This window comes from Haliotis asinina, chromosome 4 (genome assembly GCF_037392515.1).
Source record: "Haliotis asinina isolate JCU_RB_2024 chromosome 4, JCU_Hal_asi_v2, whole genome shotgun sequence".
NCBI lineage: Eukaryota > Metazoa > Mollusca > Gastropoda > Lepetellida > Haliotidae > Haliotis > Haliotis asinina.
This window is the reverse complement of record NC_090283.1, coordinates 64084547-64190031: the sequence shown is the minus strand read 5'-3', so window position 1 is coordinate 64190031 and position 105485 is coordinate 64084547. Positions and strand designations below refer to the sequence as shown.

The 105485-nt window shown below is 41.3% G+C and overlaps 5 protein-coding genes across 9 annotated transcripts in view; 3 read left to right on the top strand and 2 right to left on the bottom strand.

Moving 5' to 3' along the window:
* Nucleotides 1-16357: 16357 nt before the first annotated feature.
* On the top strand, nucleotides 16358-17608 carry LOC137281093 (uncharacterized). The gene has a single exon (XM_067812227.1). The coding sequence runs from the start codon at nucleotides 16358-16360 to the stop codon at nucleotides 17606-17608; it is 1251 nt and encodes a 416-aa protein (XP_067668328.1).
* An 11-nt stretch (nucleotides 17609-17619) lies between these two features.
* LOC137281092 (uncharacterized) lies at nucleotides 17620-18612 on the top strand. Its single transcript, XM_067812226.1, has one exon. It carries the CDS (start codon nucleotides 17620-17622, stop codon nucleotides 18610-18612), a length of 993 nt encoding a protein of 330 aa, XP_067668327.1.
* An 8753-nt stretch (nucleotides 18613-27365) lies between these two features.
* LOC137281774 (signal peptidase complex subunit 2-like) lies at nucleotides 27366-36225 on the bottom strand. 4 transcript variants are annotated; one of them, XM_067813384.1, is made up of 6 exons: nucleotides 36146-36196; nucleotides 35444-35470; nucleotides 31701-31787; nucleotides 30856-31016; nucleotides 29557-29691; nucleotides 27366-28480 (listed from the first exon to the last, which is right to left on the bottom strand). In XM_067813384.1, the coding sequence occupies exons 1-6, from the start codon at nucleotides 36170-36172 to the stop codon at nucleotides 28294-28296; spliced, it is 624 nt and encodes a 207-aa protein (XP_067669485.1). In that variant the 5' UTR covers nucleotides 36173-36196; the 3' UTR covers nucleotides 27366-28293. The 4 variants fall into 4 exon arrangements, with proteins under 4 accessions (XP_067669485.1, XP_067669486.1, XP_067669488.1 ...); XM_067813385.1 differs by having other exon boundaries at nucleotides 31701-31784; XM_067813387.1 differs by lacking the exon at nucleotides 35444-35470 and having other exon boundaries at nucleotides 31701-31784; nucleotides 36146-36225.
* A 169-nt stretch (nucleotides 36226-36394) lies between these two features.
* On the top strand, nucleotides 36395-63861 carry LOC137281772 (intraflagellar transport protein 81 homolog). Of its 2 annotated transcripts, none has more exons than XM_067813383.1 (14): nucleotides 36395-36469; nucleotides 39051-39211; nucleotides 40088-40191; nucleotides 44150-44330; nucleotides 45616-45771; nucleotides 46586-46696; nucleotides 47223-47307; nucleotides 48660-48823; nucleotides 54263-54358; nucleotides 54997-55143; nucleotides 55693-55842; nucleotides 57134-57352; nucleotides 58883-59127; nucleotides 63293-63861. In XM_067813383.1, exons 2-14 carry the CDS (start codon nucleotides 39068-39070, stop codon nucleotides 63555-63557), a joined length of 2067 nt encoding a protein of 688 aa, XP_067669484.1. In that variant the 5' UTR covers nucleotides 36395-36469; nucleotides 39051-39067; the 3' UTR covers nucleotides 63558-63861. The 2 variants fall into 2 exon arrangements, with proteins under 2 accessions (XP_067669484.1, XP_067669483.1); XM_067813382.1 differs by having other exon boundaries at nucleotides 36396-36469; nucleotides 40088-40188; nucleotides 44141-44330; nucleotides 63293-63834.
* A 32163-nt stretch (nucleotides 63862-96024) lies between these two features.
* The window catches only part of LOC137281771 (uncharacterized), a 26041-nt gene continuing 16580 nt past the window's right edge, over nucleotides 96025-105485 (bottom strand). Inside the window, exons 5-7 of the mRNA XM_067813381.1 lie at nucleotides 104807-105002; nucleotides 104088-104194; nucleotides 96025-97665 (exon numbers count right to left, since the gene is read on the bottom strand). Of these exons, the coding sequence (XP_067669482.1) occupies nucleotides 97360-97665; nucleotides 104088-104194; nucleotides 104807-105002 (609 nt within the window). The 3' untranslated portion in view covers nucleotides 96025-97359. The remainder of the gene's footprint in view (nucleotides 97666-104087; nucleotides 104195-104806; nucleotides 105003-105485) is intronic.

Below are 105485 nucleotides of genomic sequence, written 5' to 3'. Positions count from 1 at the left end.
TAACATTGGGGAAATTTGTATTGGAATAGTTTGGTTCACTGTGAACAAAACATCACGAAAATATACTGTCCATATCCACAGCAAATTCTCTCCATGTGATCGGAGTTACATTGACCAAATGTAAACCATAGCTGAGTTATGCCCCCTTATCTTTATACGTGCATGACCTCTCTGTCGACGTTTGACGTCATAGTAGAAAATCGATTTTTGACATTTATTGCAGGTCATTTTTTATTTTGTGAGTATGACGTTATGCATTAGCACATACATCCATTTCATATACACTTATGTCGTTCAGATATCAAGCTGTATTTTCGTCGCTCACACTTTCCGTAAAGATGCCAAATTTAAAAAATCGTAGCAGAGTGCTTTTATTGGTGCACGACAAAAAACTGAGAAATTTACTGTTTTTGAACACACAAAAGTTTTGGACAACTTTTAGCAGTGTCTATTTCTCAAACCCCTGAGGTAGCCGCAATTATATTTATACCAACTGATAGGAAATTAAATATTCTACATGTCTGTGCAATTTCATAGCCGTACGCATATCCAGGACCACGCGAGCGCAAATCTCGCACAACGTCCACTTTTCAAACTTTATGAAAATGTGCGCCTGAAAAAAACCTCGGCATCCAGGGGGTTAATCCCCGATCTACCTCATGTACCTGTAGCAACCAGTTGTATTCGTCTACATTCCCTGCCCCGCCTACATGTCACAAACGCGTTTTCTGCGCAGGCTCATCTAACACGTGTCAAGCAGTAACATGACGCATGCAGTGCACGGAGTTCCAGAACCGTTCCATAAACTGTTTCTTATGTCACCATGTACACATCTATTTTATAAATTGTATCGTGTACACAATCAGCTTAAACATATTTAAACAATTTATAGCAGTTTAATTAAGCTTGTCAGAATATGCTTCGCAGATTTAAAAAATTCAGTCGAGATTCAGACGCCATATTGTTTCCATGTCATATTGTGTCAGTAGTGAGAATATCGACATATTCAAAATAAAATGATGCGATATTTTCGACATTTAACATGGCCGTAACACTGCACAAAAATAATTAAACGTTTCTCGGGCACATTTTTTTTCAAAAGTGACGAAGGCGGTAGGGATTTGGTTTTTGGTTTGTTTTTGTTTTTGTTTTTGTTTTTGGAAAGGTAAGCACGTAGAAATGAGGCGTAGATTCAATCACACTCGTTCTTACAGACATTCAGTATTATAGTGGACATTTCACTTGTTTTAATTTAGGCAAGGGTAACGATCGGTGTTGTAAATTTCTACTTCCAGTAATATGTTCTGACGTACGCATCTTCGTAGCAGTGTTATTCATCGCCTACCGGCTCGGGTGACACTGCTACGAAGATGAGCACCGCTTGAGTGTTATACGACGTGTACAAAATCAGTGTGAAATCTTATATTGCCCTCGCTCTGGTAATACGACCCGACCGGGTAGAACAGGCCTCCAGCAACCCATACTTTGCCATAAAAGGCGACTGTGCTTGTCGTAAGAGGCGACTACCGGGATCGGGTGGTCAGGCTCCCTGGCATGGTTGACACATGTCATCGGTTCGATGCTCGTGTTGTTGATCACTGGATTGCCTGGTCCAGACTCGATTATTTACAGACCGCCGCCATATAGCTGGGATATTGTTGAGTGGGGCGTAAAACTAAACTCACTCACTCACTCACGTGTAATAATCGTTCGTTATCTGTTTATTATCCAGTTTATTCATATTGTGCATCTGCGCAGTAATACACGGTAGGCATCTTCCTTGCCGCCACGTTCAATTGTTCAATGACGTCACAGACCACGAAATAAAGAACCAATGGTTGCTTGGCAAAAGTGATATGTGTACATGTGCACATAACATATGTATGACACTGGTTATGTTTCACCATGTGGATGATATCAGATAAATAAAATCATGCAGTGCCACCGTGGGTGATGATGTGACACCAGGCTGAATCATGTCTTGAAGTGAATGCATACGCAAAGGTTAAAAAATTACTTTGCTCAGGTTGCTTCCGTCCAAGACGCCTTGTTGAATACACATTTTCCCTCGCCATTTTTGTACTATCACCCAAGGTCCCGATCCACAACACGTTCGTAACATTACGACCTGTCGTAACTCTACAGTTAATCAAAGGCTTAAGAACGTCATAGCGCTACAAACGTTTTGTGAATCAGAGCCTCCTTTCATAGAGCACTAAGACGATCGTAAGTCACTAAAGTAACCTTAGTGTAGTGTTAAAGAATGGACTTTAGGATTAACCTTAGTAAAGGTTGGTTCGTGAAAGGAGCCCCGCGACCGTGGAACGTTGTGTAGTAAGCAAACAAACACCTCACGTTAAACACGAAGGAAATGAATTGTGGCGTTCTGACAATCAGACGTCTACACATTACGTGAGACGTTTTGTAACGAAGCTTAAATTTGTAACAGTAATGAAATGTGCGTTCTTCCCAAGACAGACACGCAAGACTGCTCCCAACAGTGACGCACGCATTCTCTCGGTGCAAGGAGTTCCGTCTTGTAACTCACTATAACTTGTAATATTTAAATTTTGCAAAATACACTGCACGAAGTGACAAAAAGGAAATACACGTTGACTATCCAAGTATCTATAAATAAACAATGGTGGGCCGCGGAGGGCTTGGAGCACCCCTTGACTCGGCAGGATGCAATGGTGCACATTCCCCACGACGTCCGTCATCGCCACTCTCAAATCAGGAAGCGACATGAAATTTGAAAATCCTTATTCGTTTTCAGATAATATGTTTTAAAATAATAATTAGCAACCAGATTTACGGGTTCAACCCGTCCACACCTTGGTGCTATTTTGCGCATGTTGGCGGATTGTGCTGCTGAATGAATATATTTTTATAACGCATTTTTCCAGACCTGACATGTAAACCTTATACGAGAAGAAGCTCGCACGGCGCTGAACCTCCCCCGATTACAGTTTTAACTATAAATCAGGGATTATTGAATTCCATCTTTGGTGGTGTCAGCTGAACAGCAAATGTCACACCGGCGTGAAAACAAAACGTTATTTGTGTTTTCCGAGATTCTGTGCACGTTAAACTTTATGAAGTCATAAGCAAAAGTATTGTGGGACGAATTCATGTATTTAGACAACTTTACAAAAAGCGTGAAAGAATAAAAAAAAATCATTGTATCTAACAACATTTGTGTGTTCGTGTGGCTGCGTGCCTGTGTGTATGTTCTGTGTCATTTGCATATTAATTTTAACATATCTCGCCTGATTTACGCCGATACTTTCTCGACATATTTTAACATGATTTTAATATGTTTCTACAATGCATATAAAGCCTTGAATTAACAACCAATCGCAAGTTTGATCGTGTGTCAAGACGCACCCCTGTCAGGAAGAAATGCGAACGAAGCTCCTAATGTATCCTGAGTTATCAGGATAGTCGTACAAAATCCACCTACGGAATACACTGATTTATATATTTGTTCATATGAATTCTTGTTTTATTTCCTATAGAAATTGTAAAAAAGTTTGACAAGCATTCTAGAAGTTGGTTAGTAACAAACTTAGATTATAACTTCTTGTTTATTGCCTCAGAGTGGCATTTCGATGGAGACTCTGACACCGTTATAAAGCTTAAGATCCACAAATTCCGTTTCAGTTTGATAATAGTATAAGAAATTACATCGTAGCGTCTTTCTTAGAATACGCGCAATAAATAAGACGTTATCATCCAGGAAGTTGAATGTTTCATTTTTAGAGAAAAACGATCTTGTATTCAGAGATACCAATAACCCATCAGGAGTGAAACATTTGGTTAATCATATTATACAAAATGACATGATGATGTTCTACAAATGTGTGCACAGATATCCAGTAAAAGTTTATTTTCTGTCGCATCTCTCATAGCGTAGGGAAAGGCACGACGTCACGCACCTTTACCACGTTCGCCACTTTGTGCTCGAGTGTGGCTTAACAAAACTCAAAAGTTTAGCAACGGGGTTGGGGATGGGGAGGGGATGATGTATTAAAGTATTAAACTCAAATCTCTTATTCACGTTTGGGAATATGAGTCGAGCTAACGTGTAAAGAATGTCCCAATATAGATATATTGGAGGAAACTGCCATATAGCGTTAATTAGAGTCTTCAGTATGTGTCGACCACAAAAAGAAAGATGTTGCAAATTTTATGAATCAGTATGTGAACACATGAGCTTTCGGAGTTAGTATCAAAAGGATTAAGATCTCTACCTACATGGGTGTAATGTCTCAGGCCCATACTCGCTCTACCTGTGAAGATAAAATTGATGTTCTAAACCGAAGAATGTCGTACGAGGTGACACATGGGATCGGGTGGCCAGGCTTACTGACGTTATTGACACATGTTATCGTATCTCTGTTGCGTATATCAATGCTAATGCCGTTGATCACTGGATTGTCTGGACCAAGCTCGCTTGCTGACAGATCGTCGCCATATATACACCTGGAAATTAATCAAGCAACACCCCAATTTTTTCTATTGGAGCAACTTTGAAGTGTTCTGACAATCAAAATATGCCGGGTTGATATAGTTTGACACTTTTTTATTCAACAGACGATCTCTGACAAACAACTTAAAGGGAAAAAGTATCAAGACTTTGCTTTATTGCAACGAAATCCAAATTCTTAAAACTGTCTTAAATTCATGAAAAAATGGACACAATTTACTATTCATCCACAGACGTTGTTGTCAGGTGTATTAACACAAATGTCACATGGAAAGAAAGAACAGTCATCTGAGAGTCTGCACACCGACTTTCATCAATATCTAGTGTGTCCTCCCTGCGCACGCACCACCGATTCCAGACGCCTCCTCATTCCTTGGATGAGTCTCCGGATCTGATTCTGGGGGATCCTGTTCCACTCCTCATGCAGGGCAGCCGTCAATTCGTTGAGATTATGGACTGGTGGGTCTCTCTGCCTCACACGACGGCCAATAAAGTCCCACAAATGTTCAATGGGGTTGAGGTCAGGGCTCATGGCAGGCCATGGAATTCTGTCAATTGCATTTTGCCGCAAAAAATCATTTACAGCATGCGCCCTGTGAGGTCTAGCATTGTCGTCCATAAATATGGGTCTCGTTGCCAGAGGATGGTTCTCAAAATGAGGTACCACAGCCCTGTCAAGAACCTCCTGTTGGTAACGAACACCGTTAAGGTTGCCACGGATGGTAATGATATCCAACTTGCAGTTCATGGAAATGCACCCCCATACCATAACGGAACCTCCCCCAAAGGCCACAGTCTCCTGGATGTTCCGTGGAGCCATTGCTGTGTTCCTCTGCCTCCAGACCCGAGTACGACCGTCCACCATGTGCAGCAAGAACCGGCTCTCATCTGAGAAATGGACCTTCCTCCAAGAGGCAATGTTCCAGTGCAAACGGTCATTACACCAGGCCAGTCGGGCTGCCTTATGGGCTGGAGACAGTCTGGGTCGCTTGATTGGCCTCCTTGCCCGGTATCCTGCAGCTTTCAGACGATTCCGAACAGTCCTGTTCGAGATGGGTCTCCCTGGAAGCCACTCCTGTCTCAACCGAGAGCTCGAGTCGAAGGACCTGCGCCGTACAAGTCTCAGTAAAGCTCTGTCCTCCCGGACTGTGGTCTTCCTGGGTCTTCCTGGTCTAGGCAGGTCTTTAACTTCATTAGTGGCCCGGTATTTTTTCAAAAGTTTTGAAATTATGGAATGATGTCGTCCGATTTGAGTCCCGATTTGTCTTAGAGACATACCAGCATTCCTCATGCCGATTATTTGCCAACGAGTGGCCTCTGATAATTTCCTACGTGCCATGACATTGAAATGAATGAAAAACCGAATGCAATCGACAACCTGCGCTTGTAAACACCCCAGGGAAAAAGTGCATTTTTCGAAAGTTGAGGTTAAAGCAATGCACGTGCGCTGTGCAAGCTTCACGCGCGTCATATCAACCCATGAAAAGCTCATGCTGTATGTCAATACATCAAAATTGAATAATCAATCATCAAAATTACTTCGTTAAACTTTGTTAAGTTTTTATGTGTCTTTGAATTTGGTGTTGCTTAATTAATTTCCATATGTATAGTTGGGACATTGCTGGGGGCGGCGTTAAATGACCAACCAACCAAACAAACAAACAAACAAAATCAATATAGCCCACATAAACGTCAGCCCTAAAATGCACTTATGTATAAACACAACTAAATGTTTATATTAAGCATACCCGAAGCCGACCACATACAATCACGTTTAATCCATTGCCTGCCATTAACGCAACAGAAAAGTATTACTCCCGATAAAGTCTCCCCCATGTGCCTATTCTACGACATAAACTTTTTTTTTATTTGATGAGAAAGTTTAGTTTTTTCCCCATTTTTAGCTCGCAGCAACATTATCTGATCGTCTTGCTTCAAAATACATCCTATCTTTGCTTATATCTACTTCGCAATAATGTGCACAGCAATATTTATCCCAATACAAATATGTCCCCTGCCGCAGGGTCGATCTCTGCCAGTGGCTTCTAGCAGCGATAGCAGCAATTTTTGATAGTGCGATACCTGGGGCATCCGGCCATGCAAATTCTCGGGGGGAAAACCGGGTTTGAATGTTTAACGTGTTCAGTTAAAAATACACTTACTTTGAAGTTGTCTAATCTGATGAAAATAATTCCGCGTGGTCGAAATTCGACTGCGTGAACAAAGCATTCTCTTTGTCGGTTGTTTTCTTTTTTTGAATCTTCTTAATTTATGTATATTAATCAATGAATTTTGAACACCCGTGTAAGCGTAAGGGCAAGACTTTTACCCGGTCTGTGGTCCGTGAAATATTTACAACTTATTGTTCAAGACATTCGTGAACGGCTCTAATGCCTGAGAATGTAGTGTAAACCCAAACAAGCCAGATGACAAACATTTTCCCTACGGACCAGCATTACTGGTGTCCGTTTGAAACATGAAATTCGTCTGACAACTGACTGAATGAGTGATTATTGTTTGACGTAACATGTTGGTTATGTTCAGAAAACACTCGTGTTCACCCTGAAGACTCGGGTTAGAACTGGCCTACAGTAACCCATGCTTGCCGTAAGAGGCGACTAACAGGATCGTGTGGCCAGGTTCGCTAACTTGGTTGACACATGCCATCGGTTCCCAGTTGCGTAGGTCAAGGCTCATGCTGCTGATCACTGGATTGTCTCGTCCAGACGCGATTATGTACAGATCGCTTCAATCGATCTGGAACATTGCTGATCGCGTTAAACACTAACCCACGAACAATAAATGGCTGAGCCGGTTAAAAAACAGTGGCGGGGAGCATCAGAAACGATCACGTGGACCCCCATTGTCACCTTTTGTGGCAAGAGCCCTGTTTTTCAGAGTGTTTGGGTGCTTTTGGTTTATGCCGTTTTCTACGTTGCGACAGGGAGTATCAGCAAGGGGACTTGAACATTGTACCCTTGTGAATCATAGTCGAACTTGTGTTTTAGCGTGACGAGTGGACGCTTTAACCGCTTGGATTGCCATCCACGCACCAAGCCAGTGAGTGTTGTTTTACGACATATTAGTTGCTTTTCACGTCATAGCAAAGCAGGGAACTCCATTGTGGGAGACTTAACCCCCAATGTAAACCAAACGTCACTTTCTTCTGTAATCTGATTGGTTGAAAAACATGATTGAATGGAATTTGATTCCTGGAAATTGCAAGTCTTTTCGCTCGGTATTGACGCGCAGAATTGTCGCTCACAATAGTTTTGATTCGTCATCAGCAGTGGTGACGTTATGCAACTCATATTGTGACGTCAAGTCGGAATGACGTCACAAATAAGCAAGTCCAGATGCTATCATGGGAACCATCTGAAACGGCCAGCTACGTACTCGATGTAGGTGCTTAGCATTTAGAAGATTCTATTTGATGAACAGAGAGACTTTTTGTCTTGGTTACATCTTCTATTTTATTCTGGAGTAAAGCGTTCAGGGCTTGTTCTGACCCCATCATCATCAGGTAGAACTGACCTGGCCCATCATCGGGTAGTACTGTTCAGTACTGGTAGCACCTGCTGACGGAGTCAGAACGAGGGCTGAAACGGTGTACTCCATAATAAAAAATGAGATGTAGCCCAGAAAAATCACTGTACTCGATGTAAATGAGCGTGAAACCCATGTAGACCTTTTGCTTTAATTTTGCGTTAGACGCCATCGTTTCCAAATGCTTAACAACACCCAGAAATTGGAAAACGCAAATACTTGAGGTGGCTGTGTACTTAGGTGAGAGGACCTATGTCCTCGAATATCACTCAAACATGAAAAAGCGTGACAATTGTTGATGAGTGTATGAAAATGACATTTTCAGAAGCCACGCTGGCGTACAAAGGAAACGACATTTCTCACAATCAAAACTTACATTTATGACATTTGCATTTCTCATAATTCGTTTTCAACTTTCTGGAGATAGGGTTGTACCCAACAATGACTGCATATCCAGTACGTCCGTCACTTGACGTTTGCGCCCAGGAAGATCCGGCTTAGAACAGGTCTTCAGTACTGCTATAGCCGGTAGCAGTACTGTTATACCCGGTGGCAGTACTGTTATAGCCGGTAGCCTATCGTAAGAGGCCACTCACGTGGTGTGTTTCTCCAAATTCGCTGATTTGGTTACCGCATGGATCGTAAACTAATTTCTTCGACTTTAATTTTGTCATGACGTCAATCACTGGGTTGTCTGGTCCAGTCTAGACTCGGTCTTACAAAGTCTGGAATATTGCTGAGTGCGATGCATAAAACAAAACCCAATAGCATACCAGAGGAATTGAAATTTGCGAACCAGTTTGAGTTTTGCAGTTGTTTTGTTAAATTTGGAAACCTTTAAACCAACAGAGATTGTTATACATGTCTAAAATAAATGAGTTATGACAGACTTTTCAAATACTGTACATGTCATTCTTAAAAATGCTCATGTACAAAAGAAAATACACACCTAGTGTTTGGGGCTCATATTATAAAAACAAGCCAACAAAAGACTTCAATATATTGAAAAGTGGTTTGAATGTGACTTTAAAGTCACAAGCATTGAGTAGTTGTGTAGTTTTTGTCAAATACAACAGATACCCTTTACAGTAGAGCCTACGAGGAGAGTAATGGTCGACCTCAGTCTGCTCGTCTCTCGAAGCCGTTGTTTCGACTAAACACACAGGTGCCATGTATGCAGCCAAATTCTGGCTAAAACGATTTTGATGTACTTTTTGTGAATACATGATAGATACTGTCCATATCAAATAAGGACGGAAGCTTGTGACTGTTGTGCTGTTATCGCTATGCATGGATAAGCATGGTTCTCATTTTACCCGCGAGGCAAATCATGGAGCAAATTAAGCAAATGACGTGCACAATATCCACATTCTTGGAATATGGAACATTATTCCTTGTATGAGAAACAACACAATCATTGTCCTTCACTAATATTTTCCACGTAACGTGAAAGGGCCACGTGACAGCCGGCAGACATTTAATAGAAAGACAATGCGATGTCCTCTTAAGAGCTTCCTAGAAAATAGCTGCCTTCCTCCCGGATGTCACAACCAAGAAGACATCGGATTTATGAAACTATAACAACTGACAGAGAAGACAGGCCGTTCAATAGGTTAGGTGAGGTTTGGTGAGGTGGGTCTGGATGAGGTGAGTTGGGGTGAGTCTAGGTGCTTTGGATTGAAATAATTTGAGGGGTGAGGTAGGTTGAGTTGGGTGTGCTGAGGTGGATGGTTTGAGGTTAGGTGAGGAGTGATTGGGTGCGGTAAAATGTTTTGGGGTTGAATTGAGGTGAGGAGAGGTGCTTTAGGGGTAAGGTGGGGCTGGGTGGTTTTTGTGGGTGAATGGAGGTGAGGCGAGATGCTTTAGACGTGAGATGAGTGGACGTTGTAGGTTAGGTGGGATGAGATAAGGCGAGGTGCGTTATGGTGATGTGATGCTGGGTGGAGTGAGGGGCCTTGGGGTGAATTGAGATGAGGTGCATTTGAGGTGAGGTGTGAAGAAGTGCTTTGGAGTGAGGTGAGGTGGGACTGGGTGGATTGAGATGCGTTGGAGTTGAGGTGAGGTCAGGCAAGGTGATTTAGCTTGTGGATGGTTGGAGTTTGAGGTGAGATGACGCTAGGTGCATTGCAGGTCAGGTGAGATGCTTTGGAGGTGAGGTTAGGTGCATTGCAGGTTAGGTGAGGTGGTTTGGAGGTGGGGTTAGGTGCACTGGAGGTGGAGTGAGGTCAGTTGCACAGGAGGTTAGGTGTGGTGCTTTGGATGTGAGGTTAGGTGCATTGAAGATGGGATGAGGTCAGTGCTTTGGAGGTAAGGTTAGGTGCATTGGAGGTGGAGTGAGGTCAGGTGCATAGGAGGTTAGGTTAGGTGCACTGGAGGCGAGGTTAGGTGCATTGGAGGTGGGGTTAGGTTAGGTGCAATGGAGGTGGGGTCAGGTTAGGTGCATTGGAGGTGGGGTTAGGTTAGGTGCAATGGAGGTGGGGTTAGGTTAGGTGCAATGGAGGTGGGGTTAGGTTAGGTGCAATGGAGGTGGGGTTAGGTTAGGTGCAATGGAGGTGGGGTTAGGTTAGGTGCAATGGAGGTGGGGTTAGGTGCATTGGAGGTGGGGTTAGGTTAGGTGCAATGGAGGTGGGGTAGGTTAGGTGCAATGGAGGTGGGGTTAGGTTAGGTGCAATGGAGGTGGGGTTAGGTTAGGTGCAATGGAGGTGAGGTTAGGTGCATTGGAGGTGGGGTTAGGTTAGGTGCAATGGAGGTGGGGTTAGGTTAGGTGCATTGGAGGTGGGGTTAGGTTAGGTGCAATGGAGCTGAGGTTAGGTGCATTGGAGGTGGGGCTAGGTTAGGTGCAATGGAGGTGGGGTTAGGTTAGGTGCAATGGAGGTGGGGTTAGGTTAGGTGCATTGGAGGTGGGGTTAGGCTAGGTGCAATGGAGGTGGGGTTAGGTGCATTGGAGGTGGGGTTAGGTTAGGTGCAATGGAGGTGGGGTTAGGTTAGGTGGAATGGAGGTGGGGTTAGGTTAGGTGCATTGGAGGTGGAGTTAGGTTGGGTGCATTGGAGGTGGGGTTAGGTTAGGTGCAATGGAGGTGGGGTTAGGTTAGGTGCAATGGAGGTGGGATTAGGTTAGGTGCAATGGAGGTGGGGTTAGGTTAGGTACAATGGAGGTGGGGTTAGGTTAGGTGCATTGGAGGTGGGGTTAGGTTAGGTGCAATGGAGGTGGGGTTAGGTTAGGTGCAATGGAGGTGGGGTTAGGTTAGGTGCAATGGAGGTGGGGTTAGGTTAGGTGCAATGGAGGTGGGGCTAGGTTAGGTGCACTGGAGGCGAGGTTAGGTGCATTGGAGGTGGGGTTAGGTTAGGTGCAATGAAGGTGAGGTTAGGTGCATTGGAGGTGGGGCTAGGTTAGGTGCAATGGAGGTGGGGTTAGGTTAGGTGCATTGGAGGTGGGGTTAGGTTAGGTGCAATGGAGGCGAGGTTAGGTGCATTGGAGGTGGGGTTAGGTTAGGTGCAATGGAGGTGGGGTTAGGTTAGGTGCATTGGAGGTGGGGTTAGGTTAGGTGCAATGGAGGTGGGGTTAGGTTAGGTGCATTGGAGGTGGGGTTAGGTTAGGTGCAATGGAGGTGGGGCTAGGTTAGGTGCAATGGAGGTGGGGTTAGGTTAGGTGCATTGGAGGTGGGGTTAGGTTAGGTGCAATGGAGGTGGGGTTAGGTTAGGTGCATTGGAGGTGGGGTTAGGTTAGGTGCATTGGAGGTGGGGTTAGGTTAGGTGCAATGGAGGTGGGGTTAGGTTAGGTGCAATGGGGGTGGGGTTAGGTTAGGTGCAATGGAGGTGGGGTTAGGTTAGGTGCAATGGAGGTGGGGTTAGGTTAGGTGCAATGGAGGTGGGGTTAGGTTAGGTGCATTGGAGGTGGGGTTAGGTTAGGTGCAATGGAGGTGGGGTTAGGTTAGGTGCATTGGAGGTGGGGTTAGGTTAGGTGCAATGGAGGTGGGGTTAGGTTAGGTGCAATGGAGGTGGGGTTAGGTTAGGTGCAATGGAGGTGGGGTTAGGTTAGGTGCAATGGAGGTGGGGTTAGGTTAGGTGCAATGGAGGTGGGGTTAGGTTAGGTGCAATGGAGGTGGGGTGCTTTGGGGTGAGATGAGGTGCCTGGGAGATGGGGTGAGGTGGTGAAAAACGCCGCGTTCCACACTATTACCCATATAATGCTGATCACTGCGGACTAGTATTGGGAACTGGTCAAAGTCTAATAACTGATGATTGGTTCACTACAATCCATCAGTCATCGAAAAAAATGTGGTTAGCGTCATTTTTCAGATTTTCCTATTCAAAGTGTTATTGCAGATACGTTTAACATAATGCAACTTGTTGCTTTAAAGCGATCACTAATATATCATGACCATTATCTTCAAGGAATATTCGGTCAGAAATATTCAAATGTTTAGTTAGTGAAGTGAGATTTCTAATTATCAAACACATTTTCTTGTCCGATAACTTTGAAGATGTGTTGTTCCATCGTTAAGTGTTTCAAAGACTAAAACAAGTGTTCCATAATCGATTATGAGAAACTGTTATCGACTGCTTGGTCGTTTCATCACTGCGACCAGTCTTCGATTATTTCAATTTATGGGAACACCTCTAATGCGGACCAGGCACGTCTTGTCATTCTCTGCCACTAAGTGACCATGCCGAGGCTAAACAGGGCTATTCCAACTCTGTCACAAGTTCACAACAAACTGACCCGAGTCCTTGATTTAGAACCCAGTGAAACACGAAAAGGATTGGCCGAAGGGAAAATAATGTGATTCATCGGCCGTGAGATATAGCCTGCAGCTTTTGTGCATCAAGCGATTTATCTCTAAAAAATTTCAAAGATTTAAATCAAACTTTTAGTAAAAATAGAACTGAATCAGTATTCATTGACTGCTGACTAAACAGTTCAGTTTATGATTTTTAAGATGATATTACTAAGGGCATATTTTTTTACGTGTCTCACGTAGGCAACAAATTTTGAGCATGGGTTAGTCGGGGAAAAAACAACTTAATACAGAGTTATTCTGAATGTGTCTGAATAATGTTCTTGATTCTTATTTGAAAATGTTGAAATGAAAAAGGGTTGGGGGGATCGGCAATGAAATAAAAAGCGTTTGATATGAACACGGAAAAATATAGATGCTGCCATAAGTGACGACATTTGCAACTGAAACGGAAATGTGGTAAACTTAAAAGAGAAGTGTATGTCCTTTTAATCCTCAGTATCGTTCTTTTAGTTTTATTCTGATTCACTTGCTTTCACTAACTTCTAATCATATATTACCTACTGAAATGGGAAGATGGTTTAATATTAGAAAACAGAACATGTATAATTGTAAAGATAATGTTATTTGCGATGAGCCCGTCCTAAAGTCCCTGGCAGGGTCATTTCTGTAAAGGACAGTCGTCGGAGGAAATGTTAAAAATATATACACCTAACTTGGTTTGAACTTATTCAACAAATTAGACTAATTCTTTTGTAAGTTACGTCTGTATTACTGTATTAGCTATTATGTATACAATAACTATTAAGATCAAGACAACATTAATTGCTTTATGTTGTTTTATTTTAGTGTCTGGGACTGACTGTGTTTGTTCAGGACTTGTCACAATTTGGACAACCAATCCTTCGACAGACCACATTTCCTGGGCTTCACATTCTGTACCCATGTGGGGAATCGAACCCGTATCTTCGGCGTGACGAGCGAACGCTTTAACCACTAGACTACCCTCACCTATGAAATCAGATTATACCACACTCGTATCGAAACTATCACCGTTTGCTAAAACCGCTCGTAGTATTTTTATACCAATATTTCCAGTAATGTGTTATTTTAGACGATTGGATGTTCTTTATATCAGTTTGTATGTTTTCCGAGGATAAAATTCTGTTCTGTTCTGCTTCATTCCGTCCTCGCCGAACACAGGACCACCCGCATAGTGCACTTATGCAATCTCTATGCGTTTATATGTTTTTCATCTTCAACCTCAACAGTAAAGACAGCGGACGGACAATAACGAAACAAGACTGAGCATAAAAACGATTTAACTAAATATGTAACTCATTTTATGAAATTGTATAACTTAGTTCACATGTGACCAGTCTTCCGATCAATTTAGGGGCGGTGGGGTAGCCCAGTGGCTAAAGCGTTTAAATTTTTTCAATAAATATAGATCAAGGATCAGGCTGATCTGAATTTTTAAGAGAGTTTTTTTATCACACGACGACATAAATTTACCCAGTGGAGGGGTAACTGAGATAAGAAAAAGGTTGGTTTTTTTATCACCTGAGACTGAAACTTCAGGGCGTGTGGGAAAAGAGAAACGGCCAGCCTTACGGCGGATTTCGTGCTGTGACGAGATCCCCACAGACACTGTGGCGCCCCCAATGAATGCAAAAAAAATTCAGAGCTAAACATGTTACAGGGAGGGGTGGGGTGGGGGGGGGATACATTATACACTGAACCACTGAACAACATACATTTCCATTTTGAGTATCTTCTACCCTTTATTTGTTGAGTCAACATCGCCACATTTCAGTCTCTCAAGTGCTTATTTTATGACCGCTTCCTTTACCAACTGTGTTTCACCATGCACGCCAAACTGTTGTTGCACCAAGGTATTTCCCTGTGAATATGCAGGGCGAATGCGGCACCAAACACGAGCCATCAATCAAAAGAGTTAACGGTCCAAACGCTGTTTACACGAAGAAAAGATACACACGGAAAAGGGAAAAAATACACAAACACACACCTAAAACAAGAAGACAAAGTCGTCAATAACCCCCGCAATGGAAAAATACTCTTCAGTATGTCAACTATTTATGACGATGTCAAGTATTATACTGTTCTTCACACTGATCTAAAGAAAATGTATATATGGGAAGTATTCATACACCAGCAGGCTTGTATCAACAACAGATTGCTTGTGTGATTCCTCGGCGGTACTGTACCTCAGTAATATTGATACTGGAAATAGTGTGGTAATGTTGATTTATGTATGTGGCTGATTAGTATGGTGGCTGATTTGGGCCATCGCTTTCTCGCCTTAAGTTTTGGAGGAGAGAAAGCGATATCGCGAGACGAGAAAGCGATATCGCGAGACTGGGCTGGAATTGTCTCTTAACCAAATTTTTATGACATCAGCCAATTAAAATATCACTATGCAAATAAGGCATTCATCCAAACAATCATCCTAAAATAAAATCACGGTAACAACCCCATTAGGTGGGTGAGATTCGATCGATTTATGTCGCTCTTAGCAATAATCCAACGAACTGCAACCATTAACAATGATGCATGATGAAGACAAGTGCCCATGTAAATAACAACTCTTTGCTCTGTATCACGTTTATCTGATATCATACATATCATCACTTAGAGTACGTTATGAATATATTATTGAGAAAGTTTATATGTCGAAAGTTGATGTGTAAAACATTCCGTTTGCCATATCTGACAGCGTCGTAACTTATAAATACACTGTTTTACCTATCTCTGTATACATGTATTACATGTATATATCACAAAGGGTACAGCTGCTCGTGGTCTCATAGCATTTGATAAGCGGATTGGTGACGCGTGTATCCAGTTAACTTTTTTCAGTCTGTAACATTTTCGTTGTCAGACGAGGACTTGAAACTCGTTCAATATATGTAATGATCTACCTGTATTATCCTAGTATTTATTATGTGGTCAATTTATGTCAGAACTATTCGAATCTAATGACAGAAACAGATGACATTCACGGGGTTGGCGGTGGTCTGTAAATAATCGAGTCTGGATAAGACAATCCAGTGATCAACATCGTGAGCATCGATCTACGTGATTGGGTTAGGATGACTTCCTGATCCCGTTTGTCACCTCTTACAACAAGCATAAGTTGCTGAAGACTAATGTAACCCCGATCTTGTTCTTTCCCGGTAAAATGGGCAGTATGAAGGTACAGGTTGTTAAGGCTTTTTCGGGGTATTATCTCATTTTCTGATACTCTACTTTATGGCGTAACGGCAACGGTGTAGCTTTAGGATAGGGAATGAAAAATCCTAGTAAAAACCTAAAGAGAAATACTTCTGTATTTGTGGTACACGATGTTACGGAGTATATTTTTATTGCTTTCATCAGGTACATGAAGGAACTATGAAAAGGAAAGCTATATACGAACATTTGAAACAACCGTGATAAGATAACAAGGGAAGCCGATTGTTAATTAGCGCTAAACTGGCAGGGTGGATGGGCATATGAAATCCAGGGATTGGTCATCCAGGCATGAGTGATGAGATAACAATGGTGACATTTGACAAGGGAGATGACAATAGAGAAATGTAAGCCAATCCAGTCTGTAGCAGCTAAAACCATCCTTCACCAGGCGTCCAGAAAACTCCTCACTGACCGCATCCGGCACCATCGTAAAGTCAAGGCCACATCTATGTCCGCCATCAATGACATCCACTCCTCTCTCAGCTCCACCCTCGACCCTGAACTCTTCTCATCCTTACGGACTGCCCAAACCATCGCCAACAACAAACTAGATACCTTAACCAAGACAGGACACATCAAGAAGCTACTACAACTCACCACCTCAGCAACCAAACGGAAGAAGACCACAAGCCCAGATGTCCACAACACAGTCGTCAACCTCAGCAAGAAGCAACTCACCAACCAACAGGTCAGTGCCCTTGCCAAAGGTCTCAAGTTTGCCCCCACACCACCCAAAATCAATTCGGATATCTTTGTCGCCAACATTGAGAAAGGCCTCCAACAGCTTGCACCCGGTGGAAAGATTGACTTCATCAGACACAAGATCACCAGCATTCTCCACAAAGCCCAACCTCAAAAACCCAATATCACACCAGCTGAGAAACAAGCCATTAAACAACTAAAACAGGATCCAGAGATTGTCATCGCCCCAGCTGACAAGGGCAGAGCCACTGTAATCTTAGATAAAGACCACGTCCACTCCATGGTGGACAACCTCCTAGATGACACCTCAACCTACAGGAAGATGAAGAGGGATCCCACTGCCAAGCTTAATCGCCAGCACAAGGCTATGTTAAAGACGCTCCACGATAAATATGAACTCTCAACTGATCTGTATCGCAAACTGACAGTATCTCACCCCCAGCCACCTTATGTCAGAGCCACAGTCAAAATCCACAAGAACCCCGTCAAAACTCGTCTACTAGTCTGTTCCCGTGACACCGTATTCTATAGTACCGCCCAGCACCTTACCCAAGTAGTCTCCCCACTAGGTAAATCTGCCAACTCCTTCATCAGCGACTCAACCGACTTCTGTACCAAGATCCGTGACATCACCAACCCAGGTCCCATGATCAGTTATGACGTTGTGGATCTATTCACCAATGTACCTCGTGAAGAAGCTCTCCGGGCACTACGCCACAGAAGTGACAATCTTCAACCACCCCTCAACACCAGCCTCTCTACCGACTCATCAGCCTCACCTCTGCCTGCATCAACTCCACCTATTTCACCTGGGGTGATGCCATCTATGAGCAGGCCCATGGACTACCTATGGGCTCCCCACTATCCCCCATCCTGACGGAAATTTATATGACCGACCTTGAAGATAAAGCTCTAGAAACAGCACCCTTCAAACCCTCCTGCTGGTACCGCAAAGTGGATGACACCTTCGTTGTCCTTCAACGTGAGCAAGATCCCATTCAGCTTCTCGCCCATCTCAACGAAATACATCCCCGCATCAAATTCACCATTGAAACAGAGCACAACAACCAACTACCTTTCCTCGATGTCCTTGTATCCCGCACCTCCTGTAACCAACTTCAGACCTCTGTGTACAGACAACCTGCCCATACGGATCAATACATCCACTACAAGTCCAACCATCCCCCCAAAGTCAAGACCGGCGTCATCTCTACATTGACCAGAAGAGCCAAAAACATCTGCTCAACCAATCTACATGAAGAAATTGAACACCTGAGGAAAGTCTTTGTAGAATGTAACCACTACCCGCCAGAAATAGTCAACCGAACCATTGATGCCACACTGTCAACTCCTACCAAAAGACCTAAACCAGAATCAGCCCCAATCAAGATATCCATTCCCTACGTTGGTAAAATATCGCATCAGATCAGCCGGCTCTTGAAACAACAAGCTAACATTGACACATCCTTCTCAGCATCCCCTAGCCTCAACAACCTCCTCAATGCCAACGGAAGAAAACAACCCACTGTCAACAGCAACAACCCGAAATGTGTTATATATAAAATTAACTGTGATTGTGGTCAAAGCTACATTGGTGAAACATCACGACCCATCAAAACCCGAGTCAAAGAACATCGCACCTCTGTTACTAACTCGGACAGCAAATCAGCCATCTCGGACCACATCAAAGAAAACCCTAATCATCAAATAGAGTGGTCTGACATCACAATCCTAGCCAACAACCAAACGGACTTCACCAAACGCAAACTCACCGAAGCCATTCACATCAAACGCCACAAGCCCACCATCAACCGTGACCAAGGATACTTCATTCCATCTGCTTATGATGCACTCCTCTACCAAGCCCAATCTATTGTATAAACATCTCATCCTCCTTCATTGTAACCCCCCTTTATTTGTACATGTCTGGCTTCCATTCACTATCCTTTGTCTACTACTGGCTTCTCCAGCTTTCTGTTTCCCCAATTATGGCATTATGTTGCTCCGGTTATCAATTGTGTTTTCTTTGTATATTATGTTATCCCATTGTTTGTATTAGTATATATATACAAGTTGTGGATTTTATGCATCATTCATGCTTGACAACGGTACAAGAATCTGCACCGAAACGTCGCTATCACGCAATAAAGAAGTTGTTATCCATACAATTTGTCCTATTTGTACGCCTCAACTTCTAAAATGCCACTCAAACAAGTCATTTTTTCTGGATATTAAGACAATTACTTCAAACTGGTTCTAATTTCCTTTGATGGGTTTCAAGATGTACAAACAAAACGTTATAACACTACGAGGGTGAACATATCGGGGTTCATATTTTCCATACGATGCCCTAGGGCAAGACATCACTTTGTCATGGTGACGTCATGTTTCTTCTGTGACGTTGCGTTCTACATGCGGCGACGGCGGGTAGCCAGCCCATGTTTGAAAGTAGATTTGGGTCAATTTTCTTCAATTTGATGATTTCGGTAATAAACAGAATGTTATATTCGTGCCCATAACATACTATGTTTACGAAACTCGTCCTTTAATATCGGCATATCTCTCTCTCTCGCTCTCGCTCGGGAAATGCCAACATGCAGGCACTCGTGTCTTAAACATGGGCATTCATACAATATTCTCTACATATCTTGTCTATTTTCAGCGTGTTTCAGGGTACATCATTTACGAAGGTTTAACGACATGTTCTTGCATCTTGAAATCTGACACATCCTGGTCCTGGAGGCAAGATGACGATTTACCTTTCGTGGGAAACTGAAAGTAACATGAATTAGAATTACCTGCTCCCTTTGTGACGCGTGCGTGCGTGTCTGTGTGTGTGTGCCAGTGGTAAAACGGGCATTCTTAGTTTCAACCTGATTCTAACCATAAGAAAAATCGATATCACCGCGGGGGACACCAGAAGGGGGGTACACACATTACACCCATGTGGAGAATCGAACCCGGGTCTTCGGAGCCGCGAGCGAACGTTTAACCACAAGGCTACCCAACTGCCCCAAAAATAGTGTACCCCGACACCACCATCACCTGCCAGTCAGCCAGCCAACATGTGACGTCAGAAATGGTGATGATGACATCACACCCCCTGTATATATACTGATACGGTCTAATTATTCGGGTGTTGGATGTACAATAAAAACTATAATTGGTAAATGTGTAAATATTTGAGTTTTAAAAAGTGCATTTATACATACAGAGTCATGCAAAAAAAATATTCGGACCCTTGGCCTAATTTCCAAAGACTTGCGTGTTAATTTAGTCTCGCATAAATAAATTTCTTGAATTTAATTTTCGTAAGATGTAAGCAATGTGTGAAACTCTGAAAAAAATGCAAACAACAAAAACGACAATCCCACAGTGGTGGTAACTGAAACATGTTGCTGACCCTGTCAACTTGCAATCAGCCCTGTATTTAAAACAGGAAACTGAGATAATGTGTTAAAATACTGTAATTAATGAACTGATGTGTGACTTACGAACTATCAGTAAAGAACAACACTGTTAATTGGCTGAAAGCATTTTCTAGGCCAATCATATTTAGTGTTAGATAAAAGTGTAGACCTGTGGGGAGATCTGGAAGTTATGGTTTGATTATGAAGGAAACAGACATCGTCTAGCTACCACATTTGTAAATTACTTTCGAATATATGTCATGGTTAAATGTATACCCTCGGAAAATGTATTGGCCCATGGAGCTAGCTATAGAATATAGTTGTGAGCCCGATATAGAATATAGTTGTGAGCCCGCTATAGATTATAATTGTGAGCCCGCTATAGAATATAGTTGTGAGCGCGCCAAGTAACTAGCCGGGCAGACACCATTTTCTACACTGATGTAAGTCAAATTTTGTGTATTGGTGAGAAATCATCTTACCTACAATCACATAATTCGTTTAATTTTCGGTTGATTATTTATCGAATAGTAACAATTTAATCAACATATGTACAGTGCCGTGAACTCCTTTAACATAGCGACCTGTGGGGCTGTGCATTGTGGAGCCACAAGTAAGTTAATAAATATGATGCCATTAGATATTTAGTGGTCGGAGAATTTAACTGAAATTTAGTGCGCAGAACAGATATGATTTTAAACGCGCCTGTCAGATTTGACAAAGATCCACCCTCAACTCACTTCATGAAACTTATCTTTACTACACTGAAATAACATGTAAGTCTGTGGAAATGACGTTATATGTCCGAATACTTTTTCCGCGACTTTGTAAGTCTCACTATACCGATATCAATGTTTCTTTTCGTTATAGATTTAAAATATGCTCTGGAGGTACAAAGGCTTTGTAGATTTTTGGAGATTCCTGGAAATTCGAACTGAATGCTAAAGCTTCTTACTGCTTTCCAAATGCATCCCAACAGAGACCATATAATAGGTCATATGGTCTCTGATCTCCAACTATTGGGGTCAATTCTTGTGTGTTCAACACACACACACACACACACACACACACACACACACACACACACACACACACACACACACACACACACACACACACAATCTGCAATCTGTGCTGTGTTCTATTCAGGGGAGACTGAAATAGACAAGCCTCTTCAAATTCTGTCAGAATGTCTCGAATGAGTCGGAATAAATCTCGATTGCTGCTGGAGTTCAGGTGGAATATTCTTCAAATGTATTTTCACAAATTGTAATAGAGATCAATGTAGCCCGATGACACCTGGAATACATTCAAATTTAACGTCCCGAATTCTTCAAATGAGCCCGCCGAATCGCATAAAAAAGTGGTCACCTGTCACTGAAACGTCAGTAAGCATTTGGGAGTCACATTCTTACCAAGCTTGAACAAATTGTTTACTCTGACATTCTCTACCGAATGTAGTTACAGTTTTGTATATATTTTCTTCTGGCTGATTTTCCTAAATCCCTATCAATTCGCAGTAAGTGTAAAGAAGCCTAAACGCGGCGTAAAACCACATTCACTCACTCACTAAGTGGGGCCAAATACAGCTACGAAAGAGTTCTTTCAGAAATGGACTACAAGTAAACAGTATGTCATGGTTTTGCATCTACGATAAGTCTTTGTACGTAAATTATTAAACAAGGCAAAGTACTTTCAAGGGTCCAAGGTAAACTGTTTTCACGTTCATGTCAGCAGAGAGTGCAGACATGTTTGTATATTATCCGAAATAATATCACTAACCGACAATACAAACAAACAAGTTGCTTTCAATGAATAAGTTGTTATATAGTGTACAAAGTTTTGAACTCGGAAAATAGCTTCCTTCCAATAAATATGCGGATCCGTTTCTGTGATATTTAATACTGCAGTGGTATCCGTGTTGTAATTGAACGTGCTGTGTCACGGTTAGAGAGTAACCAACAATCGAGGTACGAGTAAATACCGGAAATATATGCCTCGGTTAGAATAAGGTTCACTGCGCCGAGTCTTGGCGATGCGCGGAACATTATTTTATGTTAGGAGGGCCTATTTCTCGTCATCACTGGTACCGAGTTGTTTCTATTTATTGCCCATAATGTATTTTAACAAGCATTATCACTAAGGTGACATAACCCCCAGTCGGAAATTATCAACTTCAGCTTAAAACGTAATGAAAGTGAAGGTCATTGTTTAAAGGTCACATATACTCTAATAGGGTACAAATGCAAAATCACTTGCTGACATCGTTATAAATGAAACCCCGTCATTAAAACTGCTCATTTCGATCTTTAATTACCTTAAATCGACCTTTTTGTCAACCGTGCACAATTCTCAACCGCAAACGAAATTTCAACCAATCAGAGCGGCGCGTCTCCGTGACGTAATAGTGGGTATAGAAACGGAGGTCTGTGCAGTATTCATCTACATTTCAGGGGTTAAACTATTTCGTTTACAGGTTTGTACAAATCGCAAAAAGCTGTTGAGAAAAATGAAAGCTATATGTTCTCACAATCTACTATCATTTAGTTTTGTCTCCTGCTTTGCCTAGTTTTCGAGTTACAACCCTTGTTTTCATAGACGATTCTGTCAAAATCACTTGGTGTTGCTAGGTTGTAATCCGTGTTAGGTGGTATAAACCTGCACATTAATTGTCATTATTCACTTGATGGTCAGTTAATGAATTTATAACAGGTACAATTAGTGGTAACGCCACTTAGATTACCCGACAAAGGCCCCCTTTTGGCATTTCTTTTGTCTGGATCGATCAAAGGATTAACCGATAACACGCTGATTGATTAATTAGTTGTATGGGGATTAAAATGGGGGAGTTGTCAAAAGGTAGTGTTTATGTATGTACATTTACTAATCTATACTGACTACACTCTGTCGTGTCTGAGTCTATGTAAAACAACACCCTTCTTTTAAAGGATTAACCGCCAATACATCGATTGATTGCTCATTATTGGCTAACTAAATAACTTTTTAAAAGAATGACGTACATTATGCAATTAGTTGCCAGGTGTGCTATCTTGGGTCACCAATGAAACTATACAGCAATGTGAAAAACCTGAAACGATACATCACGTTTTAGTATATTAGACTGTTAAAAGAAACATCACTTGGGAAATCTGCAGATGAATTATATATCACTTGTTTTTGTGGATATTGATGGATACATTCCTCGAAGAAGGTAATAGCCTGGCATTGCTCCTATAACTTTAATTTCAATATTTGCTTTTTTGTTTTTAATAAGTTGTCGTAGCTTTGAACAGAATCATTGTTTTCGTCGTTAAGTGTAATGATGCAGACGACATACACTAGGGCGTGCGTGCGAATTATGATTCATACAGGAAAACTATGAAATGTCTACATATTACATTCCTGTTATACATTCGCAGATCGCTTCTTTTTATTACGTTGCAAGCAAATGCATGCAAGTATGATCATAAAGTAATTAGGATTATGAGACCAAGTATAAAGACGTATATTGACGTACATACTGGTGAGTGAACGTTACAGACCAAGTAAATTTAGCAAGTGAAGAAATTATCGCGCAGTAATTTCACTTCGATCCCGACCTCGCTTAGGTTATGTTACAGGTTGTGTCATGCAAACTCCTTTTGATAATGATTCAAGTGCATATTTATGTAGTTTTGATTTTCTAACTTGATGAGAACAAACCATACATCATTAATTCAAATGGATTTGACTTCACGGTTTTCAAAAATGACGACGTCCCGTCTTGGGATGAATGCTATTTAAGTTTGTTTTCACCGACTTACAAAGGGACAATTACTTTCTACTGGTAGTAAAATATGTATTTCATTGATGGACAATAGGATTTTGCATGACATTGCTTAGAACATAACAATTTCACTCTTGGAAGTGAGGGGGAGGTCCGTATAACATTGCTTGCAATATAAATGCCACTTCGACCCCCACCTTGCTTCCTTGGAAGAAGTCCTTATGCTAAAAGTTGTGTCATGCAAAATCCTTTTGGCCATGATTCAAACGCATATTTAACTACCAGTAAAAAGTAGTTTTGATTTTCTAACTTGATGAGAACAAATCATAATTTCAATAAATCTAACGGACTTTAGCCCGTGACTTCACGATTTTCAAAAATGGCGGCGCCCTGTCTGAGGATGAATGCTATTTAAGTTTGTTTTCACCGACTTACAAAATCAAAATTACTTTCTACTGGTAGTAAAATATGTATTTTATTGATGGACATTAGGATTTTACATGACATTGCTTATAACATAACAATTTCAGTCTTGGAATCGTCAATATAAGGGGTCAATATAATATTACTTACGATAATATTGTCACTTAGACCACAACCTCGTTTCCGAGGAAGAAAGCGATATATCCATGCAAAATCCTTTTGGTCAGCAATGTTTAGTAAGCAGTCTTGATTACATAAACTCGATGAAACTTGAACTCCATTTTCTATCCTGAAAGCATGGTTGGGGGCGAACCATCCGACTGTAGTATATACCACAGGCTTCCACAAAGCTCACTTCGCACACACTAACATCCAATTTAAGCACAAACTACGTAGTCTGGTGGAAATCTGTGCATAGTGACACCATCACCCGACCCCAAGGAACAATTGACGGCAACACAACAATTCGGCATGTCTTTGGTGACGTCGAGAAATCAGCAAAATTACGAGCTTCCTACACATTTTCTATACATTTAACGAGAAATCGTTCCTTCTATGACGTCACTGTAGGGCTCTGGCGACAGGGTTACGTAACCTGTCTGCGGTTTCGTTTGCGGGCGAGAGAGAAGCAGACGGCTTTTTAGCAACTTTTAAACGCTTGGTATTAATTAACCACAAGGGGTTTTTTTCTTCAAAAAATGGTGTTTCGTTTATGACTAACCAAAAGTCTTTCATATGTAGTGATAAAAAGAGTACCCAAAAACTGAGTTTAGTGATGAAGTTAAATGTCAACAAAAACATGACCAGTCAATCTATCTCCACATCTTGCTCTGTAGTTGTTCAAACGCACAGATATTTTCAAGACTCACTTTGACCCTGATATGAATGTCGTAGAATGTGAAATATACAAAAAATAGTAAAAAAGAAAAACATTCAAGGGACGTTTGAAAGTCTATGAAGAAAATCCTGTGAACTATTCTTGAGATATCTTGCTGGCTATCTTAACCGAGGGAACCTAATACTACATCACCCCGCGCTGTAAGAGCGAAGCGGGGATATAGTAGTAGGCTCCGACCTATAAAGAGGCAGGACTTATGACCTCAAACAGCCGATTCGTGTTCATGTGGGTATTAAACCTAACCATTAACCTAAGAACATAACTACGCTTAGGAAAACAGTATCGCATAAAATCACTTTAAAACATTTTAAACAGGTCACACTATTGAGAAGGGACGTGATGCACACTTCATTTTCATAAGTTTCAATGGTCATTAAATAAACTTCCCTCTTTGGAATCGCCTATGGATAAAGACAATATTTTATAAGCAATATAATTTAACATTACAACAGCTAAAACATTATTTGCAAGTGCACCGAATATGGATCAGTCATGACTAAGTCTTATCAGTGACTTGTGTAACATAATGTCATATTTGCGTATACACTTTCTTAATAAAGTACAAATTCTAGTACTGTTTCTGTTGAGTCCCATGTGGGGTTCGAACCCACATCCTTAGAGTGTGTGTGTAATGACCGTTGTATGGCTGAAACACACTTTAGCAAAAACCTGTCAATTTGGGGGCAAGTCATAGTTAAAAGTAGGGAAATCCTAAAGACAACAGTCCTATGAATTCATCTAGAAATGGTTTTCTATCAAGACACTAAATAACTGCAACTGAGACAGGATGATCTAAATCTATTAAATCTTCAATCCTAAAAGCAGGATCCGCTACTCAACTTTTATGCCATGCTCCTTAGTGATAAGAATAGATTGCTGAAGACCATCAGTGCTATTCTCGAAACGTTCGTAGCCCTACGAACTTCTTAAGCCTATTCTTAACACACTGGCTACGATCAAAGTTAAGAATTCTTAGGGGTACGAACATTGCGAGAATGAGGGCGCAGTACACACCACTATTTTCATGAATCTCATCGACCCGTGAAGGTCCCGGAGTAGAATAGGCCTTCAGCAACCCATGCTTGCCATGAAAGGCGACTCAGCTTGTCGTAAGAGGCGACTAACGGGATCTGGTGGTCAGGCTAGCTGACTTGGTTGACTCAGGTCATCGGTTCCCAATTGCGCAGATCGATGCTCATGTTGTTGGTCATTGGATTGTCTGGTCCACACTCGATTATTCAGACGGCCGCCATATAGCTGGAATATTGCCGAGTGCGGCGTAAAACTAAACTCACTCACTCATGAATCTCATCACACGGCTGTAATGATACATTCGTTCAGTTTCAGTTTGAACATAGAAAGTGAGGTGAAATGTGTTCGCCATGGTACTTAAGAACATTTCACCTGTAGGACAAAATGTGGATGCATGTGTATGTGTGTCTGCTTTTACTTGCCCAGAATAAACTGATTTTATAGTGATAGCTCACCAAGATATCATGTCGCAGTTAAACATGAATACCCTTAGGAGACAAACATAATGTGTTGGCCAAATTCCGGGTGTTGTTGAGTATTTGAAGCACAGGAATGCATTTGGAACCTACGGCGTCAGTCAACACATATCGACATACAAAAGTAAACCAAAGGGTTTTAGTGTCTGCACTCGTTTATGTTGAGAGTACGGTACAGCAGTGAAGTGTCATCAGCAGGCCGTTTCAGCTGGTTCCCATGGTAGCATCTGGAGTTGCTCATTTGTAATGTCATTCTAACTTTATGTCACAATATGATTTGAATGTCGCCACTGTTGATGACTCAACAAAACAATTGTTTGCGAGGTTTCTATGTGTCAATACGCAGTAAATAGTCTTGCAGTTTCCGGGAATCTAATACCATTTGATCATGTTTTTCAACCAATAGATTACAGAACAGTGACTTTTAGTTTAGGATACTCATCATACTGACTCTGAGCCAACCAGTCCTTGCTGTACCCATTAATATCCAGCACCATGCAGGGACCAACACGTTCCAATATTTTAGCGCATCATGATACAATGCAGCAAGTGATTGAACCTGCAACTTCATCACTCTGATCACCACACCACAGAGGCAGTCAACTACAGAAAGCAGTAGCACAGACAAATAAGAATTACTTGTTTATTTTGTGGATTTATGACAATGACGAAACTGACAATATCTCTTTCAACCTGATTTGAATGACAACACATATTGAGAGGTACATCATATTAATGGAAAAACACATTCCAAATTGGAATTGATGGACACACAAATATAAGCATAACTTTCAATATAAACAATATAAAGACATGCTCCAAAATCTCTCATTATGACAACCAGAAAACGACCTACGTTCCATGCAATTCAAAGAACCATATAAAACATCTTCAATCTGTTCTTAAAGTGTTTGCTAACCCCAGACAACCTTTTTCTTCTTTAGCTGAATGTTAAGACCTAGCGAAAAAGAAGGACATTTAAAAAATAACCTTATTTTCAATCAAAATGTCATGTTCAACAGTCAAACATATTTCTGATCATTGCACCTATGCCTTCAAATACACATAAGTATCAGCTTGATTCTTAATATAGCATCCAACATCTACTAACACACGCTTTCCAAACCACACACACCCTGGGACGTAAATGCTAATCCTTTGGCCTAAGGCTAGTAGAAACTACACTGGCTAGTCAAATCCAAATTCTGCAAGCCAGCTGAGCCAGCAATTCATTTAGCATATGCTGCAGTTTCCTCTAAATTCAAGGTTAGACTGCAATGCAAGACATTTGGCAAAACGAGTCCAAAATACTGAAACCTGAAAGTATTCTTTCATAGGACAGAGTACCCTTTCTAGATGTTTGCTTGATTAGCTTTAGAGTGACTATCCATTCTTGTCACTCAAAGATTCTAAATATATGCACATTCCCCCTACACCACATCTCATCCCCACTGACCTTTCTCCCAGTCAAACTTTCAATCTAAAAATATTTGAAGCATTCTCACCCTCCACCTCCAACAAAGCATACACGCACACATTTTGCCGTACACCCCTTGGTCAGTTCTTCTTCTTGTCTGTGTCAAGGCTCTGTTTCACCTGCTTGATCAACGGTTCGAAGAGGTCAACACAAAGCGTTCCCGTCTCATCAAAGAACTTGGCTACTGAATGGCTGATCTCACGTGTACGTGTCTCGCCAGTTTTTCCATCAATAAAAGATGCTGACAAATGATACACATCGTCATACCTGCAAAAAAAGGATCACTGTTATTTCTGGTAACACAGACACACATGCTCTGACCTCTAATGGAACCCTTGAGTGAGTATGATTTTATGCCCCTTTAGCATTATTCCAGCAACATCAAGGTAAAGGACATCAGAACTTGCTTGACATATTGTATATACCCTTTTCGGAATCAACCCCACCAGAGAACCCCACCACCCCAACACCAACTGAAGCCTGTGTGAGTGAGGAATGTTTGACATCACTTTCTTCCAAAGGTATCATGACTAAGTGCTCACAAGTGAGCGTCACACATTGTACCCAAGCAGACAATCGAATGCTTTAAATACTACTACCCTACCACCCCAACACAAAATGAAGCTTCATTAAGGGTGGTTCTACTTCATTTTTAACAATATTTCATTAACATGAAAACAGGTAGTCCTAATGTGCACATGGGAAATTGAACCTTCAATACATGATGAGAAAATATACTGAACAGCAAAAGAAACGCAACACTTGTTTCGTGTCAAGGTTTTTATTAGAACACGAACACTTACTTTTATCAAATTTTACTTTTTTGAAACTTTCATTTCTTTCCTGTTCAGTATACTTGCAACACAAGTGTACCCCCAATGTCCCCTTGCCATTTAGGAAGCATCAGTGGCGAAAGAAACAGTGAGAGGTCATGTAGAAAATAATACTGTCAACTTGACCAGGATCATAATTATGTGGGTGTTAGGTTTGTCCTAGAAGTATGTGAAACGTGTGATCAAAGCTTAAAAGACTGGTGTTTCCAGTTTGAAGTAATATTTGTGTACACATAATTAGTTCACTGATTGGTTTGTTGTTTTTTAACACCACACTCAGCAATATTCCAGCTATATGGCAGCAGTCTGTAAATATTTGGGTACGAACTAGACAATCCAGTGATTAACAGCATGTGTCTATCTATACAACTAGGATATAAAGACATGTGTCAACCAAGTCAGCAAATCTGACCACCCAATACTGCTAGTCGCCACTGACAACAAACATGGGTTACTGAAGACCATTTCTTACCTGAACGAGCCTGAAACTGAAAGTTGACGTTCACTTACTTTTTCAGAAAGGATGAGAGTTTCCAGATGTTATCAGGGTCCATGCCAGCGCGATCTTTCTCCTTTGCCACCAGGAAGTAACCTTTCTCCACGTATGTCGTGTACAATGTCAGCACACCCATCAGCACAAAATAGCTAGCTGGTCAAGGGGCACAACTCAACTTTTGTGGAGCCTTTCAGGTGAGAGGGTAAGTTTAGTTTTACACTGCTCTCAGCAATAATCCATCTGCATGATCTATATGGCAACGTAAATAACTGAGTCAGGACCAGACAATCCAGTGATCAACAGCATGAGCACTGATCCACACAACTGTGATATAATGACATGTCAAGCAAGTCAGCAAGCCTGACCATCTGATCCTGTTAATCAGCCTCTTATGACAAGCGTAAGATTACTGAAGATCAATTCTAACACAGATCTTCACAGGTCCCATCATGTCATTTAATAGGAGATTTAAAAGCAATTCAACAAATTCCAGTGATTAGTACACATACTTGTATTATTTTAACACCTGTTCCTAAGATGTCACTTGAGCTCTACTCATTCATAACATTCCTGGGGCAGTGGTGTTAGTGGTTAAAAATATCTCCCCGGCATGTTGAAAACCCTGGTCTGATTCCCATACTTGTCTACATTTTATGAAGACTTGTTCTGGTCTCCCCTGCCATGATATTATAATTAATGGAATATCGCTAAAATGGGTTCCACACATTGTATCCATGTATGGAATCTAAGCAGGTCCTTCAGAATGAGGGAGCACTTTAACCACAGAGCTACCTACCACCTACAAACTTTATAGAGGAACAGTACAAATCCAGGGGTGACAATCACCTCAATGACCTGAAGTAAGTGAGTGAGTGAGTTTAATTTTACGCCGCACTCAGCGATATTCCAGCTATATGGCGACGGCCTGTAAATAATCGAGTCTGGACCAGACAATCCAGTGATCAACAACATGAACATCAATCTGCGCAAATGGGAACTGATGACATGTGTCATCCAAGTCAGCAAGCCTGACCACCCAATCCCGTTAAGTCACCTTTTACGACAAGCATAGTCCTTTTACGGCAAGCATGGGTTGCTGAAGGCCTATTCTACCCCAGGACCAAATACTAGTGTAGGTATTAAAACATAAGATTTGTTGAGGTAGTTCCTGTTCAAAATTGTTCAGGCATACACACTATTCTACTCACCTTTCCCTACACTTGAGATTTGCTGATTCAAACAGGTGTATCTACTTCAGATACTGCTCTTATGTATGGAATGTTGAACTATGCAACAGGACTTGTAAAGGATACGACAGTACACACATGATGAGAACTGGTCGAGATTCAGGAAATGGCCTCAGGTAGTCCCACACAAGGGCAAACATGGCGAAGCCCACAGCTATGGTACAGATGGTAAGTCTTCCATCCATAAGTCTGTGAGATTCTGTGTAGCCAAAGTTGTCTAGCAGCACCTATAAGGTCAAACAGATTCCAGCACAGACTCTGAGTATCATGCTGTCCACAAATAATTACTGAGTCACTCTTTATTTGCTTGTTTCTTTTTCATGAAATACAAACTTACCAATATCAAAGACATTACACAATGGCCTGTATAGAGTTAATAACAAAATCATGAGAGAGTTGGGTTTGTGCTGCTCTTAGCAACATTCCTGTAATATCACAGTTAGCAGGGATTTAAAATTCTTTCTTAAAAGCCACTTGCCACTGATTTTATGACACAATGTCTGATGTCAACTTTACTGGACTATTTATTGAAGAGTGATAAATTTCAATGACCGATAACTCTACTCATTATTGAGAAATTTAATAGTCACATTTTGAACAGATGTGAAATGAATTCCAAGTTTACTTGCAGCTGGAAACCATATGCGGAAATTATTTAGAAGGCCATGGACAAGGAAGATACCATTATTTGATTGCCAAAATGAACACATATGAGCTGAGGACACAATAAATGGGCTTCGTGGGGAAATGAACCCAGGGCCTAGATTTTCAAAGCTTTCTTAGCGCTAAGATAGTCGTAAATGCCATTCATTAACATTAACTTACGACTATCATAGCATAAAGAGAGCTTGAAAATCCAGGGCCAGGCCTTCAGTGTGACAAGGAACTCTTCAAATTCTGAATCTGCTTACCTTCTTAGCAGCATCATCTAACGAGTTCTTCAAGGCTGACGGATCCCACCTGTCAATCTTGACAGGTTTGTCTTCAATCGACCACTGCTGAAAAGAAACTGATTTGTGATTCCACTTCTTACTAATCACCATGGCAACATATCCTATGTAGTTAGTGTGTCCAAGGTGTTGAAAGAAGGACAAGAAGGTTAAATGTTTGGATTCATGATTGTTATGAAAGTTACTGTTCTAATGTTGCAGGGAAAAAATCCTGATCAGAATCAAGAGCTTATATGAGAAACTTAAGTGTCTTGGTTCATTATTCAGACTGTGTTTATCTGGAAACCCAATCTATCTTCTGTTTGGAAGAAAGCTAAAGAAGCATTACCATGAATACCATGAATACCATAATTACTATTTATCAATCATTTCTTCACCATTAACATCTTGAAAACCATCACCCTACTTACTTGCACTGGGACAGATCAGATTAATGATGTTTTACTTCCACCAGTGTCATTATCATGAGGCTCACTTAAGTAACAAGCCAAAAGTGCCAGTCTAGTGAGTGTGTGGGTTTAGTTTTACACCACTTTGTAGGAATATTTCACTTTGAAATTGGCTTTACACATTGTAACCCATATGGGGATTTAAACCTGTGTCTTCATCATGACAAGAATGTGTTCACCACTGGGCTACCCCACCATGCACAAGGGATATGAGGTAATGTAAGGTGAAATTTTATGACTCAACATGCACAATTCTTCATGGAAAATACACTTTTGCCACATAAACTCTAGGTGACAGGGTACATTTAAAAGATATTCACACAGAGCACATTTTTCATTTTTTTCGTTCACAAACAACCAAAGGACAGAGTGCCTTTCTCCTTAAGACATGGCTGGAAGAAAAATATATTTGACTATAGACATATATTAAAGGGGCACTGATGCAGAGCAATTTCCGTGGACTGGTGTAAACTTTTGTTATTGTTTTTCTCCCGTGCGTACCCGGATGATATCCCAGAATTCGTGACTGGTTCGTGACCTCTGCTGCGCATTCCGTAAGCGCAATTGATAGTTTAATTATAGACAGATCAACTTAGGTGAAGTCATTTTTACTTCATAACAAATGTATTATGAAAACAAATGAAACACTTAGAAGGTTAATCATCTGCCAGTGGTAGAAAAGGTAAAAAACTATTAGGACGGAAAAATAACGAAGCCAATGTACATCTCTATATTTTGTCTCATAACCCTAATTGGTTTATTGTCATATTTGTATGATTCTGAAAATTAATAAAAGAACACACGATCTGCTTATACTCATAGTAAATTTCTAACATAACAGCAACATTTATACATTGTATAGATTGCCAATGTGGATCCTATTTCACACACATACGCGATCTAGTGTGTGTTTTCTGTCATACAGATTCTGCTGAATGCTACAACAAATAAATTAAAACAAAATGCAAATAATGAATGTAAAACAGACTAATTTTATAGCAACAATGTCAGGCTACTACCTTGTTCAGGAATGTATCCATCGATATCCACGTAAAAGAAATCGTATTCCATTCATCTGCAGCTGGTAAATAATCCTGCTCTGTGTCGCGTGTCTTACAACTGTCTCATTTGCGAAAAAGTAACACATCGTTTCACGTCTTTCGTTGGTGAAAACCAGATAAACCTCTCATTGGTCTCCCAAGATAGCACACCTGGCAACTAATTGTATGATGTCCACTATTCTAAGTAATTTAGTTAACCAATAATGAGCAATCAATCAATCAACGCAAGGGTGGTTAATTCTTTGAAGGGAGGATGTTGTTTTTGCACTCACTCTTTACGACAGGGTGTAGTCATCTACACACACTGCCTTTTGACAAATCCGCTAGAAGATAAAAATAATTAATCAATCAGTGTGTTATCGGTTAATCCTTTGATCGATGTTTGTTTTTGTAACTCAGCTGATAAACCCTCTTGCATCACTTACATGCACATATTACATAACATACAATACATTTGCCATTACAGACCTTAATTTATAATGTTGAGTATTTACTCCTGACAGGAGAAATGCCAAATGGGAACCTTTGTTGAGTAACCGAAGTGGTGCTACTACTAATTATACCTGTTATAAATTCATTAATCGACCATCCAGAGAATGATGACAAATAACACGTGTAGGTTTACACCATCAAACGCGAGTTACAGCAAGGAGGATGTAATCTCTGTGTCGCATGCAGCCTGAAAACACTTATGGGCCGAAACTGTTTTGAGGATACCAACGGAATTTCGTTACATAAGGAATACACACAGGCATTTGCTGTGTACTTGGGTAAATAGGTGAAATAAGGGGGTTTTTTTACGTAAGAAAATTTTCAGATTTCTCTACCAAAGGCAAAGTCATCGTTTTTTGTTTACGAATTCAAATAAATCAACTGTGTGTTTTTATTATCATAAATAATAAACCATTGTAGCTACCATAGCTACCAAAATTTACGTATGATATTTGCTATCACAGCTGAACCAACACTCAAAACTACCTATATACTGTAAAATCATTATTATTCGCGGGGGTTTAATTTTCGCGCTTTTCGCGCAAAAAAATTATCCGCGAAAATGAAACCTCCGCGAATAATTATGATAAATTGTGGAAATAAAAACAAACAAAGAGCTTTGAGTTTTAGTTTTGTATTGCAAGTAATTTGACTACAAGTACACGTCATTCATTCATGACTCAGTGAAACATAAAAACAAATTAAATAGTTGATTCAACACGTCATTTTCAGTGTCTCTGATTGACACGATACACACGACTTTACTAAATTAAAAATGTCAGGTCACCTGCTACTAGTGAATTAGTCCGAAAGTCCAGCTTGGCGAAATCCGCTTTGGATTAAATCCTTCCTCTTGGATATGTTGTTGTAGGTCTGGATAATCCATTGCGCATGTAGTGGTTTGACAATACTGGTACACGTGCACAAAGCTTTCTGAGTAGCTGATTGGCCGAGCGCGTCACGGGTCGAGGTCACATAGGTCAATGATTTCTTACGCAAATCTCAACATGGATTCTTCAGTGCTCCATTGCGTGTCTAAATGTAGCGGAAGGCCCATGTTTCCCCAGCTAATTAGGCAGGTGACAGGACGACAGCTAGGGTCAGTGTTTTCTTTACAGTTTACAGTTACCTGTGTTATACTCTCGTGATTTCTGTACTTTGATGATGCGCGAAAATTAAACCGGGCGAATTAGTCAAATTTTCTGTTTCCGCGAAAATTAAGCCGCGCGAAAATAAATGATTTTACAGTATATAAAGCTTTGCAATCTTCCGTACTGAAACAATTGGCTTGCTACGTGCCTGTAGACATCATATTTTCATGTAACATGATTAAATATCGAGGTTAAAAACACAGAAATAGGATCAAATTGGATCAGTAACTATACCATCCAAGCATCCGAAAAGAACTACACTGCTGGGATATTTGGTTACGATCAGACAAGGAATACCATGGATATTTCTGAACAAATGGCATATGATGGGCATCCGGCCTCCTGACTGTTAAGGTGAAGAAATTCTGCTAATATGGACAGGAGCCCAGTTCCTTTGTCCGTCACGGTCGAAGGAGCGGGCGCTGACCAATTTACGGTTTGGTTTCGTAATTCGACCGTTGGCGAGAAACATTATTCGCTCCGCATCAGTGCCCCTTTGAAGAAAAGTCACATCCCATCTCCCAACTAAAGATGACTGAACATATCACTACCTCATCTTTATGTTGATTTGATGAAGTCTGTAAACATAAAATGCAATAATTCCATCTGATTCATTTTTGTTTAACCTTCAACACCACAGATCAAGTAATCAGCCACACTGTCACGACTCGTCTTCATGCACTGACAATGAGCACTGATAACATGGATAAGTTTGCAATGATACACATAATCCATATTTGTTTCACAAATTGTTGGCAGAGTGTAGAATGGAGTATATTAAAAATGTCTACCTTCACTGAAAGTGTGGCTGAACATCTTGAAGGTGTCGTCAGTGACTCGTCATATATTTATGAACAAAAATGTAAAGGATAGGAAAGGAAGGAAAGGGTAGATCTTTCGTGCATCTATCTTTGTGCTACCCTTCCCGCACAGTACATGAACACTGACAAAAGTCTGAATGTTGTACACATATTGGGTGCCACATATATACCCGGTGAAATTGCTAACACTGTTCAAACTGTTGTGGTTACGGCTGTATTACAATTCAAGGCCAGAAGTGTTTGCCATATGGCACATGGTAATGAACAGCTGCCGGTATTAGAGGCGCCGGCGAGATGATTTTTCAAGACCCGTTGAAAGAATTCCAAGTGCAACTATTACAAAAACACGAAATTGTGTCTATGCTGGACGTAATGTGGCAAGGTCTCAAAAAGGGGAAACATAAGTAACGTGAATATAAGTGTGAAAGAAACCTTCGAATCCTTCTTTTCGGATGCCATCTTGTAACCGGAAGTACACGTCTGGTAACTCTCGAAAGCATGCTATCTAGTTACAATTTTACCTTCCCGTCACAAGTGTCTCTGAAACCCGTATACTTTGAAATCTGAAAAATATATGTGGCTTAACTATTCATCAATTTGTGACAAGGTTGATCTTTATTGAAAAGTAATGGTAAATAATTTATATAACATCCCGCTTCTAGATTTTCCGGAAGTACTTCCCACATGAAAACGAGGCTGCATTTTTGTCTGCTCGAGAAAGGGATACACTGGATCGAAACAGAATCTGTATTACAGGTGACTTGACTTGTTTTATTTCTGGGTAACATGTGTGAATGTACATGAAGGATTCATATTTTCAGAAAGTGTCATCAAAGAATGCTGACATTGATATGATTTAGTACTTGTTTAGAAGACTGATTAATGTTTGTAACACAGAAAGTTCAGTTTACATTGGTTACCAACGACTTGTCGAATATTTGTATATGGAGTCAAAAGTTTTGAACCAAGTAACACCAAGGCTGCACTGTACATGGCAAGATTATGTCATAGTCTTTACATGTTCATGAAATTTAAAGATTCAATCTTTTGATTCTTGTTTAACGCACACAATTGCACTGATGATAGAACCATTTCGTGACACCGGATAAATATTGATTTTTTTTTAAGAGATTTGTCAAAAATGAATCCAAGATGACAAATGTTGCACATCCATCATTGTCTGGAATATTCATACTATTCATTTGTGATGATACCTTCATACCATTCAAACATTATGATGATCAAAGTAATTATACTGCACCCGACAGTGAGAATTCCATTTTGTGCATTTTCTAAGTGAAACATTCAGAAAATCAAGTTTAGTGTACAATTGCATGATTTTTACAATAAATTGATTTTTATGAAACTCTTACAAAGTTGTTCTATTGACACCTGTATGAAAATATTTGAAAAGCAGCTAGAATGCAGTTTACAGGACACAACACCAGCCAATGCTGTGGAGCAATTATCTCACTATAGCGCCTCCGCTGTCTTGCTATATTCAGTGGAAGCTGTCTAATTCGGACTCGACTGGGACCAGCATTTGTGTCTGAAACCGTAACTGTCTCAATATATGAACAGACATGGTGGTGTTCACAGTATGGCCTTTATTTATGATCATGTAGAAAAAACACCTGAAACAATTGAAAATCCTTTGGACACAGCGTACCAATATGTGAGTGATAATATCAGTCATTATTATAATCTGTATATATATAACCAATTACAGAATGTTATCATTGCTGAGCCATTTCATACACATTGCCTTAACACTTAATTGACAGCAGATTCCATATACTAGTGTACTCTAATTCATACATAGAACACAAGTATGTATGTACACATCATATCAGATGGAGAAACAAACTAACATCACACATTTATTATCAAGTAATCATTACATAATGCATAAAACACGGTGAACCCATCAAGTGTGTGGACCTGTGTATGATGAGTTGGTAACACTGAGAGCTACACGAGCAATACAGCTATATCTGAAAGAATAAATGAAACATATACACACACTGTGCAGACTAATCGGGTGGCAGCAACAACAATGCAAACAAATATGTTTAAGGATTGTTGATCAATGAGAAACACTTAAAGTATATTTATTGGTGAAACCCTGCTTCATTCTTACATTCACAAATTATGCATTCATTCATTTACACATGCATTCATACATTTACACATAACATTTCATAACATACACATTCACGCATCACACATTTATACATCGCACATTCATGCAACAACTGTATATTATGTAAAGATTAAGTTTAACACTGACATATATAACTTACCAAATTATTTACCATTTGTTAATAATTAATACATTGCATTCTGGAAAACAACTAATTATCACAAACTACTCAATACCAACAATATGAGAAAGCAGCCAAATTATCAAAGCATAAACAAACTGTACACATGACATGAATATGTACAAACTACCAAAAGAATTGAAAGAGAGTATCCTTTGGAAATAATCCGAGAGCTCCAACAAACTAAATGTCCAAATCATCCAAATGTGCTTTGTGACCAGTAGTGTTTAATCTCAACTGATAGTAGACAGCAAACTTTAAACAGGAGACAGCTAGTAAGCTTACAAGGTCCATGATAAAGGGACGGTAAGTCGAGCGCTTGGTCTGGCTATTGTGTGGCAGTGCTCAGGGTGATTGTAAGTTGAGAGAAAGGGGTAAGAGAAACTAAAGAATAATAACACAGAATATTTACAAATATTTCATCCTGTCACATGTCCGAATTACGAGGAGTCCGAAATGGACTGATGAGAGTCAAGAGTTAGCTCCCTTGACCAGGAGATACACATGCACAGTACTTTCATGATTAAAGACACAACTAAATGAATAAATGAATAAATGAACAAGTAAACATGTACTGTATAGATTAATTTATTTATTCAATGGTTTGATTGACAGTATGGCCATGCTTTACTTGCGGAAATAGTCCCTGAGGTCGGTTTGTTTGTGTTGTGCAAACCGCTGATTCAGTACAAAGTTGTTTGTCACTGTTTCTAACAACAAAGCACTTCTGCTTCACAACCGGCAGCCGCTCAGCATTGTCGATCAACTTGATCTTGTCAGTCAAGGTAAGGGCTGCATTTGGACGTCTCCAGTTCAGTGGTGGTTCAGCCATTTTGTCACTGATGAGAAATTACTGGAGTATCGTCTTTTCATAACAAAATCGCATACCACTGACTGAGTGAGTCGTGTCATCTTACTGAACTGCTTTGTTTGTTTACTTATTAGAATAAAGAAGTCGTTATCCACAGTGACAGTGTATAATGTTTTGAGTGTTCCTTGTTTCTTGCCTGTAGGTAGCTAGACAGCAGCCATGAGTGAGCAGCTCAAGTTCATAGTGCAGGAGTTGGCCAAGGAGCCCTTCAGCAAGAACTACAACTTGATTTCCTTTGACTCCCTGGAGCCGTTGCAGCTCCTGCAGGTTCTGAATGATGTTCTTGCCCTCATTGACCCAAAGGTGAGCTAAAATAATACCATATACACATACTTTTATAAAGTCAACAAGTAATCCATCACAACAATGGCAGTCATCGCCTTATGTTTCAGTTGACATCAACGAAAAATGGCAGCAGATTTATCTCCCTTTTTTCTGTCCAATCAGAACATGTGTTACATCGACTTACATTCAACTTGGCAAATGCAAGCAGTGTTCAGAAACAAATATGACATGACTGAGTTCTGTCTAGAAACATTTGAGTATCGCGCTCGGGAAGAAGTTCTAGATTTCACGATGCATCCGGAAATTACCGAGATCTTGCGAACAATCACTTTTGAAACAAGGCCGTTGATTGCACTACTAAATCTGATTGCCTCCAATCAAAAGTCTTGAACACTCGCACCATGAAAGGGTCGTATTAAAACAGAGGTTACGTAGGAAGATGTGACAAGTAACCACTGTGGAAGGAGAATGAAGTGGCATGATGCTATTTGAAATTCTGATAAAAAGAGCGTGTTTGATTGTACCTCAGAAGGTTTGAAATGTAAACTCTGAAGGCAGGAGCTGTTGGAATATTGCTCGCTATGTAAAAGGAAGTTGACTGTTGGAAATTTGAAATCATCCCCTTTATCATACAGCTTTATGGAGACATTTTTCTCACTCTGAATCCTTAAGCATAGATCTAAATATGAAACAGTTGAGGCCGTCTCATTTGTCTCCTTAATTTCAAGTTCAGACAGATAAATCAGTGGAAGGCAAGTGCCTGTTTCATGGTTACGTGAATATGAATTCTGAATGTATCCCATAAAGAGAAATAGTATGACTCACAGAATATGTGAATGAATCGTAACCAGAGTAGTGTCCTTGTCATGATTGTCTGAATGTAATGTGTTTCAGCAAAAGATTGACATCCGCGAGGAAAGTCCAGACCAGACAGCCATTAGGATTTTCCAGCTTCTCAGAGTGCTCAAGTACAAACCCCCAACAGAAATCAGCAACTTGTGAGTTGACTACAGTATCTGATAACTATTACTCCGACAATTTCAGCTTCATTTGGTAGTAAAAATTAATCATATAAGTAAACAGTTATCGGCTGAATTTTCCTAATGATGACGTTTCATTGTGGTATTGTAAGCTGTTTGAATATGATTCAGTGGGACAGAAGTTTGAATCTTATCCAAAATACATTGTCAGAAGATACTGACCTCACTATGGCATGGTCACGTGTACTTAGGTGTGGGATGGGTCAGGTAACCCAGGTATGAGTAGGACCCGGGTGTCTGCCTCAATACCAGGACCTGTAACTTATAGCATCAATAATGTAATTTGTTATTCCAAGCTGAAGAATATGTTGTCATTTCTTACAACTTTGATAAACATAGTGGGTATCCGGGTAGGGAAGGTACCCACTGTGGAACATTTGGACCCATTCCAGCCCTAGTACACAACCTTCAGATAATTATCTGCAATTACACTGATTTAGTTCCCCTTTTGAGACGCTCTGTGGATATATAAGTTTGCAACCAGTGGCAGTACAAATTCTGAAATTGGAACACCCTGTTCCCATTTCTAGTAGTTGTTGCCAGCTATTCTCCTAACATTCGTAGCCCTACAAACTTCTTAAGCCCATTCTTAGCATATTGGCTACGATCAAAGTTAAGAATTCTTAGGGCTACGAATGTTTCAAGAATAAGGGCCCAGGTTTGAACTAAGCATTTAAGCTTTGCTCTTCTTGGTATCATTACCAGCAATGGTAGGAGAGATGGAAAATTTGGAAATTTATGTCAGTCTGCAGGATGTAGGGACGCTCCCAAGCTAGTCAGCTAGTGATACTTACTAACTCTAATAACTGTAACAAATGAAAATCAGTTGCCTTTTATTTAACTCAAAACAGGAGCAGAAAAAAAGATGGGAAAGACTTTTTGATGTTTTGTTTAGCATTAATGAAAGCTATGTCAAAATACCCTCTACTCTGACAAAACAGTTCAACAGTTATTGATACAATAAGTTTTCTGCTAAACTGGGCTTAATTTTGGTCTCCCTGAAAAAACCTTGATTGTCTAGTGATGGGCAACAGGTGTACTAGCCACTTTGATTGGTTCTTGCACAGTTCTCCCAGGACTGAAGACATACTGAACGGAAGGTTAAGTGTTTTCGTTCATATTGATGTTAATGTATTTCACAAGTTCTTGCTGCGGTTATTCTGTTTCATGGAAGTAAGAGGACCAGGAGTAAGATTTGATCAGAAATATTTGTTCACTGCTTGATTTTGTTTCCTTTACAAGTTGGTATTCATTGGAATTATTGGGATTATTTTTCAGTGTTTATTGGAGTATTTATTGGAATTGTTCTTCAGTGTTTATTGGAATGCTTCTTTGATGTTTACTGTAATTATTCTTTGATGTTTGTTGAAATTATTTGAATTATTCTTTCTGATTCATTGTATGTATTCTGTGACATAAACCAGAAATATTCTATGTATTTATTGGAATAATCAGTCTATCTTTATTTGAATTGTTCTTTCAGATGTCATGTATATCAGTGTCTGATATACTTGTATTTTTAATTTTTACTGAAACAGTTAGATCATAGAAACAGGTTTAGACTATGGCCTGAAGGCCACACTGTTGTCTTTGCCATATCGGGAACTGTTGTGTTAGGGTCTGGTTATGTTTCAGGTTTTGTTTTGTCAGATTCGTGTTTTTTTCTGTGAGGATCCGTTAAGTGTAAAGGTCTATTATGTCTTAGTCTGTTAAGTTTAAGCTTTTATCCACAATATACTAAAAATTAGTTGCTAGTACAGTCAAATCTCGTTAATCCAACATCCGTTTAGCCAGTAAATGGCTTTATCCAACGCTTTTGTTGGTAAGAAACTGAAAAAACGTGATTTAGTCTCATTTATTTAGTTCAACATCCTCTTTAAATCTGACGATTTGCTGTGCAACAGACGATGTCGGATTAACGAGACTGGACTGCATCAGATCTTACTGCATATTAATACACACTAGGTGATATTACTGCACATTAATTGGTCATTTTAAGTTTAATGAACAAACTGGGGTTGCTAATGCAAAAAGTTACTACTGTATATATACTGGTTGTGACAATATATACATTTATGCTATCTTTTTGTATTACAACCCCTTATAAAATGGACATGTCATGTTCAGCTTTCAGTATATTTGGCTGTGTACTAATTCTGCTACCTTTCTATTTTCAGTGATCCGTAAGTCTGCTTTTGTCTTCACTAAATATAGATCAGTTGAACCTTGGATCCTATATTCTGCCGTTAATATAGTGTAGAACATTCTAGAACTTTCCACTCTCCTACTGATATACATACTTAACATCTTTACTCATGCTATATAGGATTGGCTTTCTGTTTGCTGAAACTGGTGGTTCTTTCTTGAGGAGATACCTTTATTCAAATCTGGTGCCTCTTGAGCTACAGCTCAACAGTGAACGTAAAGGTTGGAATTGGTCTTCCGTAACCCATGCATGTCATTAGAGGCGACTAACGGAATCAGGTGACCAGGCTCGCTGACTTGGTTGACACATTTGTCATGGCATCCCTGTTGTGAAGAGCAATACTCATGATGTTGATCACTGGATTGTCTGTTCCAGACTTGATTACTAGTATTTGAAGACTGCTGTCATGTAGCTGGAATATTGCTGAGTGCGGCAGTAAACAACAAACAAACAAAAAGAATTCACAGACTGTTTTGTACTCAAGGTTATAAAAGTTTAGAAAGCAACATCATCATCAATAATAACATTGCTTGCCTGCTGCTTTGTTCTTTAGTAATGGACAGTGAGAAAAAGGGGAAAATATACAATTTTGTAATGAGGGATCAAATACAGCTTAATGTATGTGCTATGGTAATATATATTACCAACATATTCAAAGAACCTTGGAGTCGACTTTGTGTGCAGACTTTTTCAGTGTTCTCATAAATCCCTAGTGTACAATACACAACCCTGTGCACTTATGAAAAAACCCACAAATCTGTTGGTATTTGACCAGATGTGGCCACAAGAATACGTTCAAACACCTAGTTGCGGGTACATCAATGTGCAGTAAACTTGGACAAAGTGCTGTGACTATGTGTCGCAGTCCACCCAGCTGTCAACTGGGTACTTCATTAAGATGAGAGAGCCACAATAAACTCGGTGTGCCTAGTGGCAGCAAGAGTTGTATACTCCCCAGGGAGTTGAGATTGATAATATGATGTGCCATTGAGATTGACATCCAATGATTGAGGGAAACAAATACCAGCACCTTGAGCAAGCACTAGATGCATGGATATGTGTGCTATGTATAAATATCCTATTATAATAATAATAATTCATTAGTCAGAATCAGATACAATTAATCAAGTTACCTAGAGAAAACATGTTTTAGTGAACAGTTATTGTACGGGAGATAAAGTCACAGTGTACCACATTAATGAAATATTTGACTGCACAAACTAGTTGTACAGCATTATATGTAATATGCGTCCTGATTTTCTACTTTGATTGGATGAAAGTATCATTACCCCTAGCAGATTCCCAGAACAGAATCCTTACATTTACCTTGCTATTTTTCTTTAAGTTATTTTCTGTTCTAACCTGTGACTGAACTCTAGTTACTCATCCTTTGACTGTTTGAGCGTATAGAACTGCTTCCAGAATGCTGGCATTAACTCCCGTTTGCTTTTTTCGAATCAATGCAGAATCTGATATACATGTTTAACATTAAATACAAAAACTCTTCTCTCAAGAGTGCTTGAAAGTTTTATTGGAAATTTGCAAAGCATATTTTTAAAATGGAATTTTGTGTTTGCACAGGTTTTTAACATTTTGAAGTATTTGTTACCATCAGATTTCAAGGGTACTTGAAAGTAGGAGAATTTCTATAGGGAATTACTTGTATATTTGTTAAAATCCCTAGCTGACACTGTTGTCTACCCTCTATAGGAGTGCCTTCAGAGCTGGCTTGGTGCAGGGAGAAAAGCCGATCATATACCCCATCCTAGAATGGATGCTACCAAGGGTCAACGACCTCCAGAAGAGAGCCTACCTGGCCAAATACCTGGTGAAAGTCGAGGTCCCAGCAGCCATTATGACTGAAGAGGACATTGTCTCCATCTATAACCAGGTCTGTTGTCTTGGAAACAGTGGATGCTTATATTATAGTACTAAGTTCTGTGAAGCTTTTCCTGATTCATGTGTTGAAAAACTCAAAAAGCATTCGATATCTTCTAGCAAAACTTGGTAGATGTATCAAACAGATCTTAGAGTGGTACCTTTTGCTATTTACAGATTTTTGTCATTTTTGTCATTTCTGTATATCATTATTTCCATGGAAACAATTTTGGATTTAGTCCCCAAAACTTAAGTAACTGTGAGGTGATTTGTTCTTTCAAATATGTGGAGGAGTTGTCATTTTCTGATGACTCATGTTTTGGTTTGGTGTTTTACACTGCTCTCAGCAGTATTCCTGCTGTATGGTGGTGGTCTGTGAATAATCCAGGCTGGACCAGACAAATTTAGTGATCAAGAGTATGAACATCAATTTATGCAGTTGGGATCTGATGACTTGTCAACCATGTCAGCGAGTCTGACCACCAGATGTCATTAGTTGCATACAACAAGCATAGGTTAAAGAAGAACTGTTCTAACTCGGATTTATATTAATGTCATCTAGAGGGATCAGACAGTATCTGTGAGTTGGTGGATTGCACGTCATCATGCGCTGTCAATGGATTATTGCTCATAACTAAATGATATTGTTTGGTTCAGACTTGAATATTTACTACCTCTCATATTGCTGTGTGAAATATTGCTGTGTTAACCAAAGAAAATGTAGAAAAGTCTTTTCATAGAGATGCATTACTTTGTATGTTCATGTCACATCTTGGTCTCAATTCTGGAGAGACTGTGAATTCAACTCACTCACTCTTAACCACTGATCCCAAACCTGTCTGCCCCTTTCCTCCCTCCCTCTCACTCACTCTGCTCTGTTCCACTTCTCTCCTCTCCTCACCTTTTCACTCCACTCCACTCCTCACTGCTCTGCTCTGCTTCATACCAATGCATCCACCCACTCAACTCTAAATAATCTAAATTATTCTCTCCTTCACTGACTTTGGTTGTTGGGGTAGTCTAGTGGTTAAAGTTTTTGCTTGTCTTGCCAAAGACATAGGTTCAATTCTCCACATGGGTACAGTGCATGAAGCCTATTTCTGGTGTGCCCCGCCACCACACCCCCCAAACCCCCAGTGGAATGTTACTAAAAGTGGCATAAAACTCAACTCACTCACCTTTGCTGGCTGAGACTCACTCACTCACTCACTCACTCACTCACTCACTCACTCACTCACTCACTCACTCACTCACTCACTCACTCACTCACTCACTCACTCACTCACTCACTCTTCCAGTATGAGGAGATAATGGAGCAGTTCAAGGAGCTCCACAAACAGGCAGAGTCTCTGCGGAACTCTGGACACACCACTGGGGAGATCCGGAAAGACATCGCCAACATGGAGGATGAGAAGGAACAGCTCATCAAGCGTATTGAGAGACTTCGACGCAAGGTATGTTCAGACAGTGGCCCAGAGATACGTTCTTAGCTACCAGTATCTTAATAGGTTTCCACTCATTATTTATTGATCTGTTTACTCAAGAATAGCAATGTTGTGGTGTATATAATATATGAAACGAAACATTAGATTACTTACACACCATTACATTGCATTCAGTACTCTAACTTTTACTGCTACTCTTATATTGACAAAATAAGGCATACATACTCCTCCTGTTGAAAAATTATCTGGAACTCTGCAGGGTCTTAGCAGTGCCTCAGTTAAGAACCTCTATTAAAGTGTGGGAGATCCAATCATCTTCTTGCTTCGACTGTCAAAGTCTTTGTGGAAGTTTATCATCCAAGCACTTAGCTGCTGTCCTACGTATAGAGGATATTATGTAAGTGCCCATGTCATACCATGTTTGCAACACGAGTGCTTAAATGTTGGTATTTCCTAAGCGAGAGCGAGCGACATACTGATTTTTATGCAGGAGCGTCGTAAACATAGTATGTCATGGTCCCAAATATAATATTCTGTCTATTACCAGAGTTGTCAAATTGAGGAAAATGAACCCAAGTCTACTTTTAACTCAGACTGGCTACCCGCTGTCGCTGCATGTAGAATTCAACTTCACAGCAGAAACGTGACGTTATGCCATAGTTATGATGTCACGTCACCATGACAAAGTGATATTTTGCCCTAGGGCATCATATGAAATATATGAACCCCGATATGTATGTCGATATGTTTTGTGGAAATAAAAATGTTTATCCAACTGCCATGTTGAAGTGCGAAGGTTAGTGATGTTTTTGTTGTTGTGTAGGTCGAGTCTCATCCAAACTCCCAGGTGATGATGAATGTGGCAAAGAACCTGCGTCTGGAGCGAGACCGCGAGAAGAAGATTGCAGCTCAGAGACAGGAACAGCTAATGAACGTAAGTGACAAAGATGTACACCATGTCCTTGTTGATCACCAGAGTGTCTGGTCTAGAATTAATGGTTTTCAGACATCCGCCATATAGCTGAAATATTGCTATATGCGGCAGTAAACAATTAAACAGTTGGACCCAATAGCCAGTGTATTTAGTTTTGTTCTTATCCTGATCTGGTGAGTCCATTTCTACAGTCCATTTGGGTCCAAATGACAATGATGTATGATTAAATTTATCAAAATAGGGATAAGTGCACAGATCGTCAAAAAGACACCTGATCCTGAAGGCGCTGTACCAACAGGATCTGAAATCTGGTGTTTTAGAATTGACCATGGAAATAGTTGTTTAAGACAATATCATGCCACACTTTCACTCTCCCATCGAGGGGTGACAAGTGGCTGGTGGAACAGCGCCAGCTGTATTCAGACTAGTATTGGGCTGTGCGGAGTTCTACTTGAATGATGTGCAGGTGCTGTTCCATTAGTGTATTTCAATATTGATACATGTACAAGTCTCCTTGTCTCCTCAGATCCAGCACTCGGAGCAGAGGATCAAGCGGATGCAGGCTCAACTTCAGCAGATCAGACAGGCTGGAGTAGGAGCCACCCCAAACAGTGAGTTCATACGTGTAGTCTGGTTCCCTAAGTAGAGCCAAGGCATACAGTGAGTCTGTAAGTGTAGTCTTGTTCCCTTAAGTAGAGACAGTGAGTTCTTAAGTGTAGTTTTGTTCCCTTAAGTAGAACCACCCCAGGCAGTGAGTCTATAAGTGTAGTCTGGTTGAAGTAGAGCCCACCCCAGGCAGTGAGTCTACAAGTGTAATCTGGTACCCCTGAGTAGAGCCACCCCAAGCAGTGAATCTATGAGTGTAGTCATGTTCCCCCCAAGTCCATAAGTGTAGTCTGGTACACCTAAATAGACCCACCTCAGACAGTGAGTCCATAAGTGTAGTGTTGTTCCCTTAAGAAGAACCACCCCAGACAGTGAGTCCATAAGTGTAATCTGGTACCCAAGAGCAAATCCAGTCCTAGGCAGTGAGTCCATTAATCTAGTCAAAGCACCTTAAATTCCTCAGGTGTTGCAGTGTATAGTGTGTCCTGTGTACACCTTGCTGGTCACCAGTCCACAAGGTCATCAGGCAAATCCCCTTATCACTCAAGGAGTGCAGGATGTAATGGTTCCACTGTGTACTTGTAATTTTAATCACTAGTCAGTGTTCATGATGGCATTTCAAAGTAACAGGAGATTGGGTCCTGTAAGTTTCAGATGTCTGTGTGACCCACTGAAAATTCACAGGACCCACAGAATAAATTTAAACAAATATTTCAGATTTAACATTTCTTATAATTGGCATTGAAATTATTAACATTATTTGATAACAAACCTAAGATTTCTAAACAGCAAACAAGTGTCACATGCCACAAATAACAACTCCACACAGAGACATTGTGAAATATTCAGTCAGACACTGGGGCTGGCAGGTTGGTGATTTCTGTCTGACCACTGGCGAATCTGCCAGATTTGTCAGAGGGTCAGATGCTGTTCGTGGACACTGCTGGGTCAGATGCACACTGTGTAGATTGTTGCTCATACTTCCCACCACTGTTACACTTCTGTCATGATACACCTGACACATTGCTTTGACAGGAAACAATACTCACTCTGTCTTGCCTTGCCCTGCCATGCGAGAAAAGTCAACACCTTGAAATGTTCAAAACATGTATGCTAGAAACCTTTTTAGCAACATCTACCTTGGATGTTTAGCACCAATTAAGGTGATGCCAGTCACACAAACAGATTTATGATAATGTTGATGTATAAAATGCCTGTATCCACACACAAGTGGCTCTCTGGCATGTACCTATTTAAAAACGAATTGAAACCCTGCAAATATGGAGACATGACAAATACTTTTACCCTTTTGCATCTTGTGGAACTGTTTGCTGAGTCTGCCATGATGATATTACAGCTCTGATGCAACATCTGGAGGAAGAGACAAGGGCCAATGGCTACATTGTGAAGGAGAGACTACCCAAGGACATCTCTGCCCGCAAGAAGGCTGTACAGGACCTGCAGAAGGTCGTGGCTGTGCCCGCCATGGGTCAGTCTGACCTCGATGACCTCAACAACCAGGTCAGTCTGTAAACTTATTTTTTGTCTTATGTTGCCACAGTAGCAGTGTTTAAAACTACCAAAATTCCAAGCCGGACTGGTAACTCTGGAAAACTTGCCTGTTCGGTTTTCTAGAGTGAAAACACAAAACAAGTCAGGTTTCTGAATACTTTACTGTTTGGTAGGCATCACAGTGAACTACATGGCACTATCCATTTTGACAGGCAATGCACCAAGTTTATGTAAACTGCAAGTACATGTGTTGTGATTCATCAGTCCCTCCTTGATTCCGCAATTCCGCTGTTGCAGAAAAAATCGCGGAATTTACTTTTCTATGTAGAAAAACGTCTGGTCCGCAGAAAATGCAGAATCTGTGCAGAATTTGCCACTTTTCTGCCACAGAATTTGCTATTTTAAAAATTGAGTGAAAACGGACTGACAGCCGAAATGAAAAGTAGAAACAGTGTCAAATGTCGGATCGGTTATGCACAAAAAGAACTGACATATTTACTGTGACAACATTTTCAAAATTATCATGATTTAAGATACTTTATTAATAAAGCATGTTTGGGACATCTTTCAAATAATATTAGATGAACTTGACACTGCAATTGCGTTCTCAAAATCGATCATTTTGAAAATTGAAATTATTTCAGATTTTGTTTAAATATAAAATTGTTATTTGCATGAAACAGGTAGTTGTTGGTCTGCATCTAAGTTACAAATGAGAGGAGAAAAATAGCTTTCAGCGAGTGTTTAATTCTCAAACACAGAAAAAGGTGTGGGTGCTTGGTCATCAAACGTACTCAAGATATGATGTGTACTGTCAAATGTTGACATTATATCTGTGTTTTAGAATTAAACTATGAACGTCTGTGTAATGTTTTTGTTGCTTTTCCTAAATGTTTTATCCTCAGAATGTTTTGCAGAATATTTAAAAATAGGGTGCAGAATTTGCTTAAAATTTGCCACGAAATTCTTAAAAAAATTGCCGCGGAATCCAGGAGTGACTGATTAGTTATCGTAACATGAACTGTCCAATCGTAAGTTGTTAAACATGATTATAATAATACATTAAACACATCAATTTGACAACAAGAGAACCTGTCCGATATGAAATATTTTCTGTTAAGGGTAAAAATATCTACCAGACCATATCTACCATTCAACATGAAAGCAGACAGTTCCAGATGGTCAATCAGGCAGGAAGTTTAAAGATTGTGCAATATATCAGTCAGGCTGCCATCTTGTTTATATTCCCTTTCAAGTGACCAGTTTCCACAAATCTGTTGGGACAGTTGAAGGCCCTGGTTAGAATTGGGCTTCCACAAGCCATGCTTGTCCCAAGGATTAGCGGACTTGATTGACATATCATTGTATCTCAGATGCGCAGATAGATGTGCATACTGTTGATCACTGGATTGCCTGGCCCAGGCTTAATTATTTTCAGACCGCTGCTTATAACAGGTTTTTGCTGAGTGCAACTACGAAAACAACAAAAACACACAAACAAACAAACAAACACACTACAGCTGGACTGACAAGTAAATACAAGAATTGGACATGAGAATGGTCTGCCTTGTAATATTTTCTAAACATGTTTCGATGTGTGTTTATAGATATTTCAAAGCACAGTAAGCCTGGTAACCTCTGGTAACCATGTTATGAATGTATACTTCATTTAACAATATAGTGCCTAATAGGCTGTCTATTTTTTGGCGGGCTAAATCTCATGTGGTGCAATGCATGTTGAAAGGTATACCTGACTCGCTCACCATTGCACACTGTTCTATGTGTTAACTATAAGGCACACATACAGTGACTATGAATCGCGGCCCTTCATGAATACAATTTTTTATTCGTGGCCACAGAACCAAATATGGCCAGGTATTTATGATGTTTATTCTTCCTTATCCTGACTCATGCTAATTGCTTATCTCCTCTTCCCTGGCGAAGGTAGTGGAACACCTGAAATCCCTTGAAGGTCTCTTCTAAAAGAAGCGGACGTAAAATACACTCACCCACACATAGCCTCCCCTTTCCCGCGCAACTGGTCATGTGACCTGCCATGTTCTTCACTCTCTCCTTATCGCTCGATGAGGGCAGTTGAAGTTACCTGGAGTCTCAACTACTGCGAAGTTTTTCAGTTATTTCGGTCCTTTAAGTATATTTATGTTGTATGCGGTATTTGGTTTATGTATATGTATCACAATTTGTATATTCATGATTAATGTGTGTTGATGTAGCACATATTTCATGAACCAAGACTTAGTCTCAGTTGATGAAATTGTGTTTACAGTGTAAATTACGACTGTCAGCGGTTAACCCGCTTTTAGTTTCTCTGTCGTGTAAACCCTTATGTTTTTCCACTATTTGCTGTGAATTTTTCAGAAATGTATCTGTTTCAGAATTTATGGTATAAATTCGTTCTTTTCACAGGCATGCGAGGGACGGGTAACGTCTACTTTCATTAGTCATGTCTAATCAGGTGATTTAGCTTCAGGTATCCGTTTTTTTCATTAAGTGCTGAATTTTGTTCCCTGGGGTTATACCTTGGGTCCAGTTAGTCGTCCCCTAGACCACAGACAAGTACTTCATCAGGAACGGGTCCGTCAAAAGTCTAGATCACCATTGTCGTCGAAGACGAAGTCATCGCAGAATAGACGCTCTTTGACAAAGAAGTCCTGTGGTGACGAGATCATCCCTCTACAGGAACGACATATCTACGATGAGCCACCGTTGATGCAACATGAGCTTGGAAGGTCATGTTGAAGAACGAAGACTACAATCTTCAACTACGTTGACAGTGCTCCTAGATCGGCCAAGACTACATCGTCACCACTCTGGATCGTCAGGCAACATAGATTTCGTCAGCAACCTCGGTCATCGCGGCAGACGTCTCTACGAGGCAGCTGTCACTGCACTCAATGCAGCTATTTGACGCAGACGCCTGCATCCAACGTGAGCTTGGTAAGGTCATGTTGAAGAAGAACAATGACTACAATCTTCAGCTACGTCGACTGCTGCTCCTAGAACGACCACATCTGCATCGTCACTGCTCCGGGGCGTCCGACAACACAGACTTCGTCAGCAGCCTCAGTCATCACATCAGACATCTCTACGAGTCAGCCATGACTGCACTCAATGCTGTCTTTCGGCGCAGACGCCTTCATGCATCATGAGTTTGGAAGTCTACAATCTTCAGCTACGTCGAATGCTGCTCCTAGAACGACCACATCTGCATCGTCACTGCTCCGGGGCGTCCGACAACACAGACTTCGTCAGCAGCCTCAGTCATCACATCAGACATCTCTACGAGTCAGCCATGACTGCACTCAATGCTGTCTTTCGGCGCAGACGCCTTCATGCATCATGAGTTTGGAAGTCTACAATCTTCAGCTACGTCGACTGCTGCTCCTAGATCGACCACATCTGCATCGTTACTGCTATGGGTCGTCAGACAACACAGACTTCATCAGCAGCCTCAGTCATCACAGAAGACACCTCTACGAGTCAGCCATGACTGCACTCAACACTGTCGTTCGGCGCAGATGCCTTCATGCATCATGAGTTTGGAAGTCTACAATCTTCAACTACGTCGAATGCTGCGCTGTGTGAGCACTCAACTAGATCTTCACTCACTCCAGAGGATGAAGAGGAGGCATATGCACGCTCCTGCTCAGGAGGATCGTCACCATCGTCCATATCATCCAGTCGCAGTCCAGAGAGAGATCCACCTACGTTGAGTGAGTGCACCCACACGGGCAAGTGTGCTCGTGTGAGTGCACCTGCACAGATGAGTGAGTGAGCCAGCACGAACGAGTGCACTCACATGCCACTCATAGGTCTACTCATCAATGAAGAAGATCTTCATTAGTCTCCACAGCTCGTCGAAGGCGCCGTCAGCACTCTCCATCTCCTTCAGACCTGGACTCACATAAGAAGGATCATCAGCATCCATCAAATGTGTCGCACTCATGGAAGGATGAAGACAGATACTACCGATCATCATCTCCGGAGGAAGCCCTCTTTTCGGACTCGGAAGTCACATCGTGGATCATGAATGGTCTCACCATCCAAGGATTCCAACTAACCCAACACTTATAGGATGAAGAAGGAAGACGTGTTAATGTTTCCGGTGATGGCTCCTATATCTACGATTTTTGAGAAGTTAGTAACATTCAAGTCAGCATCCAAGTTTCAACAACTTCTGCAGGACTGAATCTACTCCCTCAACAAGATTGAAGAGGTAGCCCAAGACAAGTCATGACGATCAAGTCCATCGACACCTTGACAACGGTGCTCAAGCAGACAAGTCAGTGTTACACTAACAAGTCCAAGTTCTCCAGGGTCCAGAGAACGAGAGAAGTTTAATACTGGAGCGTTCAGGAGGTAAACATTGAAGATCAGGGTCAGAACGATTAGCAGTCTACAGTGTCATTTGATTGTTCAGACGGCATAGAGATCTTCTACAGCAGACTCAACATTGCCTATCAGGAGGCTTGCAGCAATGAATGGCAGTTTCTGATCGGGTAGCCAGCCAGCTTTTAATAGATTTCCTTGGAATGTCAACATATTCAGCGTTGATGATCTGAAGACGAAGAATGACACATCTTCATGGCATACAAGCTCATCATGGGAGAAGTCAACTCAGTCTACAGTTGGACTTCACCATCTGTCTGCTAACTCAGCTCGAATGACTTGAGAGTCTAACTCCTCGGGATTTGATTCATCACTACGTTGAGATACATCGATGTCCCAGGATCGATAGGTCGAAGTTCAAGCCGATGATTAGAACAAGTTCTACTCTCTCCGTTATCACTATGTCAGTGATAATGTCTACTTGATCTGCTCACGTCACCTCAGGATATGACCAGACAAAGATGCCTACTACTACGTCTATGACAGCGGTTCCTAAGTCATGGTTTCATGTCCTGACCGGTTTACAATGCTGGGCATCTTGCTATGGTAAACTCACCAGTCAATGTTTTCGCAGGAAAGGGGAGGCTGTACGTGGGTGAGTGTATTGTACGTCCACTTCTTTTAAAAGAGAACTTCAAGGGATTTCAGGTGTTCCACTACCTTTGCCAGGGAAGAGGAGATAAGCAGTAAGCATGAGTCAGGATATATATAATATATCAATTTTATTCAGAAAATTACATATGTCAGGGAGTTCATGTGTTATATGCAACAGTATAATATGCACTGGTATTGCAGGAGCGCAACTCATGTTGGTTTGCCGAGACCGCACTTGGTACTGTCAGTTGTAACTAGTGCACACAAAATTTAAGTTTTGAGATCACTGGTTATTGCTGTGACATATTAGCACTGTCAACATGAGCTTCAATCACTTTAGTACAATATATTTGTGAATTGTTTGTTTACGTTTATGTTTGTGATATGTATCATATTCACAACATAGTATGTTCATTGCAGCCCTGCTAACTTGTATGTTGACAGATCACAGAGCTGAATTCCGAGGTGAACAAGCTGACCGAGAAGCGAATGATGAGCAACGAACCCACAGACGACAAACTGTCACTCTTCCGCCAACAGGTAAACCTAGAAACTCACTGGCATGGATTTCTGAATGTTTCCTGAACTACAGTGATATGATGGGTTATTGCAAAATATGTCTCAACAGGCCGACAAATGAAAGCCAGTTCAAAACTGAGGTATTTCCTGAACAAAGTAGGGGTAAAAGTTTATATTAGAATCTTGGACCCCATGGCATGTAAACCATTAATACGTCAATCATGAATTAGAATTTCTCCCTGAATTTCAAACACTGTAAATGGAATTCTTATTGAATACTTACCAACTGTCGTAAATGACTCATGTTTGTTAATAATTTACAAATGAAACAACAGTATGATTATTTTCTGAATTCATAGTACTAATATTCCACCTGAAATATAAATACAATGAATAAAACTTAATTGACTTCATTATAGAGAAGGTTTTGTTTCGCTGAGCACTAGCTGCTATTAATGTGAAGTCATTTTGTTAATCAAATGCTGTGAAATCTGTTTACAATATGTCATCATTAAGAAGCTCACCTCATATAATTGGAAGTTTATTACATGGAAACTAAATCATAGATTTATTGACTTTTCCTGTCAGGCTGTCATCGGTGTTTTATGGTAGCATTAGCAATGTGTGGTTTTCTGGAAGACGTGATATTATGTCTCCAGGCAGGGATTATCGCCCACAAGAAGGAGGCGGCTGCCGAGAGACTGAGGGAAATGAGGGAAGAGTACAATCATGTCATGCAGGAGGCGGAGCAGAAGAGGGAGTTAGTAAAGGATGCCGAGGGTGGAGAGGTGCTTAAGGGAGAAGATGTAAGTAACAGGGTTGGGATGGGTGATGATAGGTGATGCCAAGGGGATGCTAAAAGGAAAGCCCCAGTTGGAGCGGGTGATGTGAGGTGATTATGAATGTTACCTAGAAGAGAGATGTGCTCAAAAGAGAAGCCCCAATTGGAGGGAGTGCGTGAGTGGGTTTAATTTTAACCTAAACTTCGCAATATTCCAGCTATATGGTGGTGGTTTGTAAATGATTGAGTCTGGACAAGACAATCCAGTGATTAACAGCATGAGCATCGATCTGTGCAATTGGGAACCGATGACATGTGTCAACCAAATGACCAAGCCCAACCACCCGATCCCGTTAGTCGCCTTTTATGGTAAGCATGGGTTGCTGAAGGCCTATTCTACCCCGGACCTTGACGGGTCCCACCATTGGAGTGGGTGATGTCAGGTAATGATGAATCTTACCTTGAGGAGTAGGAGAAGACATGAGTAGTTTTTGGTGCAGTAAGAGAGTTGGTGAAGGATTCTTGTTCAAACTAAAGATCAACATATTCCTTGTATGCCTTGGTTTGCTTTCAGTTCAAGAGATACGTCAACAAGCTGCGGTCAAAGAGCACAGTGTACAAAAAGAAGAGACAAGAGTTGGCAGAGCTGCGAGCGGAGTTGGGGGTATTGTCTCGCACTGAGGAGATCCTTAGACAGAGAGATGACCACATGAACGCACAGTTGGTGAGGAACGCATGATAGTGAATATGTTCCATGTTCATATGGAGGCGGGGATGGTGTAGTGGATTTACCTGCCACAATAAGCTGAGCAGATATAGTCTTTTGGGTTTGACAGAAGCAAGGTATTGTCGGTTCAAACCTTGCTTGACATGATCATGTTTAATGGTTTGTTACCATAACTTTTGTCCCACTTTGGACCTTTCATAATAGCTAAGGGGTAGCTAAGGATGTTGGGGTGTGCTGTGTGGTGATAATGAAGATTTTGTGGGTGGAGGGGTCACTAGTATTGCTCTGGGGAGGTGGGGATGGGGAACATCAGTTTCGTACACGTTAAGATGGAGTGGGGGAAGCTCAGCAATTTTGTACATAAAATCTGGGCATGGGGACAAGTTCTGATTTTGTGCATGCCATGCAGTGTTAGGGGTCACTTATATTGGTGCATACATTATCATTCCCTCCTTGCCATTAATCATGAACAGTCCTTTAGCTCCCACATTAAGTTGGAGTGAGTTGGAGTGTCTACGCTGGGAATTTGAGTGAACCAATTTAAATAATCTAACCGATTAAACTTGGCAACACAAACCATACAGAGGTTCTCTGGAAGAGGTAGAAGGAGTTCTTGCACATGTTGTTTTAATGTTTCGGACCTGTCAATTTGTATGATTTCCCTAAAATCTGAGTCGCACTGTGAGCAAACCTTCGCAGTTGCGACCACTACCTTTGCTGACACTTGGAAGCTCGGTTATAACAGCGGCCTAGCTGATTGGCTATTGTGAGAATGCGGAGCCAGCAAAGGGAGGTAATAAAATTTTCGGGCCAACCCATAGATGCATCCACGGTATAGTGGAGACTAATCGGAACGTATACCCTGGAGATATCGAGGATGACATGAACCCCAGCTGGATCTATATCATTCCATCAGCCATCGGTGATGGTACTGATATAACTGAAGTAGTGTTTACAGAGGAGTAACCAGACTGACTCACTCAAAGGCCATGTTGTACTCTTCTAGATATCTGATGCTGGGTTCTAATAAAGAAGAGATACTGTCTCATCTAGGTTGTAGCTTCCTAATATTTTTCAGTCGCCGCAATAGAATTTATTAGTGCTGTTTCCCCGTACTTCTTCCTGTTTCTTCTTGCAGATTACCTACAGTAATATGAGAGAATTGTGGCTGGGATGGGGGATGGATTGTTTAACATGCCCAAACATGTCTGCCTTGTATTGATGTGTATAAGCTCACTTATCCTGATCCATATGGATGTATAATTCATATACCTGTTGTGTTGTACAGTCTGCAGTTGAGAGGAAGAAGGGCGTGGAGGGCTACCGCCAGACTCAGGAAGACTTGGAGAAGGTGTCCTCCATGAAGAGTGAGATGGATGACTTCAAGGGCCGCACCCTGGACGACATCTCAGACATGGTCCGAAGGCTCCACACAGCCATTGCAGAGAAAAGAAACACTTTGGCGCCGGTGCTTCGAGAAACCAGACCCCTGCGAGAGAGAATACAGGTTAGCAATCCCAGCCTGTGGGAAGTACAGAAGTAAAGTCTGTGTCTTGAAATTGATGTATTCCAGCGTAGCTATTTCAACATATTCACCAAAGTGGCACATATTTGAAAATTGTCATTTCAGGCCTTAAACTGACATGCCATGGAATATCTAGTTTTGGAATATTTTTGTCCAGCAACATTCCAGACACAATAAGCTTTCTTGCAGTGTATAACATGAATGCGTCTGTCTCTGCAGGGGGGCTTTATTAGAGGAGAAAATTTTGTGTTTTCAGGGTTTGATTACACACATTAAAATATTATAACACATACGACAATGTTTGTACCAGATTATAATAATTGAAAAGACAAAGTGTCAAAACAAAGTGTTGTATCGCATAGTGCTTGTGTTAAAAGTAAGAAAAAAGCACAAGATCTCGACTTTGATATATTGAAGCTAAAATATCAAGAAGGTGCCTTGTCTGGCCCTAAGAACTGGAGTGCTACTCACAGCTGCACTATACGCAGCTCTGAAAGAGAAGCTGCATTGGTAAAACTGATTCATCAAATGTTGTATATATCTGAAACCAACTCACTCACTCAACTTGAAGGGGTGTCCCAGATGTATGAAATGCAGGAATACAAATGGAAGTACTCTGCCGTGGTTAGTTCAAGATTAATGGCAATGTTTAATTTGTGATTGAATTTACTTTAGGGGAACTTTCAGTTGCGGTTCCATTTATATTTTTGAGAATTAGGCAAGTCACAAAAATATGCAAAAATATGATTCAAGAACGTGTTGGCCACCACTTGAAAAAATTTTGTGATTTACAATACATGCTCATGAGTTCCACCCACCATCTAAGTGATTGCTTATGTGCTTAATCAGAATCTGATTCTTATTACCCCTGATAACCCAAGCTGTCTGTTAGGCTCTAGAAGGTTATAGTCACATGACATTATGTATATAACTGGCTGCCCTTTTTCTGCTGGGTGAACAAAGGCAGTATGAAATAGTGAGTGAGTGAGTGAGTTTAGTTTTACGCCGCACTCAGCAATATTCCAGCTATATGGCGGCGGTCTGTAAAGAATCGAGTCTGGACCAGACAATCCAGTGATCAACAACATGAGCATCGATCTGCGCAATTGGGAACCGATGACATGTGTCAACCAAGTCAGCGAGCCTGACCACCCGATCCCATTAGTCGCCTCTTAGGACAAGCTGAGTCGCCTGCAGTATGAAATAAACTCACGTGCCTAAGATGTGACCACATGTATCACACGTGCTTCATTGTAGGGCAGGACTGACACCCCTGAAACTCTCAGGAGTCAAGCTCTCTAACATAGCCACCCATTTAAGAACTCCAGAGCTTGACATTACTTAGATTCAACTGATTTGAGACCTGAGCTCTGTGCACGGGCTCACATGCCACCACACCAAATATTGCATGCCACCACACCAAATATTGCTTAAGTAAGCATAAATCAGACTATTACAGTTTTTCTAGAAAGTTATGTTCCAAATTCTTCATTCTTCTATGTCCCTCTCCAGCAACTGCAGCCCGAGCACGAGGCCAAGAAGATAACCTATGACCGTACATCTGCTGGGCTGGAGAGTAACATGACGAGGCTGGAGCAGGAGGTTCGAGGCTACCAGGAGGAGTGTCAGGCCGAGGAGTCCCGCTACCACTACCTCTCCTCCATGATCAACATCCTCACCATCCAGCAGGCCAAGGTGCAGGAGGAGATGAAGGCCTACGTCTCCTCCGACCCACAGGAGAAGAAACGGACCATGAGGTGAGTCTTTATCCTTCCACCTGCAGTATGGTGGATAACTCGGGTTCAAAAATTCCATCGTCTGACCTCCGGGACAAGTCAGTTCTCATTTCTGGCAATCAGATAATCGTATCTTACTTGTCCGTGGACTACTAGATAATTTCCACTTATGGTTTGAAACTGCAAATAATCTTGGAATTAATTTCATATCTGCTCATAATGAAGCTATTAAAGTTATAATTATAAAGTAGAGCCCATAGAGAGTGAAATTATCACTCTTCAATAAATAGTCCAGTAGACATTAACATCATGCATTGTGTCATAAAATCAGGGCAAGTGGAAAATTAGTCAGGACAAGTTACTTTTTTGAAGTCACTTGCCTTGTGCCAAGTGACTTTTCAACATATTTTTGAGCCCCTGTCACTATGGTGATATGCTACGCAGTATGAAACTCTTAGTAATGTCAGCCAGACCTCAGGGCTGGTTAGATGTAAAACTTGCCAGCCCTGAACAAAACTTACTTGCCCACAAAAAATTTAGGTGGGCAAGTGACATAGTTTAACATCCAATAGGAAGTCATCATTTATTTTATGATCACATTAATGGTGATTTATTATCCTGAAATGAGATGAATGTCTTCATATGCATGTCTGAATTGTAACCCGATCGTCAGGCAGGTGAATTTGACAATCTGGCGGTCCCTGTTAAATACAACCCGACCGTCAGGCAGGTGAACGTGACAATCTGGCGGTCCCTGTTAAATACAACCCGACTGTCAGGCAGGTGAACGTAACAATCTGGCGGTCCCTGTTAAATACAACCCGACTGTCAGGCAGGTGAACGTGACAATCTGGCGGTCCCTGTTAAATACAACCCGACAACCCGACCGTCAGGCAGGTGAACGTGACAATCTGGCGGTCCCTGTTAAATACAACCCGACCGTCAGGCAGGTGAACGTGACAATCTGGCAGTCCCTGTTAAATACAACCCGACCGTCAGGCAGGTGAACGTAACAATCTGGCAGTCCCTGTTAAATACAACGCGACCGTCAGGCAGGTGAACGTGACAATCTGGCAGTCCAGATCGTCAGGCAGGTGAACGTAACAATCTGGCAGTCCAGATCGTCAGGCAGGTGAATGTGACAATCTGGCAGTCCCTGTTAAATACAACACGACCGTCAGGCAGGTGAACGTGACAATCTGGCAGTCCCTGTTAAATACAACCCGACCGTCAGGCAGGTGAACGTGACAATCTGGCAGTCCCTGTTAAATACAACGCGACCGTCAGGCAGGTGAACGTAACAATCTGGCAGTCCAGATCATCAGGCAGGTGAACGTGACAATCTGGCAGTCCCTGTTAAATACAACGCGACCGTCAGGCAGGTGAACGTGACAATCTGGCAGTCCCTGTTAAATACAACCCGACCGTCAGGCAGGTGAACGTGACAATCTGGCAGTCCCTGTTAAATACAACCCGACCGTCAGGCAGGTGAATGTGACAATCTGGCAGTCCCTGTTAAATACAACCCGACCGTCAGGCAGGTGAATGTAACAATCTGGCAGACCCTGTTAAATACAACCCGACCGTCAGGCAGGTGAATGTGACAATCTGGCAGTCCAGATCGTCAGGCAGGTGAATGTGACAATCTGGCAGTCCCTGTTAAATACAACCCGACCGTCAGGCAGGTGAATGTGACAATCTGGCAGTCCCTGTTAAATACAACGCGACCGTCAGGCAGGTGAATGTGACAATCTGGCAGTCCCTGTTAAATACAACGCGACCGTCAGGCAGGTGAACGTGACAATCTGGCAGTCCCTGTTAAATACAACCCGACCGTCAGGCAGGTGAACGTGACAATCTGGCGGTCCCTGTTGAATACAACGCGACCGTCAGGCAGGTGAACGTGACAATCTGGCAGTCCCTGTTAAATACAACCCGACCATCAGGCAGGTGAACGTGACAATCTGGCAGTCCCTGTTAAATACAACGCGACCGTCAGGCAGGTGAACGTGACAATCTGGCATTTCCTGTTAAATACAACGCGACCGTGAACGTAACAATCTGGCAGTCCCTGTTAAATACAACCCGACCGTCAGGCAGGTGAACGTGACAATCTGGCAGTCCCTGTTAAATACAACCCGACCGTCAGGCAGGTGAATGTGACAATCTGGCAGTCCATGTTAAATACAACCCGACCGTCAGGCAGGTGAACGTGACAATCTGGCGGTCCCTGTTACATACAGCCCGACCGTCAGGCAGGTGAACGTAACAATCTGGCAGTCCAGATCGTCAGGCAGGTGAATGTGACAATCTGGCAGTCCATGTTAACTATAACCCGTCACGAGCAGTCGGGCAGGCAGGTATTTCAAACGCCTTTTAGTAGACCACCACTAACTGGATCCCTTCCTGTTAAATGATGATTTGATTGGCTCTGCTGCTGGAACCAATCCAAATGTGAATTTCAAACCAGACTAAATCATGGCTACCTGTGGCAGCAACATGGCTTCCAGACTCACTGATCTTTGATTGATAGATTTGGAGAGAAATTCAACATGAAAAAAATGATAGCGGAGATCATTTTGATCAGTATGTCTTTATGTCCATTGACACTGACTTAGGTTTAACATACGTTACATTTGTTGTAACATACGTTGTGTATTCATGGCCTTGGTGTCTAAGCAAACCAGGTTCTCTAACCGTAGTTTTATCCAGTGTTTTATTGGTCAGCAATATTTTTATGGAAATTAGCTGCGGTCTGTTAAGGACCTCGAGGACCCTGACCATGGATTTAGGGGTTGGTGTAGGTTTATTGATATGCAAGTTCAAGAGATGACCATGAGGTGGGTTACTGTCACTGTTTGAGGTTCCATGACATAGCGGGGAGAGTCATGGCCCAGTGGTTAAAGCGTTCACTTGTCAGTAAAAGACACGGGTTCCATTCCCCACATGGGTACAATGTGTGAAGCCCATTTCTAGTGTCCCCCACCATGATATTGCAGGAATATTGCTAAAAGCGGCGTAAAAGCACACTCACTCACTCCATGACATAGGTCACAGGACACAGTTTGAAGATGATTAGGATCCTCCCAAGGCAGGGGAGACCTCAAACAGTCAAGGGTGGGATTTCTGGACTCATTCGTAGTGCCACTGGTGGCTATTTCCAGATATATCTCGCCTATGTCCCTCCAGATTTAAGCAGGCAAACAACACTTGCACAGGTTCAAACAAAATGGCAACCAGCTATTATGATTAGACTGATAATCAGTGCTTCAGATTACTTAAGATCAGTGATGTGAAAGATTGGGAAATTATCAATGGATGCCCATTTGATAGTCAACCCAACCAAACTCTGAAGGGCAGCTTAAGAATCACATGTTGATATTATTACCCAATTTTGAGTATACTATGCAGTACTTGAGTATACTCATTTGTCCAGCCAAAATGTCTGTCAGAAATTCTAACCCAGTCCATTCATGTCAGTAACTCCCTTGACAAGATGAGGACAAGGATGAGTGGTTGTATGATGTCACAGTATGTTATCCCAGTCATAGCTCACCCAGTCTGACAACCACCAGTTTGCCTGCTCTAGTTGCTTCATTATTGAGTGTCATGAAGATCTTGGTTAGAATTGGTCTTCAGCAACCCATGCTTGACATAGATAGCAACACTGAACAGGCTCGTGTGGCCACACTGGCTAGCTTGGTTGACACACGTCATCACATCCCAGTGATCGATGCTCATGCTGTTGATGACTGGGTTGTCTGGTCCAGACTCGATTACTTACATATAGCTGCAGACCCGTGAAGGTCCGTCGTAGAATAGGCCTTCAGCAACCTATGCTTGCCATAAAAGGTGACTGTGCTTGTCGTAAGACGCGACTATCGGGATCGGGTGGTCAGGCTCGCTGATTTGGTTGACACGTCATCGGTTCCCAATTGCGCAGATCGATGCTCATGTTGTTGATCACTGGATGGTCTGGTCCAGACTCGATTATTTACAGACCACCGCCATATAGCTGAAATATTGCTGAGTGCGGCGTAAAACTAAACTCACTCACTACATATAGCTGCAATATTTCTTAGTGTGGCTTTAAACAACAATTAGTCAGTCAGTGAATCATTATTGACTTGGTTAATGTCTATAGCTGTGTGGTATATTCACTGATTGGCGCTGTCCTCTTTTTCAGAGACTTGTTCTCCAAGAAGATCCAGGAACAAGAGAACCTGAGTCGGGGTTTGCGTGAGCGGCAGAAGATGGTCCGCGACAACCATGAACCAAACATGAGACAGATGAAGATGTGGAGAGACCTGGAGAGGCTCATGGACTGCAAGAAGTCCATCCTGGAGCGAGGGGGAGCAGCCATGGGGGGAGGTGGCGGGGCTGTGGGTGCAACTGGAGGGTACGGAGAACAGGCTCCCACCTATCATGAGGAGGACAGGCTTGTGCTGTAATGGGTGGGCAGTATGTTGCTGGAGGTATGGATGGGACTTCTTGGGATTGGCTGTGGGTTTAACTGGGGAGTATTGAGAACAGGCTCACACCATAGCTGGAGAGGGACAGAGGTGGGGCTATGGGGGAGAGGCTGTAAGGGGCTATGGGGGAGAGACTGTAAGGGGCTATAAGGAGTGGGCAGTATGCCGCTGGACAGAGGGTAAAGACGGGTGGGATGAAGAGAGGGGAAGGGAGCGGTAAACTTCAGTGACGAAGGGGACTTCTGTGAATGAATAAGAAGGGTGAACAAATAGAGAAAACAAAGATCAGTACAGTACAGAAATCTTAGTTCATCAAGGGATCTCTTTGAGGGAAATGCAAGTAAATTTTATAAAGTCAGTGCAGATTGCATCAAGAGTTACATATATGCTTGAGGGTGCCTCTCTCCTACGGCAGATACCAAGCTCTGGTAGTCAGTATGCTACAGTAATAACCCGAATGCCTTGAAATCTTTAAGCACATGAACCTGGATGTTAGTGTTTCAGTGGTGAAATATTTTTTCTTCCAATGAGTGATAAATTGGTAAAATATTCTGTCCTGGTGTTCAGAGCTCACAGTGTCCTGCATTCTGAAAGGAATAACTTGAAAGGAAGACGCAGGGTAAATAGAGGATACTTAACGACCTTCGGTGTAATACCATTTTAATTAAACTCGTTAAAGATTTAGTATCAAACTCGCTTTCGCTTGTTTGATACCAAATCATTAACTCATTTAATAAAAATGGTATTTCACGGAAGCGAATTTAGTATTCTGTTTATTACTCACCATTATAAATTGACAGAAACTGCGGCGAAATCGTCTATTGTGTGAGGACACTCAGCTTTCGAGTCAAGCAAGGTCTAGTAAAATCGCGACATCAACATTAGCATTGTGATGTCACAAGTTTGAACCATTTTGACTTCATACGTCAAGTGGTATTACAGTAGTGTAATATTGAAGTGAAAATATTACACTGCAGTATCTTCAACGGGCGAGTAATAATTTACTTTAACCCGCTCTGTACACTGATATCACTGGGATGTTTCCCGATTAAAATACAGCAGTCAGTTTATAACAAACATCCTTTATATCAGAAACTGATGGATATAACAAACTGTTAGTACGCTGTATATTTGAGTCAAAATGTGTATTTCAAGCTACGGTAATAACAAACTAAATTTAGTACTTGTTTTCTGTCTGTTATAATGATAATTTAGTGTAAGTGCTATGTCAGAAGCTTTGAGGGTGAGAGTTGGCACCCTGAAGCTGAGAGATGAAAATATCATTAGGAATGATAAAGGATAAGTTGACGTGTTATGTGATTTGTCTGAAAATACTTAAAATGTGAAAGTTTTCAAGTTAGTTTGAGATTAGTTTTTTCATCTTGGGTTAAACTATATTTGCAACATTCCAGCATCTCTGTTCATGTGTTTGTTGTATGACATCTTCATCAAAATCCATGTTTCAGGATCAAAGGCCTGACCATTTCATATCCTAGGTAGCGGCCAAGGATTTTGAAAACAATAAATTGTCCCAGATATTCATTCAAAAACGTATATTGAGACTGTTTAGAAAACAATACCTATCCATTACAAAAACATGTGCTGTTTTTCCTGAATATATGAATTCATTGTTTTAAAAAAAGGCTGGTAAAACTATCTCCATACAAAATAAGACCACATCAAAGAAACTAATGATGGATCTTTAGAGTTAAATCTCTCACATAAATGTTTGATTTATTGACAGTTTCTACAACTGTACATATTCCATTTCACTTTGACTGAACCAAATGTCCTCAATGTGTCTCATCCTGATATACCAGGAAAAAATCTCAGTCAGCACTTGATGTCATGATTGTTTGGTTGTTGTACTTTGCAGAGACAGTTACTTTGAACTGTGCGCACTCATATTTTGTTAAGTTCTGTACTGATCGTTATATCTGTGTATGTTTGAGGTGGACATCATTTATGAAAGTTTTACATAATTATTATTATTGCGTCTGAAGCTCCGTTTTGAATTCTGAAAAGGTACCGGTATTTTAGACTGATTCATCACAATCGACTCATTCCGTAGCTCACCTACATGCCTGAGGCTCTGTTAAAATTGATAGCAGTCATGGTTCATTGATGCTCTTCAAAAGTACATTGTTTCTATTCATGGAATATTTCATGGCATTTTTTGCATTGTTAGGGACCGTTCATAATATATGGTTAGGGATGTGATGATGATTTTAAGGAAGGTCACCCATTTTGTTCTGGGGAAGGTGGGTGATTAACAATTTTGTACTTAAAAATACAAATTTTGTGAAAATGGGGAATTGGGGTAGAGAGGTTGTGGGGTAGGGGGAGAAATCATTGATTTTGTACGTGACATGGGAGGGAGGGTACTTACTTTGGAAATGAATAATTGTTTAGGGCATTCACAATATACAATGTTAACCATAAAAATCATTATTATCTCACTACCACGACCTCTCTACTCACATATAAATGGTCCCATGTATGACTGGGATTATGTTTAAAGGGTATTAAACCAAAGTCACTCGCTCAGGCTTATGTTGTCATGGACACTGAATAATCAAACAAAATAAGGATGATAGTTTTTGTGAGGGAAAATGAGTATTAACATTTTTTTAGGCATAGGTTGGTTTCCTGAATCTTTTGGCCCAATATTTTACAAAGTCTGCCGAGAATAGATATTACAGTTACAGATATATTGTCTAACTCCCCAGCATATGTCAAGAATTTAGCATTAACAGTCACTCTTAGAATACAGAGCAATGTTCTGGCTCTGTGATTGTTTTCATCTTCAGTTATTGACAACATCTCATGACATAGATATAGCTTAACAATGTATAAAGATTTACATGTATTGAAGTTTATTTCATTGCTAGAAGACACATGGCATAGACAGTTTCTGAAACTTCCTTTGCTGTGTATAGTATACTCATATTTCATTGCATACTTTTAAGATTGTAATGGAACTTAAATTGTATTAAGACAGTATTTACACATTCGTTGAAATGTACTGTGAGGTGAATATTGTGAAATGCATAACACAGGGATGACAATATTGTGAAATGCATAAAACAGAGATGTCAATTTTCCATGGGTCAGCAGAATACAAATCAGTCGATCCCAGTTGGGAGCCTGCATCCCCCAAACCTCTAGCTGATTTTCAGTAGAAATCACTTTCATGTGTTGCCATCCCTGATGAAAGCCACTTGCTGCTTGTTTAATGTTTGTAAAAGTATTTATAGATAAATATTCACCATGTTAACAAGTTTATTATTATCCGTCCTTTGTGATGTTTCTACTTAGACTTTTCATTTCATGCTGGTTGTATTTAATCCGTCCAATGGTTATCTTGTTAATGGAGATCCATTTATTATTTTTGACAATTAAATGTTAGAAACTGCAATCTTTTTGTCATTTTTGGTGTTGAGAGTGTTTCTCGTACCCATGGTAACCACATGGACTTTCATATTTATTTCAGAAGAGAGCACATCCAGCAATTTATCTTGACTAACCCTTTATCCCTGAATATATATACCTTTGATGGAAACAAACAATTCCTTGTAAATTGAAGCCCCAGTGAGAAGGGAGATTCAGAACCTTCATTAATGGCTTTAGCATTGCACAAAGGGCTGGGTGGAAGGTAGTCTGTCTCACAGTCCCTGAACCACATTATTTTATTTTCTTCCAAACACTCTCTTCAATGCTAGAGCCTAAATTAAGCAAGTCTAGATTTCCCCAGGTGCAGGTTGATTCTGAATCTCTGGTCTCCAAAGGGCTCCTTTCCAATTTATGTGGGTTTGTTTGTTACTATCAAAATTATATATATTCAGAGACTAAGCATTAGTCTAGCCGGGAAGGGAAATGCTAGTTTGGGGACTGTGAGACAGACAACAATTATTCTTGTAGCTGGTCCTTGTGTCACTTTCTCAGTGAATGGATGGGTGAGTGAGTTTAGTTTAATGAACCGGGGGTCTACCGCATGACGAAGGAATGCTTTAACCACTAGGCTACCCCACATCCCCTTATTGATGGGAGCCGAGTGGCTCCTTGAGCAATACTAAGATTTTTGTGTATTCTAAACAGGGGTTTTCATGCTTGTCTTGTTTGATTGTTTGTGAACCTAAAGGGAGAATCTAATCATTGTTGGTACAAAGACTGTACTTCTCAACAGGACCCATCTATCAGAGAAGTTTAACATGCATAACTTCTCATGCTGAGAAGACTAATGAGAAACACATCCCTACTTTTGTATCATTTATTTATTTATTTATTTATTTATTTATTTATTTATTTATTTATTTATTTATTTATTTATTTATTTATTTATTTTCTGACATTTTGTCAAATTTCAAAGGCTCAGTGACATTCATTGACAAATTACTCAAGAATTAAAAATGTAATGAGGTACTAGAATACCTGACCAGTGAAATGTATTGTTCTATTAAATGGAACGATGTGGGGTCTATTAGATTTGCAACACACATTTATTTCTCAACCTTGTGTTATAGATTGAAACTTTCATTAAAAACCTTTCTGAAATGATTCATTTTTATATCAAATGTTAAATAACAAAAAATATTGTATAATCTGTTCATCAAGATGATAAATGATATTTATAGAAGTGAAAATGTATTTAGCAAATTAGAACAGAAGAACTCATTGTCTTTACCAATAAATGGAAGCCGTTAACCTCCATACTTTAGCCATAACAACTGAAGCCCTCATAAAATATTCTTTTGTCGACTAAATCAGTCACCTCACAACCAATTTTCTGATTCTAAACATACTACCCATCCAAAGTGTATACCCACTATGATATGTATACACATATGGTTACATCGAAAATGGATTTCTCCACTAACCTGAGGGAACCAACCGCAACCTTATGCATATGAACTGCACAAGGATAATGCATAAAATTTGCCGGAAAGCATGTGCAAATATCGTGCATGTGAACAGCTGCGTTTTGGTGGTATAACGTTTTGTTAAGATTCACCAATTTGCATTTTGTTTTAACATTTATTGAACTTATGGCAGTAATCCTTTCACCGTCATAAATTGGTTCATGTGTAAGCAGTACCTTAAAATTTGAAATAGTTTTTTTTCAAAATCTAGTTTAGAACAGTTTACGTCAACTGTTGATGGGTAGTATATATTGCCATTTATCTATACTTTTTATTGCTATGGACTTCCTAGAAGATCCCACAATTCATCGTGTAGAGTCGCGTCACTAGCTTTCGCACGCCAGAACCCAATGGTCTGTTTAAGTGTTTAAGTTTCCAGGTTTCGTCCTTTCGTATCCGCTTCAAAGAGTCTGGGTCGTCAAAACCACCGTGGACCAGGACACTTAGACAGACGCCAAGAAGGAATGAAAATGAAGAACAACATCATATATCCTCGATCCATTCAGGACCTGAAGGCTCGCTCGAGAGGTTTTCTCGTTGCCTGTGTTAAAACTCTTTTAGTCTTCCGGTTTCATTATCAACTCGCATTTTCCCAACTGTGCACGTGTCTACCCGTTCTCGGAGAGCCATTGTAGAATCTGGCGGAAACTGGCTTTGTCATTTCAACAGCCGCCTTCCCCTGACAAAATCTGTTCCTGTTCGTTACAATCTGTTGTTCTTTTCGTCTGTTGCCCTGAATGACACATCATAAAAAATGTTTTGACGTTACTGTCCGTTTATATTGGCTGCAGAATTGTTGGGCGCGTCAAGTTATGACCATAAATTTTAAGATTCACCTGATTCACGCCACGCCACGCCACGCCACGCCACGCCACGCCACGCCACGCCACGCCACGCCACATGTATTCCACATGTCTATCAATCACTTAATTTTTTTGTCTGCCTTCATATGTAGGCTTTTGGCGGGTAATCTAGTGTAGATACAGCTTGTATTTGTTCTTGAACTTAATACCGATTGACAAAGTATTTCTGTCAGTTTATTGGGGTCAAAATCGAAAAATCGACAATCAAATCTTTGTAAGAATCCGGTATCTGATTCATAATTAGCATATTTGAATGTAAAAACGATTGTTTAACCACTCTGTAAAATTCCAACGTAGTTTGTAATGTTCAGTCAATATCTACTAGTAGACCAAGGTTCATGTACCTACATGCATATGTTACTGACCACTTGATATTCCGACCCCGATCTGTCTACACTGATCTGCTGAGAGATCTTGCTCAAGCGAGTCATTTATGACCTTGGTCAAGGCTATACACGCGAGCCGTGTGTGACGTCACTCTTGAAAACTATTACGTCATGCTAGGACAGTAATGACGTCACATGCTCCCGTAAGAATCGTTCGTGTGGACAGGGTCCATCCCTATCATCTACTTTGCCAACTTAAAGTACTGGGTTTTGTTAAAGAAATAGCATTATTTACCATTAAACGTAGACATGAGTGAAGTCTGAAGTCGTGACTGGGACCGGTAATGCAGATAGTCGGAATCTATCCGTCCTCAAGATCCTGTTTATTAGGTCCATGGTGATTGGCTGGAACTATACACAGACTCGCAGCAATCTCCACCTGTCATATAAGAGTGATTGAATGGTTTGATTGGTTGGTTTGTTTGTTGTTTAAAGGTGCAATATTCCATTTATAATCGGGGTTGGACCACAAAATCCAGTGATCAACAGCATGAACATCGACCTACGTAACTGGGATACGATGATGTGTCAGCCACGTCAGCGAGTCTGACCCCATTAGTCGCCTCTTACGACAAGCGTTGGTTGTTGAAGATCAATTCTGTCCCGGACCTTCACGGGTCTGACTGAGCATAGTTTTCCTTCAATATAAAGGTGGGTAACGTGTTCCAGACAATACATTTCTAGTGACAAGTTTATTCTGTAATAAGGCCTCACGGTGAAAAAAATCACACGAAAGTACATTTCAATATTGTACACGTGACAGCTCAAGTTGGTAGATTTCCTCTAAAGTATATGGAAGTAAATCGACCATATATTTTTGTGGTTTGGCGACTTCTCAGTTTTGCAGAATGTAGTTAACATTTGCAATAATAAAGTCTCATGCAGTTTCTAAGCGTATGCTTTGCGCGGTTGTTCAGCAACATACAGGAACTGAGAGCATGCACATAAGCGTCGTCTTCTTACCGACTTAACCAACCACATGCCCCAAAGATGCGTCACAGCATACCAGCTGTCGCAAAACTGTGTCTTGAACATGTCCACGTGTATGTTTCACTTGCAGTAATTCGAGTATGAACTATCCACACACAGTAATGAATGACACCCACATTCCCTCCTTGCAGGGATAGGCAGCACGACTCGTGGATTAGTTCAAGACTGTAGCATTGTTTTGCTTTAACATCTACCTATTCTTCTTAACAAACTAGGCCATTAATAGCTGTGGACATTTTGTACTAGAACCAGGAAGTCGAACTCTTTTGTACGGCAGCGTATTAGGGCCACAGTGAAAAAATGTTTGGTGTCACGATCTCCTACGTAGGACTTATTATCTCCTACGTAGGAGATAGTAAGTCCTGCGGAGGAGATAATATGTCCTACGTAGGAGATAGTGATGCCAAAAAAAGTTTCACCTTGGCCCTAATACGCTTCCGTACTTTTGTGGTTGTTAAAGAACGTTCGGTCGTCACGCCAAAGACTCTGGTTCGAATACCCTCATGGGTACAATATTTGAAGCCCATCTCTGGTGTCCCCGCCGTGATGTTGCTGGAATACTGTATGGGGTCATGACAACACCAGACCACATACACCCCTAAGTTCGTGCTGTTGTTAACCATATTGGAATGTGTATCGGAAGTGTGTCAGCCCATGTACTTTTGCAGGTGGATGTCATACTTTCGGTTTCACGGGGTCATACCTTAAAGGCGCTTGGTCGAATTTACAATTGCATTGTAATAAAACTTGCCTGTATATAGTTTTGAATACAGGTGTAACTCTAAACAAGCGAAAACGACTCTATTCAATTTAGATGTGAGGTAATAAAACTGCTCTAGGACTACCTGAAATTCCAGGACTGTTTATCTCGTGATTGGTTCATGTGTTGGTGGGTTTGTTGTTTAATGCTGTGCACACATATATTCCAGCTATATGGCATTGATTTGAAACTAATCAAATATGGATCAGATCAGCAGCATGAGGATCGATCTACGCAACTGGGATACGATGACATGTGTCAACCAAGTTGGCGCCCTGACCATCCGATCCCGTTAGTCGCCTCTCACTTCAAACATGCATGGGTCGTTAAAAACTAATTCTAACCCGGGTCTCCAAATGTCTGATTATTTCAACTGTGTATTGGACAACGAAAGGTCAAAGACAACGCTATTATACATGTTGCACAATCCAGTTTCGAATGATCTCCTGGCCAGGATTATCGTAAACTATCAGACGCAGTTGTTATCAATGTTCTAGACTATTGTAGACCTAACGTATGGTAAGAATGGCTGTGGAGGATGGCAAAATGTATTGCTGTGGATATGGATAAATTCATTTGGTACCCTATACAAACCGTCGATAGGAAAAGACCCTTTTTCAAGCCGTCTTGTTCTGTTTACTGCAAGATGTTGTTATTGCCGAAAGGCAGCGCTGGTCCAGTTGTCTTTGGGTAAACATTTTTTCCGATTAATTAACTTTTACCTTTGACGTTGTTGTGAAACGCAGCAAAGATTGGCGTAGACGAAAGGAGCGTCTTTGTGCCGTTAACGTCTGACAGGACGAACGTTGGTTCGTGGTTCAGTAATGGTGCGTGAGTGGGAGTGTCGTGGTGGAACATCTTTACATGTTATTCCTGAATGTATCTTTGGGCACTACTACCGTGACAACATCCTGGAGTCATATACGTGCATGCGCGCCAACATGGACGTCGTTTAGTCTTTCAGCATGAATTTCGTGGAAAAAACTAGAACTGATGGGTAGTAATTACGCTGACAGTGTTGACAGGCTCACGGGACACACCTTGGCCCCACATAGCGCAATTCTGTGACTAAGAATGTTGCATCCTCATCAGGTAACGACACTCTTTAAATAATCCCATTCAGGATATCCCCATGGGACGTCCTGGTTTTAAAACCACTATGGTGAACTCATCCTATTGTTGCAGCTTCCTCTCAGGAAGAAGTCACTACATGGCTATTCTGAAAAAGAACAATACAAAGAACCCTGACGCAATTGTAGGTCAAAATGCAAAATATTAGAAAGATATATATCATGTAAATGAACAATAAGTGACATTGTAAACCGAAGGTCACTGTGTTCTGTAATCTGGTTGGTTGAAAAACATGATCAAATGGTATTTGATTCCTGGAAACTGCAAGAATGTTCGCTGCGTATTGACAGGTAGAAACATCGCAAACAATTGTTTTGTTGTGTCATCAACACTGGCGACGTCAGTTAAATCATATTGTGACGTAAAGTTAGAATGACGTCACAAATGACCAACTCTGTAACATTGTAAATGAAACCTCTCCGACACTGCAGCATTAAAGATGAAAACCAACTGACACTGTAACACTGTAAATGAAAAAGCATCACTATAAACATGTAACACTGTAAATGAAACTTCCCAACACTGCAGCATTGTAAACGAAAACCAACTGACACTGTAACACTGCAAACGAAAAAAATCACTGACACCGTAACAGTGTCAATGACCACTGACTGACACTGTAAAAGAGAAGTCTGTTTCTTCATTTAACATTCTCACCTTTTTGCTCTCACGAATCTCCGCGGGACTAGATGGTAATACTTCCGGAATCATCGGACGCTCATATCTCCACTGCAGACTAACTTCCAGTAAAGGACTTGTCATGCTTTGTGGCTTAGCAGATCAGAGATGTTTTGGCCCTGACCCAGTCAGGTAAAGCAATAAACATATTTCATGTGCCCCGACCGACATGTTTAGGATGCAACCAGCCCGTTCTTTCAGCTGGAACCAGGGTTACCTGTGGATTAATTACGCCAAATGGAATTTGGAACTGAACGGACAGATACAGACGGTTTTTCAATGAGAAGTGTTTGTAAATCTAAAACTCGTTTTGCCAAATCAGAATCGACTAATAGCAATATTCATGGGAAAAAAAGTTTCTCTAATTGTCTCAGAAATGGTATTTTTTAATCGACATCAAAAACAGGTTTCAGTTTCATACATACATTTTCAGCAACGTTACATTACTAACGTGCATTCTTGTAATACATGTATTTCATGAAGAATTACAGCTGACATTCATTACTGAAAACCGATGTTTATTTTCTATATTAAAGTTTGAAGAGAAGCGTTGTATACTAAAATGTTCAAACGTGTCATCATAATCTGATTTATTATCTAATTCCAACTAATACGAAACTCTTAATTAAGAGAAATGGTATGTCCTTTTATAACTCAGGATGGGCCCTATATTGCTGATAGACTCCCTAGGATGTGTTTTGTGAAAGAAAAACATGCGTAATGATTGTGGACTTAGTGAATTGTTTGATAACCTGTTAATGTGCTCTACGCAATAACTGGCTGCAAAGATAACATCCACGTTTAATATCCGGGCAGCCGGTGCAGATATGTTATGGACATTTCAAAGTGTTTGCACTACAAAGTAATTAAAGGTACCATATCCTCAGAAAAATATATCTGCCTAATCAGATCGTTTCCAGCAGCGAATCCATGTTGTCTACAAATTAAGAAATTGTTCTCAGCGAAAAAAAATAAAATAAAAATAATGTGTCAAATAAGTGTACGTTGCCGTTAGATCATACATGCTAGCCCTGGTATCTTACGCGTCTTTTACTTATAGTATATGCACAGGTACTCTCGAGTACCTTCACACATATATATATGTGTAAATAAAAGAAACGCATAGACGCGAACCTGTGGCGAAAATCTTGTTATTTCATGGACTTTGATGCATGAAATTGTACACCAGTTTAGAAGAAGGTAATGTCTATACATCCAACAGCATACTTTTACATGCCGGAGACGTTGAGCGCGATGGGGACGACGTGGGACGACCCTAACGTCGGGTTTCCTGGAATCTCAGACCAATCTCTTTCAACCTGTTCCGTTCAGTTTGACCTGATATCCTCTGAAGTCCGGCACCCTGGCTACTGTGCTCTCACCCGTGTCAGTACGATCACGCAAGTGTAGTACCCGGATGTACCAATCTTGGGCTTCAGCATTAACTCGAGGTCTGTCTGTACGGGGACGGTCATTTGTTATAGGAGTTGGTTGCAATGAGCTGCAAACCAGCCATGATATCATGCTCAGGCTAACATTCCGACGCCTGGCAACGGAAGGCTGGTGCCGGTAATCTCCAGCATTTTTCCAGTGGCTATGTTCTGTGTCGCAGAATCAAGACGTGACGTGATGATGTGAACTTGAAACTCCTTCAAAACGAATGCCAATTTCTAAAAGTTATCTGGATTGGTATTGCCAGACAGAGAATGCTGTTTTCTGCACATTTTCAGGGTGATCACTGTTGCGTTGTGGCGATGCCTGTTTAATCCTCGTAAGAAATTTCGTCAAAATCTGCATTTTCAGGCAAAATCGATTTTTTTTACTTCATGCCATCAACAATTTTGTGTGTGTGTGTGTGTGTGTGTGTGCGTGTGTACGACATAGGCACTCACATAATATCCTCTATATATAGTGCATGGAATAATTGAATGCCGTACACAAGTCGTGTGTATACATTTTCAAGAAGGGTACTTCATTTTAAATTACTGTTCGTTATGCAATGTTGTCTTTTTTGCCAAAGGCATTGTACAAAATTGAACATATCTCTGTAAGGTTTGGATTCCAGCAGGTAACCTAAAACAACATGCGTTCAGCAATATTGCAACTATATGGTGGAGATCTATTAATGGTCGATTTCGTACCCGATAATCCAGTGATTGGCATCATATGAGCACCGAATTACGTATTCTGGATGTGATCACCCATGAGAGCGATGATCACAGGTTAGACTAAGATCAGCGTAAGCTGGGTGTTGGTGGTAGACGGAGCAGGGGGTTAGACGTAGAGGAGTTTTGGTGGTAGAAGGAACAAGGGGTTAGACGTATTGGAGTTTTGGTGGTAGACTGAGCAGGGGTTTTGTTTTACGCCACTTTGGGCAATATTGGAGAAAGATTACGTCGGGGGACATCGGAAATGGGTTTCATCCATTACACCCATGCGGGGAATCGAACCAGGTTCCTCTTGACGAGCCAACGCTTTACCCACTAGGCTACCCCACCGTTCCTTATAATAGATCCGTGAATTGTTTAATGAAATATTTGTTAGAGCATACGTGCTATGTTTTGAGAAATTGCACAATGTTACTGTTCCATATGGACCCGAGAGGACCTGAGTGAGTGAGGATAAACTCCTGTTTCGCTTCTTTCCAGTCACAGTACTTGTCGACATCACCACTGCTTCTGGACCAATATATATATGTAAGCTTTCTGTATGCACAATCTTGTCAGCTCACTTTCAAACATATGTAAAATGTGACTTAAGAGTAGAATAGATTTCACAGAGTAGGTTTAAGTGTTTAATTAATTTAAGTTCCTTGAACGAAAATGAATGTTTTGTGTTTAAGCACTTTGAAGTTAAATGAAACCCGAGTGCAGAAAGTTGAATGCTGTATCCACTCTTGCTGAGACTTGTTAGCTAGGCTCTGTCTATGGCAGAACAGGCTTGGGGTACAAAAAGCTGCAGGGTACAGAAACTGAGTTAAAATGAAAGGGGAGTTGAGATCGAAAACTGAATGAGCACGGAATTCTTGTGTGAGTGAGTATTGTTTTACGCCGTTTCCAGCAATATTCTGGCAATATCACGGCGGGGACACCAAAACTGGGCTTGACTGATTGCGCTCATGTGGGGAATCGAACCGGGCGTGACGAGCGGCCACTTTAACCACTAGGCTACTTCAAAGCCCCGATCTACAAGCATGGGGTGCTGAGGACCAGTTTTAACCCGGATCTTCAAGGGGGCTCAATCAGGGATCCGTGAAGATCAGTTATGAAAAAAAACCCGAATCTTCACGGATCACGAATATTGATAAGTGACGCGTTAAACAAACGAAAGTGCTCGTTCACCAGGTAATAATTTAAATCATGTGTTGTGTGAGATATTGTGTAGCTCAGAACAGTTCTAACAAAAACTCAGGAGCTGAGACAATGTAGACTTCCCGGTCATTCTTGGCTCGAGTTGGGCATATTTATTTCATTCCATGAGGGCTCAGACTGACAGCTAGTCTCTCAAATGAACATATTTTACAGAAAATATAAGTTTTTGAATTAAAACTCTAAATTCATTAAAAATCAGCCCAGAGATTTGAAGCTCTGACGCTGTGGAAACCTAGACTTGAGTGGGCTTACTTGGATACATTTTCTTCAGTGTCTGTATGACAGACTGCGTCCAGCTGTGAATATGAAACTATATCACGTGATTTTATTCCACCTCTCAGTTTTCACCTTAAACCAAGCACTATAACACAATAGCTTCCAGTTTCTATGTGTGAGGTTTTGATCCACCGGAATATAGATAAAAAGCACGTGTGCATCTATGAAAATCCCCATATATCGCCATGAAAAATGGCCTACATTTTGTAACGCGATTGATAAATGGACGTGCGCCCTACCGCCTCTCCCACCTAACAGCACACTCAATGCACAATCTGACTTGGAACATGTACGCGGACTACATGTTGTCTTCTCTCAGGCGGAGGTAATCCAGTATATTTACGTATATTTCCTGGATTCCAGCATTCCTCGCGCTAACTCCCCGGAACGAAGATACTTGCCGACTTCCGGCGGAGGAAAATAGAGTCAGTTAATACACAAGTAATTACTTTGTTGTTTTCGAGCTAACGGGCGATTGTTTCTGCCAGTTACATCACACGCGCGCACATGGGCAGATCACGTGACACGAACCAGCTTAGCGTACAGGTGAAATCTACGACAAGCACAGACGCAAAGCTCATCGCTTAAAACATTAGACTATAATGCACTAAATGTCAGTTTGTGTGGATTTGATTTGGTAATAAGAGTTTGATATGATTAACTTTGATTGGCTAAGTGGTGTTTGTCCTACTGACTGGATCTACTCAGGTGCAAAATCAAACAGGTGGTTGTTGCAAGTGCTGCACGTGTTTCACGAACTACGATCCTGTAACGAAATCAACATTTGGCAAACGGTATGAGCGTCATGCTAGTTTACGTAATAGGTATGGTGAGCGAGCGAGTATAGTTTTAAGCCGCATTTAGTGATACTCCGTCAATATCACGACTGGAGACACCAGATATGGACATAACACATTGTACCTATGTGGGGAATCGAACCCGGATCATCGGCGAATGCCTCAACCACTAGACCTCCCCACCGACCCACTATAAGTACATATCATAACATATGTCATATAATATCAGTTATCACATATTTAAGATTTAAAGTGATATTTAGTTTCTGAAATGAACACATCTTACAGGAAAAGGTATGATTCCTAAATTTAATTCATAAAATATAATCAAAAGGATAGCAGACACTTTCTTCATTTTCAGAAACTGCTTTTGGGTGTTTGTAGTTTGTGGAGGTGAGGTAGCCTAGTGGTCAAAGCTTTCACTCGTTATCTCGAAGGTCCGGTTCGATTCCCCACACGGGTACGATGTGTGAAGCCCATTTCCGGTGTCCACCGACGTGATATTGCTGGAATACTGTTAAAAGCGGCGTAAAACCGCACAAGCTCAATCATTGTTTGTTGCTTAACACCGCTGTCTAATCGTTCGACACTTAATTACTCGTTGAAGAATAGACGCTGTAAAATTGAATCTCTACACTCAATAAACACAGTTTTTCTAGAGAAAGATTAACTTACAATGGTGTATAAAATACAAGGGACAGGGAATAAATAACATTTAACATGGTACAAAAATGTTGCGTAGAGAGATGTTCATGCCATTGATCACTAGATCGTCTAGCCCAGACCCGATTATTTACAAACAGCCGCCAAACAGCTGGAATACTTATGAGTGCGGCGTTAAACACCAGCAAACAACGGGGCAGCTTTGATGCGATCTTCTATATTCACGCGTTTAAACACGTTTCCATGTTTCTCTCTCTCCAGCGTATAAAGTTCACGATGTGGTGAATTAACATTCGCCATTATAATATCATCAAGAATTGCGGCCTCTGATATCAGCTATTCATTATCCATTTATGCAAAGTTAATAAGACAAATTACCGACATTTCTAACTCAGTTAACCCTGGATGTATTGCGATACGACCTGATCAACTAGTGTTCCTTGACCTCGAGCTCCCTTGCGTTCCCAGAGAATGCTCCGGTTTACCCCCACGCCCTGAGTGTGCATTGTGAATCTCCGAGTCGAACAGAGACCCAATGTCAGCCGATAATGTCAGTTGGTTCATCCGAATGTCAGAATTTACTCCCGCGGTTGATGTCGTCATCACGTGACCTTTAGTGTCTTTCATTATGCAACACCAGTTCCACAGGGGAAAGAATGCTGTGACATTGTCTCACGCTATTATCTTTTAATTGGACGCTTTCTTTTGTTTCGTTTCGTTTCGTTTCGTTTAAAGACTGAGATTGCGAAACTCTGAGCAGATACGTCACAGTTTCATTCAGAGTTGAATACGGATGGGCATTCGGCTTACCTTAATCAAATGTGTTATCTCGGTATTGAACGGAACCCATTGTTTATTTTACGCCACTGTTAGCATTTTTACACCAATATCATGGCGGGGGACACGTTGTATTCATGTGGGGAATCGAACCCGAGTCATTGGGGTGACGAGCGAACGCGTTAAGCACTAAGCTACCCCACAGCCCCAATCCTTTTAGACACACTGAACATGAAATTACGGGCGCCCCACCGCCCCTCTTCGAGTGTTTATCAAACAATTCTTTGGGCAGTTTTCGAGTCAGTTGTTTAACTCTTTATTAATCATAAGGGTTAATGCCCAGATGTTTCGTATGATAATTTGCCGCCCCCCGTGGTATTGCTAATAGAGTGTTTGCCCGGAGACCCATTTGGTCACTGAAGTCTGGCCCAGACACCATTATTTACAGATCTATAGTTGGAATATTGTTGAGTGCGGATAAATCGAGTCTGGGCCAGACAATCTAGTCTGACCACCTGATCTCTCTCTCTCTCTCTATATCTCTCTCTCTCTCTCTCTCTCTCTCTCTCTCTCTATCTATATATATATATATATATATATATATATATATATATATATATATATATATATATATATATATATATGTATATATATACACGACATATATATACCACTCACGTAACACACAAAGACGGACAGGCGGGCAAGCTGACAGACAGAAAAACACACATACGGACAAAGACAGACAAACAGGCGCAATTGTAACACGGAAACACCATAATTCATCCCATTAGGCCGTAATTGATCTGTCATGGCTCGTGGTTATTGCACCACACAACATTCCTATTGTGGGTGTCATTGCTTTGTTTAGTATTAACCACAAGCTCAATTTGTCCCACAGTCTCACGTCATAATGTTCGGTGTATGTCAGGGATTGGTAGGTGAAGACCTCGGCAATAGATAACAAGTTCTTTAGAACAGAGCAATGCATTGTGTAATAGATATTTTCCTGTACCGCGTGATTATTAATTCATGTGCATTGCGTTTTGAGAAAGCAAGCCATGTCACTGTTTCATATCTGCTGGAGGAACAACGCTTGAACCCGACATACGACATAAAGTTAACACTTGGACCCGAAATGCGGCTTGAACACGACATTCGAAATAACTGTTAACATAACAGTTAACACTTGGTACCTACACACGACATGACAGTTAACAGTTGGTACCTACAATCGACATGACAGTTAACAGTTGGTCCCTACACACGACATGACAGTTAACAGTTGGTCCCTACACACGACATGACAGTTAACATAACAGTTAACAGTTGGTACCTACACACGACATGACAGTTAACATAACAGTTAACAGTTGGTCCCTACACACGACATGACAGTTAACAGTTGGTACCTACACACGACATGACAGTTAACAGTTGGTACCTACACACGACATGACAGTTAACAGTTGGTCCCTACACACGACATGACAGTTAACATAACAGTTAACAGTTGGTACCTACACACGACATGACAGTTAACAGTTGGTACCTACACACGACATGACAGTTAACATAACAGTTAACAGTTGGTACCTACACACGACATAACAGTTAACATAACAGTTAACAGTTGGTACCTACACACGACATGACAGTTAACATAACAGTTAACAGTTGGTACCTACACACGACATGACAGTTAACAGTTGGTACCTACACACGACATGACAGTTAACAGTTGGTCCCTACACACGACATGACAGTTAACAGTTGGTCCCTACACACGACATGACAGTTAACAGTTGGTACCTACATACGACATGACAGTTAACAGTTGGTCCCTACACACGACATGACAGTTAACAGTTGGTCCCTACACACGACATAACAGTTAACAGTTGGTCCCTACACACGACATGACAGTTAACAGTTGGTACCTACACACGACATGACAGTTAACAGTTGGTCCCTACACACGACATGACAGTTAACAGTTGGTACCTACACACGACATGACAGTTAACAGTTGGTACCTACACACGACATGACAGTTAACAGTTGGTCCCTAGACACGACATGACAGTTAACACGAAACCCTACACAAGACGATGTGCAAGGTAATATTTGGACCACATACGACGTACACATTAACAATTGGACCCGGCATACGGCGTAAAGTTAACACTTGGATCCAACATACGATGTCAAGTTAATACCTGGACCCAACATACGGCAGGACATATACATGGAACCCCACATAAGGTGTATCACTCATACTTAGACTCAATGTGCCATGCACAGATAAGACTTGGACTAGACATACGGCTTACTCTCATGGTCAGCGATGTGATGCGACAGACTAGAGGCTGATGTCATGAACATCGACTAACGTCTTTTTAGGTAGAATATACCGTTCAGTCTGAGCGTCCAGAGCGGTCAGTACCACCAACCGATCCTCCTTGTAAGTTTGACCCGTGACGGTCCCGGGGTAGAATAGGCCTTCAGCAACCAAAGCTTGCCATAAACGGCGACTATGCTTGTCGTAAGAGGCGACTAACGGGATCGGGTGGTGAGGCTCGTTGACTTGGCTGACACATGTCATCGGTTCCCAATTGCGCAGATCGATGGTCATGCTGTTGATCACTGGATTATCTGGTCCAGAATCGATTATTTACAGACCGCCGCCATATAGCTGAAATAATGCTGAGTGAGGTGTAAAACTAAACTCACTCACTCACTCACTAACCTTGTAAGTGTCTTTGCCGATCTACATGGACATTATTCCCACGGCGGTCAGTATATACACTGACCGAATGTACCGGTCACCTTCATACACGTACGGCGGTCAGTATATACACTGACAGAATGTACCGGTCACCTTCATACATGTACTTGTTCACATAGTCCGTGATTGACTAATCACAGGCCCTATGCATCTGATTTCAGACGTGGACTGAGTTGAGCCGAACGTTGTGGGACGTGGGATTTCTTTGATGTTGATGTTGGCCAAGTCCGGCGGATGTGGCCTAACTCTGGTATAACTGTGGATGTCTATTATTGTACTTAGGACTCTTTATGTTTAACATTCATTGCTCTCTTCACGCTGGTCTTGGTGGGGAATATCTAGCAACATGCCTCAGAACCATGCATTGGTAAAGTGGAATCTTGATAAGAATGTTTATTAGTATCAAAATGACTTCCATTAATAACTTTAAAATGTCGTGAGCCAGTCAGAGAGTATGCCGCTTTTAACAATATTCCAGCAATACGTCTGCTTGGGACATCAGAAATGGGCTTCATAAACTGTACCCATGTGGGGAATCGAACCCGGACCTTGAGGAGCGAATGTTTTAACCACTACGCCACCCCTCAAAATGGTTTGGTTGAGGATCCGCGTCAGCAGTCGTGACATTGTGAGGAGAATGAGAGAATGCTGTTTTATGCCGTTCTATAGTACATCTGTATGACAGTGGTATGTAAACAAGAGAATCTGAACCATACAATCCAGTGAATGGCATCCTGAAAATCGGTCTCCTCAATTACTTGTCACGGCTACTCAATCATGGCTACAATGTGCGTCGCCCATATCTGGTGCCTCCGCTGTGATATTACTGGAATATCACTAAAAACGGCATACAACCATACTCAGTCAGTCATATATAATGGTACTCAAGACCAATATCACACAAATTACAGAGATTATTATTTCTGTGCGAGACAAAAATATCATTTCATCTCTCCTCCTCGATTTGTAGCTAGATCGCTGCAGGAACTCCGAAAGAAAAGTAGACCACGAGCTAAATGTAAAGGAAGTTTGAAAAGATAATTTTCTATTTTAAAGCTGCTTTTGAGGATACGGCATGTGCATCCTTTTGCTGAATTTGAAGTGTCCGTTTCCCTCGTTGCAGAAAAATATGAGCACGTTTTTTGTGAAATAGTGATTATTAACTCAGACGAGAGAGAAATGACCTCTGTGTTTACATTACTTAGGACAAAACGAATGATTTAGGAAAGTATTGTATACACGAGTGACTTTAATTTTACGCGGCTTTTAGCAATAGTCCAGCAATACCATTGTGGGGGACAACAGGTATGAGCAGCACACATTGTACCCAAGTTGGGAATCGAACCCGGGTCTTCGGTGTGAGGGGCAACCAGTAGGCTACCCCACCGCCCCTGTGTACAAGACATTTGTAGCGGAGTTGAGGACTTTGTATATGTACAAACAGAAGAAAGGATGTGGCAGCTTGGTATTTTTGTCAAAAAATGAAATTTGCCTTGAAATTATTCTTTCTTGTTCCAACTGAGATAGAATGTTTTAATTATATTCTGTATCAGATTAACCATAAAACATAGACAGAGCTGAATTTTTTTCAACTGATGTGATTTTCTAAAAAACATACGATAAATAAATATTTCTGTTTCTTTTATGTTATTATGTTATGGAATAAAACTCACATTTTGCAGCCAAAGTTTTTACCATTGCACGGAAATGATACAGCGGATATTTGGGGGAAATGTTCAACAGTTGAACCTTCCATGAAAATGCATAGTTTTAGAGGCTTGATCACATTACCGTACGTGCAAGTTCAGGTGAAAAGTAACCCAAGTTGTATATATTTATCAACATGTTCTATGGAATATTTTTTTCAAGTAAAAGTTAAATGTTATTGTCTTTAACGACGCCACCGAATATATATACTTATATATTTTTTTTAAAATGTAGTAATGTCCATTTTCTAGGATTTGTAATATTCGCTGAATACAGTTAGTGAGTGCTGTAGGCCATTAAGCGCATACAAACTCGGCATACAATGAAGCAAGACTAGGAGCTACAACGTTGATCAAAAGGTGAAGTGTATTAGGACCTCTGAATACCCAGTGCCAGTTAGAAAGTTGTCAAAAGTAACTCACGTAATATTTCGGACTAACCTTTTTCCGAAAAGTACAGATTATAGTTTTTATAGAGTCCCATCCGAGATTCGAACCCATGTTGTCAGAGTCCGGCACCTAATTGCGGCTTTCGCAATGGCTGGGTGGGTTAGGTGGTTAACTTTATTACCTGGTGATTGAGTGCCTGCATTTCCCTAAACTAGGAATGCATTTGAGAATTTGTGTTCGTGACTTGCATAAAGCGGTTATGTTAAGCGTTCTTGTGAACTAATGCCTTCTTACATATCTTGGATAGTTTCTCACTAATTCATAACGGCAGGAGTATGATGTTTCTTATGGCGTGTAGTGTATGCTCATTGTATTATACTGAACTTTCCCGGACAGACTGTGTTGTTAGAACCGGTCCACGACAACCTGTGATTGTTGACGGGAGTGGTCAATTTCGAGTGGTCACACCTGGGGACATGGAAGGAATGTCATCCTACAATAGCGAGAGCCGTGGAGACAGACATATGGATTACTAGGCCCATAAACCGATTTTAGAGCCAGTACGAGTTTTAGTCGACGTTAAGATATGGGACCTTTCCTGAACAACAAGTTCGCATTGTGGACCATACATGGACCATTCTGACCCGTATGAATGAATGAATGAATGAATGAATGAATGAATGAATGAATGAATGAATGAATCTCAGAGCCTCTATCACAAATGTCACCCACCACCGCCTTCGCTAACAACACTCATTTGAGCACCGACAACCATCACCCGACCATGCTCGTTTCGTTCCCCAAACATTCCCCCCTCCCTCTCCACGGACTGGTGTGTTGTCTGGTCCAGATTCCTGGCATGCTGACCAGTACATGACCTTCAGTCCCTCTGACCTTAACCTGCAGACACCAACCTGTTTACTATGATAAAAGCTTGGCTTGGACGCGCAGAGTAAACCTGACACAAATTATAAGTTATCATAACTCCATGTTGAAATGTACATATCTAGAAAAATACGCACCCAAAGATACAGGAGACACTTATTTCCAGATATTCTCTTCATGAAAAAGAAGGATGAAAACTTTCCATGGAAAAGAAAAATGATTTATGTTTCGAACATCAAGGGGTTTTGACGTCAACGTCGAAACCCTGTTACCATATTTCAGAGCCCTTTTTACGGTCATTGAACATATAACGTACACACGTGCCACCTCTCACAGCGTTCTTATCACACACCACGAGGCCCCCGGGGATTTGATTGGATAAAAAGACGGGGTTAACTTCCGGTTGTTGTGCTATCCGGCGCCATGCAAGCGTTGTTTCGAGATATCGCGGCTAATCGCGAGATAAAGGGAGACAACTCCCACTGAGGCCTTCGCCACAATACCAGCCTGTTCTTTCGATGGGTGAGCACCAGTGGAACAACCCCAGAGAAATAAACACACGATAACGCGAGAATATATTGTGATAGGTAACAAGGCGATAAAGAATCTTGTGATGTTATGGAATCCTGATGAACAAACAATTTCGTTTTTCCGATCTGTATAAGGCTCAATCTCTCTCGAAGACATCGGAGAAGGTAAAAGAAATATATCTGCCTCTTCTATCAATAAGAAAGAACCTCTAAGTCAGGCGTTTCAGGTTGTTTGTCTGGCTTTCGTTTTTTAAACTTAAAAACTGTTTTCGCCATTCATCAATTATCCCACGTCAAGGCAGATTTAGTAGCGGGCTAAATGTACATTATGTTTATTGTCGGTGAAAGCTAAATTGGTTATTTTACTAGAAACGTTTCAAAAAGTGTTTACGTTAGCATGTACTGGGTACACTCAGATTATTCAACAATGAATAAGTCTTGATATAGGAAACTAGTTGCATTCGGATTTCAGCTGTGGTGTTAATAGCTGTTACATTGTTTATTTGAGGGTATGCAAACGGCTGTGTTTGTGTAAAAATACACTAATCTAATGAAGCTATGCCATCCCAGTACATCGTTGATATAATCGGTGTGAATTATTGTTTTAGATGAGTCACTGCGTGCTGGAAGAACTATTTCATGTCAGATAACATTTACTTCAAGATGTTTTTACATATTTGTATTAACATATGGGGAGACTTACGAGAGTTGTGACCGATGGCTTGAGTTTGTAGCTATTACATGCACAAAAATATCTTTTGTTTGGGTTGGAGAAAAATCCCCTTTGATGACGGAGCACGCGAGGACGGTGACATATTGGAGACTATGGGAACAAATACGTCTTTAGTTTGTGCTTTATGTGACCCCTGGCGGGTCTGTAGCCATCTGCGGGTCCTGTGACGACGTTATGATCTGTGGATAGTGCAACGACGTAATGATCTGAGGGTCCTGTGACGACACTATGATCTGTGGATAGTGCGACGACTTAATAATCTGCAGATAGTGTAACGACTTAAATGGATTCTGTAACGACCACCTCGTGATCTGCGGATTAATGATCTGCGGGAACTGTTCCGGATTAATGACCTACGGGTCCTGTAACGCCGTAATAATCGGGGATACTGTAACTTCCTAATGATTTGAGAACATTGTAATGTCTTACGAATCTGTGGATCCTGTAACGGCCTAATGATCTGATAATCCCGACACAGCTTAATACCGTGAGTATCCTGTAACAGCCTAATGATCTCAGTATTCTGTAACAACCTGGGACGGTAGGGTAGCCTAGTGGTTAAAGCGTTCGCTCGCCACGACGAAGACCTGGATTCGATTCCTCACATGGGTACAATGTGTGAAGCCCATTTTCTGGTGTCCCCCGCCGTGATATTGCAGGGATATTGCTAAAAGCGGCGTAAAACTAAACTCATTCACTCACTCACTGTAATAACCTAATGTTCTGCGGATCCTACAACGGAATCGCATCACTAAGAAGAACAGCCCTAAATACCGTAGCCAACGTGTGGACGAGTATAGCAGAGACTATCTATACAACTTCTGGCAATGATATCGACATTTTAGCGAATCAGCAGTTTCGACGTGAAGGTAACAGGCATGTTCAAGTTTTACTAAGGACGCCCAGGGCTACTGGAAACGATTTGGACAACGTGAAAGATTGTAATGTCTATATAGACTAACTGACAACAATGTTGACAAATAGCTACTTATAACAATATTGACAAATATTTGCTAGCAACGATGTTCACAAATACTTACTGGCAATAATGTTCACAAATAGTTACTGACAACGATGCTGACAAGTAATTACTAGCAACAATGTTGACAAATAGCTACTTATAACAATATTGACAAATATTTGCTAGCAACGATGTTCACAAATACTTACTGGCAATAATGTTCACAAATAGTTACTGACAACGATGCTGACAAGTAATTACTAGCAACAATGTTGACAAATAGTTACTAGCAACAATGTTGACAAATAGTTACTGGTAACGATTTTGACAAATAGTTACTAGCAACAATGTTGACAAATAGTTACTGGCAACGATGTTGACAACAGTTACCGGCAACAATATTGACAAACAGTTGCTAACAACAATGTAGACATATCGTTACTAACTTTGATGAGGATATAGCTATGAACATCAATATGTTACTGATGAGAATTAATTTTCACTTAAATGATGATTTTGGGGATTATAAACACTGATTTGTACTGCCGAATCTCCCAACTGTAAGTGTAACGCATTCGGAAATCGGAACACACCATCAGAAGTTGTCTGTGTGATTCCGAGTGGGTGCCGACCTTCAACTTGAACACATCTTAAGCACGGCAGTCCCTCTCTTATCCAAACACTCTTATCTTCAGCACGGAATCAAGCGAAGGGTGTGGCGTGGGCGTGTCGCGATTTAGATATACATAGTGTCGATAAACAGACACCAGCTGGCCAGAGGAAGGTTTTCACAAAAATTAGACATTAAAGAAAACTTATGTCGAAAAGATGTAACTTTAGTAGACCCAGGTTTGATAGTTGTTACAAGAATAGAATTTATATAAAATCGATTTGACGGAGCAATGTAATATACAAAGTTCAAGGAGATCGAAGATAAGATAGACTGCACGGTACATACACTCCTACTAAAGGTTGGTCTAGAGAAAAATGAAACACTTGAAATATCGTGACAGTTAATCAGTAAAGACATTATATGAAATATTATACTTGTGAAGTATATCATGGGAACAAACAGTTGACTCTACTCAGTAAGGGAGGTGAATATTGAATTATACTGAGTACAAACGAACAATCAGAATAAGCATTATGATAATAATAAACACTGTCAACAAATAAGGCTGAGATTCCCAGTAAATGTGAATCGGGTTGACTGTAACTCCCCTAACATCCACCATTGACTACTGGACTCTAGGCCTTCAGCAACTCCTGTTTGTCATAAAAGGTGACTATGCTTGCCGTAACAGGAGACTAACGTGATCGGGTGGTCAGGCTCGGTGACTTGGTTGACACATGTTATCGGTCCTAGCAGATAGGTGCTCATGCTGTTGATCACTGGATTGTCTGGTCCGGGCTCGATTATTTACAGACCGCCGACATTTTGCTGGACTAGTGCCGAGTGCGGCGTAAAACTAAACTCACTCACTGACTCACTGACTCACTCACTCACTATTCGACTCTACCCCGACACAATCAGTGCTGTCATAACACTGCAGCCACGGCATTAAGGATAGGTGGGAGGTATTTATTTAAATCGTGATTCTCTCTTACACTGGAAACCTATAAAATACGACAAACACCTCAAAATTACAAATAACGACCTACTAAATCTACTTTACGCTCAACAAACCCGTGATAACGGCAGAGATTTCAGATACTGTATAAATAATATGCCAGGAAGGATATTTTTAATAAGGAATTTCCAAAAACGAATACGGATTTCACATATTTCATCAGCATCTGGAGCCTTCATTCTCCTAATCTGAACTTTGACCGAGTTCGTATGAATACATTTCCCTGTTCCTTTGGTGTTTACAGCAATATTTCAGTGACAAAGATTCTCTTTTTTCTGCTACAACATTCACCATTTTGATTTACATGAACTCTCGTGAGGTGTGACACATTTCGTTTCCAGAGTTCCCACCGCCTCCTGACCCGACTTTTTGTATCTCCATTAATAACAGCGAACCGGAAGGAAGGTTTACTCTTGCTCTCTGGCATGCAGTCAAAGTTAGACATTTTAATGTTTGTACTTTGGTAGTGTCTGAGACGCGAAAGGAGAGGCAATATATCTATCCAAGTCTGCAACTCGTCAAGACGTGAGCGTGATGGGTCGCAATCACAGAAAACCCTTAACAGAACCCTTTAATCTTTCAGACCGTTTCCGTAAAGACTTCACTAAACAAGCCCACTTCGGCCTATTTTCTGAGGCTAATTCTAGCTGTAGTGACCTTCTCGAATAGACGCCTGTTGATTGGTTTATCGTAACCAAAGCGCCATCTATCGCCAGGTTGTAACTGAACGTTTAATACTTGCTGTTTACATGGGATGGGGTTATGCATTGACGTCCTCCAGTGTGTTTTTACCCGTAAGCCTACCTACAGCAACAGGTTCCTCCATCTGCCGGAGCCGGTGCTGTTCTGAAGAAACAGAAAGGGTACATCTAACAAAGGCTATTTTCATAAGAAGTGTTTGTATATTTAAGACCTGTGCTCATCTAGACACGTTTTCATGCGAATTATTGTCGGCCTTTGTTGAGTGACAGGATGAATGTTGTTTTATGCACTGCAGGCAGTGTTCCAGGTCTGTCGAGGGAGCCTGCAAACAGTCAAGCCAGAGCCATATATTTACCTTCTGGTGTAGTGAAGTGAGATGAAGCGGGGGTTTAACGCTGTTCTTAAGAATATTTCGCTCATAAGACGACGTGCATGCGTGTGTGTAGCTGCTTGTACTAGCCCAGGCTTAAGTGGGTAGTGCTAACTCACTGAGATACCATGCAGCGGTTAAACAACCCTGTAAGATCCTTGTACCTATTAACGCCATGCGACAGGCAGGGATCACCAAGCAGCGTAGTTCAACGCCTTCAATTTGGTATGAGGCGGACGAGTTTGGCATAGTGGCTCGTCAGCTTAGAAGATTGGATGGGTTTTAATTTAGTTTTATTTAACGCCGATATTGAACAATAACTTGTCTCACAGTACGTCAGCAGTAAATTTATGTAGGAGAAAAACATGGAGCGACTTTTGTTCCAGAAAAACTAAACGTGATTGACAAACCGGTGAATCCTGGGTTCGAACTGCTAATCAGCAGATCCTGAAACAGATATGGAACTGTCTCGCGGTGAAGGGAACCGTCTTAAGGCATATACAGTGAAAGCTGTCAAAACCGGCATCTATCTAATCCAGCAAGTTGTCAACACCGGCTTAAAATCGAAGTCCCTTCCGTGGCTTGTACATTTATCATCAGCTCTACAATCCGGCTGATTGTCTAAAGTGGATTATTTCCTCAGTCCCAATGAGTGCCGGTTTAGACAGCTTCCACAGTAGATGTACTGAATGTCAGTTTACTATGAAGTTCGACGCTGTCGTAAGGTCGATATAAGAAGTCCCATGTCCGTTACATGCAGACTGCCGAAGGTTTGAATACGAGTACAATATTCAGTATCTCTCAGACACCTCCTCCTCGCATCCATGACGCAGACAAACCATGTTTATCTTAAATCTCCACCACGTATGGTAGCGTATATGCGAAGTTTATTTAGGTTCTGGAAAATCATCTTGTTTCTCAGATAAGTTCCAGTTTTTTTTAATGTGTCAAAGATACGTTACCGTGAAATCCTTACATATTTCTTTCCGATCAGATTATATGACGAACAACCACATGGCTACCCTTTCGCCACTAGACTAACGGACAAAAACGAAACGTACACACCAGCTGCTCTGTTCAGTGAAACATGTCCTGTTCAGTTATTTCAGTGTGGTAGGGGTACCTGGTAGTTTAAGCTAAAAGTGCTTTATGGTTCAACTTCTTTATTATACAAGGTCACAACGTTTCGGGACAGATTCTAGTCTCTTCTTCACCTGAAGTGAGACTAGAACCTGTCTCGAAACGTTGTGACCTTGTATAATAAAGAAGTTGAACCATAAAGCACTTTTAGTTTGATTCCTCCAACTTCTAAATGCCTTTGAAACAACTTGGTAGTTTAAGGCTTGGCTCGTCACGCCGAAGACCCGAGTTCGATTTCCCACACGTGTACAATGGGTGAAACCTATTTTAGCTGTTCCCTGTCGTGATGTTGCTGGGATATTGCTGACTGCGGCGTAATGCCAAACTCAGTATTTTTACTCGCCCTAATCGTTTTGTAGGTATAGTCAGATATATAAAATATTGAATCTAGGATCTCTGGGGTCGGTAAAGTCTGATACTTACGTGTATCTCTTTCTGAAAGAGGTGCTCAAACTGTCGACCACTTATTGGTGGGTGACAAAATGTAAAGCGATGAAGTCAGTACTATTTGAAACGATAAGTCTGGTAAATCAGGGACGGCGGGGTAGACCAGTAGTTAAAGCGTTCGCTCGACACGCTGAAGACCCGGGTTCGATTCCCACATGGGTACAAGTATGTGAAGCCAATCTTTGGTGTTACCTGCCGTGATATTGCTGGATTGTTGCTGAAAGCGGTGTAAAGCCAAATTCACTCACTTACTCAACCATTGTGGGTTAGGGTAGCTCCCATCTGTTTCATACTCAGGGTCCTTTGTTCGAGCGACAATCGCGGTAAGTCATTGGTGAGGTTCTTTTGTTTTGTTTTGCATTTTTTGTTTGTTTATTTGTTTATCAGGGCGTGCCTCCCACGTGTTGCCTCTATCATATTAGTTACCCTGTTTGCACGTGCAGTTTCGGCTGTCCAGACGATAGGAATTTTTTCGTAAAAAGGACCCACAAAAACCCAAAGAATAATAAGTGCTTTGGGCGTGTTTCACGTTCTGCATAGATTGTTGTTGTGTTTGGGCGATGTGTTTCATTGATTTAGTAATGCTTATGCTTTTTGCAGGATCATTATTAAAGTAGTAAAGTTTCTTTTTAGCCCGTTTGAGAAGCAAATCGTTAAAGGGACGACATGTTTTAGTGTTTATATTATTCTGATTTAAACTAATCCTTATTGTATTAGAGTCTAATATGTACAGGTTTAGCTGAAAGTACAAAGTAACAATGGGTCCGTGCAAACAAAATACAGCGTAAGAGACACTCTTCGGTGTTTAACATATACTCTTCGAGAAAAGTAGGGGAACATTTTTTTTATTTACGATTAAAAATATTTAGGAGATTTGTCGGAGTCAGTGTTGATATGTTATTATTGAATGTATTGAGAGTGCATCACCATTTGCACTTCCTTACAACCATAGTAATTTGGAATGTAGTCGCTTTTGAAAGATGGTTGGTGTATGGCATGTAATTTGCATCAGAGCCCATATAATATTACATGGTCCCTGTTTGCATGGATATGATTTTTTTTTATGGCAAACGACTAGAAACAAACACTAACAAATGTGTGATGCAAGATGAGTATCAAAATCACTCTGACCTTGAAAAAACGTCAAAATCAAGAATGGGGCCCCGTGGACGTGTATGGGGCTACTGCGTTGTGAACGTGCATATCATGCGTTGTGTGTAGGGGTGGTAATCAGGGGATAAACGTCATGTGTTGGCCAATTTCCGGATGTTATTGCGTATTTGAAGCACCGGAATACACTTGGAACCGACGGCACCAGCAGTGCAGTGTCATCAACTGGCTGTTTCAGCTGGTTCCCATGGTAGCATCTGGAGCTGCTCATTTGTGACGTCATTCTGACTTTACGTCACAATTTGATTGGAATGACGTCACCACTGTTGATGACACAACAAAACAATAAAAATATTGTTTGTGAAGTTTCAACGTGTCAATACGCATCGAATAGTCTTGCAGTTTCCGGGAATCGAATACCATTTGATCATGTTTTTCAACCAATCAGATTACAAAACACAGAGACTTTTGGTTTACAATTCAGGGAAATGGTGGTGCGTTCATAAGATGTCTTTCCTTGAAACGTTTGTTGACGTTTACAGTTCCTATCCAAATTGAAAATTAAGGTTCCCCTACTTTTATAAGAGTATATGTACAGCTCAAGACACAACACAATTGTCTTCTTTGGTGGTCTTCGTATCTTTATTATATTTGCATATCTGCCAACCTGTATATATCTACATGATGTTGAAGAAAAGAAACTCATCAGCCATAAGCTTTGAAAATATTTCCTTCTCATAATCTGGTCGATAAAGCACCTATTTCAACAATAACAAAAGTATGCATGCACTATGTATTTTATGTATGTACTTCCATTCAAGTGAAAAATATTGTTGTCAGTTGTGGAATAACGATGCCGTGTCTAAAAACACAGCCATGTACTTGGCCAGATTTTCAAAAGTTCATGACGCTAAGGGTCAAAATTCAATCCTATATCATTTTAACACATTCCTTTACAAACTGACAACATGCCAATTCTTTCAGTTCTTGCTCTTTAAACAGCACCATTATCCCTGGGTATCCCCCCATTATGCAGGTAGGCAGTCCTCAAGCGCCCCAAACAACATTCACGGTTCAGTGTACAGATTAGCTACAACCTGTTACCTACACTAAGATATAAACTGTTAAAAGCTTTAGAAAATATTGTGAAAAACAGAACACTTATTGGTATTAATTTATCTTACATGATACAATAATTCTGAGAAGAGATGAGCAGACAGATTAGCATTTTATCACAACAAAGTTCTACGTGTATTTGCACACAATCAAACTTCTCAGTAAATCTTGTATCAGGCTCACCCTACTCTGTTCACCTGAGAGTGGACTGTTCCATTATACTCTTAGGTGTTACCTAAATAAACCTTCCTGTTCAGTGTCTGTAAACCGACTGTCTAACAGTTGGGAGATAACCCATCCCAGACAGCGATTTCACTTTCTCACTCTTTTCGATACTGGGGTGGTGAAATGGGGTTCAACAAGGCTTTCAGGGCGTTTGAACTTATATAGTTCCGATGAACAGGCATGCCCAGGCGTGCGGCCGTGCTTGCGGCCGTACGTCCGTATGTGTGTATGCTGTTGCTGGTCAAGAAGATTAATTTCTTGTACTAGTCCACTACCATACCAGACGGTATTTTAACGTGGAGGCCCCATCCAGACACAGAGTAACGACTCAAGCCGAACTGTTTTTTGTTTTATCACTTAAAGGTCACATGCAACCAAAAAATCAAACATAGTTAAAACAGAATTATCACTTATTCATGACATATAATATACATTGCTGCTTTTGAAAAATACGAATAAACAAAATTATAAGCGTACAATCGCGATTCAAAAGTGCAGTATTTTGTGTTTGGGCTTACTTCACTCGAAACGAAGCCCTCGGGAGACCGAACCCAGTCATAGCGATGGGTGTGCACTCAAGTGTAACGACGGCTTCCGAATGGCTGGTTCATTTGCTGATACGCTGAGGGCTCATTGTGTGTGCAGAAAGATGATCTGTTTCATGAGCATTTTCGAAGTATGGCGAGTCACAAGAAAGTAAGATTCTTTATGGATAGCAACCTCTTTTATTGCACTTGATGCGCCGTTTCATGTACCGTTGTCAAACAGAATCATATACACTAGAAGAAGTTGTTATCCATGAAGAATGTATATAGAGTTGTTGGGTTTTGTAAATGTTCTCTGAATTTGCGTTCGATCCAATCAAAACTCATCTCGGTTGAGATGGTGAACTACTGCGTGGCTGGAAACTGTCATTCGTCCAAGTACAAAGCAGGACTTGAAACAAGTGTTTGCACCAGTTTCCGTCAGATCCAGTCATCCGAGAAAAATTAATGTAATTTGTTCGCAACCCATAGACCTAAAACATGTCATATGTACAAGTATCACACCAGCCTATTTGCATAATATGGCAGAGACAGGACTCGGGTGCACGAGTCATAAATCAATTTATTTTATTTATTCATTTATGGCGTATAGCCTAATAGGTGTTACGTTCAAATTGCATGTGATCAATGATTGAAGCTGTGTATTGCATATTGTCTTTAGCAGACAGGCAGGCAGACATATAGGTGTCATTAAACCAGACATTGAGCTTTCTCTATGACAGAGGCTGCTTATCCCAATCAACAATTCCTTTTTGTAACGAGTAGATTATTTTAATTACTTGTTTGTGTACACAACCAAGATTAGACTAGTGCTCATGACCTCACACTCCGGGCAGGCAAACTGTTTCAAGCTCCGCGAACCTATACACTGCGCATTCGTTATGGGCGCAACGCAGCACAGCTTTTGAAACCACTTTTTCCCCTAGTGCTGGGAAATTTTAGTGAATCGTTTTCATCGCGTTTTTTACAACTTTATAGGTTGAATTGGCATTTTTGATGATTTGTTTCGGTAAGTGCATACCGAAAGGTATCAGAATCTGCAAAGTTGTGTTTTAGGTTGCATGTGACCTTTAACTGCCCAGAGCACAAGGCAAGGTAATAACAAGTACCATCATGTAACAGGCAGCTAGAGACACACAGACACTATACCAAAGTTCCATCTCTTCGCTCAGGAGTGAGGTTGTACGCTGCTTTATAGCAGTATTCCAACAATGTCACGGCGGGGAAAACCAGAAATGGGCTCAATACATTGTAACAATGTGTGCAATCAAACCCAAGTCCTCGGCGTGACGATCAAACGCTTTAACCATTGGGCTGTCACGCCATACCTCTTCACTAGGGATGTACAGACTAATTTCAGAAAACAAATCAACTGGTCCTGACGTAATTACGTACGTCGATGCTTATGCTATTGCCCACTGGACTGTCTAGTCCAGGCTCCATTAATTACACTCCGCCGCCATATAGCTCCAATATCTCTGGGTGCGGCGTAAAACAAAGAGCCCACCAACCATCACTCGAAATGAAACTCCGAAGACAATGGACAAGACAAATGATCAAGAAATTACGCAATTTATTGAAAATACTATAATAACAGAAAATTTCTAGCTTGAACTATTTATTTACAACCAGCAAAGTAACAACGAGGTATATATTATCATCAACATAATCAATATAATCATCAACAAACTTATTTACATGACTTCAACAAATCGCTGACACAGCTAAAATGACCAGGAAGGCACATCACACAAGCACGTGTTTACTGAGGTGCCTGTATGTGTCCAAATACTGGACAGGACAGCAATTGGTCGCACGGTAGCGTGTCACGTACGAGCTATATACAACGGTATTGTGACACGCGCAGGATAAAACACTGAAAATAGCTGAAACATTTGGCGAATTCTTAAAGGTTCCCTTAATATTAATATGAAAATATAGTGTATTTGGTACTAAAATAATATGTAACATTAATCTTACATATATTGTAGGTATATTGACGAAAATTAGAAAAATTTTTGATGAAAGAATCATAACACAGTACATGCAATAGTGAAATACAAAACCTCATATCCACTTATTAATATCACAATTAAATGCAAAACACGATTTCGGTAATAAAAAGAGCCGATTTCTAAAGAAAAATATATCATTTACAAACGCGATTGTCTCAACCGAAAATGGCCCTATTAGAGTTCGATATGTATGCATATTTCCATCTTTTCATAACCAATTTAACGTGTTTTTCCTTTTTAAAATTTGAATGTCCGAAAAACTGTCTCTAGCCTATGACCCGCTTCGTGTGGACTGACCGTTCACAAGTAATGGAGATGTGCGACCGTACACGAAGTAACAAGTATATACATTATTTACATAATGTCTATAATATGTACAAACTATTGCCGTGACCTTGACCTGACGTTACGTTTTATACAACACGCGTATAATCATACATCATAGCTGAGAATAATGCATTAAAGAAATGATCATATACATTAATACAACGTTGAATAACTGTAACAAGATATTGCTATTGATGGACAGCGAAAGTTAACGTATCACATCCGCTTGGCCTACTGGAAGCACACCCTGACGTGTCCCGCCGTCAACTCTAAACACCACTTTCTTCCAACGGCTCTTCACACCGTCACTTGTAGCTCGTCTCGCGGTGATTGGGGGGTATTTCTGATGTAAAATACCTCAAGGAAACTAACACTTTATGTATCTTGATTATGTTTCCAATTTCAAAGCAGCAACTTACATCTTGGCGGGGGCGCCATTACTGCTACGTTTCACCGGAAGCTGCTGCCAAACTTGACACAGCGAAGCCAGCTCCGCCATGACAAGCTGGCCTTGACCTTGATCCATGACCCTTTACCCATATGTCAGTTTTACGGCAGTTTGGGAGGAAGCATCCTGTTTCGACCTTCGACTCCTGTTTGGTTCTTTCGCTGTTTCCTCCTCTTCAACCTCTCAAACTTTTCCGTCTTCCACCACTTCCTCACCAGTCGAGCCAATCGTTTCATGGCGTTGCTGTACCTGTTGACGTCGGTGGACGCCTTTGACGCCTTCTCCTTCTCATACCCCTTCAGTTCCATCCACCGTGACCTTGACCTATGGATCATCCTCTGTGTACGTTTCAGTGTCCGTAGAAGCTCCCGAACGCGTTTGCAGAGCTGCGATTGTACTTTCCTGCACTGAAAGAGAAAACATGGAGTCATGATAACAGGCAACGTAGATGGAAATGTCGTGTTTTTAAATCCACTGTGATCGGCGTTACTGCAACAGACTGGTCTCTCACATTTGTTTCAGCTAAGTTATTACTTTGTCAACACAGGTAAGAATTTGGCGAAAAAACCATGCCATGGGTAGCCTAATGGTTACAGTTTTCGCTCGTCATGCCCAAGACTCGGGTCGATTCCTGGGTACAATAAGTGGAGCAGGTTTATGGTGACCCTCGACGTTACATTGTTCAACGGCTTTTGCGGCGTAAAACTCACTCACTCCTTACAATATAGGAGCACCTGCTTACCCCTCGATGCTCATGACATCGATCACTGTTTTGAATGGCCAAGTTTACAAATATAAAGATGCGGAGGTAGCTCAGTGGTTAAAGTGGTCAAAGACATCTGGACATCCCCATATGGAGATATACAAGGGGTACTGAGAGCCTGGTCTATCCGAAATCTCATAGAGACCCTATCAACTCAAGATTATCACGGGGAACTAGGACACAAACACGGGGAACTAGGTACCCGGCCATACCCTGCGGAACCCGGGGTAGAACAGGCCTTCAGCAACCTATGCTTGCCATAAGAGGCAACTATGCTTGTCGTAAGAGGCGACTAAGGTGAGCGGGTTAACACAAGTCATCGGTTCCCAATAGCGCAGATCGATGCTCATGTTGTTGGTCACTGGATTGTCTTCTCCAGACTAGATTATTTACATGCCGCCGCCATATGGTTGGAATATTGCTAAGTGCGACGTAAAAGTCACCCACTCACTCCGGTACCCGGTCGTCTGAAGGGAAGACCAAGGAAGCCAACACTGGGTACAAGTGTGGTATTCTGTCCGGAATTTCTACTGGGATACGACCACGCGGAAGTGAAGACATTTTCTGCTATTTACCCGCAGTGGAGACAAAATGAGATACAGGAGACCAGAATAGGCAAGTAGTGAAGCGTTCCGAATAGAATAACAGAGTGACAGCTGTAATCGTACCTGACTGTTGCCACATTGAGAATGAGTACACGAGATGCTACTTTCATCACGAAGTCACACGAGTACAGAAGTGAGGGTCACCTCCACTCAATGAGAATCAAACACACGCATATGTACATATAGGAGTAACTGTAGCTTTTCTTACGCTTCCACATGTGTTATAACGTTTAGTTTTGTATTCTAACGATCACCCACGCTCATCGAAAGGTGCAGTGTATGCTTATAAAAATATCGTTGATTCATCGTTCGTGTATGTTTGGGCTCCGACTATTACGACAAGCCGTAAATGATGGGTGTAGTGTTCTTTCAGAACCACCTACGTTACAATGATGATATGATACGGAATTCTGTCAATGAAATGTACATAACCCGAGTGGAGGCACGTGCAGACGTTGTTAAGGTAATAGTCAACTCGCGACGGAATCTGGAAACTCGCTTAGGAGAAGCCATGGGGCGTCACGTGACGTCATGTCTGTTTTCTCTGCTGATCATCCTAACTCGATTACACCATCTGTACAAACTATCAGCTGTGTGTTCGTAGTCCCTTCAAGATGGCCATGGTGTTGGGGTGGTCGAGTGTTTGTAATCTACTCGAGCGAGCTTAGTGTTAATCATGTTAACGTCGGTGCGTGTTTGTAGTCTACTGTGGTAGCCATGGTGTTGGGGTCGGTGCGTGTTTGTAGTCAGTTGTGCTAGCCATGGTGTTAGGGTCGGTGCGTGTTTGTAGTCTACTGTGGTAGCCATGGTGTTGGGGTCGGTGCGTGTTTGTAGTCTACTGTGCTAGCCATGGAGTTAGGGTCGGTGCGTGTTTGTAGTCTACTGTGGTAGCCATGGTGTTAGGGTCGGTGCGTGTTTGTAGTCTACTGTGGTAGCCATGGTGTTAGGGTCGGTGCGTGTTTGTAGTCTAATGTGCTAGCCATGGTGTTAGGGTCGGTGCGTGTTTGTAGTCAGTTGTGCTAGCCATGGAGTTAGGGTCGGTGCGTGTTTGTAGTCTACTGTGGTAGCCATGGTGTTAGGGTCGGTGCGTGTTTGTAGTCTAATGTGCTAGCCATGGTGTTAGGGTCGGTGCGTGTTTGTAGTCTACTGTGCTAGCCATGGTGTTAGTGTCGGTGCGTGTTTGCAGTCAACTGTGCTAGCCATGGCGGTAGGGTCGGTGTGTGTTTGGTGTCTGTCCGTCTTAACCGTGGTACACAGATAGCCGTATGTTTGTCATCTAGCCACGGTGTTTGGAGAGCTCCCTGTCTCAAGTCTACTCAGACTTGCCAAGGGCTTACAGCGGTTGAGAATGTCGGAAAGGTACCAAGTAGTTCCAGCGTCAGTCAAGAAACCAAACATTGCTTGTCTGGCTGCGTTTGGGTTTTACGTCTTTTTATAAACTTACATTTCTGAGACTAAACATCAGTCTAGGACACATGCACCTGAGTACAGACACAGACCATGGATGTGCTGGTAGGGCACGATAACTCGTTTTCAAATACGTTTAACGCCCGTACCCCCAGGACAAGCTTTTCTCACCGGCGCCAGCCACTATCTCTGTTTAGGGTGGCGTGGAACAAGGGGACGGGTTCCTGCCGTACACAGGTTACAATATGGCGAGGCTAGCATCAGCTATTCCCTGGGTGAGAGATAAGCCCTTCCTACATACGCAATTAAGCCATTGCCTGCAGCTAAAAGCGTTACTACACAAAGAAAGATCACGTAAATACGTAATGAGAAAACGGTGTGTTTATCAAAGGGTTAATAAAAGCAATACTGCCGTGGATAAGTGGATAACAAAGGCTACACGGTGTTGTGAAGTCGGGGAATAAAACCTGATATACATTCTCTATGAGTTGGCGAGAGATTGCACAGCACTACCATAGTATGTACAGTTAATACCACAGCGAGTTCATTTCGGGCGGTGGGGTAGCCTTGTGGTTAAAGCGCTTGCTCGTCGCGCCGAAGACCCCGGTCGATACCCCACATAGATACAGCGTGTGACGCCCATTTCTGATCGCCCGCCGTGATATTGCTGGAATATTGCTGAAAGGGGCATAAAACTCTAATCAGTCACATTCATTTGCGAATCCGGCGAAGAGAAACCATCGAGCTTCCCCACTAGAGATCCGGGTTAGAATTTGTCTTCAGTAACCCATGCTTATCCCAAGGGGAACTGGCTGGTCAGGCTCGATGACGTCATCGCTGCATCTCAACTGCATGCATCAATGTTATCATACTGCCCACCAGCCTGTTGAGTCGAGCATAGATTCTTTACACACGCAATTCTTACAATTGGAATATTACAGTGTACGACGATTAACTGGCAAAGCAAGACACGCGCTGGAAGAGAATCTTTTCAGACGCTGTTGAAAAAAGCCAGTAGTCGCATTTCCGTCCGCATACTACGTTTTGTGGTAAACAGACATCTCTGGTAGCTGATCATCTGTAGTATCCAGCAATCTTTCAAATCACGTACACCGTGGTGAAATATCGGGTTAAATTATCTATATTGCACTTCTATCTCCCAACGCTTAGCTCTATCAGCGGCCGTGGAACGTACGTGGGGCCCACATCTTCCTCTGCCGTGGTACCTGGATATATAGGCTATCTGATGCTACCAATGTTATTTAGCCGTCTACTCGTCCATTTCTTGCCATATGTAACTGTGGTTTACTGCCAAACGTAATGCAGTCTTAGATGGGAGTCGATAACTTCAAAGATTATGCCGGCATCAGTCAGTAAATGAGTTTTTTGCATTGAATAAAGTCAGCCCATATCGCGGAATTATCGCTTCTTCCGGCGGTTTACCTCTACGGCACTGTTTCATGTGCGTATTATTACGCGGGTGTGTAGGGGGAATACTTACTGACCCCTCCCGGTTCATCTACAGCAGGTGGTATGGCAGATCGCCAGATCCCCCCTTACCCCCTCCCCCTCTGCGTCGACCGTGCGTCAATTTCACCACTGCCAAGCAATCACGATGCCCCACGAAATCAACTTTGCAAAAATCTCGCCGTTTTTCTCTGAATGTTTCGGAAACGACATACTATCGTCTAGACACCCTGCAAATGGGTTCATCTTTATCAAACTGATTTAAACCATAAACCCACGCTTTCTCCAACTTACAATGATTAAATCAAAGGTTTTTCACTTCAATTACACATGTATACACCGTCTTTAAAATAGATATACATAGGAGCGAGCCAAGAACCTGTTCTCCAAGACATTTAATAATGCTTTGTCTTCCAGATAATCTTACGTCATACATGTTCGTGTGTAGTCGTATTTAGGGACCTCCTCAAAAGCTAAAATATTATTTTTACACATCTGAGCAAGATTTGCGGTTTACGAACGAAGTGATGAGTGAAGACTACGTTCTGGCTTCGGACCAATGGATAACTACGTCCATTCCTTTATCCTCAACGAAAATGGTATTTGATAAGATACTGTGAATTCCCAAAAATGTTTCTTGATAAAGTCCCCGAAATATGTCCGTCTATCAGTAACAGAGGCACTGATGAGGCATCCTGTCTACTGTTATGCATCACAAGAGTGGTCACGTGTCACTCTATCTGCATCTGAATCTACCGCAGAGGATGTAGGTTGATAACCCACACTCACTTGGAGATCCTTCTGTATACTATTTACTGAAATGATAGCCTAAATGTTTGTTCACGCAAACACGAAACGGCAACAACAGGAAGCGCTTTCCTCCATACCTTGAAAGGTGGTGTGCGAAGTTTTGAATGACCCCCCACCACCACCACCACCACCACACACACACACACACACACACACACACAGCCTGCTATGTTCATTATCGTACTGTTTGAAGTTTTCAGGAGATATATTTTAAATTTAATGTAACATAAAATAATGTACTTACGAAAGTAGTAACATCTGCCTTAACTAGTTGTTTTGCACCTGTGTGACTGTTTTTTAAATTGATGCATCACTCAGTATTCACAACTTGCACCGTAACAGGCGGTTTTAGTTCAAAACGTTTCCGTTTTACCAGCAGGAACTAACTGTAAAATTTTCATTGCAATGGAATAGCATTCCCTTTCATTCCATGGATATTTTAAAATCAGACACAGTTCGTGCAGCTAATTAGACTTTTTATGACATAACCCATGTAATATATCAGACACAGTTCGTGCAACTAATTAGAATTTTTATGACGTAACACATGTAATTTTTCGGATTACACTTTCTCGGTAAAGAAACGATTCTAGTCCTTTTATTGGGTTGAATCTGATCCGGGATTCGAATCCACCCTCCCAGATTGAGGAACCTAAATCACCAGCCGACAAAGTCACAGTGGAAACCCGGGATTTTGTTGGGTTTTTTTGTGTTTTTTATTGAATGAGTGAGTTAAGTTTTACGCCACACTCAGCACAAAATATTACGGATTCATGGTGGCAGTTTTTGAATAGAATCAAGCCTGGATCAGACAATCCAGTGATCAACAGCATGAGTATTGGTCTACGCCACTTGACACGAGGACCTGTGTCAACCAAGTCAGCGAGCCTGACCACCAGATCCCGTTATCCGCCTCTCATGTCCATCATGGGATGCTGAAGACTATTCTAACTCGGACTTTCACGGGTCAGTTTAAACAACGATGGAGGCCACTGAAGACAGTGAAAGGTGGTTACAAACTCTGAAGTGACCGATTTCTGTGCTGTGTAATACACACGGCGGAACTGATTTATCAGAGTGACGGAGTGAGTGAGTAACTTTCGTTTTACGCCGCTTTCAGCACCAGAAATGGGCTTCACACATTGTAAGTACCCATGTGGGGAATCGAACCCGGGTCTTCGGCATGTCGAGAGAACACCTTAATCCTTCAGTTACCTCACCGCCCCTGATTTGTTAGACTTATCGTTTCAAATAAATTGTACTGACTTCAGCCCTATACAACATTCTGTCACCCACTGGTACATAATTTAAAGCATGTTGCAATAATCAAGGTTACTCAAGTCCAATTCTAACCCCGATGTTCACTGGGAATTGTCAGTGAAGACTGCGATTGTGTTTCAAATCGATGCTTTGTCTGCTTCGGACTCACAAATGAACGCTCGTATTTATCCTGTTGCTATATAAAAATCTGTCGTCAACGCATAGAGAACGTATATCAGGTTTTATTCCCCGACTTCACAACACTGTACAGCCTTTGTTGTCCACGCATCTACGGCAGTATTGCTTTTATTAAACCTTTGATAAACACACCGTTTTCTCATTACACATTTACGTGATCTTTGAGTAGTAAGGCTTTTAACTGTGCATGTGAGCAGGGCTTAGCACTTGATTATAGCTGATGCGATCGAACAGTGGACCGAGTGAGCGAAATAGTTTTACGCCGCCTTTAGTAATATTCCAGCAATATCACATATTGTGAAAATATAAATCAACCTACCCGTTTGGATGCTTTCCTCCCGATCTTGGTGGATTGTCTGAGAGTGACCTCCAGGACTGAGGTTTTCTCCCACATCTCGAGACTCTGGCGGTGGGCGAGACGACTCTCTGGAGACAAGTTTGACAGTGTCAGGGTAGCGATTGATGAGTATCGAAGTTCATATAATAACGTAATTTCGTTCCAATTCAGGATCCTAGAAGGTAGTTCAGTAGCACGTACTACTCGGTCAGGTGTTTACTTAAGCGAGTTATCATTGTACATGTCATTCCAACAAGCCTTCTTCTTGTACTGGCAAATAAGGATAAGTTGAGCACCGACCTCACAATTGCGCCCGTACTAGCATGCATGAGTGCCACTCTCTGGCTCTTGCCATTGTGGGCGAAGGGACCAGGTTGTCCGCGATCAAGTGTGATCACATAAGAGTGAAAGCAAGGCGTGTGCAGCTGTGCGCGGAATAAATTTCATTGTCATGCAGTGCACGTGCACTAGCCTACATTTGCTGTACCTTTCAAAAACCAAAGGAGTTTGCTCATTGCCGTGCACCGCCTACACCGCTGTAAACGCTGTCATTGCGTGGGTCCAACTTATGCTTGTTTACCAATAGGTCACGGACAGGGGCGACTAGTTATGAATGGCAAGTTGTATGCCCCAAAGCATTCATTAGACAGTTATGATGCAGTTGTCCTGGCAACACTCAGGAGGTACAGGAATATACTTACGAGCTTTATGCTGAGTTTCAAAGGGGTAGAGGCTGTATCGAAGGTGAGGTGCAATCTTGTCGTGGTCGATTTCATCACGTAAATGCTTGATTTCACCCTCCATGATCTGCACATATCGCAGCGCATGCGCATACTGTCCGCTCTTGAACGTCTTGGTGTGGTAGTGTCCCTTTCCAGCCGTTGACAGTCTGATTATCTGAAAGCAAAAGTCTCATGGATGAGCTGGTTTCTTAGCAACGGAACTGGAAGTCGTAACCTGGTAGTGATGTCTCTCGCTGCACATGTGACATCACTACCAGGGTGAGAACCCAAGAAAATACGGACAATGTAAGCCCCGATCTCAGCAGCGCTTGCGAACGTTTTGGCGCTCATTGATTACCTTTAAGGTAAGTACTAAGAAAGTTTCCAAAATCACTGATTAAAAGTGACAAAAAACTACCTGAATTTTTTTCCTGTCCCATGACCAGAAATATGCAAATAATAGCATTAAAAAAATACTGTCGCTAATGGAAGCATATTAGATAAAGAATCACCTACGTACATACAAGTATTTCTACGTAGATCAAGGTGTCATCTGCGTAGGAGAAAATATCTCCGCCGTAGACTAAGTTATATTCTGCGTAGATCAAATAGTGTTCTGTGTAGATAGAATATCTCCTAGGTACATGAAAGTGTTTTC

Bases quoted from the DNA above. Each gene is read 5' to 3' on its own strand.
- LOC137281772 (XM_067813382.1), top strand. From the start codon at position 39,068: ATGAGTGAGCAGCTCAAGTTCATAGTGCAGGAGTTGGCCAAGGAGCCC. The intron at 40,189-44,140 runs CTTGTGAGTTGA...ACTGTTGTCTAC, and splicing joins CCCCCAACAGAAATCAGCAA to CCTCTATAGGAGTGCCTTCA. The intron at 45,772-46,585 runs GTATGTTCAGAC...GTTGTTGTGTAG, and splicing joins TTGAGAGACTTCGACGCAAG to GTCGAGTCTCATCCAAACTC.
- LOC137281774 (XM_067813384.1), bottom strand. From the start codon at position 36,172: ATGGCATCCGAAAAGAAGGATTCGAAG. The intron at 31,017-31,700 runs GTAAGCAGATTC...TTGACCTTATAG, and splicing joins TAGATGATGCTGCTAAGAAG to GTGCTGCTAGACAACTTTGG. The intron at 28,481-29,556 runs GTAAGTGAACGT...CTTTTTTTGCAG, and splicing joins CTCTCATCCTTTCTGAAAAA to GTATGACGATGTGTATCATT.
- LOC137281092 (XM_067812226.1), top strand. From the start codon at position 17,620: ATGACCGACCTTGAAGATAAAGCTCTAGAAACAGCACCCTTCAAACCC.
- LOC137281093 (XM_067812227.1), top strand. From the start codon at position 16,358: ATGACAATAGAGAAATGTAAGCCAATCCAGTCTGTAGCAGCTAAAACC.